Genomic DNA, 144,179 nt, shown 5'->3' with positions numbered 1-144,179 from the left:
TGACTCTGTGTATTCCTTCCATCTTCTTTTGATGCTTTCTGCATCGTTGAATATTTTTGCCATAGATTCTTTCACTATTGCAAGTCGAGGCTTGAATTTTTCCTTCAGTTCTTTCAGCTTGACAAAAGCCAAACGTATTCTTCCCTTTTGTAAAGTGCTATAATGACATGTGCAAAGCACTGGAGATAGAAAACCAAAAGGGAAGTTTCATTATATAATATCAAAAAATTGCATTCATCAATATCACCATCAAGCTCATCAATCATATTATGAAAAGAATTTTGATCTTGAAGACTTCCTAAAAGGGTCTTGGGGACCTCAGTCATCCCAAGGCCACATACTGAGAGCCACTGGAACAGAAAAAATGGAACGAGGAAATAGAATTAAGAGTTCAGAAGCAAACACAGGCAGATATTGAAATTTTAGTCTATCCTTGGTGGAATCCCTGGGTGATCCAAATAGTTAGTGAGCTAGACTGTCAGTCGAAAGAATCAAGGTTCTAGTCCACCCAGAGGTGCCTCTGAAGAAAGCCTGATGATATGCTTCTGAAAGATCACAGCCATTGAACCCCCTACGGAGCAATTCTACTCTGACACACATAGGGGCACCTTGAGCTGGAATTAATGACAATCGTTACTGGTTTTGTGGCCACTAGCCTCCAAGATGGCTCCCAATGATCTTGGCCTTCTGCCATTCACACCCCTGTGTCACCCCCTCCTTTTGATTATGGGCAGTACCTAGTGACTTCCTGCTCATGAATAAAATACAACCAAAGTGATAGGATGTCATTTGCAAGATTAGATTACAAAATACTGTGGCTTCTATGTTGGTACTCTCTCCTGCTCTCTTGCTTGCTCTGAGATAAGTCATTGGCAATGTTATCAGCTGCTCTATGGAAAGGCCCATGTGTCAAGGGACTGAGGGTAACCTCCAGGTAACAGCTGGAGAAGAACTAAGGCCTCAGTCCAGCAATCCAAGAGGAACTGAATTCTGCCAACAACCACGTCAGTGAGCTTGGGAGTGGATCCTTCACTAGCCCTAACTGCCATCTTGATTTCATTCTTATGGGAATCCTTATGAGAGCCAGAGGACCTGTCTAAGCTGCACCAGATTCCTGACGCACAGGAACTATGATATAGGACATTTTATTGTTTTAAATTGCTAAATTTTTGGAGTAATTTATTATGCAGCAATAGATAACTAACACATCTTTATCTATTTGGGAGACAAAAGAGTTAAACCCTTACATTATGCCATACATCGAAAGTAAATTTCAAGATGCTCAGTGTCATTAGTCATTAGGGAAATGCAAATCAAAACCACAATGAGATATCATTTCCCACCCCCTGGGGTGGCTATGATAGGAAAAACAAAATAACAAGTGTTGGCGAGGATGGGGAGAAATGGAAACCTGTGAGCATTGCTGGTGAGAATGTAAAATGCTGCAACCATTTAGTCAGTTCCTCAAAAGTTAAACATATAAGTACCATATGACCCAGCCATCCCACTCCTAGGTTTATATCCCAAACACTTGAAAGCAGGGACTCAAATAAAAATATTTACATCAATGTTCATTGCAGTATTATTCACAATAGCCTAAATGTGAAAACAACTCAAGGATCCATCAACAGATGAATGGATAAACAAAATGTGGTGTATACATACAATGGAATATTTTTCAGCCACAAAGAGAAATGAAGTTCTGATCCATCTACAACATGGATGAACCTTGAAAACATTGTGCTGAATGAAATAAGTCAGACACAAAAGGAAAAATATTGTATGATCCCACTTATATGAAATATCTAGAATAGGCAAATGCATAGAGATAAAAGTTATTAGTAGTTACAAGGATTGAAGAAGCCCTGGTAGCACAGTGGTTAAGTGCTCAGCTGCTAACTGAAAGGTTAGTGGTTCAAATCCACAAGCCACTCCACGAGAGAAAGATGTAGCAGTCTGCTTCCATAGAGATTACAGCTTTGGAAACCCTATGGAGTAATTCTACTCTGTTGGAATCGACTCAAAAGCAATGGGTTTAGTTTGGGTTTTTACCAAAGATTTGGGAAAACGGGAAGTTACTGCTTAAGGAGTACTGAGTTTCTGTTTGGGGTGATGAAAAACTTTTGGAAATAGATAGTTGTATGATTACATAACATGTAAATGTAAATTTACACAGTATGTAAATTATACAACATGGTGAATGTAATTAATGTCACTAAATTATAGAATTAAAATGGTTTAAATGGCAATTTTTTGTCATATATATTTTACCACAATGTTTTTTTAATTAAGACAAAAAAAAAAAAAAAGGAAATTTCATATGGAGTAAAGGGCTGACTACAAGGTACAATAATTAGCAACACAGGGAGAAAATATGAGGGGTTATTTTTTCAATGTTCCTGTAAGGATTGCTGCTTAAGAAAGATGCCAAGCCAAGAAAGCAAGCAATAGACCAACATAACTGTATAATTTTGTTAAACTTCAAAATTATTTAAAAAAAAACTATTCTAAATGAAATTTTAAAAATTAGAAGCCTGGAAAGATTTCTAAAAAGGACTAATACTGATAATACATTAAAAGCACTCCCATAAATCAATAAGCAAAGTCAAACAAAATTTAAAGAATGAGAAAAAGTGTGAAGAGTTTATTTACAGGAATTTCACAGAACAATAAATACAAATGGCCAAACGCATAGAAAGATGATCGGCCTCTCTAGTAACCATGGAAATTTCAAGAAATAAATAGAAAACAACAATGATATAATTTTTGGCCACCAGATGAGCATATATTTAAGAGACTATTGGCAAGAAAAGAAAAAAAAATAAAGTTTTTTAAGTTGAGTTTGAATAATTTACTAAAATTAAAATGTGCATTCCCTTCAACTTAACAATTCCACTTTAAAGGAATTTCTTCTGTTCATATATGTGAATACAGTACATTTTGCCTTGTGGCTAGATACAAGACCAAACACAAAGATCAGTATCTTATGTGACTATCAGCAATAATCAATTTTAAATGTCATGGAAAACTAGATTCCATTCAGAAGAGCAAGCAAAACTCTAAGCTAATGAAAAAAGAAAAATGCAAAATTTACATGAGGAAATTATAATCTTTTTTTTTTTCTGAAAGAAAGACATAAAATAATTTCCTTCAAGTAAGGTACAAGAATGCTAATTGCAGAACTCTCCATCTTGGCAAAAAAAAAAAAAAGAGTTGGAAGCAACCAAATAGTCCTCCAACATAGGAATGACTACATTGTTTTTCATCTTTAGTATGGGATATTAACAGTGGTTAAGAAAGAATGACGTATTTCTAGGTGTAATCTATATTTATCCAATGGAATTATCTCTGAGACATGTTGTTAAGTAAAGAAGAAGAAGGAGGACGAAGAGGAGGAGGAGGAGAAGAAGAATGATGCTAGATAGTAAATATTATTGATAATGTTCGATAACATTGACTTTGATGACTTTTGCCATTACCAGAACTTTCTGGAAATGTAGCCTCTCCTTGTTGAGAAGTCTTGTTCTCAGAGCTTGGAGCCAACACCAGACAAAAAGTCCCCAGAGGTAACCTTGAGTGAATTCCCATGAAGATGAGAGAGAAACAGCCAAGAGAAGATGGGATGGCTCAGTGCCAACCCAGCAGAAGTCAACAGCTCTGAACCTTCCCCCAGTGCTTTCCTTGCTCACAGCTTATAAGCACAGATTCCTTCAGGGGCAAGGAAACCCAGCTCAGATCTTTATCATCAGAGTTCCTCGTGGGAAATGGCCTTCCACCAGCTCAGCCCAGCACCTTTAGAAGGTTCTGGCTTCACCCTGCTGCTGGAGCTGCAGTGGTGGGGACACCCAACCAGGTATGTTCAGCTGCTCCAAATTTCCATGTGGCTTCCATCTCACAACTTTTTGCAGTCCCCCATGTTGGGTACTTAGGTTGGCTCTGTGTTTCACTATCACCAACAGTGATGCAATGGGTACTCCTCTGTGTGTGTGTGCGTGTGTGTGTGTGGATGCACCCACGTGTTGATGTTTCTACTGGACAAGTTCCCTTAAGTGGAATTGCTGGTTCGAAAGGGTACACACGGCTGTAATTTTGAAAGATCTTAATAAAATTTTCTCCAAAGAGGCTGTATGAATTTATATTTCTAATCTAAAAAAAGTGATAAATAAACTGCAAAGTGGTGCAGAATATTAAATGATTTCCCTGTTATTTGGCTCCCAGAACAGTCAGTTAATACCTCCTGAGACAGACTGGGAGTTCTGGTAGCACAGTGGTTAAGGGCTTGGCTACTAACGAAAAGGTCAGCAGTTCGAATCCACCAGCTACTCCTTGGAAATGCTATCGGCCACTTCTACTCTGTCCTATGGGATTGCTATGAGTAGGAATCAGCTCAACGGCAATAAGTTTGTTTTTTTTTTTTCAAACAGATTGGGGTAGTGGTTAAGGACCATGACTTTCAGTCACGCTGATTGGGATTCATCCAAGTCCCCTCTCCACCATCGCTAACTATTTGACTTAATCTTCAACCCTCAGTTTGCATATCTGTCTAATGCAGCTTGTTGTGGATTGAATTGTGTCCCCCCAAAACTTGTATTGAAGCCCTGAGAATTCAGTCTGATCAGGGAATAGATTTTGTCATCTGCTATGTTAATGAGGTTTACTCAAGTAGGGTGGATCCTAAGCCTAATCACTTCTGAATTTTAAAAGAGCAGAACAGACACAGAGATACACACAGATACTATGTGGGGATCTGTCTACAAGCAAAGGAATACCGAGGATCACCAGCAGACACCAGAAACTATGAGAGAGGCCCACAGAAGGAATCGATACAGCCAAGATCCTGACTTGAACTTTTAGTCTCCAGAGCTGTGAGAAAATAAACTTCTGTTCTTTTAAGACACTCACTTGTGGAACCAAGAGGTCAGCAGTTCAAATCCACTAGGTGCTCCTTGGAAACTCTACTCTGTCCTATAGGGTCGCTATGAGTCAGCATCGACTCGACGGCAGTGGGTTTAGTCTTTTTTTTTTTTTTTTTTTTGTGGTACTTCTGTGATGGCAGCGCTAGGTAACTAAGGCAGGGCTAATAATACCAAACTTCTCAGGGTTGGTGTGAAAATTTAATGAAGAAATTCATGGAGAGCACTTAGCACAGGGCCTGGCACAAATTATTAGCTCAATAAATGGTAGCTTCTACTTCGACCATACAAGCTTAAGTCAAAAAAAAAAAAAAAAAAAGTGAAAGTTCAGAAAAGCAAAAGGAAGAAAGTCAGCATCACTAGCCCTCTCAGAGATGACCTGTCCCCAGCACAATGTTGCCATATTTCATCAGAGGGATTGAGCCAGAGGTGCTAGACAAGACCCCTTGGACCAGGGTTTCTCAGGCTCAGCAGTACTGACATTTTGGCCTGAATCATTCTTTATTCTAAGGACCATCCTGTGCATTGTACAGTATTGAGTAGCAGCCCTGGCCTTTACTCAGTAGATGCTAACAGCAACTCTCCCAAGTTGTGACAAGCAAAAATGTCTCCAGATGTTGCCAAGTGTCCTCTGAAGGCACAATCATCCTGATTGAGAAATTCTGCTGTAAATGAGCTCCCCATCAGTGCGGGGGATGTAAGCTGAGGCTGGGAGACCGAAAGATGGGAAATACTATGGAGGGTATTCAGGCTTCCATGAGGAGGTACTTCTCAAGATTTCTTCCTGCTGAAGAACCCATTATCCACAATTCTGACTCATGATAACCCCATGTGTTACAGAGTAGAACTATTCCATAGGGTTTTCTTGGCTGTAATCTTTACAGAAGCAGATTGCCAGGCCTGTCATCTGTGGCACCAGCTGGGTGGGTTCGAACCATCAGCCCTTAGGTTTGTAGTACAGCATAAGTTGTTTGTGCCACCAAAGACCTCTTGCTGAAGAAGCAACGCTTATTTCCCCCGCACCCCGCCCCCGCCCCGGCTGATGGCTGAAACCAGGGTCTCTGTCCTCTTCACTGCTTCAGATTATGTTATTTTTATTCTTGCTAATTACAGCCATGAAAAACTAATACCACACATGTCTTAGAAGCATAGACTCAGCCATTTGAAAAAAAAAAAAAACAAAGACACATAGTAATTTGTGTACCAGGCACTGTTCTAAGATCAAGGCACGTGTTAACCTCATCTAATCATGACAAAGAGTCCCTGGGTGGTGCAAACAGTTAAAGCGCTGGACTAATAACTGAAGGGTCAGAGGTTCGAGTCCACCCAGAAGTGCCTCAAAAGAAAGACCTGCCAATCTACTTCAGAAAAATCAGCCACTGAAAAACCCTGTAGAGCACATGTCTACTCTGACAATCATGGGATCACTATGAGTCGGAATCAACTCAACAGCAACTGGTTTGATTTTGGTTTTAATAATTGTAATAACCAAAAAAAAAAAAAAAAAAAAGAAAAAAGAAACCAAACCCTTTGCTGTCAGGTTAATTCTGACTCATAGTGACCCTATAGGACAGACTAGAACTGCCCCACGGTTTCCAAAGAGCACCTGGTGGATCCAAGCACCTGACCTTTGTGGTTACTAGACGAAGCTCTTAACCACTACGTCACCAGGGTTTCCAAACTGTAATAGTCAGCCTTTAATGAGAGTACACCATGTACCAGGTCTTGTTTTAAAGAGTTTCCTTTCATTAACTCCTATGATCTTCACCAAACCAAAACCAAACCCAGTGCCATCGAGTCAATTCTGACTCATAGCGACCCTATAGGACAGAGTAGAACTGCCCTGTAGAGTTTCCAAGGAGCGCCTGGCGAACTGCCGACCCTTTCGTTAGCAGCTGTAGCACTTAACCACTATGCCACCAGAGTTTCATGATCTTCACAGCACTATGTTATTCCGTGTTACAGAGTAGGAAACTGAGGATTACAGAGATTGAGGAATTTGTCCAAGGTCAGAGAGAATCCAAATGCAGGCTGTTTGTCCCAAAATATTCTTAAGCATTGCTTCCCTACCGTGAACCGCCTTTTATGCTGTTTGTTGGGTGCTGTTGAGTTGATTCTGACTCATAGGAACCCCATGTGACAGAATAGAACGGCCCCATAGGGTTTCCTAGGCTGAAATCTTTATGGGAGCAGATTGCCAGGTCTTCCTTCTGAGGAGCCATACACTGGGCTTGAACTAACAACCTTTCAGTTAGCAGCTGAGCGCTTAACCATTGCACCACCAGGGCTCCTTCCTCTTATGATAAAATGCTGCGAAATTAAAGAGGTGAGTAAGAAATGGTCCCCTGAACTCAAGGACTCACAGTCTAGTGGAGGAAATGGATAATCAGGAGACCTTCGGTTGTGTGTCATATTTAAGATGCTATGGGGTTATATATGGAGAAAAAAAAAAAATTTTTTTTTTTATGACATGACCTGCAGTCTCAAGTTTGTAGCCCTGTTTGATATGCACAGTGTTTTAAATCTGAATTCATTCTTGCTTTGGATTTAATTGTACCCCCACCCCCCCAATATGTGTTTAAGTCCTGTGGAGATGATCCTGTTTGGAAATAGGGTTTTCCTTGTTATGTTAATGAGGTCAGATGCCAGTAGGGTAGGTCCTAACCTAATCACTTCTGAATTATAAAAAGAGCGTAAAACACACAGAGGCAAACATGAAGGAAGACAAATTTCAAAGAACACCAGGGAACTCCAAGGAACTCCCCCTAGAGCCATACCCTGAATTCAATTTCTAGGCTCCTGAACAGTGAGGTAATAAAATTCTGTTCTTTAAAGCCCCCGGTTTATGGTATTTCTGTTACCGCAGCACTAGGTAACTAAGACACCTCTCAGTATACAAAAGGAGATTTCACACGAAAAAATCCGGAATTCTGTGACTTGGGGAAAGGATAGCCAGAATGGTTGCACGGCTTGTAGAATGTAGTCAGTGTCACTGAAGTATACATTTAGAAATTGTTGAGATGGCATATGTTTTGTTATATAAATATTTACCACCATCCAATTTTTCAAAAAATCTGCAGCTCTGACTTCTCTTGAAAAATATCAGAGAACCTGATAATGTGTGGTTCACTTTGCTATGTGGCAATGGTTGGCAAGAGCTTGCAGCAGCTGCCTCATTTGGACAGAACGTATGCCCTCCATTTCTCCACAGTCCCCACCATTCCCTATCGTGCTATACTCAACTTTTGACACAAGTGGGGTTGCTGTAAATAGGAATCGACTCAATTGCTACTGGTTTTTTTTTACCGATCTCTGAGTTCGAAACCCCTATATGTATTTGAGTTTGAGACTCCTGTATTATTTGAGTTTGAGGCCCATGTAGGTATATGTAGGAGCCCTAGTGGTGCAGTAATTAAAGCACTCACCTGCTAACTGAAAGGTTGGTAGTATTTGAGGTTGAGACACCTACAGAAAGCAAATAATGCATTGTGTGATTAATGAAGAATAGTTCTTCATTAAAATTTATTCAACTGCTCTGTCCTTTCCTTCTAGATCTTTGTTATTGTTGCATTATTCTCCTCATGCCCTCTTCCCTGAGCATCTTCTGTAGTTCAAGAGGTTTTCCTAGGACAGAACATGACCAACCTCACAGCAGTATCTGTCTTCATCCTCCGGGGCTTCTCAGCCATCCCTGAGTTACAGCTCCTCAGCACGGCAGCCTTCCTTCTCGTTTACATTGCTGCAGTGCTGGGGAACATCTCCATTGTGGCTGCCGTGACACTGGACGCCAGCCTGCACACGCCCATGTACTTCTTCCTCAAAAACCTCTCCCTGGTGGACATCTGCTCCATATCCACCACTCTGCCCCAGGCCATGATGGCTGCCACGGTGGGCTCAGGGAAGATTTCACTCCCTGCCTGTGCATCTCAGCTCTTCGCCTTTGTCTGCTTTGGGTCAGTGGAGTGCTTTCTCATCACTTCCATGGCTTATGACTGCTGTCTGGCCATCTACAGGCCCCTGTTGTACAGGGCAGCCATGAGCCCCCAGACCTGTGTCTCCCTGGTGGTGGTGGCTTGGGGCAGTGGGCTCGTTTACTCCACCTTCCACACAGCCAACACCTTCTCCCTGCCCTTCTGTGGCCCCAATGTGATTGACCACTTCTTCTGTGACATTCCCCCCGTCATGCACTTGGCCTGTGCCAGCACAGATGCCCACGAGGCTACTGGATTTGCAGTCAGCGGCTGCGTCATCATAAGCTGCTTCACCCTCACCATTCTCTCCTATGTCCGCATCTTGGCTACTGTGGTCCAGATCCGCTCAGCAGCTGGCCGTGGGAAGGCCTTCTCTACGTGCTCTTCTCATCTGGCCACAGTGCTCCTGTTTTATGGCACTGGCAGCTCTGCCTACATGCAGCCCACCACCCACTACTCCCCACTGCAAGGGCGCCTGGCTGCAGTCTTCTACTCCATCCTCACGCCCAGCCTGAACCCGCTCATCTACAGCTTGAGGAACAAAGACATGAAGAGGGCCCTGCAGAAGCTCTACCTCCAGGTACCACTGTAGGGCCTGGAATCTGGATGTGAGAAACTGTTAAGGATTGAATTGTTCCCCCCCCCACTCAAATATCTATTGTAAATCCTAACCCTTTTTCTCATAGAAAGAAGCCCTGGGGGCGCAGTGGTTAAGCGCTTGGATGCTAACTGAAAGGTCGGCTGTCCAGACCCACCAGCCATTCTACAGGAGAAAGATGGTAACAGTGAGCTTCAGTAAAGATTTGGAAACTCTGTGGGGCAGTTCTACTCTGTCCTATATGATCGCTATGAATGGCAATGGGTTTGGCTTTTGGTTTTGGTAGGGATTGAATTGTTGTTATTTGCTGTCAAGTCGGTTCTGACTCATAGCGACCTTATGTGCAACAGAACACAACATTGCAAGGTCCTGTGCCATCTTCACGATCGTTGGTATGTTTGAGTCCACTGTTACAGCTATTGTGTCAATCCATCTCATGGAGGGCTTCCCTCATTTCTGCTGACCCTCCACTTTATTAACCATGATGATGGTTTTGAATTATGTCCCCCAAGAAGATATGTTGAAGCTCTAACCCCTAGTATCTATGAATGTGACCTTGTTTGGAAATAGGGCCTTTGAAGATGTTATCAGGTTAACGTGAGTATCATGAATTGAATTATATCCCCCCAAAAATGTGTGTATCAACTTGGTTAGGCCATGTGTGGTTGTCCTCCATTTTGTGATTGCAATTTTACATTGAGAGGATTAAGGTGGGAGTGTAACACCACCCTTATTTAGGTCACCTTCCTGATCCAAGGTAAAGAGAGTTTCCCTGGGATATGGCCTGCACCACCTTTTATCTCTCAAGAGATAAAAGGAAAAGGAAGCAAGCAGAGAGTTGGGGACCTCATACCACCAGGAAAACAGCACCAGGAGCAGGGAAAGTCCTTTGGAACCCGGGGTCCCTGAGCCTGAGAATCTCCTCGACCAGGGGAAGATTGAGGGCAAAGACCTTCCTCCAGAGCCAGTGGAGAAAAAAAGCCTTCCCCTGGAGCTGACACCCTGCATTTGGACTGGTAACCTACTAGGCTGTGAGAAAATAAATTTCTCTTTGTTAAAGCATCCACCTGTTGTATTTCTGTTATAGCAGCACTAGATGACTAAGACAATGAGTCATACGGTGTAGAGCAGGTTCTGATACAATTTGTGTTGTCTTTTGTTGCATCCAGTGGTTTCACTAGCGTTGGTGTCACCCAGTGTGGTGACTCACGTTGTTACCCCTCCCACAGACCTCCTCCTGTACCAAACCATACAAAATCCTTCGTAATGTTTATTATCAATTTTAATCATAGAATAACGTGATACAGTTGTAAATTACTTAAATGTAATTTTTCTTAGATTATATGAATACCAACAACAAAATTGTTTTGTAAAATCTTTCTACATTGAGTTATAACATTATTAAAATAAAGAAAAAAAACCAAACCTGTTGCCATCTACTCAATTCCAGCTCATACTTACGCCATTATTAGTAACTGAGCAGAAGCCTTTCTTGATTTTTCTCCTTCTTTTCCTTTAATTACTACTTCATTCTCAAAAGTTATTGATATAGGTTCACAAATACTAATACCCACAATATTGTGGATAAAACAGCAGAAAATTTGACAAAATCAGCTACTATAAAAACACTGGCAGCAACAAAAACAATAGCATGAACTTGTAGCACATGCAGATGAAATCACATGATTTAAAGCCTCATTGTAATTGGGTAATAATGACAGCTCTGACCAGAGAGCATTAGAAGGTTCAAAAAGTAAATTAGCATAGAGTTTTAGCCTTGTAGGTATATCACTACATGTAAGCTGGACTTAAGAAAAATGTTTTTGTTGTTATAATTAACTACATAGATATTTTTATAAAAAATAGTACATTTCTGCTGAAATGCAGTCATTTTGGTGTCACCTTCTCTGACAGTGTCACCCAGTGTAGTCTGTACCACCACTGGTTTGACTAGTCAGCTCCAACTCACGGTGACCCCATGTACAATGGAACAAAACGTATTTTGGTCCTGCGTCTTCTTTGCCATCATTGGTATGCTTGAGTCCATTGTTGTGGCCACTGTATTTTGAGTACCTTCCAACTTAGGAGCTCCACTTTAAACACTACATCAGACAGTGTTCTGTTGTGATCCATTGGGGTTTCACTGGCTAATTTTCAGAAATAGATTTTCAGGTCTTTCTTCCTAGTCTCTCTTAGTCTAATCCAATCTGAGTAATGTCCTATAAAAAAGGAGAAAAGACACAGACATAGACGCAAAGATGACCAAGTGAGGACAAAGTTATGCTGGCAGCTGCAAGCCAAAGAATGCCTGGGGCTACCAGAAACCAAGAGAGAGAGAGAAAGGATTTTCCCCTAGAGCCTTCAGAGAAAACATTGCCCTACTAACATCCTGAATTTGGACTCCCAGCCTCCAGAACTGTGAGACGATAAATTTATGCTCTTAAAAGCCACCCGATTTGTGGTACCTTCTTACAGCAATCCTAGGAAACTAATACACGTGGCAAATAATATTATATGTATATAGGGAAAGGTAGAAGGAGAGAGCACTAATAATTTAAATTGTGTGGGCCATTCCATCCAAGAATCCACTCATTGTTTCCCCACAATCCCCTCCATATCCCATTGTGCTACACAGCTTAATCCACTAATTTATATACCTACCCATCTCTGTAGGCATTTGAGTTTGAGGCTCTTTTAAGTGTCTGTTTGAGGTTCTTGTAGGTATTTGAGTTTGAAACACTTGTAAGTGTTTGAGTTTGAGACTCCTACAGGAGACCCCAGAGTGGGAGTCCAATTATTATTGTTGTTAGTTGCCTTTGAGTCAGCTCCAACTCATGGATAAAAAAATATGTATAATAGAACAAAATGTTGCCTAGTCCTGCACCACCTTCGTGAAAGTTTCTTGTGGCTGTTGTGTCAATCCATTTCATTGAGGCTCTCTCTCTTTTCTGCTGACCCTCTTCTTCACCAAACATAAAAGTAGTAGATGTGAATCTTCTCTCAGCTTGGTTCTCACATTGTGTACACACCTTGCCCTGCTCAACATGGTATGGCGTTTAGTGGTTCACAGTTTTCATCTAAAATCTGACTCGATGACACAACAACAACAGTACTGTCATCGTTATTTCTAGTGGTCATATAGCAATGTTTATTTTATCAGTTGCTTTGTAAGTGTTAGTTAAATTAAATGTGCCTTGGAGCAATGTGATAGGCACATTCTGTTAATACCTGGAATAACCAGCAGTTGCTCATCCAACCATAGCAAACTTCTTGGATATGATCTGACCAAATGAAGGAGGAAATTTACAGTCTTGGAATAAGAGCAATTGTGGAAGGTAGTATATGTGGACTCTCAAGTTACAATTATGTGCTGAGAAGCCTTGTTTAGAAAATAAATAAATAAAGGTGATTAGGTCAAAAGTACTTGGAGAATTTCTAAAGCCATGCTGAAATTGCTGGGGCTGGCAAGATTAGGAAGGGTGGGAGCCATTTCTACAACTGGAAGAATGATATAAACCAGGCTTGCCATTGTTTGATGAAGGGCCCTGGTGGCTGATACCCGAAAGGTCGGCAGTTCGAGCCCACCAGCCGCTAATGGTTAATGTACTTGGTTGGTGATCTGCTTCCACAAGGTCCATGAAAACATTATGGAGCACAGTTCTACTCTATACTCATAGGGTTGCCATGAGTCAGAATTGACTCCACGGCACCCAACAAAAACAAGTGATTAAACAGCTCAGAAAAATGGGCATAAACCTGTAAAGGCTTTGAGTTTCCAAAAGTAAATTTCTACAGAATTTCTGAGACTGTAGATTAATCATGGCGATATGTGTCAGGGTTCCCAAAACAACCCCTGGATTTGGTTTGCTAGGAAGACTCATAGGACTCAACAGATAGTCATACTCATGCTGTGATATATTACGTTGAAAGGAACACAAAGCAAAACCAGAAAGGGAAGAGGCATTTGGGAGTGAAGTCTGGAGGAGACCAGGTACAAGATTCCAAGAGTCCTCACCCAGTGGAGTCACACAGGTGTGCTTTATTCCTCTAGCGACAAGTTGTGACAACATGTGCAAAGTGTTGTCTGCTGGGAAGGCTCATTAGAGGCCCAGTGCCCAAGGTTTTTATTAGGGATTAACCACATAGGTGGTGCAGATGGTTTGCACTCAGTTACTAACTAAAACAGGAGCCCTTGTGGTGCAGTGGTTAAGTGCTAGGCTTGGTGGTTTGAACCCACCTGGTGGCTCTGGGTGAGAAAGATTTGGCTATCTACCCCCATAAAGATTATAACAAAGAAAACTCTATGGAGCAGTTCTACCCTGTAACACATCCCATTCACAATAGCAATCAAACTTTAAGTTAAGAAGAAAATAAAAACATGTTTAATACTCATGTGAAGAAAATTACAAAATTTTATTGAAGGACATAGAATGCGATCTATTTAAATTTCAGAAATAAACTTGTTCATGAATAGAGGACTCAATATTGCAAAGATGCCAGTCCTCCTTAACTTAGTCTATAAATTCAATTCATCCCCCAAATAGCATGATTTTTTATGAAACTTGATAGATGTATTATAAACTATGCCTGAAAAAATAAAATGCCAAATAGTTAAGAAATTTTTGAAATAGAAAAATGAAAGAGCATGACTTACTAGTGATCACATACCACAATATATTATAAAACAGTAAGCACCAAAAGAGTGTGAAGGTACATGCTATAGATTGAATTGTGTCCCCCCAAAATATGTGTTGTAAATCCTAACCTCTATGCTTGTGGTTATAACCCCTTTTGGGAATGGGTTGTCTTTGTTAATGAGGCAGGATTAGTGTAAAGCATATCTTGAGTCAATCTCTCTTGAGATATAAAAAGAAATTAAACAAGAGAGCGGAGAGAAAGATGGGGTAAGATAGATCCAAGACACATGGAGATCTCCAAGGAACGAGGAAGCAAAGCTGAAGAGACATGGACCTTCCCCAGAGCCAACGGAGAGAGAAAGCCTTCTAGAGCTGGCCCCTGATTTCTGAATCTAATCATCAATAGGCCAGCAGTTCTCAATTTTTTTCTGGTCTCAGAACCTCTTTAAACTCTAAAAAAAATATTGATGACCTCAAAGAGCTTTTGTTATGTAGATTATATCTATCCATAATAACTATGTTAGAAATTAAAACTATGAAGCTTATGTATACTTATGTGGTAAATATGTGTTTAACTCATTTAAGAATAACAACAGTGTTAACATAAATAGCATATTTTAAACAAGAACTGTATTTTCCCCAAAAAAGTCATTTAGTGAGAATGCCATTGTTTTATACTTTTGCAGATCTTATTAATGTCCAGCTTAACGCAAGGCAACTAAAATCTCATGTCTGCTTCTACATTCAATCTGTTGCAATATGTTGTTTCATTGAAATATATGAAGAAAATCCTGCCTTATACACACTGTAGTTGGAAAAGAGAGAAGTAATTTAATAGCCTTTTCAGATAATTGTGGACATTTGTCTTTGACACTGCACTAAGACTTATAAAATGGTAGTTTCTTAATCTTTAATGAAAATGTGGAATCTGAAACTCTATCAATGAATGTCTGTACTGCGTTACATTAAAATCCACTTATCTGTTTCTCACTTTTGATAGCCAACACAGCCAGGAGCTGCTTAGCCATAATCAAGGAAGACCTACTCCTCCTGTCCATTAGCAAACAAAACCTTAAGTGATAGCAATGGGTGTGGCTCAATTAGCAGCTACTCAGACCAGGCAGAACCTTCTCCCTCTTGTCCATTGTCCTCAAAGTGCTGCATGTGGCTCAAGCTAGTCATACCCAGTTTACTAGCCTACATGCCAAAGACAAAAACGCAATTTGTCTTACTGCATCTGTGTGCCATGGATAACCTATGTAGTCTGTAATATTTGTATGTACTTCCTTGTGAGAGATGCTATAAGAGGTTCTGCCTCCCTTTGTTCAGGGAGCTTGATTTGAGGTATACACCTCCTTACTCCTTGCCTGTGCACTTGCAATAAATTCTCTTCCTTCCTCCTCACCTTGGTGTGTCTTTATTGACAAGAAGTCACACTGAGCAGGACCTGCTTTGGGTAGCAAATTCTGGCGACCTAGATGGGACCAGCACTGCCCGATTCCTGAGATCACCTCCAGCTGACAGATACTGACTGCTTCTTCCACATGCATGCCTGGTAATCTTTCTCCGGGGAAATTCGTTTTGGCCCTTGAGGCAGGAGCCAACTTCAGTCGCCTCAGTGGCAGACTACAGGAGGCGGAGTGAGAACAGTATCAGGTGCCCTGGGAAGAGGAAAAAAACTCCCTTGGTGAGTACAGAAATAAGCCCTATTGTTCAGAAAGTGGATAGACTCTAGATCTGGTAATGCTTAGCCATCCAAGGTCGGGTCAAACATTTTCATTTTGAATAGGCATCTGTGGCTCCAGGTTTGGTATAGAAATAAGTCCTATTTATAGAAAAGTAGATTGTAGATTCTGGTAATGCTTAGCCAGTGAAGGTGAGGTCAAATATTTTCATTTTAAATAGGCATCCTGTAGTTTAGGTTTTGGTGCCACAGGAAATAATTTCAGCATTCCAGAATGTAGTCCTCTAGGGGGTATTTTAAAGAATTGGCCTGGTTTTGGATATGACTGAATGGAAAAATGAATTTTTTTTTTTTTTTTTGTAACACTGCCTGGTCCCAATATGAGCTCAGGGTCAGCAAATGCTGGCCTCAGAATGGATCCTTAAATTATAATACTATACTGAAGTTAGATTTGTTCTGTACTAAAGAAAGAAAATGGGATGAGAAAATGTATGTTGAAGCTTTTATGTCATTGCAGCAAAATAAGAATTTGTGGCAACAATGTAAAATCATGGTTCAAACTGACGTTCAAACTCCTGTTTTATCTAGTCCTCCAGAAAAGGACTCAGTTTTAACTGGTCATAGACTTCCCCTTTATCCTGTAAACCTTTCATCAGCCCCTGAGGCCTCTGGTGCAGTGATGCTTTCCCTGGCGCACACTTGAAGCCGCACCCGACTTGGTCTGGGGGACTCGCAACCCTCAACAGGGCTATACCCATCAAGGCAACTTCCTGTGCTAGGTGGAGGAGGTCAGACAGTGCCCCCAAGCTGTTTTTACAGTTGGCATCAGGAGAGGGATTCTTTGCAATGGCTCCAGACTCAGGAAACCATGGGACTTTGTAAGAAAAAGAATGAAGGGACTTGGGAAGTGAAACTTTTGATTCTTAGACAGTTACTTTGGTTGTTACCAGTAATGACTGAAGGGAAGGTTATGCTGCAGCCGAGGGGAGAAAAGCCTCACTTACAGTTGCCTGTGGCAAAAGCCAGGCCAGATAAGCAGAATGATTGATAGTAGGCCAGGGTCTTCTGGTTCCACCCAGACAGAGGCCCAAAGCCATATCCACATAAATGGGAAGGTAGTTAAGCTGTAGGGAAAACTAAGCTGGAATGTTTTAAAAGGGTTATGTGTTTAGGATTATGCATTTATCTGAATGTACTATGGATACTTAATGTTTCTCCTACCTAGTGTTGTAAAACAGACATAAATGTATGGTAGAAATGAATATTGGGTGCTGTAGATTACAGTGAGCATGTAACTCTGCCTTCAGCCAATACTTGATTGGAAATGCTAAAAGAGGAACTAGGATTCACTCTGGAGAAACACAGGTTTTTGTTTCAAGCCAGTAGCCCTGTGTTTAGAATGGGTGCTTAGGTTGAAAACCTGAGGCCCACTCAGATTTTCATTTGAAAAGACGTGTAGAACCACCCAGAGCTGCTGAGAATGGTAGATTTGCATTTCAAGGAAGAACTTACAGGAAAAAAAAGTGGCTATTTTACTTTTTAAATTTCAAGCAAGTGGTTTGTTGCTGGATATATCAAGGCAGGAAAAGTCAGTGCCCATCAGCAAGGGTTCTCTTCAAGGCCTGAAAGTTAAAGAGGGCTGGCGAGCTTGGTCCACCTGCTTGTGGTGACCACCTGGGCCCACTAATGTGCGGAAGAGGGGGAAGTGCAGCAACGAAGAGATGGCCTGAGTTTGGACATGTTCCATTGGCACCTTCTTAACACAGCCCATGGAGGCTAGGGAAAAATCACCGTGCATGGTATAAACAAGAGCATTGGAGGAGAGAATGCCCTAAGTGACTGAGGGCCCCAAAGAAACCAAAAAAAGTTATGCTACAACAAGAGGAAGAGTCAGACTGAGGGGGACTGGGGGCCAATCTTATTCCAGTTTCCTCTGACCAACCTCTAGTTAAAGTAAAGGTCGCAGGAGAAATGATTGACTTTTTTTGGACACAGGAGCCACCTATTTGGTTATTAACAATCTGAAGGGACCCTTATCAAAGAAATCAGTACCAGTGGTGGGAGTTACAAGAAGAAATCTTACTAAGAATTTTATCCAACCCATGGAAAATTTGGATTACCTGCTTCCATGGGAAGTGATAATGGATCTCACTCTGTAGCTGACATAACTCAAAAAATCACACATTTCCTGGATATCATTTAATTGTAATGGTGAAAAAACTGTAGAGGAGTATTTGCATTCTTTGTCTGCTGTCCTTTATTCTCTCCACAGATGCGCCGTTGCCAGACAAGAACACCATCCTGAGGTGACAGTCCACCCATCTCAACCTGGAGATTGGGTCCTGCTGCATACCTGGAAAGGTAAGTCTCTCCAGCCCAAGTGGAAAAGACCCCTCCAGGTGCTTCTCGTCACACATACGATAGTTAAACTGAAAGGAGTCAAAGCTTGGATTCACCATATCCGTCTGAAAGCAGCACCTGCTCCAGACCCTAACCCTACAACAACAACACTTCAGGAAAACTGGAAGTGTGAGCCATTACAAGACCTGAAGTGTCTGTTTAGGAGTCTCTGAGTTTTTTGTTAACTGTGTTTTTTTATTTTTTCTTCCTGTTCATATTTCACCGGTTTAAGATAGGAGGTCTTTTAAACTAGTTAGCGTTTCAGGCAAATATGGAGCTGTGGTACATCACCTTCATTCTTCTCCTAACTCTGTCCCTCACATGGTCTTGCTATAGTAATGCTTTTGTCAAATTAGCACAATCAGTAGCAAGTGCGACCAACATGACTAAATGTTGGGTTTGTAAATATGTCAGAAAGCTACTTGGCTTCATGTTCCTAACCAAGATAAGTCAAACATCTTTGATTGGCTCACCTCCTGGTTACCTAACTATAATAGGCTAAAACACATTTGTTTACTATTTTTATTTTCTTTAATTGTAACAGGAGTTTTTATCTGCTGTTCTATACAATAGTTTCCTTTTTGTCTATCTCGATGAAAGCTTAAAAAACCAAGCAATCCCCTACATCAAGAGGCTTTGCTGAATTTAGAAGATGCTCTCCACAACCCAGGAATACGGCTTATTGCCATATCTTCAAAGAGAAGGGGGGATTGATAGTCAACCAGCCAGGAGGTGCTTAGCCATTATCAAGCAATACCTACTCCTCCTGTCAATTAGCAAGTGATAGCAATGGGTGTGGCTCAATTAGCAGCTGCTCAGAGGAAGAAGAACTTGCCCCCTCCTGTCCATTGTCTTCAGAGCACCGTGTGCGCGCATCAAGCTAGTCAAATCCAGTTTACTGGCCTACATGCCAGAGGAAAAAAATGCAAATTGTCTTACTGCACCTGTGCACTATGATAACCTATGTAGTCCATGACGTTCGTATGTACTTCTTTGTGAGAGACGGTATAAAAAGTTTTGCTTCCCTTTGTTCAGGGTGTTTGATTTGAGGTATACATCTCCTTGCTCCTTGCCTGTGTGCTTGCAATAAACACTGTTTGTCCCTCCTCACCTTGGTGTGTCTTTATTGACAAGAAGTCACACTGAGCATGACCTGCTTTGGGTAACACTTTGGATCTTTTACCAATGCATGACTGTAACATCATGCATTGCTCATTTGGAAAGAAAATATTGATGCTTTTCATTATATAATATCAAAAAATCACATTCATCAATATTACCATCAAGCTTATCAATATTATCAAAAGAGTTTTTATCTTGAAGACTCCCAAAAGGGTCTTGGAGACCCCAGGCATCCCAAGGCCATATATTGAGAGCCATTTGGAACAGAAAATATAGAACAAGGGAATAGAATAAAAAGTTCAGAAGCAAATACGGGCAGATAAGGGAATTTCAGTCAATCCTTGGTGCAATCCCTGGGTGATCCAAATTGTTAGTAAGCTAGACTGCCAATCAAAAGGTCAGAGGTTCTAGTCCACCCAGAGGTGCCTCAGAAGAAAGCCTGATGATCTACTTCTGAAAGATCACAGCCATTGAAAACCCTATGGAGCATGTGGAGGCACCATGAGTCGAAATCAACTCAATGACAACTGGTTACTGGTTGTGTTACCGCTAAGGGCACAGAGGCCCTTCAGACTCAATAGGTCCTTGTCTTTCTCTTGTAAGAATACATAGAGGAGACAATTTTAGGTTCAGCTCTAACAGGTTTATTTTACTTGTGACAAGTAATAGGAGTCAGTGGGCGCTCATGGCACTCCAAAAGACTGACTCAAAAAGGGAAGCAAAGCTAGGGCTTATATGGGTTTGGTGGAGACAACAGAGCAGTGAATGCCCAGTAGGTTTCTTTGAAGGGGCAGGTACTTCTTAGAAATGGGGGTGCATACTAATTAGGCTGTGCACGCATCTGGAATCCAAGATGGAACCTGCTGATATTCAAGATGGAGTCCTCTCAACAGCCCTTGGCATCACTTATTAGGGGATATAGCCCAGGCACACTGATCTTTGGCACTACATCTCCTTCTTCAGCAGAGTAAGGAAGGTCAAACAGCAGTCACACCTCGTCTTTCTGCACATGTGGAGCCTGTAAAAGGGAGAAGGGACTAGAAAAACACTAAGGAAGAAGTAGTAATTCACAGGTTGTTCTAAACTTCTTTCACATTGACAGGATGTGGTTGCTGTTTACCCAACTTCTAGATGGTAATCTTTTAACAGCTCTTTTGTTCTGCCAGCACAGTTAACCCTATCTGTCTCAGCTGTGCTGTTGGTAGCCTCCAAGATGGCTCCCAATGACCTTGGCCTCCTGGCATTCACACCCCTGTGTCACCCCCTCCGCTTGATTATGGGCAGGACCTAGTGACTTGTTGTTCGTGAATAGAGTACAGCTAAAGTGATGGGATCGCATTTGCAAGATTAGATTACAAAATACTGGGGCTTCTACCTTGGTCACTCTCTCCTGCTCTCTGGCTTTCTCTGAGAGAAGTCATTGGCGATGTTGTCAGATGCTCTATGGAGAGATGCCCACATGGCAAGAGACTGAAGCTGACCTCCAGCCAACAGCCAGAAAGGAACTAAGGCCTCAGTCCAACAATCCATGAGAAACTGAAACCTGCCAACAACCATGTGAGTGAGCTTGGGAGTGGATCCTTCACTAGCCCTAACTGCCATCTTGATTTCAGTCTTATGGGAATCCTTATGAGAGCCAGAGGGCCTATCTAAGCTGCACCCAGATTCCTGACCTGAGAAGCTATGAGATAGTAAATTTTATTGTTTTAAATTGCTAAATTTTTGGAGTAATTTATTATGCAGCAATAGATACTAACACATCTTGAATATCTGTTTGGGAGAAAAAAATAGAACTTTACACCACACATCAAAAGTAGATTTCAAAATGCTCAATGTCATTAGCCATTATGGAAATGCAAATCAAAACCACAATAGGATACCATTTCCCACTCACTGGGATGGCTATGATAGGAAAAACAAAATAACAAGTGTTGATAAGAATGTGGAGAAATAGAAATCTGTGAGCATTGCTGGTAGGAATGTAAAATGCTGCAACCAGTTAGTCAGTTCCTCAAAAGTTAAACATGTAAGTACCATATAACCCAGCCATCCCACTCCTAGGTTTATACCCCAAAAACTTGATAGCAGGGACTCAAATAAAAATATTTACATCAATGTTCATTGCAGTATTATTCACAATAGCCTAAATGTGAAAACAACTCAAGGATCTATCAGCAGATGAAGGGATAAACAGAATGTGGTGTATACATACAATGGAATATTATTCAGCCACAAAGAGAAATGCAGTTCTGATCCATCTGCAACATGGATGAATGGATGAACCTCGAAAACATTGTGCTGAATGAAATAAGTCAGACACAAAAGGAAAAATATTGTATGATCCCACTTATATGAAATATCTAGAATAGGCAAATGCATAGAGATATAGTTGATTAGTGGTTACCAGGGATTGAAGAAATTCTGGTGGCACAGTGGTCAAGTGCTCAGCTGCTAACCGAAAGGTTACTGGTTCAAACCCTCTAGCCACTCCATGAGAGGAAGATGTGGCAATCTGCTTCCACAAAGATTACAGCCTTGGAAACCCTGTGGAACAGATTTACTCTGTCCTACACGGTCACTGTGAGCTGGAATCGACTCAAAGGCAGTGGGTTTTGTTTCGTTTTTTAACCAGAGATTGAGGAAGATTGGGAGTTATTACTTAAGGAGTACTGAGTTTCTGTTTGGGATGATGTAAAATTTTTGGAAATAGATTGTGGTGATGGTTACACAACATAGCGAATATAATTAATGTCACTAAATTATATACTTAAGATGGTTTAAATGGCAATTTTTTTTGTTATATATACTTTACCACAATATTTTTTTAATTAAAACAAAAAAGGAAATTCTATATGGAGTAAAGGGCTAAATATAAGATACAAAACTTAGCAGCACAAGGAAAAAATATAGGAGGCTGTACCTGCAGTGTTCATATAAGAATTGCTGCTTTAAAAAGATATAAAACCAAGAGAGAAAACAATAGACTGATATAACTACATAACTTGTTAAACTTCAAAATGATTAAAAAAAAAAAAAAAACTGTTCTAAATGAAATTAAAAAAAAAATGGAAGCCTGGAAAAATTTGTAAAGAGGAACAATACTGATAATACATTAAAAGCACTCCTATAAATCAATAAGCAAAATCAAACAAAATTTAAAGAATCAGAAAAAGTGTAAAGAGTTTATTTACAGGAATTTCACAGAACAATAAATATAAATGGCCAAACGCATAGAAAGATGATTGGCCTCTCTAGTAACCACGGAAATTTCAAGAAATAAATAGAAAATAATAATTATATAATTTTTGGCCACCAGATGAACATGTATTTAAAAGACCATTGGCAAGAAAAGAAAAAAAAAAAGTTTTTTAAGTTGAGTTTAAATAATTTACTAAAATTAAAATGTGCATTCCCTTCAACTTAACAATTCCACTTTAAAGGAATTTCTTCTGTTCATGTATGCAAATACAGTACCTTTTGCCTTGTGGCTAGATACAAGATCAAACACAAAGATCAATATCTTATCTGGCTATCAGCAATAATCAATTGTAAATGTCATGGAAAATTAGATCCCTTTCAGAAGAGCAACCAAAACTCTAAGCTAATGAGAAAAGAAAAATGCAAAATTTACATGAAGAAATTATAATCTCTTTTTCTGAAAGAAGTAAGATAATGCCCTTCAAGCAAGGTACAAGGATGCTAATTGCAGAACTCTCTGTCTTGGCAAAAAAAAAAAAAAAAGTTGGAAGCAACCAAAGAGTCCTCCAACATAGGAATGACTACATAGTTTTTCATCTGTACTATGGGATATTAGGAAACGCTGGTGGCACAGTGTTTAAGAGCTACTGCTGCTAACCAAAAGGTTGGCAGTTCAAATCCACCAGGGGCTCCTTAGAAACACTAAGGGGCAGTTCTACTCTGTCCTATAGGGTCACTATGAGTTGGAATCTACTTGACAGCAGTGGGTATGGGATATTAACACTGGTCGAAAAAGAATGATGTATTTCTATGTGTAATCTATATTTAACCAATGGAATTATCTCCAAGACACGTTGTTAAGCAAAGAGGAAGAAGGAGGAGGAGAAGGAGAAGAAGAAGAAAAAGAAGAATGATGTTGCATGCTAAATAGTATTAATAATATTTAATAACATTGACTTTGATGACTTTTGCTGTTACCAGAGCATTCTGGAAAGGTTGTAACCAGGTAGAATGACTGATCCTCTGCTTGTTGAGAAGTCTTGTTCTCAGAGCTTGGAGCCATCATGGGATAAAAAGTCCCCAGAGGTGACCTTGGGTGAATTCCCAAGGAGATGAGAGAGAAACAGCCAAGAGAAAATGGGATTGCTCAGTGCCAACCTAGCAGAAGTCAACGGCTCTGGACCTTATCCACCGCTTTCCTTGCTCACAGCTTATAAGCACAGATTCCTTCTGGAGCAAGGAAACCCAGCTTGGATCTTTATCATCACAGTCTCTTGTAGGAACTGTCCTTCTACCAGCTCAGCCCAGCACCTTGAAGAGGCTCTGGTTTCACCCTGCTGCTGGAGCTGCAGTGGTGGGGACACCCAACCAGGTATGTTCAACTGCTTCAAATTTCCAAGTGACTTCCATCTCACACCTTTGTGCAGTCCCCCATGATGGGCACTTAGGTTGGTTCTGCGTTTCACTATCACCAACAGTGATGCAATAGGTATTCCTTTGTGTGTGTGCATGTGTTTGTGTGTGTGTGTGTGGATGCCCATGTGTTGGTGTTTCTGCTGGACAAGTTCCCATAAGTGGAATTGTTGGTTCAAAAGGGTACACACAGCTGTAGTTTTGAAAGATCTTAATAAAATTTTCTCTAAAGAGGTTGTCAAATTTGTATTCCTATTAAAAAAGTGATAAATAAATACAAATCAGGGCAGAATATTAAGTGATTTCTTTGTTATTTGGATTCTAGAACAGTCAATTAGCACCCTCTGAGACAGAATGGGACTCCTGGTGGCACACTCGTTAAGAGCTTGGCCACTAACCAAAAGGTCAGCAGTTTGAATCTACAAGCTACTCCTTGGAAATCCTATGAGGCGCTTCTACTCTGCCCCACAGAATCACTATGAGTCAGAATCGGCTCAACGGCAACGGGTTTGGTTGTTTTTTGGTTTTTGTTTAAGACAGATTGGGGTGGTGGTTAAGGACCAGGACTTTCAGTCCTGCTGATTGGGATTCACCTGAGTCCCCCCTCCACCATAGCTATTTGACTCAATCTTCACCAACCTTCAATTTGCTCAGCTGTCTAATGGGGCTTGTTGTGGATTGAATTGTGTCCCCCAAAAGTCTGTATTGAAGCCCTGGCCCCTGGCACTATGAATTTGATCTGATTAGGGAATGGAGTTTTTCTTCTGCTCTGTTAATGAGGTTTACTCAAGTAGGGTGGATCCCAAACCTAATCGCTTCTGAGTTTTAAAGAGAGCAGAATAGACACAGAGATACACACAGATACCATGTGGGGATCTGTCTACAAGCAAAGGAACACCAAGGATCACCAGCGGACACCAGAAACTCGGAGAGAGAAGGAATCGATACAGCCGAGATTCTAATTTGGACTTTTAGCCTCCAGAGGTATGAGAAGATAAACTCATATTCTTTAAAGCCATGCACTTGTGGTACTTTTGCGATGGCAGCACTAGGCAACTAAACTGAAAAACTCAGTGCCGTCAAGTGAGGTAACTAAGGCAGGGCTAATAATACCAAACCTCTCAGGGTTGTTGTGAAAATTCAGTGAAGAAATTTATGGAAAGCACTTAGCACAGGGTCTGGCACAAAGTATTAGCTCAATAAGTGGTAGCTTCTATTTCAACCATACAAACTCAAGTAAAAAAAAAAAAGTGACAGTTCAGGAAAGCAAAAGGAAGTCAGCGTCACCTGGCCTCTCAGAGATGACCTGTCCCTGGCACAATGTTGCTGTATTTCATCAAAGGGATTGAGCAGAGGTGGCAGTTGAGATCCCTTGGACCAGTGTTTCTCCACCTCAGCAGTACTGACATTTTGGCCTGGATCATTCTTTACTGTAGGGACCATCTTGAGCATTGTAGGATGTTAAGTAGCATCCCTAGTAGCCTCTACCCACTACACTCCGGCAGTAACTCTACCAAGTTGTGACAAGCAAAAATGTCTCCAGATATTGCCAAGTGTCCTCTGAAGGCACAATCATTCTGGTTGAGAAATGCTGCTCTAAGTGAGCTCCCCATCAGCGCAGGGGATGTAAGCTGAGGCTGGGAGACCGAAAGGTGAAGAATACTATGGAGGATATTCAGGCTTCCATGAGGAGGTACTTCTCAAGATTTCCTCCTGCCAAAGAACCCATTACCCACAATTCTGACTCATGGTGACCCTATGTGTTGCTGAGTAGAACTGTTCCATAGGGTTTTCTTGGCTGTAATCTTCACAGAAGCAGATTGCCAGGGCTGTCTTCCACAGCGCCACTGGGTGGGTTCGAACCACCAACCTTTAGGTTAGTTGTTCAGCGTAAACCATTTGTGCCACCAGAGACCTCCTGCTGAAGAGGCAATGCTTATTTCTCCCACCAGCTGATGGCTCAGACCAGGGTCCCTGCCCTCTTCACTGCTTCAGAGTATGTTGTTTTTAGTCCTGCTAATTACAGCCATGAAGAACTAATACCACACATGTCTTAGAAGCATAGACTCAGCCATTTGGAAAAGAGAACAAAATCACACAGGGATTTGTGTGCCCAGCACTGTTCTAAGATCAAGGCACTTATTAGCCTCATCTAATCATGACAGAGTCTCTCGGTGGGGAAATGGTTAAAGAGCTGGATTACTAACTGAAGGGTTGGAGGTTCAAGTCCACCCAGAGGTGCCCCGAAAGTAAGGCCTGCCGATCTACTTAAAAAAATCAGGCATTGAAAAACCCTACGGAGCACGGCTCTACTCTGACACACGTGGAGTTGCCGTAGGTAGGAATCAACTCAATGGCAACTGGTTTGGTTTTGGTTTTAACAATTGTAATAGTCAACCATTAATGAGAGCTCACCATGTGCCCCGTCTTGTTTTAAATAGTTTCCTTTCATTGTCTCATGTGATCTTCACAACACTATGCTGTTCCATTTAACAGAGGAGGAAGCTGAGGCTTATAGAGATTAAGGAATTTGTCCAAGGTCAGACAGAATCCAAATGCAAGCTGTTTGTCCCAAAATATCCTTGTTACCTCCCTACCATGAATCACCTCTTATGCTGTTATCGTTGGGTGCTGTTGAGTTGATTCTGGCTCATGGCAACTCTGCATGACAGAGTAGAACTGCCCCATAGGATTTCCTAAGATTCAATCTTTTGGGGAGCAGATTGCCAGGTGTTTCTCCCGAGGAGCCACTGGGGGGGTTCGAACAGACAACCTTTCAATTAGCAGCTGAGTGCTTAACCATTGTACCACCAGGGCTCCTTCCTCTTATGCTAGATGCTGGGAAATTAAAGAGGTGAGTAAGAAATGGTCTCTTCCAGAAGAACTAGATGGTGCCCGGCCACAACCAATGACTGCCCTGACAGGGAGCACAACAGAGAACCCCTGAGGGAGCAGGAGATCAGTGGGATGCAAACCCCAAATTCTCATAAAAAGACCATACTTAATGGTCTGACTGAGACTAAAGGAATCCTGGTGGTCATGGTCCCCAAAACTTCTGTTGGCCCAGGACAGGAACCACTCCCGAAGACAACTCATCACACATGGAAGGGACTGGACAATGGGTTGGAGAGAGATGCTGATGAAGAGTGAGCTACTTGTATCAGGTGGACACTTGAGACTGTGTTGGCATCTCCTGTCTGGAGGGGAGATATGAGGGTAGAGAGAGTTGGAAGCTGGCGAAATTGTCACAAAAGGAGAGACTGGAAGGGCTGACTCATTACGGGGAGAGTAAGTGGGAGTATGGAGTAAGGTGTATATAAGCTTATATGTGACAGACTGAATTGATTTGTAAACGTTCACTTAAAGTTCAATAAAAATTGTTAAAAAAAAAAAAAGAAAAGTCAGGGCACATCCCTGGGACAGCTGTGAGGGAGGAAGAAGGGCGAGAGGTCAAGCCAGAGGAGTTCCTGTTGACATTGGTGACCAGTTAGCCCCATTGGCCCTTGCCAAGTCACTTCTCACCCAGCCGTATTCTCCCCACCCATAAAATGAAAAAGTCGGATTAAATCCTGTTCTTTGCAGAACATTAGGGCCATAAGATGCTTCTTGAAAAAAGTATTACATGATCAGATAAGGTTGGAAAACTTTGCCTATAATGCTGTTAGCAACCCATGAGTGATTCTCGTTCTAGGAAGTGAGCCTTGGGAAATGCTGCCTGAGCCCTTCTAGCTCTGGCGTGTTTAAGTTCTGTGCCTGTCTGAATGTAGGGGCCTCTCACCACCGTTGGTGGGTGCTTCCTGGGTGTCCATGAACCCAGAGCAAATGAGCTGGGCAAGAACCAAGTGAGATCCTACTCCTGACAGTCCTGGAAAGGGTGGGAGGCAGCAGAAAAGCCTCCCCATGTTCAAAGTCACAGCCCAGAAAAAAAAAAGAAATGGTCTCTTGAACTCAGAGATTCCCAGTCTAGTGGGGGAAATAGATAATTCGGAGACCTTGGGTTGTGTGTTGTATTTAAGATGGTATAGGTCTATGGGGAAACACTGGTGGTGTAGTGGTTAAGTGCTATGGCTGCTAACCAAAGGGTGGGCACTTCAAATCCGCCAGGCGCTCCTTGGAAACTCTGTGGGGCAATTCTACTCTGTCCTATAGAGTCACTATGAGTTGGAATCAACTCGACGGCACTGGGTTTGTTTTTTTTTGTTTTATGGGGCTATGTATCAAGACGCAGGGTATGACCTGCAGTCTTAAGCTGGTGGATATGCACAGTGTTTTAAATCTGAATTTGTTCTCGTTATAGATTGAATTGTGCCTCCACCCTCACCCCAAAATATGTATTTAAGTCCTGTGGAGATGATCCTGTTTGGAAATAGGGTTTTCTTTGTTATGTTAATGAGGTCAGATCCAAGTAGGGTAGGTCCTAACCTAACCACTTCTGAGTTATAAAAACAGCAGAAAATACACAGAGACACACACAGGAGGGAAGACAGGTGCCAAAGAACATCAGAGAACTCCAAGGAACTCCCCCTAGAGCCACACCCTGAATTTGGATTTCTAGCCTCCTGAACGGTGAGATAATAAACTTCTGTTCTTTAAAGCCCCCCCCCCCCATTTATGGTATTTCTGTTAACGGCAGCACTAGGTAACTAAGACACCTCTCAGTATACGAAAGGAGATTTCACATGAAAAAATCTGGAATTCTGTGACTTGGGGAAAGGCTAGCCAGAATGGTTGCATGGCTTGTAGAATGTAATCAATGTCACTGAAGTATACATTTAGAAATTGTTGAGATGGCATATGTTTTGTTATATAAATATTTACCACCATCCAACTTTAAAAAAAATCTGCAGTTCTGACTTCTCTTGAAAAATATCAGAGAATCTGACGATACAGGTTTACTTTGCCATATGGCAATGGTTGGCAAGAGCTTAGAGCAGCTGCCTCATTTGGATGGAACATATGCCCTCCATTTCTCCACAGTCCCCACCATTCCCTATTGTGTTATGCTCAGCTTCATTCACTCATTTATATATCTACCCATCACTATGGGTAGCTCAAACATTTAAGCACTCAGCTACTAACTGAAAGGTTGGTGCCTCAAGTCCACCCAGAGGCACCTTGGAAGAAAGGTCTAGCTCTACTTCTGAAAGGTCACAGCTATTGAAAACCCTTTGGAGTGCACTTCTACTCTGACATACATGGGGTTGCTCTAAGTAGGAATCGACCCAATTGCAACCATTTTTTTTTTTTACACATCTCTGTAGGTATCTCAGTTTTAGAGCCCTGTAAGTATTTGATTTTGAGACCCTTGTAGTATTTGAGTTTGCAGCCCCTGTAGGAATATGGAGGAGCCCTGGTGGTGCAGTGATTAAAGTACTTGTCTGCTAACCGAAAGGTAGGTGGTTCGAACCCACAGGCTGCTCCTCGGTAGAGAGATGTGGCACTCTGCTTTTGTAACATTTACAGCCATGAAAACCCTGTGGGACAGTCCTACTTTGTCCTATATGGTTGCTATGAGTCAGAATTGACTGGACAGCAACAGGTTTGGTTTTGGCAGGTATTTGGGTTTGAGGCCTCTGTAGATATTTGAATTTGAGACCCCTGTAGTATTTGAGCTTAAGACCCCTGTGGTATTTGAAGTTGAGACACCTTCAGAAAGCAAATAATGCATTGGTGATTAATGAAGAATAGTACTTCACTAAGATTTATCCAACTGCTCTGTCCTTTCCTTCTAGATCTTTGTTATTGTTGAATTATTCTCCTCATGCCCTCTTCCCTGAGCATCTTCTGTAGTTCAAGAGGTTTTCCTAGGACAGAACATGACCAACCTCACAGCAGTATCTGTCTTCATCCTCCGGGGCTTCTCAGCCATCCCTGAGTTACAGCTCCTCAGCACGGCAGCCTTCCTTCTCATTTACATTGCTGCAGTGCTGGGGAACATCTCCATTGTGGCTGCCGTGACACTGGACGCCAGCCTGCACACGCCCATGTACTTCTTCCTCAAAAACCTCTCCCTGGTGGACATCTGCTCCATATCCACCACTCTGCCCCAGGCCATGATGGCTGCCACGGTGGGCTCAGGGAAGATTTCACTCCCTGCCTGTGCATCTCAGCTCTTCGCCTTTGTCTGCTTTGGGTCAGTGGAGTGCTTTCTCATCACTTCCATGGCTTATGACCGCTGTCTGGCCATCTACAGGCCCCTGTTGTACAGGGCAGCCATGAGCCCCCAGACCTGTGTCTCCCTGGTGGTGGTGGCTTGGAGCAGTGGGCTCGTTTACTCCACCTTCCACACAGCCAACACCTTCTCCCTGCCCTTCTGTGGCCCCAATGTGATTGACCACTTCTTCTGTGACATTCCCCCGGTCATGCACTTGGCCTGTGCCAGCACAGATGCCCATGAGGCTACTGGATTTGCAGTCAGCGGCTGCGTCATTATGAGCTGCTTCACCCTCACCATTCTCTCCTATATCTGCATCTTGGCTACTGTGGTCCAGATCCGCTCAGCAGCTGGCCGTGGGAAGGCCTTCTCCACCTGCTCTTCCCACTTGGCCACAGTGCTCCTGTTTTATGGCACTGGCAGCTCTGCCTACATGCAGCCCACCACCCACTACTCTCCACTACAAGGGCGCCTGGCTGCAGTCTTCTACTCTGTCCTCACGCCCAGCCTGAACCCGCTCATCTACAGCCTGAGGAACAAAGACATGAAGAAGGCCCTGCAGAAGCTCTACCTCCAGGTACCACTGTAGGGCCTAGAATCTGGATGTGAGAAACTGTTAAGGGTTGAGTTGTGTCCTCCCAAAATATTTGTTGTAAATCCTAACCCTTTTTCTTGTGGAAAGGAGCCCTGGGGGCGCAATGGTTAAGCGCTAGGCTGCTAACTGAAATGTCAGTAGTCCTAACTCACCACCGGCTGCATGGGTGAAAGATGGTAGCAGTCAGCTTCTGTAAATATTTGGAAATCCTGTGGGCCAGTTCTACTCTGTCCTACAGGATCACTCTAAGTCAGAATCAACTCCACGGCAATGGGTTTGGCTTTTGGTTTTGGTAGGGATTGAATTGTTTTTTGCTGTTAAGATGGTTTGGACTCATGGAAACCTTATGCACAACACAACAAAACATTGCAAGGTCCTGTGCCATCTTCACGATAGTTGGTATGTTTGAGTCCATTGTTACAGCTATTGTGTCAATCCATCTCATGGAGGGCTTCCCTCATTTCTGCTGACTCTCCACTTTATCAACCATAACGATGGATTGAATTATGTCTTCCAAAAAGGTGTGTTGAAATTCTAACCCCTAGTGCCTGTGAATGTGCTCTTGTTTGGAAATAGGGTCTTTGAAGATGTTATCAGTTAGGTTATCAAGAATCATACTGGAGTAGGGTGGGTTCTGATCCAATTTGTATTGTCGTTAGTAGCATCCAGTGGTGTCACTAGGGTTGGCGTCACTCAGTGTGGTAACTTACGGTGTTATCCACTTCCCCTCCCACCCCCCATGGATCTCCTCCCGCATCAGACCATACAAAATCCTTAGTAATGCCTGGGGCTACTAGAAGCCAAGAGAGATGAGAAAGGATCTTCCCCTGGAGCCTTCAGAGAAAACATGGGCCTAACAACATCCTAGATTTGGACTTCCAGCCCCCAGAACTGTGAGACAATAAATTTCTGTTCTTAGAAGGCACCCAATTTGTGGTGCTTTCTTACAGCAATCCTAGGAAACTAACAAAGTGACAAATGATATTATGTGTACATAGGGAAAGATAGGAGAGAGTGCTAATAATTTAAATTGTGTGGGCCATTCCATCCAAGAGTTCACTCAATGTTTCATCACAATCTCCCTCATTCCCTAATCGTGCTGCCCAGCTTAATCCACTAATTTATATACCTATCCATCTCTGTAAGTATTTGAGTTTGAGGTTTCTGTAGGTGTTTGAGTTTGAGTCTCCTGTAGGTATATGAGTTTGACGCCTTTGTATGTATTTGAATTTGAGACCCCTATAGGTATTTGAGTTTGAGGTCCCTGCCGGTATTTGAGTTTGAGCTCTTGTATGTGAGTTTGTGATCCCTACAGAAGGCCCTGGAGTGGGAGTCCAATTATTGTTGTTGTTAGTTGCCATCGAGTCAGCTCCAACTCATGGATACCTTATGTATAATAGTACAAAATGTTGTCTGGTCCTGCACCATCTTCATGACAGTGTCTCTGTTGTGGCTGTTGTGTCAATCCATCTCACTGAGGCTTTCCCTTGTTTCTGCTGACCCTCTGCTTTACCAAACATAAAAACAATAGATGTGAATCTTCTCTCAGCTTGTTTCTCACATAGTGTCCACAACTTGCCCTGCTCAATGTGGTATGATGTTTGGTGGTTTACAGTTTTCATCTAAAATCTGACTCAACAGCACACAATAACAACAACAGTACTGTCATCATTATTTCTAGTTGTCATATAGTAGTGTTTATTTTATTAGTTGCTTTGTGTTAGTTAAATTAGTTAAATTAAATGGACCTTGGAGCAATGTGATGGGCACATTCTGTTAACACCTGGAATAACCAGCAGTTGCTCATCCAACCATAGCAAACTTCTTGGATATGATCTGATCAAATGAAGGAGGAAATTTATAGTCTTAGAATAAGAGCAATCATGGAAGGTAATATATGTGGACTCTCAATTTACAATTGTATTTGGTGAGAAGCCTTGTTTAAAAATAAATAAATAAAGGTGATTAGGACAGAAGTGCTTGGGGAATTTCTAAAGCCATGCTGAAATTGCTGGGATTGGGAAGGATAGGAGCCATTCCTGCAACTGAAAGAATGAGATAAATCAGGCTTGCTGTTGTTTGATGGGGAGTCCTAGTGGCTGATACCCGAAAGATCAGTGGTTTGAATCCACCAGTAGCTAATGGTTAACGTACTTGGCTGGCAATCTGCTTCTGAAAGGTCCACGAAAACCCTATGGAGCAAAGTTCTACTCCATACATGTGGGGTCGCCATGAGTCAGAATTGACTCCACAGCCCCCATCAACAACAACAAGTGATTGCACGTCTCAGAGAAATGGGTGTAAACCTGTAAAGGCTCTGAGTTGCCAAAAGTAAATTTCTACAGGATGGCTGAGATTATAGATTAATCATGGGGATATGTTCCGGGGGTCCCCAAGACAACCCCCAGGTTTGGTTCGATAGGAGGACTCACAGGACTCAACAGGTAGTGATTTATTACATTGAAAGGACACAAAGCAAAATCAGAAAGGAAAAATGCATTTGGGGGTGAAGTCTGGAGAAGACCAGGTACAAGCTTCCAAGAGCACTTAATTCCTCCAGCGATAAGTTGTGACAACATGTGCAAAGTGCTGTCTGCTGGGGAGGCTTATTAGAGACACGGTGCCCAAGGTTTTTATCGAGGGTTGGTCACCTAGGTGGCGCAGATGGTTTGCACCTAACTACTAACTTAAAACAGGAACCCTGGTGGTGCAACGGTTAAATGCTAGGCTGCTAACTGATAGGTTGGTGGTTCAAACCCACCCAGTGGCTCTGGGCAAGAAAGATCTGGCGATCTGCTTCCATAAGGATTAAGCAAAGAAAACCCTATGGAGTAGTTCTACTCTGTAACACACGGGGTCATCATGAGCTGGAATTGACTCAACAGCAACATATTTTGGTTACATGGGCACCCTTTGCCTAGCATGTACCAAAATTCTAGACTCTCAGAAAAAAAAGCAGGTGTTTCAGGGTAACCTACGTTGTTTATACAAACAGCTTAGGCACAGTAAGCCACTCTGATCATTTAGGGTAAGTTTTATATCAGTGTAGGAAATGCCTCACCTGCCAAATTCCCAGACGCCAGTCAAGGGCCAACATTGCAAGCAATTCTTTCTAAGGGTAGTAGTCTCTGACTTGCTATATTAACTCTTTTCTGCATAGGATATAATCCAAGCAGGATATCAAGCTTTTGAATAGCCTAAAATCCTTGGATACCAAGTTTCCAGAAACTCTAGCCTTGGGCAGGTGAGAAATTAGAAGAGTTCTTTCCTCTCTGACAGTAATAGTTGTCATGATAGATTTGTTGTTGTTGAGTGCTGTCAAGTTGATTTCCAATGTATACTGACCCCATGTGACAGGGTAGAACTTCCTAAAAGGGTTTCCCAGGCTATAATCTTTTTGGAAGCAGATCTCCAGGTCTTTATCCCAAGGAGCTCCTGGGTGAGTTTTTACCTCCAACCTTTGGTTAGCAGCTGGGCACTTAACCATTGTGCCACCAGGGCTTTATGGTAGAATCACAGTTGCACAATTCTGAGAGAAAGTTTCCTAAACTACACATCTGAAAGACTAGGCATGAAAATCCCACCTTCCAATAAAATTAGAAATTTCCTCATTGAAATTAAAATGAGCAGTAGAAAAAAGCCACCCGTTGTTTGGAAGAAAGGAGACACACCTACATACTCACTCTGTGCCAACACTTGTGTTTTCTGGTCTAATAGCTAAGTCCTCTGCACAATTTTATTATGAACCAGCAACACCCTTAAATGTGTCTCAAGTGTCATTTGTTCCCAAAGGCTATGACCAGTTCTTGGTTTTCTTTGTGATTTTACAATTCTATCATTAGTTCTACTTTCTTTTAGCAAGCATTCTTCTGTAAAGCTGGACCTTATCTCATCAGTGGGTCTATGTGGTTACCCTGAAATATGGGTCTGATGAAAGGCAGGGTAAACACATAAGCCTTGGCTGTCTCTTCAGCATAAATGATCCAAGAACCACAGGCTACTCGTGCCCCAGAGGAAGAATGATGTGCTGGGAAGATGGAGTCAACTCACAGCACTAACCCTGGACCAGTGGACCCTGAGCCTTGGTTTTCTCATCTGTCACATAGGGATGGTTACCATTCCCAGAAGATGGTGCAAAAGTTGTGTAAGGGAATTTTAAAATTTGAGGTACCTGAGAATATCTGAAGGGCCGACCTCAGATTTGAGTGCAACTTCTCTGTTGCTAGTTCCATTTCCACCCTAGCAATAGTCACTTTCCGTGCAGACATAATCATGAAACTAAGACTATAGGTTCGCTATGAGTTGAAATCGACTCAATGGCAATGGTTTTTCTTTTTTAAGAAATGTCAGGCAACAATCATATAACCACACTGCGACTCCCCGGAGAGAAGAATGTCAGGTGATGATGTAACTACCCTGAGACACTGCCCACCTCTCTCACATACCCTTATGATCACCATATTGTAACCAATCTAAGAAAGACACATATATCCTTTTAAGCCAATTGTCTTAAGAGCTTCCACTACAGGAAATCCTGCCTTACAATTTCCCGCCACAGGAAGTCTCACCTTAAAATGATCTACCAACTGAGTAATGTCTCTTAATGATCTAAGCCTGTAATGACCAATTAAGTGGTGTCTTTCAATGATCTAAGTTTGTAAATACCTATCAAGAACTGTACTTCGTGTCCTTTGTTTCCACCTTATAAAATGTCACAGCTGAATTGCCATATTGGATTACTGGATTCCACCGCATGGAGCTTAATCTATTCTCAGCTTGAGCTGTCTCTTTACTTTCAATAAATTTCTCAATTTTACATTAATCAGAGTACAGATAGTTACACTATGACACAATTAAGTGCTCAACTACTAGTCAAAAGGTTGGTGGTTTGAACTCACCCCAAAGGCACCTCAGAAGACAGGTCTGGTGATCTGCTTCTGAAAGATCACTGCCTTGAAAACTTTATGGAACAGTTCTATTCTGTACGCATGGGGTTGCCATGAGTCAGAATCAACTTGATGGCAACTAACAACAAGGGCTACGTGAACACTGCGCATTATCATGAAGCAAAGAATCTGCCTGGCCCAAACAGGCATGTGAGTTTGATACCTCTAAAGTGATACAAGGCTGTGGACTACTCACCTGGGCTGCATCTCCTTGTCACCACTGGCCCAGGGGCAGATACACAGTTCTTCCGTTCGAAGTCCCAGGAGTGAGAAGCCCTTTTCTTGCCTCCTCAGGGTCTTGGGGATAAGTGTAGATTGCTCCCTTCTGAAAGAAGGCCCTCCCTACTTTAAATCCACACTGAAATCTACACTATGGCTTCTGCCTTACTCCTCTTACCTCTGACAAGGACTTGGCCCACGGGCCACCAGTTTGAGATCCCAGGTACAGGTACTGAAATTGATACAGTGTTTGTCTTCCTCTCAGGGTTCCTGGACAGGGGGCAAGGTCTCATTCTGGGAGGACACCTTCAGGTGAGATGGGAGCCCAGGTGGAAACTTCCAGGTGGACAGATTCAAGCCCTGAGCCCTAGGTTATGATGAACAGAGATACACGGACTCTGAGAGGGAAGGTGGGGGCATCATTTTCTCTCTTACAGGAACCCAAGAATTATTTAATAAACAAGATCCTTTATTCATTAAACTCATGACACGAATGTCTTAAAAACACACTCTATGCCAGGCACTATTATAGGCACAAGGTGCCTGGGTGGTGCAAGCTGTTTGTGCTACTAACCTAAAGGTTGGCAGTTGAAACTCATTCAGTGGTGCAGTGGAAGACAGGCCTGGTGTCCTGCTTCCATAAAGATTGCAGCCAAGAAAATCCTATGGGGCAGTTCTGTTAAATGTGGAGTTGTCATGAGTCAGAATTGTCTCAATGGCAACAGATTTTTTGTCATTGTTGTTTATTATAGGCTCTGGGGATACTTAGTTTAACAAAACAAAGATTCCCACCCAGATGTTGGAGTATGTTTTGTTTGGCACTCTGATTTAAAAAATCTGACTGCCTTTAGGTCGCTCTCCAGCTCAAGCCACAGACTCCATTCACACATTTGTATGAAGTGCCTGGCCTCTGTAGGCACCTGAGTTTTCAATCCTTGTCTTCAACCAGTGTTTTTCACTCCGGCATCACTCCCTGAGTTTCTGGTCAGGTGGTCTGTGGTGGAGCCTCAGCGTTTACATTTCTAACAGGTTTCCAGTATATCGGTTTCCTGTGGCCGCTGTAACAAAGTACCACAAACTAGGTGGCTTAAAACAACAGAAATTTATCCTTTCACAGTTCTGCAGGTACAAGTCCAAAATCAGTATCACTGGGTGGAAATCAAGATGCCAGCAGGCCCACTCTCCCCACCTGTTCCCCCTCAATCCCCACCTAGTAGTTGGGGCATGGGGACCAGAAATCCCTTGAAAGCAAAAGGTAGAGGGTGTGGCCCACAGCAGTACCAGTCACAAGATAGTGCCTGTAGACCAGAGAACCATACATTTTTATGGTTCTCAGAGTTGTTATTTTTAGCAAGTTTTCCATACTTAAATATTAGGAGATGTGACATTAAAATCATGTCTTTGACTGGACAATGGGTAGGAGAGAGATGCTGATGAAGAGTGAGCTACTTGTATCAGGTGGACACTTAAGACTGTGTTGGCATCTCCTGTCTGGAGGGGAGATAGGAGGGTAGAGAGGGTTAGAAACTGGCAAAATTGTCACGAAAGGAGAGACCGGAAGGACTGACTCATTAGGGGGAGAGTGAGTGGGAGTGTAGAGTAAGGTGTATATAAGCTTATATGTGACGGACTGACTTGATTTGTAGACGTTCACTTAAAGTTCAATAAAAATTATTAAAAAAAAAAACTAAATATGAAAAAAACATGAGATCTTTTTGAAGCTGCCACCAAGGCTTCTCCGACTGCTCCGCAATATCCCTCTCCCCCCCACCTCACAGCCCGCCAAACCGTGGTTTCTGAGGCTTGGTTTGAATTTGGCGCAGAGATCCCGTGCGTGTGCAAACCAAGGTCTTGGCACATGCACAGGACCTGAAGAGCTGTGGCCCTGAACTTGACCCTGGAACTGAACTTTGCCAGAGAGGAAGATGTTCCTGGCATACAGCTGCATCAGAGCCCATTTGGATAGCAAAGGGTCCCTTCCTTTGCTACAGGACTCAGCGCCTGAATCTCCAAACATGGACATGGGAGGGATGGGGTGTCGGATTTTGGGTGTCAATTCTGCCCCCTGGGGACTGGAATGCATAAAAGCTCCAAGCTCCCCTGGGGCAGGGAGCACGTGGTCTTTTGGCTGCTAGGCCCCACGTTGCCCCTTGTTTGTGCAAACAATAAATTTCCACTTTCTGTTTCCCTTGCAAAAAAAAAAAAAAAAAATCATGTCTTTGAGCTTCTCTTGAAAAACAAAAAGATCTGGTAGGCCCTTTATTGTTGTTTTTGTTTTTGCTGTTGATTTGTGACTTCGGAGATCCTATAGTTACAGAATAGAACTGCTCCATGGGGTTTCCTAGGCTGTAACTTGTGGAGCTGCTGGATAGGTTTTGAACCGTCAACTTTTTGGTTAGCAGCAAGCACAAACTGCACCACCAGGGTCCTTCTGGTAGGCCCTTTAGGTATGGTGGCTCCTCTTCCCTTTCACCTCATCCTCCAGGCTTCCCACTGGCCCCTCAGGCAGCTGAGTTTGCATCCTATTGAGGGGATTCTTTGCAGCTGGGGTGCTTTCCCCTCTTCACTCCAAATCTGCCTTTTTTACCTGAATGGCTGAATGGGCCAGTTACCACGGCCAAGTGTTCTGTTCTTCCCTCCTTTAGGGTCCTACCAGGAGGAGACCTGATTTTCAGATGGCCTGGGCACCAGCCCTGACCCAGAACTCCAGAAGGAAGCTGTCAGTGGGAGGGGAGGTTCTGGGTGAGGGCCCAGGGTGGAGGCACGGCTGACCCCCGAGGGGTAGTAGTCATAAGTGTGCATGTGCATGTGTACGTGTGTGAGTGCACGTGTGTGCACACACCTCCTCAACCCCACTCCTAGGATTCTCTGCGTTTTCTTGGGAAGAGGGTCCCCAGCTTTCATCAACATTTCAAGGGCAACTGTGGCCCTCAACTTTTTAAGAGTTACCTGGAAAAAGATGTCAGAGCGAAGTCATCCACCTGCTGGGCACATGGGTGGAGGAATGATAACCAGGTTGCTGTCTTCAGACGCCTGGCTTGAACACAGGTGGCAGGGTTAGCATGCCAGGCTTCAGTGAAACAGCTAAATGTGGTCAGTCTGGCTCTGAAATGTCAGAATTCCTTGGCGATGCTGAAGTGACCCCAATTCCTGGGATGCTGGCTTTTTGTGACTATTATAATTAAAAAAGAACAACAACAACAAAAAACTATTCACAATTCAACAAGATGTAGGAATAAATAAGTAAGCCAGGAACACTTGTGACCTTATGAGAAGCAAACTATAAAACTTTATTGATGGATACAAAAGCTTGAATAAATGCAAGGACAATATGATATTCCTGGATGCTAAGGTTAAATGTAACAATGTGAATTCTTCCTAATTCATTATAAGTTCGATGCAGTAATTACCAAAACCCCAAAAGGCTGTTTTTTTAATTCATAAATACACATTGTCATCTGTATAAAGAATAACAAGACATTATACAGGTATATTGTTTCACATATCTATAAAAATACACATACATACATACACTTTTTTAAAGTGATGGGAGACTCATTAAATATGAGGCCGTAAGAATGAAAAATACCATGGTTGATGAAAGGAGTCGTGTAAGGTGTAAGATTGGGTGGGACAAACAGGATATGCTACTGCACACATGGAAAGATGACAGCTACAGAAAACTGTCTAAAAACATCTTAAAACAGGTAATACCTTCACAGGAGTAAAAGGAAGAAAAGACACAGAAGTGCCACGGAAACTCCCTCTTTTTCCCACCCTGACTGCTAGAGCCACTCTCGAGAGGCGACCATTTCTATAATCTATAAATCTGGTAATTATGTTTAAATCCTAACAAACCAAAATGTGTGTTTTTCTTTGCTTTCGGAGCAGAGTGCAAGGGAAAATCTCCTTTTCTATAGAGATTGTCTTTAACAATTAAGTATTAGTTTAAAATGAAAACTAAACAGTAATCCTTCAGAAATACATACTTTCAAAAAGGAAAATGAGTTCATTCAAATCAATGAAAAAAAGCACAAGAGCACAATAGTTAAACAGGCAAAGACCTAGATTGTACACAAAGTTTAAATGATTGTAGGACAAAAATTCATTAGTAAGAAAAGAGTCACTTTTTTGGCCTATAAAATAGACAGAGTATATCCTTGGTTTCTCTTAAGCGATAAATATGAAATGCAGGCAAAATTGTTAAGAAGGAATGCTTATTTATACCAGGGGTGGCAGAGGGATTTCTTTGCACACATGAATTCTGCTCAGCTTGTCTGTCTGCAGTGCTGTGTTGAGAAAGACTCTGAGGTTCAGTAGAGCCAGAGGGCGCCCCAACTGGTTAGCAGCGCCTGCCACTGATGTAGGGGGTGGGGGGCTTGCCACCCGTTTCATGCCCCTGGCCTATCCTTTGCTGGTGGCTGCAAATGGCACAGCCCCTCCAGAAACCAATCTGGCAGTATCTTTCGAGAGCCATAGAGACCTTCATCACATCTCGACTCATCCTATCACTATTTGGAAATCTAGCCTAAGAAAACAACTGTAAATAGAATGCTTAATGCTATGCTAACCAAACCTTTACACCATTACAGTCATTAAAAATTTGTCATTAGAAAATAAGTGAGAAAAAGAAAACTTAGAATTTATCATACGTATACAGGAAAAAAACACCTTACACACAGAAAAGATTGTTCATAGAAAGAATACTGATATGATAAAATGTGGTTGTGTTTTGACACGGAACTGTGGTTGACAATTCTGTAGTTTATTAATTGTTCCTATTAAAACTTTTAAATATAAAAATTAGAAAACTGTATACAAAGCTTTCTGTATTAGAAGCCACTGGTTACTGAGTGTCTAATAGGTGCTAGTCACTATGAGGCTCTTTTATAGAGACAAGCTCTAGGCCTTTTAACAGTCCTTCCAGGGGCAGGCCCTGCTAGCTCCATTTTTCTAAGAAAACGAGGTTCTATCGGCTTCTAAGGAGAAGGCTGAGATTTGATCTCAGGACAGCCTGGCTACAAAGCCCACAGACCCCCTTCTTCTCTGCCAAGGGGCACTTCTACCTGGGAACATAAACTACGTTCCTGGGCTCGTACTAGTTGAGAGTCTAGGACTAAAATGAAGTTTATGATCCTTCTTTAATATGCTTAGTATCACTTGTCTATTGACCAAAATATTCCTAATAAAACTGCTATGTTAAACATGCTAAAATTAGGGTTCTAACAGACTATTTCGATTCATTGGCAGTGCTTCCCAGGCCTGACTTCAGTTCTGCTATTTCCCAAGATGGGTCCATAGCGTAAATTCTTCAAGGAGAAAGGGGGCTAGGGTAAAGTTGAGTGGTTTAGTCGTCCCCTAGAGAAAAAAACAGCACAACTTTTAGATCCTCCTGGGTCAGGCTAAGGTTGTTTCCAAAGCCTGCAAGACACACAGACCTTTTGGCTCAGAAATCCTACTGCTGAGAACTTCCCCTTAGGACACAAGACCTAATGTAAAGACATTATTGCAAAACAATAAGGAAAATGCTAAGACCCAAGAGATAAACGGAGGAAACAGAACTATAGCAACAAAAAGTCAACCAAACCTGTTGCCGAACGAGATGCCAACTCATTGCTACTCTAGAGGACAGGGTAGGTAGAACTGCCCTGTACGGTTTTCAAGGCTGTATTATGGAAGCAGACTGCCACATCTTTCTCCCTTGGAGTGGCTGGTGCTTTGAACCACCGATCTCTCCTGTAGGAGCTGAGCATTTTAACCACTGTGCCACCAGGGCTCTTTTGATGCCACCCAGGGATCCAAAATTATCTTATGGGTTGTGTTGTTATTAGGTACTGTCAAGTCGATCTGAGTCATGGCGGCCCCACGTGACAGAGTAGAGCTGCTGCATAGGGTTTTCTTAGCTGTAATATTTACAGAAGCAGACTGCCAGGTCTTTCTCCCATGGAGTGCCTGGTGGATTTGAACCACCAAACTTTTGGTTAGCAGCCAGGTGCTTAACCAGTGTGCTACCAGGTCTCCTTAGCAAAATGTATAAAAGAGATGAATTAAAAGCAACCCACGTTTTCAATCCTAGAGGGCCAGTGAAATAAATTAGGACATATCTAGGCAATGGAGAACTAGACAGTCCTGAGAACTAGACAGTCCTAAGAACAAGAGAACTGAGAGGTGTATTTGTGGATATGGGCATGTGCTCATGATACATTAGAATACAAATTATAGCCTTCAAAACAGTATTTCCATTTTATTAAAAAAATACCTATTTTTAAAAAAATTGAATAGATCTATGCATAGGAAAAAGGTCTGGACAATGCCATACTAAATTTTTAGCACCAAGTATGTCTGCGAGGGGGTGATACAAATATTCAAAGGAAAAAAAATGTGTTTTCTTCAAGAAAGATGTATTACTTGCACAATCATAAAAAGCTTTAAAATATGGGTGTTTCAAAATTTAAAAGATAAATTAATAAACCTGAATATAAGAGCAGTAGGTCCCTGGATGGCACAGTTTGTGCTCATCCACTAACCAAAAGTTTGGCAGTTTGAACCCACCCAGCGACTCTGCGCAAGGCCTGGTGATCTGCTCCCATAAAAATTACAGCCTAAAAAACTCTATGGAGTAGTTCTACTATGACACACACAGACGGGGTTGCTGTGAACCGGAATCGACTCGAAAGCAGAGGGTTTGTTTTTTTTTTAACAACAGCAGTGCCGAAACTGTCAGATATTTTTAGGAGCTGAGTGGGAAAAGCAGAGAACACGATCTACGTTATCTTCAAAAGCCCAGCAGGAAAGCACCCAGAAAGGCAGCAGGTAAAAAGCCAAAGTAATAGACTGAGGCACCCACAGTCATGGTTAGCTTAAGGAAGAGCCCTGGACAGAAGCGTCTGCAGTTCTGCTTGTGAAACATGGAGCCAGCAGCGTGTGCATAGTCCATCTATTTCAAATAGTCTGTGGCTGACTGCCAGGGTTAAGTGTCCATGTTGTCACCACTGCCATTTGTGCCAGGAAAGAAGTTTCAGAACAAAAGTAGACAGTCTAGTCTGGGTGCCTTAAAGTCAATTTTTGACTCATAGTGACCCCATGTGACAGAGTAGAACTGCTCCATAGGGTTTTCCAGGCTGTAATCTTTACAGCAGCAGATCACCAGGTCTTTCTCCTGCACTGCTGCTGGGTGGTTTGAACTGCCAACCTCTCATTTAGCAGCCGAACCCTTAAATTTGCACCACCAGGGCTCCTCTGGCTTTCTCCAAGGCTCCTCAAGACTCCTCAGACTCTGACCAGGATCCTCAGCACAGCCCAGACCCAGATCCCTCAAGAAGTATCCTGTTAAACTTGCTGCCATTAAGCCTATTCCGATTCATAGTGACCTTATAGGATAGAGTAGAACTGCCCCATAGGGTTTCCGAGGCTGTATTCTTCATGGAAGCAGACCGCCACATTTTTCTCCTACAGGGCAGTTGGTGGGGTCAAACTGTCAACCTTTTGGTTAGCAGCCGAGCGCTTAACCATTGTACCACCAGGGCTCCTCCAAGAAGTATCCACCATTCCTCAAATCAGGTGTCTGAGGACCAGGCTTGGGTGGCAGAGGGGAGCTATGTAGAGAAAAGTCTAGGAAAAGAAATGAAGAAGGAATGAAAGCAGGCAGCCCAGAAAGAATATCCAGCAATTAGGAAAACATGGAAACAACATGTTCTGGGCATGTGATGGGCACCCATGACTCTGAAGTCAATAACGGTTTAAACGACTGGGCCTCTGGAAAAACCAGACACAGTTCGCCCTGGTGGGATAAGATGTGCAGCATACAGAGCCACCCAGATGTATTCATGCTGAAGAAGTTGAAGCTGAATCTGATGAAGCCTCCAGAGTCTGGAGTTAACGTCCATTTAGAGGAAACCCAGGGGAGAGACGAACAAGTGTAACACCACATGGAAGCAGACAGACACATTTAAAATGTGGAATGTTCTACAGGACAACTGACTCAATTTCTTGCAGTATTACTTACATAATCACACGTCGAAAAAATGAGTATTTCTAAATTAAAAATAAAGAAGTCAAACCTGAATGTAAGAGTAGTGCCAAAAATGTTAGATATATTAGGAACTGGGTGGGGGAACGAGAGAAGCATATCTCTATGTTGTCCTTGTGGTCATACAAGGCATTAAAAAAAAATAAAGAAACAAAAAAAGTGAGAAGGGACTGCTTTAGATTGAGAGACTCAAGAGATCAAACAGCCAAAAGCCATCTGTGGACCCTGTTTGGATCTGAATTCAAAAAAGCCAAATGTCAGGATTACAGCCTTGGAAACCCTATGGGGCAGTTCTACTCTGTCCTACAGGGACACTATGTTGGGACTTGACCTTAACAGTATTGGAAGGCTTGGTGGAAGGCCTTCTCACATTCCAAGCACTCACAGGGTCCCTCTCTGGTATGAAGCCGGAGATGCTGAGGAAAGTATGTTCTCTGGCAGGAGGTTTTTCAACACTAACTGCAGGTGGCGGGTCCCTCCTGAGAATGGAGTTGGTAGTGCTGAGTCAGGTATGAGGGCCGGCTGAAGCATCGCCCGCACAGCTGGCACTGGAAGGGCCTCTCCTGGGCGTGAATGCGGTAGTGCTGGATGAGGTGGGAGCTCCGCCCAAAGGCCTTGCCACAGTCACAACACTGGCAGGCTCTCTCCCCAACGTAGCTGTGCTTTCGCAGGTAGCGGATTGAGTACATCTTGGTGCGGGGCAGCCCTGGGGGAAGGGCTTTTGCTGCTTTGTGAGCTTGGAGGTGTTCAAAGAGGTGCACATCCTTGATAAAAGCTCTGCCACACCTGAGACACTCGTAGTAGTCCTCCTGGCTGTGGGTTCCCTTGGGTCCGCAGGGGTGGGCAAGCTGCCTGCCTTTGCTACATCCAGGGGACTTCTCCCCAGAATGGGTCCTCCGGTGTCTGGTGGCGAGATGCGGCGTGAGGTGGAAGGCTTCTCCACATGGCTCACCTTCAAAGGGTTTCTTCCCAGCATGGCTGTGCTTGTGCCTCTCAGGGTCTCTCTGGGTACGAAAGATTCCTTCCTCAAATCCACATTTGTCGGGCCTGTCCTTTGGGAGGAAAGGCGCCTCGTGTGCTGGCCGGGGGCTGATGCAGATGCCTGGAGCGGCACCTTCTTGGGAAGCCTCTCCTGGAGGAACCTCAGGTTGCTGAGTAAGATCTGAGCCTGAACTGTGGCTTCTCTCCTGAGTGAGGGGCTGGGGTTCGCTGGGTGCCATGGGACTCAGAGGCTGCTCCCCGCTGTCTTGCTGCGATTCTGACTGCCCGTCAGAGGACTCTCCTGCAGGGTCACTCACTGCTGACTCCTCTGCTCCTGCCCCCAGGGGCAGTTTATCCGCTGGCTGGCTGTGCTCTGCGCTAGGCTCCTTGGTTTCGGGGCTCATCTCCCAATCTAAAAGAAATTTAAAAGTTCCTCTACTTTTTTTTTTTTTATTATTCAGAGAGACACACCATTATAGCAGGAGTAGTGAGGGGCTGGGGGAAGCCCATTATAGTAGAAACTGAAGAAAAAGTTCAAAGATAGCAGAACAGAGCTTACCCAGGTTAGACAGGATGGGGTCCTTGGGTGGTGCAAACAGTTAACAGGTTTAGCTGCTAATTGAAAGGTTGGGGGTTCGAGTCCACCCAGAGGCACCTTGGAAGAAATGCCTGGCAATCTACTTCCAAAAAATCAGCCACTGAAAACCCTATGGAGTACAGCTCTACTCTCACACACATGGGGTCGCCATGAGTTGGGGTCGACTGGACAGCAACTAACTGGTATTAAGGAGAGAATGGGAAAGTCATGGAAAGGATATAAGCAAGGAAGGGGAGGTGGCAGATGCAGAAAAGAGACCCTCCAGGAGGGCTGACTGTTGACAAAGATGCCAGGGAACACAGAGAGGAGAATTAGGAGGAAACCAGACAAAGAGCTAGGACTGGGGCTTGTTGGCATTTTCCAAACCATGCTTGGTAGATCACCGTTGTTGTTGTGTGCCATCAAGTTGATTCTGACTCATAGCGACCTCATGTGACTACAGGGTTTCCTAGGCTGTAATCTTTACAGGGGCAGATCGCCAGGCCTTTCTTCCTTAGAGCCACTGGGTGGGTTTGAACCACCAACCTTTCGGTTAGCAGTAGTGTGCTTAATTGTTGTGTCACCTGAGCTCCTTGTCACTTGGTCACTCACTGAATTCTGTTTAGGCATCCACTTCTTCACCACACAGGAGAAGATGAATCTATCCCTGGCTCCCAGGCAGAGAACAAGGGGGGAAACAGGTCAATTAGCACTAGACTATCCTATGGACACAGCACCTGATTCAGGGATGGGATGTGACCCAATGTGGAATGATGGAAAATAAGAGTTGCAAGGGCTTCTGGAAAGATGCATCCTTGCTCTTGAGTGAGCTTCTACGATGTACCTGCTCTTTCTCACTCTCACTCACTCTCTTTTTGGACAGGAACAAGACAGCACACACATCATCTAGGATTTGTTGGCAAAGTTGAAGGCAGAGTGGAAAGAGAATATGGAACTAGGCCCTTAAGGACATCACTGGACCCCTAACTTCAACCACCCCGAAGACCCACTGAACAGTATTGTATGATATTTACAGTATTGTACAGTACTGTTGTAAGCTAATAGCCCCTCGATGGCTTAAGCCAGTTTGGGCGTGGGTTTTCTGTTACTGCAACTGAAGGACAATGGCTATCCTGGCTGACACACATAGAGGACAATTCAAGGAATGGGATGATGTATGAGGAACAGTGAACATCATCAGATTGTAGCCATGTGGTTTGAAGAAGGTGAAGTCTAGAAGGTTCTTATCCCCGAGCCATCAGGATGCTGGTGGGAATCTCTGAGAACATTTTAGAGCAGCATGTGTAGGTGTGCGTGTTGGCAGAGGTCATGGGATGGAAATCAGATTGCAGGGGTTCAGACAGGAATGGGAAGTGGAGTTGGCGTGAGGGAAAACAGGAGGCAGCTGGAAGAGAAGTGGTATCGCGCCACTTGTCTTTGCTTGTCTCAGTTAAAGAGGAAAGGGCTATGGATGTCTCGCTGTGAGAGGAAAGTCATGAATGAATGGAGGAGCTACAATACCAGAGAAAGGGGACACTGGCCAGGGCAAGGCCGCCCTGGAGCTGGGCAGGAGAGGTGCTCTTGCTGCAGTAAGACACAAGCTTTGGAAAGGAGATGGAAGGAAGTACTTAGGAGAGCAATCACGTGAGCACCTGAGGCGAAGGCCCCTTTCAGCCTTCTTCCTGACCTGGGCAGGTTCTGAGGAACGCTCCCAGACCAACAGCTCCTGGGGCCTCTCACGACTCACCTTGAAATACCACTGCATCACCGTCTTCCTCCATCCCACTTGACTCCTCTTCCTCTAGCTGTGAGATAAGGTCCGGCTTGGAGAACTGAGACCCTGAGGGAGAAGGAAGACTCGTAACAAGTGACACCCAATCCTGGGTTCTCAAGACTTTGGGATAATATGGAAGATGTAAACTCCCTCATACGGGAGTAAAATGAAGCCTGTTTCTGAGCCCACAAAGCAGTGGCTCCCAAAGATTTGCCCCCTAGGGCACATTGGGTCATGCTTGGAGACATTCTTGATTGTCACTAGTCGGGTGGGGGTGCGGGGGTGCTACTGGCATCTTGCGGGTGGAGACCAATGATGCTGCTAAACAGCCTACTGCACACAGTAGGGCCCCCACCACAAAGAACTATCCAGCCCCTGGGTCAACAGTACCAGGTTGAAAGAATCCTGCTATTGCGTAAAAAGGGAAAAGGGGCTTGAGGGTAGTTTGAGCACGAAGAATCTGATGTTGCTGCTGCTCAGAAAATGGACTGGGTGAGGGTTCTTTTTCCATCAGTGGTAACTTCCACTCCTCCTTTCACTTAAAATGTTCCCCCTGCCACCGCTACCTTAGTTCACTGTTTCCCAAACTTCAATCATTTGAAACCACCTTACCATTTACTTGTTTAGTGTCTGTCTCTCCCCACTAGAACATAACATCCATGAGAACAGGAATTCTCATCTATTTTGTGGCCCCAACACCTACACCAGTACCTGGCGCATTTTGAGTTCACTGACAAACTAAGGAATGGCCCTCCCATTTTGGCCTTATCTGTGTGTTGTTTATGTATTATTTATTTAATGTTTTTCTCTAGATCACCTCTCTGGTTTTTTTTCTATTGTGCTTTAGGTGAAGGTTCACAGAACAAATTAGTTTCTTGTTAAACAATTAATACACACATACTGTTTTGTGACATTTGTTGCCACCCCCAGGACACGTCGACACTCTTCCCTTCCCGACCTTGGGTTCCCCGTTACCAACTTTCCTGCCCCCTCCTGCCTGCTCATCCTTGTCCCTGGGCTGGTGTGCCCATTTAGTCTCATTTTGTTTTATGGGCCTATCTGCTCTTTGGCTGAAGGGTGAGCCTCAGTACTGAGCTAAAAGGCTCTCAGGGGCCATACTCTTGGGGTTTCTCCAGTCTCTGTCAGACCAGTAAGTCTGATCTTTTTTTTTTTGTGTGTGTGTGTGTGTGAGTTAGAATTTTGTTCTACATTTTTCTCCGGCTCTGTCCGTGACCCTCTATTGTGATCCCAGTCAGAGCAGTCAGTGGTGGCAGCCAGGTACCATCTAGCTGTGCTGGACTCAGTCTGCCAGAGGCTGCAGTACTTGTAGATCATCTCTCTTTCTTAACTTAAATACAGTTATTTTAGGTGCAAGCTTTATAGCAACCCTATAAATGGAAACCACTGCCACATGCAAATTTTTTGTATTTGCTGAAGGTAATATGATAATAGAGACAACAGAGACCATGCTATTTGGTGCTAGCTAGCTTTTGTTACCCAACTACAGCTCAGGGCCTGCAGTCTGCTCCCTCTTTGCTAAGAAGGGAAGATAAGCAAGATGCAGAAATAAGCTGGCACCAGCCTGAGACTCTCTACTCGATATAATCAGAAGATCTGTAAGAAAATTAGGAGTCTTTGTCTCAATAATTGTGGGAGGATTATTTCATGCTGTGTGTCACCTAATGTAATCTTCCATATAACCCACTGTACTCATTCCGTTTGAGTGGTGCAAATGGTTTGCACTAAGCTGCTAACCAAAAGGTTGGTGGTTTGAACCCACCCAGCTGCACAGCAGAAGAAAGGCCTGGCAATCTGCTCCCATAAAGATTATAGCCAAGAAAACCCTGTGGGACAGTTCTGTAACACATGGAGTTGCTGAGACTCAGGATCAACTCAATGGCAATGGATTAATGAGTTACTCATTGCACACTCGGGAAGACAGTGTCCTGGCTGATACGCAGGATCTCTATTAACCCAAAACCTTCAGTGTTACAAGAAGCCAAGAACTCACAGGAGAGAAAATCTCAGGTAATGCAGCTTCAGGTGGAAAAGAGAAAACTGATTTGTCCCCTCTCTCCTGATTCTGTTCCCTCTAATTTAAGTCATAAAGTGTGGTAACCGAGAGAAGAGTATAATATATGCTGGAATAGAACTCCCTCTGACCTATAAAAGTTGTGGTTAAAATTATGCACACTTACCCTTGAAAATAGGGCCCTGGTGGTGCAGTGGTTAAAACAACCAACTGCTAGACAAAAGGTTAGTGGTTCAAAATTACCAGCAGCTCCACGGGAGAAAGATGTGGCAGTCTGCTTCTGTAGAGGTCTACAGCCTTGGAAACCCTATGGGGTCACTATGAGTCAGAATCGACTTGACAGCAGTGGGTTTGTGTTTTGGTTTTGAGTTACCCTTGAAGAGAGGTCCCTGGGTGGCACACAGTTTGTGCTCAGCTGCTAACCGAAAGGTTGGCAATTCAATCTCACCCAGCAGTGCTGCAGAAGACAGGCCTGGTGATCTGCTCCCTAAAGGTCACATCCAAGAAAACCCTGTGGGGTAATTTTACTCGGTCACGTGGGGTTGCTATGAGTTGGAATCGATTTCACGGCATCCAACAACAATCACAACCCTTGAGAACAGTTCCCTGGGTGGTGTAAGCAATTTGCTCTCAACTTTTAACCCAAGGGTTGGGTGTTTGAGCCCACCCAGCCGTACTGTGGAAGAAAGGCCTGGTGATCTGCTTCCATAATTATCACAGCCAAGAAAACCCTAGGGAGCTCATGGAGTCACCACGGGTCAGAATCAACTCGATGGCAACAGGTTACCCTTGAGGTGAGGCACTTCCATTTCCCCATGGAGGTCTCTGACATCACAAGGATAAGTACACCAAGTTCCTGCCAGCTGGTGTGTTTTTATTTTAGTTCTTACACCTCAGGAGACTTCAGACTCCCAGAAAGGCCACTGAAAGGAGGATCCTGGCACTGATAACAGAAACAGTGAGCTGTGGGAAGAAGTAACCAGTCCTGCCTCCAAGTGTGAAGAGAGATAGCCAGTCTTGACTCCTAAGCCTCAGGGCCAGTAGAAGCTTTTGGAGCTCCTGGGATTTTCAGGCTTCCTTCATTCACTTAACAAACACTATTGCAAGCCTACCGTCGCACCAGTTATGGTGCTGGTGAAGAATACTGAATATACAACGGACTGCCAAAAGAACAAACAAATCTGTCTTGGAAGATGTACAAACAGCATGCTCCTTAGGATCAAGGATGGCGAGATTACACCTCACACACTTTGGACATGTTATCAGGAGGGATTACTCCCTGGAAAAGGACATCATGCTTGGTAAAGTAGAAGGTCAGTGAAAAAGATGAAGACCCTCAATGAGATGGGTTGACACAGTGGCTGTAATGATGGGCTCAAGCATAACAATGATTGTGAGGATGGAGCAGGACCGGGCAGTGTTTTGTTCCATTGTACACAGGGTCGCTATGAGTGGGAACCAACTAGATGGCGCCTAACAAAAACAACTGTTGTTCCAAGACCCGATGAAGCAGAGCCCCCATGGACAGCAGAGCGTCATTTAAGGGAGCTGACTTTTGAGTTGGACCCGCCAGGTTCAAATCCCAGCTCTGCCACTTTGTAGCTGTGAAGCTTTACACAAGTAATATAACTTTTCCATGCCTCAGTTTCCTCATCTGTAAAATGGCTGAAATAATAATAATACCCTTCATTGGACTAGTGTAAGGATTGTTTGTTGTTGTTGGGTGCCATTGAGTCAGTTCTGACTCATGGTATCCCCATGTGACACAAGAGAACTGCCCCATTGGGTTTTCTAGGCTGTAATCTTTATGAGACCAGATCATAAATAAGGTCTTTCTCCCATGGAGCAGCTGGTGAGTTCAAACTGCCAACCTTTAGTTTAGCAGCTGAGTGCTTAACTATTGGACCCCCAGGGCTCCGTGGTGTAAGGAGTTAAAACACGTAAAGCACTTAGATCAGTGCCTGTCACATACTAAGCACTCAAGAAATGCTATTTTATGACAACAGTGATTCTGACGAGGTCCTTTAATATTAAACCACTGCCTCGGAGCTGGGCTGAGACACACTGACGTGGCGAACCACAGTTACTAATGGAAGTACAGAAGAGAGTTGAGAATCCCAGCTCCAGTGGGCAGAAACTGAGGCGCACAGAGGGCTCTCTTACCTAGAGAGACCAGGTTCCAGTAATTCTCCAGTATCACTTCCCGATAGAGTTTCCTCTGATCAGCACTAAGGTAGCTTAATTCCTCTGGGCTGAAGTCCACAACCACATCCTTGAAGGTCACCAACTCCTATAAGACCGAAAATGCTCTTAAATGTCCACAGGTTATCACAGGGGGGGTTAGAAGGGGCCCACAGAAGAGTAGGCTCAATGCAAAGCAGGGATTCAGACAGGCAGAGAGCCTTCAGGTGCTCTCGGTCCCGGAGACATAGCAAGGTACCTTTCCTTATAATCTGTGGGAAGTGGGAACATTTTTGAGACTAGGTGGTGCAAGTGCTTTGTGCTCAACTGTTAACCTAAAGGTTAGTGATTTGAACCCACCAGCCACTCTGTGGAAGAAAGGCCTGCTGATCTGCTTTCAGAAAGATCAAAGCCAAGAAAGCTCTATGGAGCAGTTCTGCTCTGACACACATAGCGTTGCCATCATGAGTTGGAATCGACTTGACAACAACTAACTACAACAAAGTTCCAGAGGCTAAATACTGCAGGTTTGATTTGGGGGAAAAGATTTTTTTAAGTCACTTTATAAAGAAAGCAAGCAATAATGCACACAATTAAAAACTGAGCCCTCAGCCTCAGGAATCAGGGGGAGTTGAGTTTAAATTCTGACTTTGGTTTTTATGAGCTTTGGGAGTTTGAGTAGGTTAAGCCTCGGTGTCTCATTTGAGAAACACAAAGTGCTGACAAACATGAAGAGACATTCAATCCTATTAATCAATAGGGAAACGCAAATCGAAATGACAAAGTGCCATTTTATACCCACTCAATAGACAAAAAATTAAGAAATCTGACAATACCAAGTGTTACACAGAATGTGGATCCACAGGATCGCTAATAAAATGCTAAAGGAATGTAAGTCGGGAAACGACTTTGGACCATAAATCCTATTCCTCAGTGTATTTACTCATGTGTCTTAAGAGATACATACAGGTATGTTCATAGCAGCGCTGTTTATAACATCCAAAACCTGGAAATAGCCCAAACATCCATTTATAGCAACAGAGACAGATATGATATAGTCATACAATAGAATAATACTCTAGCAATATGAATTAATTAACTACAGTTGCCGTCATGCTGGAAGCTATGCCACCGGTATTTCAAATACCTGCAGGGTCACCCATGGTGGACAGGTTTCAGTGGAGCTTCCAGATTAAGACAGATGAGGAAGAAGGAGCTGGCACTCTACTTCTGAAAAACACTGACCAGTGAAAACGTTATTAATGGCAGCAGAACACTGTCCGATATAGTGCCGGAAGATGAGCCCCTCAGGTTGGAAGGCAACCAAACTACGACTGAGGAAGAGCTGCCTCCTCAAAATAGAGTCGACCTTAATGACATGGATGGAGTAAGGCTTTTGGGACCTTTATTTGCTGATGTGACACTACTCAAAATGAGAAGAAACAGTTGCAAACATCCCTTAATAATTAGAACATGGAATGTATGAAGTACGAATCTAGGAAAATTGGAAGTCACCAAAAATGAAATGCATAAAGACTGATACCCTAGGCATTAGTGAGCTGAAATGAACTAGTGTTAGCCGTTTTGAATTGGACAATCACATGGCCTACTTCATCAGAAATGACAAATTGAAGAGGAGTGGCATCACATTCGTCATCAAAAAGAACATTTCAAGATCTATCCTGAAGTACAATGCTGTCAGTGATAGGATAATATCGATATGCCTACCAGGAAGACCAGTTAATATGACTATTATTCTAAAGTAGAGGGTCAGCGAAAAAGAGGAAGACCCTCAACGAGATAGACTGACACAGTGGCTACAACAATGGGCTCGAACACAGTAACAATTGTGAGGATGGCTCAGGACCAGGTAGTGTTTCGTCTGTTGTACACAGGGTGGCTGGCTATGAGTTGGAACTGACTTGATGACACCTAACAACAACACACAAAGAAAGACCTGGTGAACTACTTGCATAAGCATTACAGCCTAGAAAACCATGCGGGGCGGTTCTGCTCTGTTAAATGCAGTTGTCATGAGCTGGAATCAAATCAATGGCATACAACAACAATATAACCTTTCTGCCTCCGCCCTCTGATATATAAAAGGGGGATAATGAAAGTGAAAACCACATGAAGATTGTTTTGAATAAGCCAATAGTGGAGATAAAATAGAACACTAAAAAACAAATAAAGAAAGAACACTCAACTAATGTAAAAGATAGGAAAAGAGGAAAAATGTTAAATGATATGGAGAAAAATTAAGCACGGGAGGAGGCTACAAAGAGTCAGAAGAAACTTTTAGATAAGGTAGGCAGGGAAAGAGCCTCAGTTGGATGATATTTATAAAAACAATTAAAGGAAATGGGGACATGAAGGTCCATAAACCAGGAAGGTAAGGTCCCATATGTGAGAACCAAGTCAGAGGAAAGCCTGCCTCACCTGGGTTCCAGCGGATGGTAGATTGTCAAAGATTGCTTCTTCTGTGCTGTCCTCCTGTTCTGCAAGGACAGAGTCCTGAGCAGGGAGAACTAGGAGGGACAAAGGAATAACCTTAGACTTGAAATCCTGTCTGCTAACACCCATGGCCCCCACCCAACCCATCCTGCCAAGGGACGTGGCGGTCCTGGACTTCCCATGATGTGAGAAAGATGTTAGCACTTCTCAACTCACTATGTGAAGTCCCAAAAGAAAGCCCTGGTCATTTCCCAGCTCTGAGCCCTTTAATGGCTCCCACTGCCTTCCAAATAAAGTGGAAGTTCCCTCTATACCAGTGGTTCCCAGCCTCACTGACCCACTAGAGTCACCAAGGAACCCCAGTTCCCTCAACTGTAAAATGGGAATAATACCTATATCTCAAAGGGCTCTGAAACATTACGTATGTAAAGCACACACTTCTTGTTGTTGTTAAGTGCCGTCGAGTCAGTTTTGAACTCACTGTGCCCCCGAGTGACAGAGTAGAACTGCCTCATAGGGTCTTCTAGGCTGTAATCTTCACAGGAGCAGATTACCAGGTCTTTCTCCCGCAGAGCCTCTGGGTGGGTTCAAACTGACAGTCTTTCGGTTAGCAGCCGAGTGCTTAACTGTTGCACCACCAGGGCTTCTAAAGTACACAGTAGACATTACGGGAAAAAAAAAAAAAAAACACACAGCTCTTATTACTGAGCACTTCCTATGTCTTTTCCACCTCTGATCTAGAAGACAACCACCACCTTCCCTCCCAGAAACTGAAACCTTGAAGTCCTTCCTTTCCTGTAGTCTCTTTCCAAGCACACTTTTCATTAATCTGCTGTTTCTTTCTCATTCCTGGGAAACTCTCTTTCCCCCTGAATCCCAGCTCCACCCGGTGCCTTTAGCCAAGTTTTCAAACCTCTCTGGGACAATACTCCCCGTGTCCACCTGTGGCAGTATAACACCGCGATTTGAGAACACAGACGCTGAAGCCAGCAGCCTATGTCTGAATTCTGACTCTGCTGATCACTAAATGCAGGACAAAATGTAGGGCGGTGGGCAAGTTACTCAACCTTTTTGTGCCTCCATTTCCTCATGGATAAAAGGAGGATAACAGCTATTTCGCAAAGCCATTAAGTAAACACATTAGTATGGATAAGACACTTTGAAGAGTACATTTTAAGTGCTCTCAACATGTTTGCAACTAGCATTTTTAAAATTCTTTGAAGGAATGCATGTGCACAGAACTGGATTAATCATAACCCTTAGTTTGTGATATGCTATCAGCATTGAGACATGCCAGGCCCTCATATTTATTCTGAATGTATTTGTTTGTATATTTTAAATATAATTAATGCCTGTGAATTCACTACCCAACCCAAGAACTAGAACATCCCCAATAACCCATGTGCTTCTTACCTGTCCATGCCCCAGCCTTCTCTCCAGAGATAAGTGTAGCCTACGATCTTGGATTTGTACTTAGTGTTCTCTTGCCTTCTATGTGTGTGGTGTGTTTCACTGTTAGGTGACATGGAGTCGATTCTGACTCATAGCAACCCCATATGACAGAGTAGAACTGCCCCATAGGGTTTTCAAGGCTGTAATCTTTATGCGAGCAGATCACCAGGTCTTTTTCCTACATTACTGCTGGGTGGGCTCAAACTGCTGACCTTCAGGTTAGCAACTGACTGCTTAACCACTGCGCCATCAGGGCTTTGTGTGCTTTGTTTATGGTCAGTATTATTATCATTCAAAGACCCATGAGGATTCAGTGGCTTCCTTCTCTCATTCTTGAAATGCCCTTCTGAGTTCCAGTCTAAGAACCTGAGTTTCCAAAAGAATGGTCCAATTCTGGCAAAAGGTGAACTTCCAGCACTCCAATCTCCTATATTTTATGCCCTGTTTTCTTTTTTTGTTGATGTTCCTGGGTGGCACAAACTGTTTGCGATTGACTACTAAAGGTTGGCAGTTTGAACCCACATAACAGTCTTGCAATCTGCTTCTGTAAAGATTACAGCCCAAAAAAACCCTATGGGGTTCTACTCTGTAACACATAGGATCTGCATGAGCTGAAATCAACTCGATGGCAACCACTTGGAATTGTCAAACATTTAACCACTCATTCAACAAACCATTCTTGTTCCTGAGTGGAAATTTCTTCCCTCGCACATGCAATTGGGTAGATAAGACTGGATTATAAAGTCCATTTTTTCATTCATTCATTCAACAAGTTTTTACTCGGTTCCTAATACACACCAAGCACACAGAAGATGTCCAACAAACAGAAGTAAGCAGTTGCTTTCTCCCTCTCACCTTTCTCCTCACAGGCTTGGATCAAGTTTGCCACGAGGGTCCCTGCCTCATGGCTGTTCTTGGGCTGTTTCCACCTCACCCACGTCTGGACTGCCTTGGGCAGGGCACTCAGGAACTGCTCCAGCACCAGCTGCTCCAGCATCTGCTCCTTGGTGTGAGTCTCTGGCTGCAGCCATTGTCGGCACAGCGCCTGGATTTGGCTTACAGCTTGGTGAGGCCCAGTCACTGCTAGGTACTGAAAATGACTCAACTTTTGAAGAACCCCTGGGTTTCTATTGGGGGTGGTTTCTTGGCTCTCCTCCTTTGGGTCATGTAGACCAAAGATCTGGGTATTTCTGAAGACATCCAAAACCTCTGTCTTGTACAACATCTTTATGGCTTGGCTATTCAAAGGCAAAGTGCTCCAGAATATGCTGTGTGGAAGGGAGTGGGCAGAGCTGTATCAGATGAAGAAAGGATAAAGAGTCCTTGGGACCTGCAGAATTACACAGAAAGACTCACAAACTGCCTGCACAGTAAGGGTTGAACAGTGGGGTGGAGGCGATTTGAATCAAAGGGAGTTAGCTTGTTTTATACAAATGCCTCAATACACAGTCACAGAGATTTGCACATACACCGACACAAATGCCACCTCAGTCTCATTCTCAGTTCTGGAAAGCCCACAGGTACAGGCTATACATAAGTATTTCAGAAACAGCACTGAAAGGAAAAGAGACTTGAACTCCAAACCACAAGGAACTGAACCAATTTCACGAACCACAGAAGAAAGCATTTTCCCTTTAAAAAATAACTGAGTTAAAACAACTGTGTATCCACAACTCGAAGAATGTAATCACTGTCACTGAATTGCATATGTAGAAAGTGTTGAACTGGTGTATGTTTTGCTGTGTATATTCTCAAGAGCAGCAAAATTAAAAAAAAACGAAAACTATAGAGTTCTACTCTGCACACATGAGGTCACCATGAGTCGGAATCAACTCAAAGGAATCTCACAACAACAATTAACTGTATAAATGGCTCAATTATGCTTTCACAGTCTTACAGAGAAAAAATGTATTGCATAAATCCAATTATATTATTTTTGATAGAATACATATGGCATATTTAGAATTCTAACAATTATCATTCAAAGAATAAAAATAAGTTAAAAAAAAAAACATGTATCACACAAAATGAAGAAAGGTACTTACAACATACATATCCTACAAAGAATAGAATATACAAAGAACTCCTATAAATCAATAAGAAAAAGGCAGGCAAAAAGGGCAAAAGAATAGGTATTGCACAAAAGAGGATAACTACATGGCCAATAAACATATAAATGGGTTTCAACTTCAGACTTCATTAGTCATCAGAGATATATGAATTAAAACCATAGAAATATCATTACACACCTTCCAGGGTGGCCAAAATGAAAGTCAGACAATACCAAGTGTGGTGAGGACAGAGCCAGAGTGGAATGGTATATTCATATCCTGGAACTCTACACAAAAATGGGAATATGCACGTATTTCACTGTGGAGTGAAAGAACCCAGGCTCAAAAAAAAAAGTCCATATTATATGACTCCATTGATATGTTGTTGTTGTTAGGTGCCATCGAGTCAGTTCCAACTCATAGCGTTCCAACAGTTCCAACAACAGAACAACACGTTCCGGTCTTGTGCCATCCTGACAATCATTTCTATGTTTGGGCCCACTGTTGCAGCCACTGTGTCGATCCATCTCGTCCATTGATATAAAAGTCAAAAACAGGCGAGAAGAATCTAAGGTGTTAGAAGCAGAATAATGGTTACTGTTGGGGGCAGGGAGGGAATAGTAGTAACTGGGACCGGGGATGAGGGATTTCTGAGAAGCTGGTAATGTCCTGTTTCTTACTCTGGGGCTCATGACATGGATACAGTACATTCACTTTGTGAAAACCGAGGTATTCACTTATTATTTGTGCCCTTTTCTATATGTATCATATATTTTACTACAATGTTTACTTAAGCTTATGTGCTAGAAAAAATAGGGAGTGACTGATAAAGAATACAGGGGTTTCTAGGATCATTAAATACTTAACTATATTTTCTTATTGTTTTATCTATTTAAATAGTTAATTTTAATTCTTTAGCTGGAATCTCATCTAGGGTAGGGTATGATCAGAGTTAAATTTTTTTTTTCTAAAAGCTCACCACCAAAGAAACCAAACCCATTGCCATCGAGTCAGCTCCGACTCATAGTGACCCTACAGGACAGAGTAGAACTGCAGGAGCGCCTTAACCACTTAACCACTATGCCACCAGGGTTTCCAAAAGCTCCCCAGCCACCATCATTAAGTTCACTGTCGCCTCCTCCTTGCAGTGTGTGATGCCCCATTCTACTGAATTTCTAGGTCTGCAGCCTCCAGGGCAGGGTCCTGAGGAAGAAGCTGTGGAGGTGACCAAAATCCTGCCAGCCTGCCTGCCTGGACTAGCAGGACCAGGGAGGCACAAGCCTTCTTCCTGGCCCAACAACAACGAAATAAATAAATAAATAAAGGTTGGGTTAAAAAAAAGTAGAGAAGCAAAAACAAAAAAAAAAAAACAAGATGCCAAGCACTACTGGGACAGGTGACTGATTAAAACCTGGATAATAAGGGATGTAGGATTAAGATACAGAGGAGACCTAAAAAGGAAAAATTTAAGGGAAGCCATGGTAAGCGTTCACTGAAAAGAGGGGAGAGGAGGGATGCTGAGGTATCCCCTGAGGAGGGAGAGCCACAAGCTCCCATATAGCACTTGTGGCCTGGTGGGCCTTGACTGCTCAGGGTCCTATTTCCCCTCTTTGGACCAGGAGGAAGGGACCCTGGTGGTGCAGTGGTTAAGTGCTCAGCTGCTAACCAGATAGTCAGCGGTTCAAACTCACCAGCTACTTCGTGAGAGAAAGATGTGGCAGTCTGCTTCCATAAAGATTTATAGCCTTGGAAACCCTTATGCAGCAGTTCTACTCTGTCACACGCGATCACTATGAGTCAGTATCAACTTGACAGAACCCAATAACATTACCATTAAACCATCTGGGTGGGAGGCTTTCTAGTGTCAACTAATTAATTGGTTAATGACTTTTTTCAGTTTTTATTTATCTACTGCTTATCTATACCATAAATCTATACCATAGACAGCCAGAAAAACGAACAAATCGGGTTTGGAAGAAGTACAGCCAGAATGCCCCTTAGAAGGGAGGATGGTGAGACTTCGTCTCACATACTTTGGACATGTTATCAGGAGGAACCAGTCCCTGGAGAAGGACATCATGCTTGGTAAAGTAGAGGGTCAGTGGAAAAGACGACCCTCAACGAGATGGATTGACACTGTAGCTGCAACAACAGGCTGAAGCATAGCACCGATTGCAAGGATGGGGTAGGATCGGGCAGTGTTTCTTCTGTTGTACATAGGGTAACTATGAGTTGGAACCAACTCAACGACACCTAACAACAACTTCTTGAATCCACTTTGTCTGTTCCACCAAGAATCATCCATTTGCTTAGAACTGAAATATACTGACATGATTGAACATTCTTACTGAAAAGAAAATAGACTTGAACCCCAAATCACAAGGAACTGAACTAATTTCACGAACCTCAGAAGAAAGCATTGTCCTTTCAACTATATATCTACAACTCAAAGAATGTAATCAACGTCATTCTTCAAGAGTTAAATCATTCACGCATTCAAGAATTAAACCTCTTAAGTATGTTATTTTATCCTTTCTAATCAATGATGTTGCTTTATTCCTAATTTGTCTTTTGTGCTGTTTTTTTTTTCTTATTGCTACCTTCTCCTGACCCCATCCCAAGAACCAGTGGCAAGTTCCAATGCTAGTATTTTTCGTTTTCTCATGTATTCATTTACCTTTATTATTTTCTTTCTCCTAATTTCTTTATGGTTCGATCAGTTTGTTTTTTTGTTTGTTTGGGGGACTTTGGGGACCTCCTGAAATGAATGCATAGTTCATTTACTTTCATTCTTTCTTAACTATTGAAAGCTATGGGGGATGCCACCACTCTCATTTTTATTATCTTCTTAGTAATTCATAACTGCACTTCTGACTACTCATTTGACCAAAGTTACTTTAAAATAACCACTTGTTTTCCCTGTGCTGCTGGAATGATTAAATAAGGCAGGGAGCCGAAAACCACAAGATCGTCATCCTAGAGATCAATTTTTTTCTCCACAATTAGGAAAAACGCTTTATACCAAAACAAAAACAGATATATTATGTAATTTAAAGCAAAATTTTTATGACTTTCTAAAACAGAAGACAGCCAGTAAATTTTCTGGAAGGAGAAAGGTGGTGTTTACACTTTATACCCAAACAGTCCCTTCCATCTTCCCCAGGGATTCGCACAGGAAACGGCAGCGGGGGGGGGGGGGGGGGGGGGCATGTTAAAAAGTAGTCACAAAAGTAGCTAAAGTGTTAAATATTTTTGTAAAAGTTGAGAGTCCCTAAAAACGTACGGGTGGTGGCCAACTCCTTGATTTCAGAGCGGGGAAGAGGTTCCAGAGAAGTAGACTGAGGCTATGCCAGGAGAAGGCGGTAGAGACCAAGAGCTCCTGGGTGGGCAGAGCCTGCGGTGGGAGGAAGGACTGAGTGAGCACATGAGAGAGCTGCCGAGGGAAGAGAGGGGCGCAAGGCGGGACGGAGTACTGGAGTGGAGCAGTCGGACCTGGGGGAGGGCCGGGGCCATGTGGGGAGGGAAGGGAGGAATGGAGAGGGCACAGGTGGGTCCTGGGAAGAGGGGGCGGAGCCTTGAGAGGAGGGTCAGGCAAGGGGCAGAGGTCGGGTCCTTGAGAGAAGCGTCAGGGAAAGAAAAGAGGGGAGGGGCGCGGGGTGGAGGGTTAGGGAATGACAGGGGGTTGGGTCCTTGAGAGGAGAGTCAAGGAAAGGACAGAGGGGTGGGGTTTTTAAAGGAAAGTCTGGGAAGGGACAGAGGGGTGGGGCCTTGAGAGGAGGGTCAGGGAAGGGACGGAGGGGCGGGGTCTTGAGAGAAGGGTCAGGGAAGGAACAAAGGGGCGGGGCCTGGAGTGGAGGGTCAGGGAAGAGATAGAGGGATGGGGCCTTGAGAGGAGGGTCTGGGAAGGGACAGAGGTGCGGGGCCTTGAGAGGGTCAGGAAAGGGAGAGAGGGATGGTGCCTTGAAAGTAGGGTCAGGGAAGCGATAGAGGAGTGGGACCTGGAGTGGAGGGTTAGGGAAGGGACAGAGGGACGGTGCCTTGAAAGGAGCGTCAGGGAAGGGACAGAGGGGTGGGGACTTGAGAGGAGGGTCAGGTAAGGGACAGAGTGGGGGCAGAGCAGACATGTAGGGTTTTAAAGGCGAGGGAATGCGTTGGTGGTAGGACAGGGAGGCTGAGAATGGGGTCTCTGGGCACGAGAGGCAGAGAGGGTGGCAGGGTTAAGAAAGGGTGCCCTGTCCCCTCAGCTCCAAATTCGCATCAGGCGCTGTCACCTCAGACCTGGCGCCCGACCTGTCCCTAGTCGCCCCCCTGCACCACTCGGTGGTCTCCACAGGCCAGCTACTGTGTTCTGTTCATCTGACTCATGACCGCTCGCTCTGTCATCTTTGAACAAGAAGGCATCCACTCCGGACACGAATGCGCCACTGAGGCGCAGGCCCGGTGGTCTCTGTCTCAGATCCCCAGGGCGCTGACGGCCCTCAAGGGTGGCGCCCCTGATGCCCCTTCCCCTCCGCGCCTGAGGAGGGTACTTGTGCTCAGCCCCTCCCCCTCACGCCTCTGTTTTGAGATCGTTTTGAGGGCTGCTCCATGCCCTTCCCGACCCTGATGGCCAAGTACCCCGCCCCAGACACGCCTCGCCCTGGACCGCCTTTCGCGAGCTCACCTCGCCGCCTGCCTCTCTCTCATGACTGAGTCGTTCGTCCTGAGACTTCACACCCAAACCTCTTCGCGCATGCTCACTGGAGGGTCTGCGCGTGCGCTGTGCTGTGCCCTCGCTTGACAGAGCAATCCCGCAGACTTCGCACCCCAGCACCAAAGTGCATGCTGGCATACGCATGCGCTGTGCGCAACTGGGAGCCCGAGCTGACCGGACTATCCCGGCAGCTTCTACTGGGGGGCGCGCGAGGGCGAGGCTGGGACAGGAGGGAGTGGGGCAGGAAGGAGTGGGGCAGGAAGAACTGGGGGTTCCTGTGGCCTTTCTCCTTAAGATATTAACTTTTGAAGAGTTAATACCCAGTTAGACTCCCACTATCAATGTGTGAGTATATCAGGAGTGCCTCAGTGTTGTGTGCCATCTATCTAGTCAATCAGTTCGGACTCAGAGTGATCCTGTGTGACAGAGTAGAACTGCCCCATAGGATTTTCAAAGCTGTGACTTTTACGAAGCAGATCACCAGTCCTGGGTGGGTTCCAGCCACCAACCCTTTTGGCTCGTAGTTGAGCACGCAACTGTTTGAGCCACCCAGGGACTCCCCACAAAGGATCGTTTTCCTTGTGTGCCATTAAGTTGATTCTGACTCATAACGGCCCTATATGACAGAATAGAACTGCCCCTTAGGGTTTCCTAGACTGTTGAGAGCAGATCATGAGATCTTTTCTCCCACAGAGTCACTGGATGGGTTCGAACCACCCGCCTTTTGGTCAACAGCCAAGCACTTAACCACTGGGCCATCAGGGCTCCTTGACTCAGTACTTAACAAATACTCTTCTTTCCCAATCTGCTGGGTGAAAACATGATTAATATCAGTTGCATTTCTTTACTATGAACTCTGTTTATATTATTTCATCAATTTTCAGTGGGCCATTGGTCTTTTTCTTATTTATTTGTGAGAGCTCTTTATATATTAAGGATATTGATCCTTTGTAATGTGTATTGAAAATGCTTTTTCTTGGTTTGTTCTATTTTGACTTTGTTTATGGCATCAGTAAAAGAGTTTTGAATAAATAAATTAATGAATTTATCGACCCATCAAATTCCAACCTTGGCTTGCAAGAAGAGCAGGACTGACTGGGCAGTGCCACACCCCTGGACAGTGACATGATGGGGGAGGAAATGCTGTGAATATTGAGACAATTTGATAAAACCAGACAGACACAAAGGTTGAATATTTGTCAATTTAATCCACTCAGCTCCTTCCAACACTCACTCGGCTGTAGCACAATTTAACATGTCCAAACCTGAACTTTGGTCTCCCTGTTGTCCCATTTCTGTTTCTCCCAAGTCATGCCCATCTTGGAGCCTGGCACCTCCTGTTGGCTCAAGCCAGGATTGGGGAAGTCATCCCAGACGCCTGCCTCACCCTCGTATCCCACATCTAATCATCTAACATGTCTATTGGCTCAATCTTTTATATATTTATCCTGAAGCCATCACAAGCCACCATTACATCTTACTTTGGTGTCCACCACAGCCTTCTAAGTGGAATCCATGCTTTCACCTATTTTCCTCCAGCCACTGTGATGTTTATTCTTCCTTGTTAAAGTTTTCATCAAAAAATCACAGAATTGACACGTTCTCATTGCTACCACTCGAAGGAAAAAAAAGGTGATAGATTCCCCACCCGTTCCCCAGATTATTGCAGCCTCATTGGGTTTCTTCTGTAGTATTGATTGATACAGAGTCTGGCAACCATGCTTCACCCTTGGTGGACAATATCCTTGTTTGCCAAAAGAAGGACAAGACAAATATATGCAGAGACAACCAGAGATGAAAGATGTGCAACAAGTTTTGTTCACATCAAATTCTTGTGATTCCAGGCTTGGCCAGGTCTTGGCCTTGTCAGAGATTTTCAAGCTAGGAGCTCTCCCAGGTTCGTGAGCCAATATATTCCTTTTGTTGCTGTTGGTTTCACGTGAGCTAAAGTGAGTTGGGTTTCTGTTACTTGCAACCAAAAGAATTCTGATGGATATATACAGATGCATTCTTCCCTTAGAGTAGAGAAGTCTCCTACACCGGCCCACCCCTCCCCGCACACAAATGTCTCACAGATAAAAACAAAAACAACAACAACAATAATAACCTGGTGCATGTAGTCCTCCCCACCCACCCTAGCCCTACCCCTGAGATGATTTTCAGAAGGATGCAGCCACATAGTCAAAGATGGTTCCCACTTCAAGCCCCACTAGAGTCCTTGGAGAACTCCATCCATGTTCTTTCCTCCCTCATTGTTAGGGTATCTATGGACCCTCTAGTCCTCCACATGTTGGGAAGGGGGCAGGGGAGAAAATGTTCTGGAGAACATAAAAGCAATCCAGAGTGCCTGCGTTTATCTCTAGAACCTCACTCTCTACTCTGAAGCCATTTCTGGAGCAAGAGCAAAGCTACAGTTTCAACATCTGAGTGCTTTCCATCATCTGTCTTCTGTTAAGTCCTCCAGTGGTGATGCCACCTACAGCCACAACTGAGATGCTTTGGCTCCCGATGTCTCTCAAGGTCTCAAAAAGGAGACAACGGCAGATTCTGATTTTACATTGTCCTGTCCGGCCATTAGACAATGCTTTTCAAATCATGGGTCACACCTCATGATGGTTAATGAATTCAATTTAGAATGTTGTGACCAGCATTTTTCAAGTGAAAGAGAATCAGTGTGTGTATGTAATAAAAAAAACCCGCTGCCTTCAAGTCGATTCTGACTCATAGTGACCCTATGGGGCAGAGTAGAACTGCCCCATAGAGTTTCCAAGGAGTGCCTGGCAGATTCAAACTGCTGACCTTTTGGTTAGCAGCCGTAGCACTTAACCACTATGCCACCAGGGTTTCTGGTGCATGTAATAGGGGTAAACATAACATACTCGGCTACAAACCAAAAGCTTAAAGGGGTGAGTCCATCCAGAGGTACCTCAGAAGAAAGGCCTGGCAATCTGCTTCCAAAAAATTAGTCATTTAAAACCTCATGAGGCGCAGTGCTACTCCGACACACATGAAGTCACCTCAGTTGGAATCATCTTGATGATAACTGGTTTTTTAACTGGTATTATTTTGTTAAACTTATCCTTCAAGTATGCACAAACACGTGCTCACACACATAAATAGGCACATGTGTGGAGCCCCTGGGTAGTTAATGTTCTTGGCTGCTAGCCAAAAGATTGGAGGTTCAAGCCCATCCAGAGGCATCTTGGAAGAAAGGCATAGGGATCTACTTCTGAAAATCAGCCATCGAAAATCCTATGGAGCACAGTTCTACTCTGATACACACAGGGTTGCCATGAGTTGGAATCAACTCAGCAGCAACTGGTACTGGTGTGTAACGTGTACTGGATTTTAACACAAAACATATTTTCTACTGTGAGCCATAGCCACAAGTTTGAGTAACTCTGCTTAGAGTTTATCGCTTCTTCTTTTTCTAACTGCTCACATACTTCTACACTTATTTATTTCAGTTTGTCAGTTATACCAGGGGTCAGCAAATTTTTTCTGTAAGGAGTCACATAGAAAATATTTTAGACTTTTACAGGTGATACAGTCTCTGTGACAACTACTCAACTTTGCCACTGGAACACGAAAGCATCATAGATAATACATAAACAAATGGGCATGGCTGTGTTCTAATAAAACTTCATTAACAAAAACAGGCAGTGGCTGGATTTGGCCCAGGGACCATGCTTTGCTGACCCTTGATTTAGTCACCTCAAAAAGTGCCAGCCACAGGTAAATCCAAATTGCTGTCTGCTCTCATGAGTGCTCTAGACAAAAATGTAAACAGATAGGCTTTTCTTTAAAAAAAATTTTTTGTGAATTTGATAGCGTACAATATAAAAATAGCAATAGAGTCTTGCTTTATCTGCAAATTTTGAAATAATAATTAATCCTTAAAAAATTTAAAAAAAAAAGCAAAGTCTCTCATAAGCCTCAGTTTTCTCACCTACAAAATGGGGGATCATAGTTCTTATTTCATAGGAATCTGGTGAGAATTAAATAAGAATATCTATGTAAAATGCCCAGCAGGATGCTGCCAGGTGGAAAGTCCTCGGGAAATGTTAATTTTTTCAGTAACGTTATCAATAATTAATTAGTTATTCTGCCCGAGGCATTAGGAAAGCGTCTTGTGGGATGAGTACTGGCCAACCCCGAGACTTTAAAGTACCTGAAACCATGAATGCAAAGATAGTCTTCAAAAGCAACTTATAAGTGTACATTTGGCTGTGCTGTAAGTAAAAATTACATCTCCCACAGCTGTACCCCTACATTTTCAATGTCTTGTGGCTACACTATGTAATAATTCTGATAACTTCAAAGATATAAACCAGCACTGTATAGAATTTTCTATAATGATGTCGATGTTGTATATCTGCACTGTCCAATATGATCTCCATTAGCCACATTTGGCCACCAAGCTCTTGAAATGTGGCTTGTTAACATGAGAAACTGAATTTTAAATTTTAATTAGCTAAAAAAATAACCATTTATAGTTAGTGGCTACTGTCTTGGAACAGCACAGAAAACTATACCTAAATTCCTTCTCAAATCCAATTACTCATGAGGATTTTGCTGAATACAGCAGCACTGTGGACATTTAGTACCAGACAATTCTTTGTTGTGGGGGGCTCTCTTGTGCCTCGTAGGATGTTTAGCAGCAATCCTGGCCTTGGTCCATTAGAACCCATATCTCAATTGGGACAACCAAAAATGTCCCCAGACATTACCCAATGTCCCAGGTGGGAGACAGGCAGAATTGCCCCCAGTTGAGAACTACTGGTCTGATAGAAAACCTCTGATGAGAAATTAAGGGAATGCCTACTAACATGGTTGCCCTCCATTTTGACTTCTCTGGTGATTACAAAGGTATGTATTCTAGCTAAATTCTCTTTCACACACTGCGAGTTTATTGTCCCTTTCTAGCATGTATTTTCTGGTGGAGCATCAAGGAGGTGACCTGCCTGAAGGCTTTCCGACATTTGGCGCATGGATACAGTTTCTCTCCACTGTGGATTCTGCAGTGATTATTAAGGGTTGAACTGTTGGTGAAGGATTTTCCACACTCAGTGCACACATAAGGCTTCTCTCCAGAATACATTCTCTGATGTCTTTGAATGCTTGATTTATACTGGAAGGCCTTTCCGCATTCCTTACAGTGATAAATATAATCCTCACCATGGTTTTTCTGATGTTTGAGAAGGGCCTCCTTGTTGATGAAGGCTTTTCCACATTCTTGTCAGTCCTCATGAGTCCCTGGCAGGTGAATTCTCTTGTGTTCTGTAAGGTGGGAGCCATTTTGGAAGTTCTTCCTGCATTCTTTACATTGGTAGGATTTATCCTCTTGATGAATTGGTTGATGTTCTGAAAGGTGGGAGTTGCATCTGAAGGCTTTTCCACATATTTTACAGTGGTAGGGCTTCTCGCCAGTGTGAATTCTCTTATGCTCTCTCAGGGATGAGCTGCGGCCAAAGGATTTCTCACACTCACTACACTGATAGGGTTTCTCTCCAGTGTGAACTCTTCGGTGGCGTGAAAGCTTTGTGCTCTGCTTGAAGGTCTTCCCACACTCGTCACATTTAAAAGGTTTCTCCCCTGTGTGAATCCTGTGGTGGCTACTGAGGGTGGAGCTGCTGTTGAAGGCTTTCCCACACTCTTTACATTTATAGGATCTCTCTCCTGTATGGGTTCTGTAGTGTGTAAAGAAGTATGAGCTATGTCTGAAGGATTTCCCACACTCGTCACATTTGTGGGGTTTCTCTCCAGCATGAATCGCTTATGCTTGATAAGGTGGAGGGTCTTGTTGAAGGTTTTCCCACATTCTTTACATTTAAAGTGAGTCTTCCCCTTTTTGAGTCTTGGGCATTTAGTTAAACCTGACTTCTGTGTTTTTCCATGAGTATCTTTCTTCAAGGTCTTCTTTCCTCTAGGAAACTTCTGTGGTGTTGTAGTAGTTGATGTGTGACTCAGGTGTCTCAAGACCACAGATTCATGCCTTTTCTTGCCAAGGAGGATTTTTTTATGTAAGCCTGTGGTCAGCCTTGGGCCAGATTTCTGCCTTCCATGTGGTGGCCTGTCCTCACTTTCCAAGGCCCTTTCTTTCCTAGCACCCTGAGAACCACCCCTTTGGGTCATTTTCTTTGCCTTTCCTTGTGATGACTTCTTAGAACTGCTTGGCTTTGGAAATGATGTCTTCAGTTTACATCTAATCTCCCCATCTGAAAGAAAGCTAGGATGTAAATATCTTGTTTTCATGTCATTGTTTTAAAAAAAATTTTTTTTGAGTATAACATACATACAAATCATAAGTACAGCTTAATTAATATTCACAAACTGAGCATGCTCATGTGCATGGCACCATGATGAAGAAACAGAATCCTAGAAAGCAGCACCCCAGAACCCCCTGTTATGGATTGAATTGTGACCCCCCAAAATGTGTGTCAACTTGGCTAAGCCATAATTTCCAGTATTGTGTGGCTGGCCATCATTCTGTGATCTGATGTGACTATCCTATGTGCTGTAAATCCTAATCTTCAGGATGTTAATGAGACAGGATTAGAGGCAGTTATGTTATTGAGGCAGGATTCAATCTACAGGATTAGGTTGTATACTGAGTCCATCTCTTCTGAGATATACAAGAGAGAATCAAGCAGAGAGGAGAGGGACTTCATGCCACCAAGAAGAAGTGCTGGGAGTGGAGCGTGTCCTTTGGACCCAGGATACCTGCACTGAGAAGCTGTTAGACCAGGGGAAGACTGATGACAAGGACCTCTGAAGCAACAGAGAGAGAAAGCATTCCCCAGGAGCTGGTGCCCTGATTTGGACTTCTAGTCTCCTAGATTGTGAGAGAATAAATTTCTGTTTGTTAAAGCCATTCACTTGTGGTATTTCTGTTACAGCAGCACTAGATTACTAAGACACCCTCCAAACACACACACTCCATTCTATTCCAGTCATTATCCCCACCCCCTAGGAAAATCACTATCCTGACTTTAACAGCATAGATCAACATTGCCCATTTTTGTACACTATGTAACTGTATTCTTACACTATCCATCCTTTTGTGTCCAGCTTCTTTCACTCAACATTAAGTTTGTGAGATTCATCCTTACTGTGGATGGAGGGATAGATGGATTGATGGATTGATGGTGTGATTGTTAAGCCTATGTGTCAACTTGGCTGGGCCATGATTCTCAGTGATTTGGCAGTTATGATGTAGTTCGGCAGTCGTATAATGATGTGGGTCTATAGGGTAGCTATGAGTCAGAATCGACTCAACGGCAGTGGGTTTGGTTTGTTTTTTTAATATATATATAATGATGTGATCACCTCCATGATGAGATTTGATATAATGTGATCACCTCCATAATGGGATCTGCTGTAAGTAGCCAATCAGTTGAAGGGGAGTTTCCTTGGGGGTGTGGCCTCTGTCCAATATAGGTGATCTTTATGGCAAGGCTCATGGGCTTTTGCTTGCTCTGGATCCTGCAGCTGGCTCCTGTATGTCTGCCCTCCAGTTCTTTGGTCTTGAGCTAGCGGCTGACCTGCTGTCTTGTCTGATGATCTTGGGATTCATCAATCTCTGCAGCCTTTGAGTCAGAGCCCTGCTGTCTGACCTGTCAATCTTGGGTTTGCCAACTGCTGCAGCTACGTGAGTTGGAAGAAGCCTCCAGCCTGACCCAGGGATTTGGGACTTTCCAGCCTCTAAAACCATGTGAGCCATTTCCTTGATATAAATCTCTCTCTCTACTTCCTTCCCTCTCTCTCTTTCTCTCTCTATATACATATAAATAAATATAAATACATATACTTTATTTGTTTTGCCTCTCTAGAGAACCCAGCCTAAGACAGAAGGATGGATGGATGGACGGATGGACGGAAGGAAGGATGGACAGATGGACAGGTGGACGGGTGGACGGGTGGACGGGTGGACGGCTGGACGGGTGGATGGATGGATGGATGGATGGATGGATGGATGGATGGATGGATGGATGGATGGATGGATGGATGGATGGATGGAATAATGGGTGGGTGTATGGAGGCATCTAACTTTGCCATGACTTTGTCCCTGGCTGAAACTCTGTGGCTTTCAACATTTATATCCAAAACTGTCCAAGCTTTTCCATCAAAACAACTCTTCCTCAGGCGTAATGCATTCTTTCACAAATAGTCGGGTTAGAAGGGCAATGTTGTCAAGCAACTATGTGACTGAAATTTACTGTCATTGCTCCCTTCTCACTCAACAAAATATCTGCATTCAGAACCCTCCAATGTCAGCCAAGATACTCTGTTTCTGGCTTTTTCCTTAACGGAAATTTGTACAAGATGGGGAAAGACACAAATATCTATTCTGGCAGAGGTACTGAAGATACATCAATGAACAAAACAGATAAAGTCTCCATTCTAGCTTATGTTCTAGTTGTTGATGTTGTTGGGTGTACCGAGTTGATTTTGACTCCTAGGGACCCCAAGTGACAGAATAGAACTGTCTCATGGGATTTCGTAGGCTGTAATATTTATGGGAGCAGATCACCAGGTCTTTCTCCCAAGGAGCCGCTGGTGGGTTTGAACCACCAACCTTTCAGTTAGCAGCCAAGCATTTAACCAACGCACCACCAGGGATCCTTTATGTTATGTTCTAGTAGGGGTGGGAAAAAAGACAATCAAGCAGTAAATGAAAAAAAGAAAAAGTCTCAGGCAGTGATACATCCAAAAGCTTAATAAAACAGGGTGAGATGAGATGGAAAGTGACTTGGTGCGTGTGTAGTGGGGGGAGAGTGGGCCGAGAGAAAGCCTCCAAGAAGAGGTGAGAGCTGACCTGAGAAGTGAATGGTGAGCCATGCAATGATCTAGGGGAAGAGCACTGCAGGCAGGGGAAATAGCCAGGGCAAAGGTCCTGAGTTAGGTTTTCCGTCTCTTGTACTCTGAAGAGTCTGAAGCAGAGGATGAGGGAGAAGGATGAAGTGTGGGAATATGAATGTGAGAGTGGAACAATCTCTCAGGTTCGAAGAATGGGAAAGAACTCCTGGAATGAAACATATCCTACACCCTTATCTCTTCTCCCCAAATCTCTCAGGGTGATGGGTATTTGGAGAGGATTTGCCATGGAGATTTCAATGGCATCACTTCCTACTCACCCAAGGAGATGTTGCGTACATTGAATCCTTCATCACCTCGCTGGGGTGCTCTAGGCACGCCTCTCTCCTGGATACAAGGCTCATCTCCTTGTTCCAACCTGGTGATCAACTTTGGCTTAAAAAACTGATACCCTGCTCCAGAGAAAAAAAAGTGTTGGATGCCACCCAGAACTCATTTTCAGCCCAAATGTTTGCACAGAAAGAAAATCAGTAATGTGATACAAAGGACCTCCAAGGAGAACATGGTAAACAGTCTCCTCAGCTTCTATCCCATCTTTATCCTGCCCCCACCTCCCTGACCCACTAGCTCAAATTTCTATTGATGGGGATCCATGTAGTTTCCAGGGAATTGAACTCAACCCCCATAGAGCACATCAGCCAATCAGCTCATTCCTGGTCCCATTGGCTATGTGATTGGTTTAGCTGTGGCCATGAGACCAATGCCAGTACCAGTCAGAGTGAAGGTGAGGACTACTTTTGGAAACACTCAGGACAAACACACTCTACCATTACTGCTGCAAGTGAATAAGAAATCATGTGTCTCTGGGGCTCCTTGCAGCCATATTGAGACCTTGAGCAGAGCTAACCTTAGGATGAAGGCCACACCATCAAAACTTCAATCACTGATCCCAATCCTAGTGCAGAACTGATCCAAGCTTTCTGGAAGCCTCACAGCCTTTCAGAATCAAAAGGGGAGGGGCTCTCACTGGCTCAAATTGAGCTGTGGGGAGGTCGTCCTTACCTAGGAAGGCCAGGTTCCCATAGTTCTCCAGCATCACATCCTTGTACAGGTCCTTCTCAGCAGGCTCCAGCAGCTGCCACTCCTTTTGGGTGAAGTACACGGCCACATCATTGAAGACCACTGGTTCCTGTAACACCAAACCCACATTCCTATTCACCCAGGAAATGGCCTCTCATGTGAAGAATAGGTGAAAAGCGGTTGGGAGGTTGGGAAAGCCTTCAGAGCTCTACATTCTGGAAGACTGCAAAAATGCCCCCAGTTTTCCCCCCTGCCCTGTATCCATGCCCTTTGGTATGGAACTGTGTGGAATCTTCCCCTTCTGAATCTGAGCTTGGCCATGGGACTTGCTTCTGCCAATGCGATGTTAGCAAAGATGACAGAAGCAGAAGCTTGAGAAATGCTTGCTGTACTGGCATTGCCCACTCTCTTATGCCTCTACCACTTGCGTGATAAAAACATGCCCAAGCTACCCTCCTGGAGGATTAGAGACATGTAGAGCAGAGCCAAGTCACCCAAGAGAAGCCAGCCTAGATTAGCTGATAGCCAGCCTTCACCCAAACATGAGTGAGCCCAACCAAGATTAACAAAGCCACACCTATCCAATCTCTCATAGCAATGTGCCCCTGAGGTATTAGGGTTGTTTGTTTTGCAGCATTATTGTGGCTGTAGCTGACTGCCACATGCATGTTCCAAGTGTTTATGTGGTATCTGAAGAGGTGGGTGAAAGGATGCTATGGTATGTTGGAAACATCAACAGCCTGAAAGAGGCTCTGTCACTCACTAATTCTATGGCCAGGTAGGAATCTCCCAGTTTTTGCATCTGTGAGGTAGATACCATAATAATTAAGAGCACAGACTCTGAGGCTAGACTGCCTGGGTTTGAATCCTGACTTCACCACTTACTATCTGTGTGACCTTGGGCATGTGACCTGAACTCTCTGTGCTTCCATACTCTTATCTTTGGAATGGGGATGATAACATCACCTACCCCATGCTGCAATAGTGCAATGGTTAAGCAATCAGCTGCTAACCAAAAGGTTGGCAGTTCGAACCCACCTAGCTGCTCTGTGAGAGAAACACCTGGCAATCTGTTTCCGTAAAGATTACAGCCAAGAAAACCATATGGGACAGTTCTACTCTGTCACATGGGGTCGCAATGAGCTGTGTTTGACTTGACAGCACCCAACAACAACTTAATGGGGTTGTTGTATGTATTAAACCTATTGTCAATGAGTCATTTTGGACTCAGAGCAACCCTATAGGACAAAGTAGGGTTTCTAAGGCTGTAAATCTTTATGGGAACAGACTGCCACATCTATCTCCCACAGAGCAGCTGATTGGTTAGACCTGCTGACCTTTCAGTTAGCAGCTGAATTCTTAACCACTGTGCCACCAGGGCTCCTTTGGTTGTGTATATACATAAAGAAATTAGCTTAATGGTCAGTGCTCAAGAAATGTTCATTCTTGTCCTGAATATCTGTTTTATGAAGGGGGTGTTCTAGTCAATGAGAGAGAGATTGAAGCCTGGAGAGTAAGTTTATTCATCCCTGTATTCATAGTCTTCTGCTGGGGATAAATCAACATATCAGACAAGGCCTGTGGTGAACACAGTATTCTTCTCCTTTGCTGTAATAATAGAAGCTATAGGGGAGCACATCCCTGGGTGGTATAAATGATTAGCACTTTCAGCTATTAATTGAAAGGTGGGAGGTTGGAGTCCAACCAGAGATGCTGCGGAAGAAAGGCCTGACAATATACTTCTGAAAAATCAGCCGTTGAAAACCCTATGGAGCAGTTCTACTCTGACACAGATGGGGTTGCTATGAATCAGAATGACTGGATAGCAACTGGTACTGTTATAGGGAGGCACATGGCTGCCCAGGCAAAGACTACATTTCCCGGCCTCTCTTGCAGCTGGGTGTGGTCATGTGACTAGGTTCTGGCCAATGGGGTGTAAGCAGGGGTGATATGTGCATCTTCTAAGCTTTTGCCTCAGAAGGACTAAAAGCATGTCCTTCCCTTCCCTCACTCTCCATTCCTGTAGGTCAGAATGTACACTGGGCATGGGGGTGAACCACCTTAAACCACACGGGCCAGAGCAACAAGATCAAAGAAGCCTGGACTGCCAACACCATGGGGCTGCCACGGAGGCCCCTGGATGCTTACAGAGTCACATGAAAGAGAAACCAACTTCATTACATTTAAGCAGTTCTATTTTGGAGTCCTGCAAAGGAGCTCCGATGGTGCAATTGTTAAGTGCTCTGCTACTAATAAAAGGTTGGTAATTTGAATCCACCCAGTGGCTCTGTGGGAGAAAGACCTGGAAATATGCTTCTGTAAAGATTCCAAAACGCACCAAACACACTGCCCTCGAGTCAATTCCGACTCATAGTGACTCTGTAGGACAGAGTAGAACTGTCCCATAGGGTTTCCAAGGTTGTGAATCTTTACAGAAGCAGACTGCCACATCTTTCTCCCAAGGAGCGGCTGGTGGGTTAAAAGCACCGACCTTTCAGTTAACAGCCAAGTGATTTAACCACTGTGCCACCAGGGCTCCTTTCTTATAAGGATTACAGCTTAGGAAACCCATGTACGGCAGTTGTACTCTGTCACATGGGGTCATTATGAGTCAGAATCGACTCTATGGCACCCAACAACAACTTGTTACAGCAGCCAAACCTGTATCTGAAACTAACGCAGACTCTAACCTTGGGGAGTTGACGGTCTAGAGCGGGGAGCAAAAAGTTGGGGACAGTCACAGTGACATCACACTGCAGCAAGGTGGGTGCTAGAGAGGTGGAACATGCTGAGAAAACTCGGAGGCCATCCCCACCCATGCGTTTCCGGGAACACTCTAGAAAAAGCTTAAAACAGGTGGTGATGTTTGAGTGGAGTCTTGAAGGATAAGAAGGAGGTTACAAGGCAAAGCAGAGCAGGGGTCAACCGCATACAAGTAAAAGCTGAAGCGGATGGAATGGCTTGAAGGAGAGAGAACAAAAAGGGAGAAGAGAACATTAGCACCACAGTGACGGCTGCTTTCCCAGAGTATTGGGGTTATTTAAGCAGGTGGACTTGGGGGCCAGGCAGCCTGGGTTTGTATTCCAGCTTAGCCATAAATGAGCTAGGGGACCTTGGGCCAGTGACCTGACTGTCCAGTCCCTCCTCAGTTTCCACATCTGGAAATTGGGAAGAATAAATAATAGTGCTGCTTCATAGGGAAGTGTGAGAATGAAGTGGATTAGTCCAAGAAAAGAATGTACAGTGAAACCTGTGAGAGCTGGAACTTGACGGGACTGCCTTGTTTTTCTGGGTCTTGCAAGTTTTCCGTCTTTGACGGGGTACAGTCTTACCATTTTTCTATCACTCTTTTTGGTGGAAAATACTTGAGTTCTCCTTCTCTGACGGGTTTCCGCCTTACCTAGGTTTTTGCAAGTTTTACTCAGGGCTTCCAACTGGTCTGTTCTGGTTTGAACCTCTACTGAGAATTTGTATTTCTAACAAGTTCCCAGGCAATGGTAACACTGCTGGTTAGGAACACGATTCTGAGAGCCACTAGTAGAGCAGTGGTTCTCAAAATTTATTATACATGACCATCACCTAAGGAGTAGCATCTGGGGTCTTAAAAGCTTGCGAGTGGCCATCTAAGATATTCCACTGATCCCAACCCATCTGGAACAAAAGAGAATGAAGAAAACCAAAGACACAAGGGAAAGATTAGTTCAAAGGACTAAAGAATGGCAACTACCATGGCCTCCACTAGACTTAATCCAGTAGAACTAGATGGTAACCGGCTACCACCACTGACTGCTCTGACAGTGATCACGATACAGGGTTCCCAACAGAGCTGGAGAAAAATGTAGAACAAAATCCTAACTCACAAAAAAAAGATCGGACTTACTGGTCTGATAGAGACTGGAGAAAACTTGAGAGTATGGCCCCTGGACACCCTTTTAACTCAGTAGTGAAGTCACTCCTGAGGTTCACCCTTCAGCCAAAGATTAGACAGGCCCATAAAACAAATAATAATACATGTAGCTCAAGCATGTATTCAAGACTAAATGGGTACACCAGCCCAGTGGTAAGGACGAGAAGGCAAGAAGGGACAGGAAAGCTGAATGAATGGAAATGGGGAACCCAAGGTAGAGAAGGAGAGAGTGTTGATACATCCCAGGGTTGGCAACCAATGTCACAAAACAATATGTTTATTAATTTTTAATGAGAAATTAATTTGCTCTGAAAACCTTCATCTAAAAAGCGATAAAAAAAAAAATTAAAAAGAATCACCTGGGGATCTTTTTAAAATGTAAACTCTGATTCAGTATACCTGGGGCAGAAATACAAATTCTCAGCAGGGGTTTGAAAGGAAACAAACTGGTTTGAAGCTCTAGTTTTACTGTATAACAATGCTTGTCACTTGGCAAGAGCTGAAAACACATTTGTTGCTGTTTACTACTTTTGCCTCAGCCAGTTTCCTAAAACGATTTGCTTTTTAAAAAATGTTAAGTATGTACTTTTATTCCAATATAAAGCATCTAACACAGTGTTGAGGAGTTCCTGGGTGGTGCAGATGGTTAAGCACTGGGTTAACCAAAAGTTTGGAAGTCAAATCTACCCAGAGGCACCTCGGAAGAAAGTTCTGGTGACCCACTTCCAAGAGATAACAGCCACTGAAAACCCTATGTAACACAGTTCTACTCTGAAAAACATGGGATTGTGATGAGTGTGAATCAACTCGACAGCACCTAACAACAGGGGAAAAATTGACCAGACCCATTGACTGGGTGGATCAAAATTAGCATCACCCATGAGGGGCAGATGGGGCTCGTGTGCATGTAGATGTGACACCATGAGAGAAACACAACATCACTTAGGTGGTATTCCAGTTAGGGATGCTGTCTTAGTTATCTAGTGCTACTCTAACAGAAATACCACAAGTGGATGGCTTTAACAAACAAGTTTATTCTCTCACAGTCCAGTAGACTAGAAGTCTGAATTCAGGGTGCCATCTCCAGCGGAAGGCTTTCTTTCTCTGTCGGCCTTGGGAGAAGGTCCTTGTCATCAATATTCCCCTGGTCTAAGAGCTTCTCAGTGCAGGGACTCCAGGCTCAAAGGATGCGCTATGCTCCTGGTGCTTCCTTCTTGGTGGTATGAGGTCCCTCTCTGCTTGTTTCTCTCTTTTATATCTCAAAAGAGATTGGTTTAAGATGAAACCTAATCCTGTAGATTGAGTCCTAACCCACTGATATAACTGCCACTAATCCCACCTCCTTAACATCATAGAGATAGAATTTACAATACATAGGAAAATCACATCAGATGACAAAATGATGGACAATCACACAATACTGGGAATCATGGGCTAGTTAAGTTGACAGACATTTTTAGGGGACACAATTCAATCCAAGACAGGTGAATAACCTGGATTTACTCAATGGGGAAATGCCAACAAACCAAAATGGGGCAGAGTGTGACTAAAAACCAAAACCTGTTGCTCTTGAGCCAACTCTGACTCGTGGCAACCCCACGTGAGTCAGAGTGGATCCGTGCTCCACAGGGTTTTCAATAGCTGATTTTTCATAAGCAGGTTGTCAGGCCTTTCTTCTGGTGTGCCTCTGGATGGCTCAAACCACCAACTTTTCAGTTGGCAGCAAAATGTGCTAACCCTCTGCACCATTCATTGGAATTGACTCATTGAACAGCACACAACAACAACAACAATCATTCAGCACACACCATTCTAGGCACTGGACACATCATTGAACAAATAGACAAGGTTTCTGCCCTCACAGAACTTACAATCTGGTAGGGAAGATAGCGGATAAGCAAATAAATAAATAACTTGTTGTTGGGTAGCAATAATTACTATGAAGAAAATGAAGTAAGGTAAAGGGACAGAGCTTGATGGAGTGAAGATGACCAGAGGAGGCTTTCTTGGAGGAGGGGACATTTGAGCAGAAGCCAGAAATAGGAAAGGGAAGAAAACAGAAAGGAGGGCAGCAACCCCAAGGGAAGCCATCTCCCCCGCCAAAAGATGGGCTCACATCTTTAGTGGAGGGAACGGGCACCCAGTCATGACAGGGGCTCTGCTGGACAGAGAAAATGGCCAAGCTGCCTATCCTCCCAGGATGGAAATGGCCTCTGGCCAAAGGGAGAAGATGACAGGCTTACCGTGCCCCAGGCTGGCAGGAGTCTGGCCGGCATTCTCCCCTTCTTTTTGGAGAGCTTGTTCAGTGGGTGAGAAGGCTTCTGAGAAGACAGCTGGGGAGAGGAGGAAGGAGTCATAAGGGCTTCCTACCCTCTGAAGGGTGGGAAACTCAATAAGAATATTAATAATAAAACAATTGACAAGAGCAAACAGGTATTGAGTGCTGACCATATGCCAGGCGCTACTCTTCTAAGAAGGAACCCTGGTGATGCAATGGTTAAACACTTGACTGCTAACAGAAAGGCTGCTGGTTCGAACCCATTCAGTAGCTCTTCGGGAGAAAAGACCTGGCAATCTGTTCCTGTTGTGTGCCGTTGAGTGGATTCCAACTCATAGCAGCACTATATGACAGGGTAGAACTGCCCCATAGGGTTTCCTGGACTGTAATCTTTACAGGGGCAGATTACCAGGTTTTTTCTCCTGTGGAGCCGCTGGTGGGCTGGAACCACCAATCTTTTGGTTAGCAGCCAAGAGCTTCACCATTGTGCCAGCAGGGCTCCTTCTGTAAAGATTACAGCCTCCAAAACCCTATGAAGCAGTTCTACTCTGTCACAAGGGGTTGTTATGAGTCAAAATCGACTCGATGGCGCCCAACAACAACACCTCTTGTAAGTACTTTGCACATATTATCTTATTTAATTTTTCATAACAACTCTATCATCGTCCCACTTACAGATGAAGAAACCACGCACAGAGAGGTTAAGGCTCTTGCTCAAGGGTACATAGCAGTCAAGAGGTAAGAGGCAGTCAGCTCTGGCTCCTAAGAGCTTGTGTTATCAGACATGCATTAAATCACATCCCGAAGGTCAACAGGGACCTCTCTGGACTATTTTTTCAACTTCCTGAGAATCCATAATGATTTCAAAATAAAAAGTTAAAAAAAAAAAAATACAAACCACAACTAACAATGCACAAAAACCAGAAGATAAACTTGATAACTGGGAGCACCTAAAAATTAAACACTTACAGTCATCAAAAGACTTCACCAAGAGTAAAAAGAGACCCTACAGACTGGGAAAAGAATTTTGGCTATGACATATCCGACAAGGGTCTAATCTCTAAAATCTAAAAATACTTCAACACCTCAACAACAAAAAGACAAATAATGCAATTAAAAAATGGGCAAAGGATATGAACAGATACTTCACCAAAGAAGACAACCATGTGGCTAGCAGACACATGAAGAAATGCTCTCAATCATTAGCCATTAGAGAAATGCAAATCAAAACCACAATGAGATATCATCTCACCCCATCAATACTGACACTAGTTAAAAAAAAAAAAAAAACAGAAAATAATAAATGTTGGAGAGGTTGCAGGGAGATTGGAACTCTTATGCACTGCTGGTGGGAATGTAAAATGGTACGACCACTACGGAAAACAATACTGTGCCTCCCTAAAAAGGTAGAAAGGAAAATGCCATACAATTCAGCAATCCCACCCCTAGGAATATATCCTAGAGAAATAAGAGCCATCACACGACTAGACATGCACATTCATGTTCATTTCAGCAATAATAACAATACCAAAAAGATGGAAACAAATTAAGTGCCCATCAACAGATGAATGGATATACAAATTAAGGTACATACACACAGTGGATTACTAGGCAATAATAAAGAACAATGATGAATCTCAACATGGATGAATCTAGAAGGCATCTGCTGAGTGAAATAAGTCAGTCACAAAAGGACAAATATTGTATGAGACCACTATTATAAAAACTCAAGAAAAAGTTTACACATAGTAAAAAACAATCTTTGATGGTAAGAGGGAGGGAAGGAGTGGGGAGGAGAAACCACTAACTAGATAGTAGACAAGTGTCAACTTTGGCGAAGAGAAAGACAACGTATACAGGGGAAGTCAGCACAACTTGACCAAATCAAAGTCATAGAAGTTTCCTAGACACATACAAACATCTTGAGGGACTGAGTTGCTGGGGCTGAGGGCTGGGACCATAGTCTCAGGGGACATCTAGGTCAAATGGCAAAACATAGTTCATAAAGAAAATGTACATCCTACTTTAGTGAGTAGTATCTGGGGTCTTAAAAGCTTGCGAGAAGCCATCTGAGATACATCTCTTGGTCCCATCCCAACCAGAGCAAAGGAGAATGAAGAAAACCAAAGACACAAGCTAAATATTGGCCCAAAGGACTAAAGGACCACATGAACCCCAGCCTCCAAGAACCTGAGCCCAGAAGAACTAGATGATGCCCTGCTACCACCAACAACTGCTGTGACAGGGATCATGATAGAGAGTCCTGCACAGAGTGGGAGAAAAATGTAGAACAAAATTCAAATTCACAAAAAAAGACCAGGCTTACTGGTCTGATAGAGACTGGAGGAACCCCTGAGACTACGGCCCCCCAGACACCCTGCTAACTCAGAACTGAAGCCACTCTTGAAGCCCACTTTTCAGACAAAAATTAAATAGGCCTATAAAACAAATAACAACACACGTGAGGAATGTGCTTTTTAGTTCAATCAAATATATGAGACCAAATGGGCAACTCCTGCCCAAAAACAAGACAGGAAGGCAGAAAGGACAGGAAAACTGGACAAATGGACCCAGGGAACCTGGGGTGGAAAGGGGGAGAGTGTTGTCACATTGTGGGGATTGCAAACAATGTCACAAAACAATTTGTGTATAAATTTTTGAATGAGAAACTAACTTGCACTATAAACTTTCACCTAAAGCACAATAAAATTGTTTTAAAAAATAAAAACGGTCTTAAAAAATAATAAAAAGCATCACAACAAGTCCAACAGCCCTTCCTTGGCTGGCCAAGCCACCAACAGGACCCAGGGGCTGCACCTCTTACATTCACTCTGCCCACATCCACCGCCACTCCTCACATCAGGCCACCATCATCTCCCATCTGGATGATCCCACAGCCCCCTGACCAGGTATATGGGTGCAGGGCCAGGCCAGGTGAGGACTCTAGGCCACAATGAAGACCCCCCATTTCTTCCAGCTCCATGAGACACCCTGCAGGTTTCAAGTAGGGCGGTGCCAGGAACCATTCCTGTGAAATATTTGCTGGGTTGAGTATGAGGTTCCATCCCTGGTGCCCCACGGTCTCCTCCCACCCCAAGAGCAGCCAAACCAAAAACCAAACCAGTTACTGCCAAGTTGATTCTGACTCATGGCAACCCCATGTGTGCAGAGTAGAACTTAGCTCCATAGGGTTTTCAAGGCTATAACCTTTAGGAAACAGATCGCCCAGACTTTCTTCCAAGGGGCCTCTGTTTGGGTTCGAACCACCAACCTTTCGGTTAGTAGAGGAGTGCTTAACCATTTCCACCACCCAGGGACTCTTGAGAGCAGCCAGTGGGAGGCTATTAAGGGGTGAGTCTTGAGTCTAAACTCTGCCTGTATCAGCCCCACCCTGGGTGCCCTCCCCACTTATCCATTCTGTAGGCTTCTCGCCTCCGTCATCAAGTAGCTCAGTCTTCACCTCCACAGTCTCCCTCTGCTCTTGCTGGTGTCAGGATGCAGTATCATGTGCATCCTGCCCACAGCGACACCTCAGGCCCCCTTAAAGAGCAGGAGACCAGAGTGGTTAGGACATGGACTGAGGAGCCAGATGGCCTAGGTTCAAATCCTAGCACCATACTCAGCAACTGGGTGGTTTTGGGAAGGTGATCTCACCTCCCCAAGTGTTTGTGTCTGTTATGGATTGAATTGTGTCCCCCCAAAATGTGTGTCAACTTGGCCAGGCCACTATTCCCAGTATTGTGTGGTTGCCCTCTATTTTGTGATCTGATGTATTTATCCTATGTGTTGTAAATCCTAACCTCTATGATGTTAATGAGGCAAGATTAGAAGCAGTTATGTTAATGAGGCAGGATGCAATCTACAGGATTCGGTTATATCTTGAGTCAATCTCTTTTGAGATGTAAAACAGAGAAGTCAGCACAGACAAGAGGGACCTCATACCATCAAGAAAGAAGTGCTGGGAGCATAGTGTGTCCTTTGGACCTGGGGTCCCTGCACTAAGAAGCTCCTAGACCAGGGGAAGACTGAGGACAATGACCTTCCCCCAGAGTCAGCAGAGAGAAAAAGCCTTACCCCTGGAGCTTGCACCCTGAATTCGGACTTCTAGCCTCCTAAACTGTGAAAAAGAATAAATTTCTGTTTATTAAAGCCATCCACCTGTGGTATTTCTGTTATACCAACACTAGATAACTAAGGAAGACAGTGTCCTTAACTGGGAAATGGCAGTAGATCACCAGGTCTTTCTTATAAGGCACCTTTGGGGGGATTCGAACCACCAACCTTTCGGTCTCCTTCCCAGAGTTGTTTCAAAGATCAGTTGGATGGTAACTGGAGAGCAGTTGGCATCACCTGGCAAAGGCAGGGCCAGGTCTTATGGGAGTTGGAGCTAAGAGAAATCCCTCACTAAGAAAAATACTAGAAAAAATATGAATACAAAATTGCCTGGCAGTTGAATAGACAAACGTATTTAAAACAAAACAAAACAAAACAAAACCCTAAACCCATTGCCATTGAGTTGATTTCAACCCATGGCAACCCCATGTGTTACAGAGTAGAACTGAGCTTCATAGGATTTTCTTGGCTGTTATCTTCATGGAAGCAGATCACCTGGTCTTTCTTCCACGTGCCACTGGGTGTACTTGAAAAGATGCAACCTTTCGGTTAGCAGCCATGCACATTAACCGTTTGTACCATCCAAGGTCTTATATACATGCACGCCTTCCACATGCAAGCGAATAGCAGTAGCGGGGGAATTAAACAGGACGGAGCCCCAGAGCCTCAGAGGGTCTGCCACCTGAGTTGGGGTGGTTTGGGGAGAGGTACTGAGCCCTGCAGGATCATGAGATACACAGTGACCCTCCAGGTACACGGTCACATGCCTGCAGCATGTGTATGTGTATGTGTTGTATGTTTCTAAAATGATTACATAATAATATCTACAGTGTATTGCTGGGCCCAGCCAAAGCCTTGGAATGGGTCTGGGTAACTGGGAAGCCCTGAAGCTGAAGCTCTGTGTTAAATTGTCCCCTGGTGATTTGAGCAAGTGCTCAATAAATGATGCTCCTAATGACTATTAGCCTCCTTGGTCTTTTCAGCTCTGTCCTAAAGCTACAAGGCAGCAGGACATAATGGTTTAGACCCAAGACCCTGAAACTCCTAAACTGGGCTGCATAAGATCAAATCCCAGCTCCACCCTTTCAGGCAAATATCTCTGCTTCTCTGAGCCTTGGTGCCCCCAAGCGGGTGCTATGAGACGAGCCAGTCCATGTGAGCCCTCAGACACAGCACTGGCTGGCGCAACAATGGTAAATAGGGAGGCTTGGGTGTGGGCTTCCTGGGACCACACTTTTGACCTCTGCCCTAGCATTGGAGGAGGCAGGAGGGCACAGCAGTGAGGCATGGACTTTGTGCAGTCTGGTGGGTAAGGAGGCCCCAGCCTGCTCTCACTACCTGGGTGCCCTTAGGAGTTGCCAGATTTAGCAAATAAAAACGCAAGACACCCAGTAAGATTTGAATTTCAGATAAACAATAAATAATATTTTAAATATAAATATGTCCCAAATACTGCACAGAACACACTTATATTTTAAAATTACTGTTTATTGATTTTACTTAATTGTTTTTAAGTGTAGGTACGCAATATGTGGGGCATACTTATAATAAAGATAGTCACCATTTATCTGAAAATTCAAATTTAAGGGGGCCTGATCACAATTCCAAAAGCCAAACTCGTTGCTGTCTAGTTGCTTTCGACTCATAGGGATCCTGTAGGACAGGGTAGAACAGCCCCATAGGGTTTCCAAGGCTGTAATCTTTACAGAAGCAGATCGCTAGGTCTTTTATTCCACATGCTGGCTGGTGGGTTTGAACCACTGACCTTTCAGTTAGCAGCCAAGTGTTTAGTCACTGCACCACCAGGGCTCCTTCACTTAAGTGTCTCTAAATTGTGCGTATGGACAAGGTACAAATGGCAAATGTTTCATTTCACATATATTTACCCCAGTTAAAAATAAATTTGAAAATTGAAGTGGGTGTTCTATATTTTATCTGATAACCCTATATTCGGGGGTCATTTAGCCTCTCGGCACCTTAGGGTCCCCCTCCATAAAAATGAGGGCAAAGACCATTAAATGTGAGGATTAAATGATTAAATGCATGTTAAGTGTTTAAAACAGTGCCTTCCATTAAGAGAAATGAAGTCCTGATGCATGCCACAACATGGATGAATGTTGAAAACATCATGCTGAGCGAAATAAGTTGGTCGGAAAAGGACGAATAAGTAGATGAGGCAAATGTACAGACATAAGCGTTTAAGAGTGGGCACCAGGGACAGGAGGGACGGGGAAAGAAGAGAGTCATTGCTTAGGTAGCACTGAGTTTTTGCTTATGGGGAGGGAAAATTTGACAACAGATATTGGTAATGGTTGCAAAACACAATCGATGTAATTGGTTTTACTGAATTGTACACATGAAAAATGTCAAATTGGCAAATGTGGACTCTTTATATTTTTACCATAATAAACAAACAGCATGCACACACACACACAAAAGGGCCTGCGATGGAGTATGAGCACAATTTTATTGTTCTTAGAGTGTGAGCGTCAGAAAGTCCTTTCTTCCACCACCTGTTCAGCCCCCAGCTTCCTGGCATCACTGTCCCTGTCTGTCTCTGGGGCCTGGGACATCGGTCTCCCTCTTAGCACCCCGTACTCTGCACCCAGCCGCCAGACTTGGGCCAGGCCTTCCACACACACATGCAAGTGAATCACAGTAGCGGGAGAACCAAAGAGGATGGAGCCCCTGAGCCTTCAGAGGGTCTGCCAGCCAGATTGTGGGGGCTGGGCAGACAAAGACTGGGTCCAGGCAGGATCATGAGACACGCAGTGAGCCTCCAGGCATGTGGTCTCACACGGACAATGCAAACACACAAACTCCTGAAAACTTGGAGACACAAGGTGAGACCCACAGACACAGTCAGATAGACACAGATATGCAGGCTCAAATACACAACTCACAGACCACCACCCCCCTCCCATGAAAACACACATACACACACAGGCAATGATGCCCTCACACCCACACTGGCCGACACGTACCCCTGGAAACTCAAAGACTTCCCCTCCCTATCCTAAGCCTTGAAGGCCTTTTTAGAAACAAAGAGACTCATCTGCAGACCCCACCACAAACATGCTGATACACACTCAGTTTCAAACTTCAGGGACACCAGGCATACACACACACACGCACACACACACACAAACGTGTAGACACAAACACATTTTCAGATAAACACTGATGACACCCAGACATACAGGCACAAACACACTTGCAGACACATACTGCAGGGACACTGAGAAACTGCCTGCCCCCACTCAGGCTGACAGGCCTTTTTGTAAGCACCCGGCCACCCCCACTCTGAACACACATGGAAGCATACACATGTACACACACCTATGCACATGTGGATGAACACCCGAAACTCACAGTCATCTTCCTGGCTGTGCAAAGCCCCTCTCACTCAGCCTTGTACTCGCCCTGAAGACCCACGCAGGGCTACACTTCTTCTAAGATGCACACCCCAGACTCCCCACCCCATGCAGACTGACTTGAGGTCCCCCATCCCCAACCCAGCCCTTTTCGAACCAGTCTCCTTAACCACATATCTTCATCCATGGTCTTACAGACCCCTCAAATGCTTCCTGAGGGGTGCCCTGAAGCCCCGCACTCCCAAAACTGCCCTCAGGGACCCCCCCCAAAAATCATTCTATTCTGCCCCAGAAGATCAAGTTGGTACCTGATCTCCTCAGCCCCAAACTGTCCCCTCAAATGTCCTGGAGCCCTCCCACATGGCCCTGCCTCATTCGTTGGACTAGCATGAACCAAGGCCTGACCTCTTAAGCCCTCAGACTTAGGCCTGGGACACCTGTAGACACAAACACACATTTCAGATAAACACTGAGGACACCTGGACATACAGGCACAAACATACTTGCAGACACACATTTCAGAGAAACACTGAGCATCACCCCACCCACTCAGAATGACAAGCCTGCGTGTAGGTACCAAGACCCCCCCCATACATGCACACATGCACATACACACACGAAAACTTGAGGACAAACAGATGCAGAAACGCATCTGCAGACAGTCATCCTGAAACTAAGAGTTACCCTGCCAGACACACAGACCCCCCCCTGGCTCGGCCTCAGCACAACCCTTGGGACCCACCCATACCCCGCCCCCTCCAAGATGTGCGCCCCCAGGCTCTCTGCCCCACACACAGACTCACTTGAACTCCCCTACTCCCACCCGGGCCCTTTTCTAACCATTTTCCAAGCGGTCTCCTTATGCAAGTGTCTTCATCCCCGATCTCACAGGCCCCAAAAGCACATCCTAAAGGATACCCCAAAGCCCCACATCCCCCAAACTACCCTCAGGGATCCCCCCCAAAATCATTCTTCTCGCCTCAGCAGATCAGGTCAATAGCTGACCTCGTTAGCCCCAAACTGACCCCTCAGTGTTCTTTCTGTAGCACTCCCAGATGACCCATTGCCTCCTACAGCAGACTATCACAAACCAAGACCTGACATTTAAAGTCCTTAGACCCAGACCCAGGACACGCCTACACAAACACACATTTTCAGATAAACACCAAGGACACCTGGACATACAGGCACAAACACATTTACAGCCATACAATCCAGAGGAATGCTGAAAACTACTCACTGCACCCCCCCTATTCAGGCTGACAGGCCTCTATGTACGTACTGAGACCCTCACAAACATGGACATGCACACACACACTCAGGAACATGAATCCATCTGCAGACTCACACCCTGAAACTCAGAGTCACCTCCCCAGTTGCACGGACCCCCTCTCACTCAGCCTAGGCCTCACCCTGGGGATCCTTCCACTGTAGTTAAAACATCTTCCACCCCTATCGGGTCTCGCCTCCAGGATGTGCACCAGCCCTTTTCTAACCATTTTCCCAGTGGCCTCCTTATTTGTGTATCTTCGTCCACACTTGGTAGACCCCAAAAATATATTCTGAGGGGTACCCCAAAACCCCCATAGCCCCCAAACTGCCCTCAGGGCTCCTCTCCAAAATCATTCTCCTCTGTCCCTGCAGATCAAGTCAGTAGCGGACCCCATTAGCTCCCACCTGGCCCTTCAAATGCCCTGGAGCCCTCCCTGAAGCCCCTCCCGCCCCCACCTTCTACTCCCATCAGACTAGCATGTAACAAGGCTTGGTTCTCCTGCCCACCAAAGTCCTCCAGAACCAAACCCGGGGCCCCAGACCTGTCCTGGATAGTGTCCCTGCTGTCCCCTCCTCCAGACTGGCCGCAACCCCCCTTCATCGCCTCCACTCAGTCCCCTCTCCTCTCTGTGGCATGAGAAATCCACCCACCCTGAGTCGCATGCAGCTCAGAAATGCCTGGAGAACTGCCAACCGCCCTCAGAGCGACCCCGAGGTCTTCAGTCTGGCTGGAGGTCTCAGGCGCTCCAGAAGTGCCAAAGGGACCCTTTCCTGAAGCTGCTCTGTGCCCGCCTGTCCACATCCCAAACTCTGAGTTACCCTCCTTGATGCGCAGACACCCTCTCACTTGCCTGGGCCTCCCCAGGGACCTGTCCACGCAAAGCTATCCACACTCCGACATGCGTGTGTTCCCAGGCTCCCGTGCTATGCACAGGCTCACTTAAGGTCCCCTCCTCCATCCCAGCCCTTTTCTTCATCCATGGTCTTGGAGACCCCAAAAAATGCCTGCTGCGGGGTGCCCCCAGAGCCCCACACCCTCAAAATTGCCCTCAGGGATCCCCCCCAAAATCATCCTACTCTGCCCTAGCAAGATCAACTCCATAACTGACTCTGCTGACCCCCAACTGACGCCTCAAACATCCTGGAACCCTCCTGGACACCCCTTAATCCCCCATTGGACTAGCATGCGCCAAAGCCTGATCCCTAAAGGCCTCAGACCCAGATCCCGGACAGGTCTACACACACACACTTTTTCAGATAAACACTGAGGACACCCAGACATATAGGCACAAACACACTTGCAGACAAACACTCCAGGGAGCTCCTGAGAAACCCACCCACTCAAGCGGACAGGCCTATTGGTAGACACTGAGATTATCCTACACAGGCACACAAGCCTAGACATGCACATGCGTACACTCGGGGACACACAAGCATCTGCAGACGCACGCCATGAAAATACCAGTCATCCTCCTGGCTGCAGAGACCCCCTTTCACTCTGTCTCCACCTCCCCCTGGGGACCCCTCCACCAAGAGCTGCCCACCCTCGAGGATGCAGGGCCCCAGGCTCCCAGCCCCACGCACCCCCAGGATCCCCTCCCCACATGCGGACTCAACTGAGGTCCACAACGCCAGTGCGGCCCTTTCCCAACCATTTTCCATGGGGTCTCCTTATCCGTGTATCTCCATCCACTGTGTCGCAGACCCGGAAAACACTTCCTGAGGGGCTTGTCGAAGACTCATGCCCCACAAACTGCTCTCAGGACTCCCCCCACAAATCGTTCTACTCTGCCCTAGCAGATCAATTCGGTAACTGACCCCCTTGCCCCGAAATGACCCCTCAAACGTTCTGGAGTCTTCCCGACAACCGCCTCCCCCATAAGACTAGCAAGCACCAAGACCTGGCCTCCTCTAACCTATAGCCAACAAGACCCTGACTCCGGGCCAGCCCCCCTCCGTTGCCTCCCTTTTTGGAGGCCTGAGAAATTCAGGCCTCCGGAGTCAGTCGCCCCGCAGCTTGGAAAAGCCCCGAAAACTGCTAGCCGCTCGTGCACGATCCCCAGGTCCTCAACCTGAATCGGGGTCTCAGGCGCTCCGGCGCCCTGGTCTAAGGCGCTCAGCAGGGCGCTGCTGCTGGTCGCCCGGCGGGTGCTCTGCGCCCTCCAGCCGGTTCGGTGGCGCCTCCGCCGCTCTGAAAAAAAGGGGGAGAAAAAAAAGAGAAGGGGGTGGGAATTAGCGCCCTTTCTGCGCAAGGGCGCGGGTTCCCACAGCCGCTACCGGACTCTCGCTGGTGCAGGGTCCTGGCTCAAAGGATGGGTGGGGCGGGGCCAAGGAGCGCGTGAGTGAATGGGCTCCAGAGTACGCTCACGGACACATAGCCCTTAGCGCGCGTGCACACACGCACACACACACACACCCCACACACACCCACACACAGAGGCAATGACACCCTTCCACTCCCACTGGCCGACACACACCCCTGGAAACTCCGAGACACCCCCTCCCCTCAGAAACACAAGGACCCTATCTGCAGGGCCCACCACAAAGACGCAGATACCCCTTCAAACCCTGGGGACACCCATGCACACACACACACACACACAAATACACAAACATGTACACACACATTTTCAGATAAAGACTGAGGACACCTGAGCATATAGGTACAAACACCATGCAGACACACACTCCAGGAATGCCCTGAGAAACCCATCCACTCAGGCTGACATGCCTGTCTGGAGGTACTGAAACCCAGCCTGTACACACATTCCAGTGTGACATGCACACACACTTGGGGACACACACATCTGCAGATGCACTCCCCAAAATTCCGAATCACCCTCCTGTCCGCACAGACCTCCTCTCACTCGGCCTCCCTTTGAGGACCCACTCCACGCAGAGCTGCCACCCTCAGAAAGGCGTGCCCTCAGGCTCACTGCCCAGGAGCCCCCAAGCTCCCGCCCAACGCGCAGACTCACTTGAGCTCCCCCAGCCCTTTTCTAACCATTTTCCAAGTGGTCTGCTTATACAAGTATCTTCATCCACGATCTCGCAGACCCCAATATCGCCTCCTGAAGGGTACTCTGAAGTCTCATGCCCTTAAACTGCCCTCAGGACTCCGCCATAACATCATTCCCCTCTCCCCCAACAGATAAAGGCGATAACTGACCCTGTTGGCCCCCAGCTGACCTCTCAACATCCTGGAGCCCTCCTCGACATCCCTGGCTTCATCCTACAGACTAGCATGCACCAAGGCCTGCCCCACCTGTCCCTTAAATCCCTCCGGACCTGGGCCCCCAGGCACGTCCTGGAGGGCGTCCCCGCAGTCCACTCCTCTAGGCCGGCCCCAACCCCTTCCGTATCTTCCCCTCGCGGTGGCTGGAGAAATCCACGACTCCGGAGTCGCCCCGCGACTCAGAAACGTCCCGAGAACTGCCGACCACCCTCGGAGCGACCCCAGGATCTTCAGTCTGGCTCGGGGTCTCAGGTGATCCGCTGGGCGGGTCTCATGCGCTACGCAGCTGCGTCAACGGCCCTCGCCCAGCACGCGCTCTGCGCCTTGGCCACAGGGCCCATTAGTGCCCCGCCTGTGCGCGGGCGCCAGACCCGGTGGCCGCCACCAGACTACTCCAGTGCAGCATCCGGGCGCGGCTTCGACGCCAGCCGCGCGCAGGCTGGACGGGACAGGGAGGCTTGGGCAGTGCCTGACACCCCCGTTCGCGCGGGGCAGACTCACGAGGTACCCCAGGACCACATGGGCCAAAGAGCGCGTGAATGAATTGGCGCGGTGGTACGTTCACGGACACGCAGATCCTATACGCACCCGCACTAACACACACGCCAATGTGCACACTTGTTAGTAGTCCGGCACTGCCACACTAACACCCAGGCACAGCCAACCAGAACCAAGTCAGAGAGACACACTCGGGCATACGCTGACCTAGGCACGGACTTAGATACACACAAACGTGCACAGTCACAGAGACACAGACTCAATACACAGAAACGCACACAGCCTCAAATACACACAGTCACACAGACATAGTTACACGTAAACTCACACGATCTCACAATCATACAGACACACAGTGAAATACACACAAGCTCACAGAGACCCAGATAAATGATTACTGGGAGGCTCAGATACATGCACCCTTACAAGCTTGGGTACACACTCACCCAACCACAGAGACACACTCAGATTCACATGAACTCAAACAGTTGGACTGAAACGTGCCCAATGAGTCAGACACAGCCTCAAATACACACAAAGCCATACAATCACACATTCATACAAATGCACAAATTCAGATACAAACATGCACAATCAAACACAAACTCACATAGACGCATCCTAAGGTACACACAAACTCACATTGTCAGGCACAGGTATACTACACACACAGAACCAGACACACACTCAGACACAAACAATCACACACAGTCATACCTGGCCACACTCACACAATTGGATTAGAATTTATGACTCACAAAGATTCACAAAACTCATACAAGCACACAGTCAGCTACACACATACACAGGAAGAGACTCAGCCACATGCACATGGTCTGACACAAACTCACACCTTCACACAGACAAAACGCCAGATAACCAGATTCAGACACACAATAATACTCAACTGCAGCCACACAGACACAAATACCCACAAACTCACATGTCAGACCCAGCGACCCTTGCTCAGTCTAACAAAAAGCCACAGCCTTGGGCACAGAAAAACAGTCACACACACACACACACACACACAGGCGGTGTGACCCAGCCCCACTCACACAGCCCACAAACACCCACAGCCTGAGACACAGAGGCAGACGCTCATGGTGTGACAGGCAGCCCCACATACACGACCCTACAAAATTGTCTGCCCCGTAACAAACATAGGAAAATCCTGGTGGTGCAGAGGTTAAGAACTAGGGCTGCTAACCAAAAGATAAGCAGTTTGAATCCACCAGGCACTCCTTGAAAACCCTGTGGGGCAGTTCTACTCTGTGCTATAGGGTCTCTATGAGTCGGAATGGATTCGACGGCAACGGGTTTGGTTTTTCGGTTTTGGTAACAGATACGGACACGAGCACATTCACACACACTCCGAGTCAGCCCCACTCACCCCGAGGGCCCCAAAAGTCACTCCCAGCCACAGTATTTCCCTCTCCCTCGCACCCACCCTCATACCCCCCACCCTCCAAAGCACATTCATGCCAGGCAGAGCTGGTCACGGACCAAGCTACTCTCACTCCCATTAGCGCGCACCCAAGCCACCTCCACAACCTCCAACACTCTCCCCCATCCCCGCTCTGGCAGGCACAGGCGACCCTCACTCTATGGTGCCCCTCTCTCTCCCTCTCACAGAACGCGACCCACCACCCATCCACTCCCGCGGCTGACTCACCGCTCAGCGCCGCAGCCCGCCTTCACCCAGAGACGAAAGCGAGTGGGAGAAATTCAAACCCAAACCCGGACCCCAGCGTTCCCGAGTGCCTCTCGCCAAACTACAAGTCCCAGAATGCCCGCGCCACGCTGCTCCCGTTTCCTGGTGTCCTCCAAGGGGCCCCAGCCCGGGTAGCGCGCGGGAGCCGCTGGGAAATGTAGTCCCAAAGCCGACAGGCGGTGCCGAGAGAGGGGGAGGACGCGGGGAGGTGGTGATATGCTCTATCTACCCCTCCCCTGGCCCCGCCCCACCTGGACCTCCCAGCTGGGCCACTGCAGAGGCAGGAAGAGTTCGGCAAAGGACAGACTTCACTCTTTGCTCCATGCCTCATTACTAGGTGCCCTAAGTTGTTTTTTAAGCTCTGAGAGGCCAAAAGTCCCCCAAATATTCAGCATCTCCCTCCCCACAGCCCTGCAGCTGAGACCAAGGCGTTCCCAGTGAAAAGCAAAGAAGAAAAACTGCCTTTAACAAGATCACAAGTTTATACTATTATATGAGAGGAAAAATACTTTTAAAATAGTTTGCCTTTCCTTAGAGAGGTGTGAATGCTGAATAGCTGATGATATTAAGGCATTATTTTATATTAACTGTTATAATGTTATTGGGGGTGGGGCACTTATTTTTAAGAGTATCTTTTAAGAAGTCCATGAGTGGTGTTAACTGTTAACAGCTGGTCATCTACTTCTGAAGGAAGGTCCGGTGATCTCCTTCTGAAAAATTTCTGACAAGTCAGCTATTGAAAACCCAGTGGAGGGGGCGGAGTCAAGATGGCCGATAATAGTAATAAAACTTAGGTTTAAATTTAGAAAAATAGGGGTAAATATTAAGGTAACCGCAAAGGAGACAAACTATCCTACACATCAAAATAAAATACAAGAAAAAAATAGAGACTCAGCAGAAAAAACACCAACAAAAACAAATATGAGGAAAGGACAATATATAATCTACTCAGCACGTAAGTGGGAAAAAGAAACTCAATAACAAACAAAAAAAGTCATCAAAATGATAGTATTAAATTCATACCTATACATAATTATGCTGAATGTAAATGGAATAAATGCACCAATAAAGAGACAGAGAGTGGCAGAATGGATTAAAAAGCACCATCCATCTATATGCTGCCTAAAAGAGACACACCTTAGACTTAGAGATACAAACTAAAACTCAAAGAATGGAAAAAAATATACCAAGCAAACAACAATCAAAAAAGAGGAGGAGAGGCAATATTAATTTCTGACAAAATAGACTTTAAAGTTAAATCCATCATAAAGGATAAGGAAGAACACTATATAATCATTAAAAGGACAATATACCAAGAAGATATAACCATTTTAAATATTTATGCATCCAATGACAGGGCTGCAAGATACATACAACAAACTCTACCAGCATTGAAAAGTGAGATAGAAAGCTCCACAATAATAGTAGGAGGCTTCAACACACCACTTTTGGTGATGGGCAGGACATCCAGAAAGAAACTCAATAAAGACATGGAAGATCTAAATGCCATAATCAACCAACTTGACCTCATAGACATATACAGAACACTCCACTCAACAGCAACCAAGTATACTTTCTTTTCCAATGCACATGGAACATTGTCTAGAATAGACCACATATTAGGTCATAAAGCAAGCCTTAGCAGAATCCAAAACATGGAAATTTTACAGAGCATCTTCTCTGACCATAAGGCCATAAAAGCAGAAATCAACAACAGAAAAAGCAGGGAAAAGAAATCAAATACTTGGAAACTAACATTGCACTGCTCAAAAAAGATCGGATTATAGAAGACATTAGGATGGAATAAAGAAATTCATAGAATCCAATGAGAACGAAAACACTTCCTATCAGAACCTTTGGGACACAGCGAAAGCAGTGCTCAGAGGTCAATTTATATCAATAAACGCACACATCCAAAAAGAAGAAAGGGCCAAAATCAAAGAATTAGCCCTACAACTTGAACAAATAGAAAGAGAGCCACAAAAGAAACCCTCAGGCACCAGAAGAAAGCAAATAATAAAAATTAGAGCAGAACTTCATGAAATAGAAAACAGAAAAACAATGGAAAGAATTAACAAGACCAAAAGCTGGTTCTTTGAAACAATCAACAAAATGGATACACCATTGGCCAAACTGACAAAAGAAAAACAGGAGAAGAAGCAAATAACCCAAATAAGAAATGAGATGGGCGATATTACAACAGACCTAACTGAAATTAAAAGAACCCTATCAGATTACTATGAAAAACTGTACTCTAACAACTTTGAAAACATAGAAGAAATGGATGAATTCCTAGAAACACACTACCTACCTAAAGTAACATAGAGGAAGAACAACTACATAGACCCATAACAAAAAAAGAGATTGAAAAGGTAATCAAAAAACTCCCAACAAAAAAAAAAGTCCTGGCCCAGATGGCTTCACTGCAGAGTTCTTCCAAACTTTCAGAGAAGAGTTAACACCACTACTACTAAAGGTATTTCGGAGCATAGAAAAGGACAGAATACTACCAAACTCATTCTATGAAGCCACCATATCCCTGATACCAAAACCAAGTAAAGACACCACAAAAAAAGAAAATTACAGACCTATGTCCCTCATGAACTTAGATGCAAAAACCCTCAACAAAATTCTAGCCAATAGAATTCAACAACATTATCAGAAAAATAATTCACCATGACCAAGTGGGATTCATACCAGGTATTTTTTTAATGCAGGGATGGTTCAACATTAGAAAAACAATTAATGTAATCCATCACATAAATAAAAGACAAGAACCACATGATTTTATCAATTGATGCAGGAAAGGCATTTGACAAAGTTCAACACCCATTCATGATAAAAACTCTCAGCAAAGTAGGAATAGAAGAAAAACTCCTCAACATAATAAAGGGCATTTATACAAAGCCAACAGCCAACATCATCCTATATGGAAGGAGCCTGAAAGCATTCCCCTTCAGGTCGGGAACCAGACAAGGATGCCCTTATCACTGCTCTTATTCAACATTGTGCTGGAGGTCCTAGCCAGAGCAATTAGGCCAGATAAAGAAACAAAGGGCATCCAGACTGGCAAGGAAAAAGTAAAATTATCTCTGTTTGCAGATGACATGATCTTATACACAGAAAACTCTAAGGAATCCTCCAGAAAACTAATAGAAGAGTTCAGCAGAGTATCAGTTTACAAGATGAACATACAAAATCAGTAGGATTCCTCTACATCAGCAAAAAGAACATCAAAGAGGAAATCACCAAATCAATACCATTCTCAGTAGATAAAATACTTAGCAATAAGTCTTACCAAAGATGTAAAGGCCCTCCCTATACAAAGAAAACTACAAGGTACTACTGCAAGAAACCAAAAGGGACATACATAAGTGGAAAAACATACCTTGTTCATGGATAGGAAGACTTAACATTGTAAAAATGTCTATTCTACCAAAAGCTATCTATATATACAATGCACTTCTGATCCAAAGTCCAACGACATTTTTTAATGTGTTGGAGAAACAAATCACCACCTTCATATGGAAGGGAAAGAAGCCCTGGATAAGTAAAGCATTACTGAAAAAGAACAAATTGGGAGGCCTCACTCTACCTGATTTTAGAACCTATTATACAGCCTGGTAGTCAAAACAGCCTGGTACTGGTACAACAACAGGCACATAGACCAAAGGAACAGAATTGAGAATCCAGATATAAATCCATCCACATATGAGCAGCGGATATTTGACAAAGGCCCAATGTCAGTTAATCGGGGAAAAGATAGTCTTTTTAACAAATGGTGCTGGCATAACTGGATATCCATCTGCAAAAAAATTAAACAAGACCCATACCTAACATCATGCACAAAAACTAACTCCAAATGAATCAAAGACCTAAAGTCTAAAATGATAAAGATCATGGAAGAAAAAATAGGGACGTTAGGAGCCCTAATACAAGGCATACAGAATACAAAACATTACTAAAAATGACGAAGAGAAACCAGATAACTGGGAGCTCCTAAAAATCAAACACCTACGCTCATCTAAAGACTTCACCAAAAGGGTAGGAAGACAACATGCAGACTGGGAAAAAATTTTCAGCTACGACATCTCCGACCAGCGCCTGATCTCTAAAATCTACATGATTCTGCTAAAACTCAACCACAAAAAGATAACCCAATTAAAAATTGGGCAAAGGTTATGAACAGACCTTTCACTAAAGAAGACATTCAGATGGCTAACAGATACAGGAGGAAATGCTCTTTATCATTAGCCATTAGAGAAATGCAAATTAAAACTACAATGAGATTCCATCTCACTCCAGCAAGGCTGGCATTAATCCACAAAACACAAAATAATAAATGTTGGAGAGGCTGTGGAGAGATTGGAACACTTATACACTGCTGGTCGGAATGTAAAATGGTACAACCACTTTGGAAATTGATTTGGCATTTCCTTAAAAAGCTAGAAATAGAACTACCACACGACCCAGAAATCCCACTCCTTGGAATATATCCTAGAAAAATAAGAGCCCTTACCTGAACAGATATATGTATACCCATGTTTATTGCAGCACTGTTTACAATAGCAAAAAGATGGAAGCAACCAAGGTGACCATCAACGGATGAATGGATAAATAAATTATGGCATATTCACACAATGGAATACTATGCATCGATAAAGAACAGTGATGAATCTGTGATACATTTCATAACATGGAGGAATCTGGAAGGCATTATGCTGAGTGAAATTAGACAGTTGCAAAAGGACAAATATTGTATATTGCTGTTGTTGTTAGGTGCCGTCAAGTCAGTTCCAACTCATAGCAACCCTATGCACAACAGAATGAAAACACTGCCCGGTCCCGTGCCAGGAAATCCTTACAATCGTTGTTGTGCTTGAGCTCATTGTTACAGCCACTGTGTCAATCCACCTCATCGAGGGTCTTCCTCTTTTCTGCTGACCCTGTACTCTGCCAAGCATGACGTCCTTCTCCAGGGACTGAGTCCTCCTGACAACATGTCCAAAGTATGTAAGATGCAGTCTTGCCATCCTTGCTTCTAAGGAGCATTCTGGTTGTACTTCTTCTAAGGCAGATTTGTTCGTTCTTTTGGGAGTCCATGGTATATTCAATATTCTTCGCCAACACTACAATTCAAAAGTGTCAACTCTTCTTCGGTCTTCCTTATTCATTGTCCAGCTTTCACATGCATATGATGCGACTGAAAATACCATGGCTTGGGTCAGGCACACCTTAGTCTTCAGGGTAACATCTTTGCTCTTCAACACTTTGAAGAGGTCCTTTGCAGCAGATTTGCCCAATGCAATGCATCTTTTGATTTCTTGACTGCTGCTTCCATGGCTGTTGATTGTGGATGCAAGTAAAATGAAATCCTTGACAACTTCAGTCTTTTCTCCGTTTATCATGATGTTGCTCATTGGTACAGTTGTGAGGATATTTGGTTTCTTTATGTTGAGGTGTAATCCACACTGAAAGCTGTGGTCTTTGATCTTCATTAGTAAGTGCTTCAAGTCCTCTTCACTTTCAGCAGCAAGGTTGTGTCATCTGAATAATACAGGTTGTTAATGAGTCTTCCTCCAATCTTGATGCCCCGTTCTTCTTCACATAGTCCAGCTTCTTGTATTATCTGTTCAGCATACAGATTAAATAGGTATGGTGAAAGAATACAACCCTGACACACACCTTTCCTGGCTTTAAACCAATCATTATACCCTTGTTCTGTCCCAACAACTGCCTCTTGATCTGTGTAAAGGTTCCTCATGAGCACAATTAACTGTTCTGGAATTCCCATTCTTCGCAGTGTTATCCATAGTTTGTTATGATCCACACAGTCAAATGCCTTTGCATAATCAATAAGACACAGGTAAACATCCTTCTGGTATTCTCTGCTTTCAGCCAGGATCCATCTAACATCAGCAATGATATCCCTGGTTCCATGTCCTCTTCTGAAACCAGCCTGAATTTCTGGCAGTTCCCTGTTGATATACTGCTGCAGCCGTTTTTTGAATGATCTTCAGCAAAATTTTGCCTGCATGTGATATTAATGATATTGTTCTATAATTTCCACCTTTGGTTTGATAGCCTTTCTTGGGAATAGGCATAAATATGGATCTCTTCCAGTCAGTTGGCCAGGAAGCTGTCTTCTATATTTCTTGGCATAGACGAGTGAGCACCTCCAGCGCTGCATCTGTTTGTTGAAACATCTCAATTGATATTCCATCAATTCCTGGAGCCTTGTTTTTCGCCAATGCCTTCAGAGCAGCTTGGACTTCCTCCTTCAGTACCATCGGCTCCTGATCATATGCCATCCCTTGAAATGGTTGAATATCGACTAATTCTTTTTGGTATAATGACTCTGTGTATTCCTTCCATCTTCTTTTGATGCTTCCTGAATCATTTAATATTTTCCCCATGGAATCCTTCACTATTGCAACTCGAAGCTTAAATTTTTTCTTCAGTTCTTTCAGCTTCAGAAACACCGAGCGTGTTCTTCCCTTTTGGTTTTCTACCTCCAGCTCTTCGCACATGTTATTATAATACTTTGTCTTCTTGAAATCTTCTGTTCAGTTCTTTTACTTCATGAATTCTTCCTTTTGATTTAGCTGCTTGACGCTCAAGAGCAAGTTTCAGAGTCTTCTCTGACATCCACCTTGGTCTTTTCTTTCTTTCCTGTCTTTTCAGTGACCTCTTGCTTTCTTCACAGATGATGTCCTTGATGTCATTCCACAACTCGTCTGGTCTTAGGTCACTAGTGTTCAATGTGTTAAATCTAGTCTTCGAATGGTCTCTAAATTCAGGTGGGATATTTTCAAGGTCATATTTTTCTTTAGTTTCAGCTTGAACTTGCATATGAGCAATTGATGGTCTGTTCCACAGTCGGCCCCTGGCCTTGTTCTGACTGATGATATTGAGCTTTTCCATCGTCTCTTTCCACAGATGCAGTCAGTTTGATTCCTGTGCGTTCCATCTGGCGAGGTCCATGTGTATAAAAAAAAATAGTCGCCGTTTATGTTGGTGAAAGAAGGTATTTGCAATGAAGAAGTCGTTGGTCTTGCAAATTCTATCATTCGATCTCCGGCATTGTTTCTATCACCAAGGCCATATTTTCCAGCTACTGATCCTTCTTCTTTGTTTCCAACTTTTGCATTCCAATCACCAGTAATTATCAATGCATCTTGATTGCATGTTCGATCAATTTCAGAGTACAGCAACTGATAAAAATCTTCTATTTCTTCATCTTTGGCCCTAGTGTTTGGTGCGTAAATTTGAATAATAGTGGTATTAACTGGTCTTCCTTGTAGGCGTGTGGATATTATCCTATCACTGACAAGGTTGTACTTCAGGATAGATCTTGAAATGCTCTTTTTGACGATGAATGCAACACCATTCCTCTTCGAGTTGTCATTCCCAGCACAGTAGACTATGTGATTGTCCAATTCAAAATGGCCAATACCAGTCCATTTCAGCTCACTAATGCCTAGGATATCGATGTTTATGTGTTCCATTTCATTTCAGACGATTTCCAATTTTCCTAGATTCATACTTCATACATTCCAGGTTCCAATTATTAATGGATGTTTGCAGCTGTTTCTTCTCATTTTGAGTCGTGCTACATCAGCAAATGAAGGTCCCAAAAGCTTTACTCCATCCACATCATTAAGGCTGACTCTACTTTGAGGAGGCAGCTCTTCCCCAGTCATCTTTTGAGTGCCTTCCAACCTGGGGGGCTCATCTTCCAGCACTATATCAGACAATGTTCTGCTGCTACTCATAAGGTTTTCACTGACTAATGCTTTTCAGAAGTAGACTGCCGGGTCCTTCTTCCTAGTCTGTCTTATTCTGGAGGCTCAGCTGAAACCTGTCCTCCACGGGTGACCCTGCTGGTATCTGAATACCGGTGGCATAGCTTCCAGCATCACAGCAACACACAAGCCCCCACAGTACGACAAACTGACAGACACGTGGGGGAATATTGTATAAGACCACTATTATAAGAACTCGAGAAATAGTTTAAACAGAGAAGGAAATATTCTTTGACGGTTACAAGAGGGGGGAGAGAGGGAGGGTGAGAGAGGATTATTCACTAATTAGATAGCAGATAGTAACTATTTTAGGTGACGTGAAAGATAACACACAATACAGGCAAGGTCAGCTCAACTGGACTAAACCAAAAGCAACGAAGTTTCCTGAATAAACGGAATGCTTTGAAGGCCAGGATAGCAGGGGTGGGGGGTTGGGGACCATGGTTTCAGGGGACATCTAAGTTAACTGGCATAATAAAATCTATTAAGAAAACATTCTGCATCCCACTTTGGAGCGTGGCATCCGGGGTCTTAAAGGCTAGCAAGCAGCCATCTAAGATGCATCAGTTGGTCTCAACCCACCTGGATCAAAGGAGAATGAAGAACACCAAGGACACAAGGTACTGTGAGCCTAAGAGACAGAAGGGGCCACATAAACCAGAGACTACATCAGCCTGAGACCAGAAGAACTAGATGGTGTCCAGCTGCAACCCATGACTGCCCTGACAGGGAACACAACAGAGAACCCCTGAGGGAGCAGGAGAGCAGTGGGATGCAGACCCCAAATTCTGGTAAAAAGACCAGACTTAATGGTCTGACTGAGACTAGAAGGACCCCGGTGGTCATGGCCCCCAGACCTTCTGTTGGCCCAGGACAGGAACCACTCCCAAAGCCAACTCTTCAGACAGGGATTGGACTGGACAATGGGATGGAGAGGGATGCTGGTGAGGAGTGAGCTTCTTGGATCGGGTGGATACTTGAGACTATGTTGGCATCTTCTGCCTGGAGGGAAGATGAGAGGGTAGAGGGGGTTAGGAGCTGGCAAAATGGACAGGAAAAGAGAGAGTGGGCTGTCTCATTAGGTGGAAAGCAACTGGGAATATGTAGCAAGGTGTATATAAGCTTTTGTGTGAGAGACTGACTTGATTTGTAAAGTTTCACTTAAAGCACAATAGAAATTAAAAAAAAAAAAAAACTAATGGAGCACATTTCTACTCTGACACACATATGGATGCCACGGGTTGGAATCTACTCCACGGCAACTGGTTTATCTTTTACAGATACATACTGAAGCACAAGTGAATGAAAAGATACAATATCTGGACTGTGCTTCAAAATAATCCATTGGAGGTGGGTGGGAGAGAGACGTGAGAGCATGGATGAAGCTTGAGCAACCACGTAATGTGAATTGTTCTAGCTGAATGTTGACTATTTGGTGGTTAATTTTACCATTCCGTCTACATACCAAGTTTTTATAATCTTAACAAAAGCAGATCTCCAGGCCTTTGCTCCGTGGAGCCACTGTGTGTTTCCAACCACCCACCTTTAATTAGTAGCTGAGCTCAAATCCTTTGAGCCAACCAGGGGAGAGCATTATACAAAGGAGCAAATCACTGGTGGTCACAGACAGGCCACTCTTTGATGAGACAGACAGACACAAGATCTCCTCGCCTAGGAGACTAGACAGCTTTTTCCCTACCTTGGGGAAGATGTTTACAGGGGGGCGTCAACGCATAAAGAGGTCAACAGGCAGCGCAGCTTCTGACTGGCTATGGCCCGGCCTTTAATATTTTTTGGTTTTGAGGAAGAGGCCAATGGGGAATGTGGCTTCTGATTGGCTAGCAAACTAACACTTTATGAATTCCAGATGCAGGCCTGGGAGTAATTTTTGCCACTGGGACGGGATCTCTGGGTCCTGAGATGGCCTAGATGCCTCCCCCACTGGTCACTGGAGACTTTGAAAACTGGGAGAATCAGGTCCCAAGGTGCTGTTGGGGGTTGGAAGCTCAGACTGAGGCACATGTGCAGTACCACGTTGTCTTAAGTGCACAGAGTCCCTGAGACCTGAAGGTTCTAGAACTGTTTGAACTACTGGGGCACCATACCCGGGTATCTGTGTCAGAACTTTCTCTAGCCTATAGTGGCACACTCCTTATGAAGAAAAACCATTGCCTTCAAGTGGATTCTGACTCATAGTGACCCTGTAAGACAGAGTAGAACTGCTCCATAGGATTTCCAAGAAGCCGCTGGTAGATTCAACTGCTGACCATTTGGTTAGCAGTGGAGCTCTTAACCCCTATGCCACCAGGGGTCCTCCTCTGAAAAATGGCCCTCTTTTCAATACTTGGGTTCATCCTATTATCATTGAGATCAGAGACCATTTCAAGAGAAGCCCTTTCCACCTGCATCCCCTCCCCTCCCCCATTTTCTCTTGTGTGGGAGGGACAGCATCCTCAGATGAGGAAGGTGACGAGTGCCATTGAAGCTTTGAGGATGCTTGTTAAGGATTGTATCCCCCCTCCCCCTCAGAAAATTAAGTCCTAACCCCCAGATCCTGTGAATGTAACCTTTTTTGAAAATAAGGTCTTTGGAGCTTCAGAATTCTCAGGATCTTTCCAACCTAGACACCACCACTCCAATCACCAAGATCCTATTTCCCCAGTAGCATCCCAACTTTTCACTTTAGAAACCAGGCAAGGCTATGTATTTAGTTGACAGAGGTCAATGACCTGCAGGCAACCCTCCTATACCAGGAACCAATCTTCCTCTGACTCTGGGGCCTCCTCTCCTTCCAGGTCTGTCTGTCCATCAATATACCCAGCCCCAACCCACATGACCACCCTGCTAGCCCTTAGTGAGTTTGACTGAACACCTGGAACTCATGAGCACCAATCAGCTGAGGTCAGGGAAGGGTTAGATCTTACAGAATAAACACTGCGACAAGGGAGTAGTAGTTACCCTTTTAACTGGAGTGTGGGTGGAGGAAGGAATTCTCCAAGAGCTTAGGGATGGTAGGACAACCCCAAACCACACCTGCCTCATCTCCAACCTCTAGGACATTTTGCAGCATACTCTTCAGGAAATCAGTCTTAAATCCTCTCCCCCTGACCTCAGCTGACTTTTAGAATTTGATTCAGGACTCTATGTCCCTTATCATACAGCGATTACTGAGGCTGTGACCACAGGAGATAACCACAGCTCAACAAGTTCCCACTTTAAAGTTCTAAGAATATTAAATTTCAGGATTCTTCCAAATTCCAAAGTAGTCAGAATTAGATGTACTTTCCTATCTAAGGGCAAAATCCAAACAAGTCATGTGCAGGAAACTACAAGTGGTATAGGTAAAAGACCATCTCCTTTGAGTTATGGAGCCAGTGACGTATCAACCATAAAGTAGGTGACCCAACCCTAAGTGTGTTAGTTGTCAACAGGGATCCAGAAAGCATCTTGGCCCCAAATCTCTAGTCATTATGGAATCAAAACCATGTTTAAAAATTACTCCCTGAATATCTGGGATGATAACCTGCCAAACAGCATAGATGTCCCTGGTGGTGAGGCCAGGTTAGAAATGTTAATGAATTCAAGGAAGAATTAAGAATAGGGATTCTAAACCATTCATTTTTGTTATCTTTACTTGTTTTTCCCTAGGTTTGAATCTCTTACTTCCAATTAAAAATACAGACCTGAGTCACTGAAATATACTTGATTATTATCAAGTTTAAAGACAGTACTGGAACATATGGTTTTAATTTATAAATGCAGTTTAAAATGTGTCATCAAGCAGTTAATAGATGATCCTTTAAAAGTAATTGCTGAAATATGCAATATGTTAAAACAGAATAAAATCTGCAACCAAACTTAAAAGACTGAGGTAACACTATGTTTTTGGATCTGTAACTTTTACAGCAACAAGTACAATATTTAACAACCCCAAACACAATAGGAAAAAGAAGACACTGAAAAATATCTTATTTTTAACTTTATTTTTATTGTTGACACTATTACAGATAGATAGAACAACCACAACCATATTAACCAAAAACCTGTGCACAGAAACAAGATGAAGAAAACATATCAAGATATTAACTACACTCTTTGGATGGTGAAAATATGGGTGAACTTCTCTTCTACAGTTCTGCAACTTTCAAAGTTTCTATAATGAACGTGTACTGCGTTTACAATGGAAACAGATGTAACAAGGGCGAGTTACCAAAATGCTATAATGAAGACCATTCAAGGAAACCGAGACAAAATATTTAACCGTACTCCCACAACGATCACACAGCTATTTTTTGAACTGTTTTCCATATTTCTTCCCATCTGACTTTCCTCTGCGTACTTATACGAACACCGTAATCATCACAGACTGGTGCACAGAAACAAGCTGAAGGAAATAAATCAAGATGTTAACAGTAGTTGTCCTTGGGTGTTGGGAATATGGGTGAATTTTTTTTTCCACTTCACTGAACTTTCCGAAGTTGTCTATGAGTATGTATTACATTTGTAATGGAAAAATACATACATAAACTTTATTACCAAGACACCAAAAACCATTCAAGGAATTTGAGACAAAATAACCATAATCCCACAATGACAACACTAATTATTTTCCATATTTCATTTTAGACTTTAAGTATACATATTTAACACTGTTATAATCAGAAGCTTGTGTACTGAAACATGGAGGAAATATATCAAGATGTTAACAGTAGTTGCTGGGTGTTGGGAATATGGGCAAATTTATTTTCTTTTTTAATTTACTGTATTTTCTAATTTTTTTTTCCTCTGGGTATGTACTATGCTTGTAACAGAAACATCCATAATAAACTTTGTTACCACATCACTGTAACAAGAACATTTAAACAAATTAAAAGTTTTTAACCGTAATTCCACCAAAGTAACACAGTAACTATTTTGAATACACATTCTGACACAGTTATAAACCTGTGCACAGAAACAAGAAAAAAACAAGATACTGAAGAGTGTATCTATCTTTGGATGGTGGGAACGTGGGGTTTTTTTTTTTTCCTCCACTTTTCTGTATTTCCTAAATGTTTGATGAGTTCAAATTATGTTCACAATAGAAACATGGTTATAAACTTTTTAGTAACACTACAATAAAGAACACTGAAGGAATTTAAGAAAATAATGCTCAACTATAAGCCTACAACAACAACACAACAGCTTTTGACTATAAGCGTACATTTTTAAACAGTTATAATTGTAGTATAAATATAATTTCGTGTCCTGCTTCTTCTGCTTAATATTCCGTAAATATATTTCCACGTTGCTACGTAACTCCTCGTGATTATCATTTTTGACAGCTGCATAAGAGCCCAGAGTGCATATTTCAGATGTACTTAATCATTCCTCTATTGTTTGGCATTTAAGTTGTTTCTAATTTCTCACCAACATAAGGCTGCAAACAGACCCCTTGAAATTTGGCAAGCTGCTCTCGGAAGAGGTTTTACCGATGAACACTGCCAACAGTAACGAGCCTACCCAGTTCACCACGATGACATCAACACTGAACCCCGTTTGAAGGGTCTTCCTCTGGTATAGCACACCTCTCTGCTCCTCAGTTTCCACGCTATGCCCATTCCAACCTGGGATCTTTATGTGCAGCTGCCCCACACGGACGCCATGCCGTCAAAAAGGCCTATTCTTCCCAACTGCCCAGGACGGCTTGCTCAGCTCTTTCTTGCCAGTCTCTGCTTCTGGTGTTTTCTTCTGTCTGCTTTCTCTCCTTCCTAGGTTTGGTGACCAACTAGGACTCCCTTCTTTGGCTTATGTATTTCTTTCTGCTTCTTGCTCGCCGCTCTACAACCTCCCTAGGCTTTGGCATTCCCTGCAGCACTGACACTCTCCACCAGCCCTAAATGGTGTTTGAGTGTGCATTTCAATTTTGCTTGCTCTTCTGTTTTGCTCACTTAAACCACAGATCGTTTTTTTTTGTTTTTGTTTTTTTTTTTTTTAAGTTTTTAAATTTTTAAATTTTTTTTTTCCCCAGCCAACTCAAGGCCTGAAATTTCTTAATATAGTCATTATGCGAGGGGAGGGGAAGCGAAGGAGTACAGGCGGCCAAAGACAGGGACACAAGAAACATCAAGCTGCGAGCAAATTTGTGATTAGCGTAGAACCAGGGAGATCAGATGAACACAACACTATAATGGAGAGCTCAGAAAAACTTAGGAGGGCCGAAAGAGGAAGGAACAGAAGGTAAACAAACCAAATTAAGGCTGCTGGGGAACCTGAGTCCATGTTAAGCTTGAGTTGAATGTGAAGTTTTTTTTTGTTTGTTTTGTTTTGTTTTTTTAATTAAAAAAGTTGGACACAAGAGTTAGAGGATCAGACAGGTGAAGAAGAGAAGTTTAGCGACAGAAAGACCTAAGGATACTAGCTCCTGCGAAGCCAGGGTGCAAAATGACTTGTGGCGGCACACACTAACGATGCACAAGCGACCAAAGCCACATTACTTTTTACTTAAGGCAGGAAGCGCACAGAGCAAGCGATGAGCCGGTAGCCTGCGTTTCTATTTACAACAGGAGAGCCTCTCCCTAGGGTTCTCAACCTTCATTAGGCACGGCCATGTTCTAGATGGTTGCAACCCACTATTTAAAGGCAAAGGCAAAGACAAAAGGTTTAAAGGGAAAAGCTTCAGAGTTTGTGAATTCAATACTGAACACATATTGAGTTAAAAAAAAAAATTTTAGTATTTTTTTATGAGAGCCACCACAAGGTACAAGGTGGCAACTGATCATCTCAGGTCATGAAAGGCCAATCCATGTATTATCAAGGCTTACGTAGTGTTAAGTTCCAGAGCATCGGTGTAGGTGACATAAATGGCTGCCAAAGGAAGCTAAAAGTACTCTCTTTTCAAACAGCAAAGAGTGGATCACATTGAATCTTTCATGCCTACACCTGCAAAGGAATACTTGCGTAAGAGAGCAAAATACAGAGTCAATTGCTCAAAAAAGATACTGATGGAGTTCAAATTATTCACAATAGATCTTCTCAGGGTCCAAGATCCTTACAAATATATTCTCCTTTGTCACTCTCTCCCCCGCCCCACCCCACCCTCTCCCCCCAAGTCGAGGATTACCAGGTAAGGTACCTCCACACTGTAGACTGAAATTTGCATTGTACTAAATCCAAACGTACTGAATCAGCAAATGCTGATTTGCTCTTTTATATATATATCTCCAGAAATATTTACAGGTCACAGGAGTGTCATTTACAGTTGACCAGGACAATTTCTAGAGCTTCAGATACTCAGAGGGCTCCTCTTCAACGTGATTACTCAGATGAGAGAGAAAACATGAGCTATCGCTTCCCCACATGCACACACTTGAAGTCTGATGGGGGAGAGCTAAGATCCAAGGAGTATCCATATTCAGTTTATTTTCAGTATGGGTTTTCTGATGTTCAAGAAGGTGTATACACACCAAGGTAAGTTTCCTACTTATCATGGGATGGGTTTGTCTGAGTTCTCTGCTGTTTAACAATGGTCAAGTCCTAATGGAAGGTTTTCCAATATTTACGCTTAGATGTTCTTAGCCGGTGTGGGAGTTCTGGTGTCTGGCAAGGGACAGGCGGTCACGGAAGAGCTGCCCACAGACGTCACATTTGAAGTACTTCTCGTCGGCCCTATCACTGGCACTAGTGCTGGTACTGGCGTGCTCAGTGTAGCGCGAGCTTTCACCATAGACGTTTCCTGCCTCATATATGATTACTCGGGCATGGGTTTTCAGATGCTCACCATAGGCTGAGCTTGAAGTGAAGGTTTTGGCACATTCTCTGCAGTCATAGTATGGTTCTTCAACCTGGATCTCTTGGTCTCCCCCCTCCTCTTCTGGGTCTTCAATCCCTGCACCATCGGGCTCGTCGGCATCTTCCTCGGGATCCTCGGCTCGCTCTTCTGGGTCTTCAATCCCTGCACCATCTGGCTCATCGGCATCTCCTCTGGGAGGTTCGGCCACTCCACTGGGCTGCTCAGCTTCCCCATCAGGCCCAACAGCTCCTCCATCGGGCCCTTCAGCCTCTCCGTTGGGCTCAGCAGCCTCCAAGTTGGGCTCAGCGGCCTCCACTTCTGGCTCAGCAGCCTCCACTTCTGGCTCGGCAGCCTCTACGTTGGACCCCTGAATCCGCAGCACTTCTTGTGGAACGACAAAATTGGCTTCAACCTCCTGGGCTGCTTCTTCCAGGTGAAGCTGCTGGTGTTTAACTAGGATCGTGCTATGAATAAAGGACTTCCCACAGTCCTTACATTCGTAGAAAGGCGAACTTGTGTTGGGAAGCTCAGAAACGAATGAGGTGTGAACAAATGTGGCTCCATAGTTAAAGGGCTCATCTTTCTCGTGAACCCTCATATGATCCCTAAGGTCTGGCTGACTGAGAAAGGTTTCTCCACATGTTTTACATTCGTAATTTTTTTCTTCAGCTTGGCTTCTCTGAAATTCGGTGAGGGCTAGGCCTGGGGCACCCGTGTCCTCGCTTGTCTTGCCACGCTCCAGCTGATCCTCTCCAGTGTGAATTTTCATGTGTTCACGAAGGACAGAGCTGTGAATGAAGTCTTGTCCACACACCTGACATCTGAGGGTTTTCGACACAGGAGGACTCTTCTTAGAGGACCGCCTCCTCTTGCGTATGGTGGGAAGGGGCAAGCGCCGCATCCAAGCTTCATTATGCTGCCTACCGACAAAAAATGGCTCCATCTCGTGCATCTTCTGATGCTCAAAAAGGAAGTCGTTACTAATAAAAGATTCCCCGCACTGTGGGCACTCATAGAGCTGGTCTCCGGCGCCACTTTTGTGAGAGTCACCAAAGGAACAGGTCTGGATTACCGAAGGCCCACACACACGGTTGTCCATGAGATACTCCCGGCCATGAACTTTCTGATGATCCTCAAATTCGTTGAAGTGAGCAAAGCCCAGCCCACAGTCCTTACATTCATAGATCGTGTCGTCTGACTCATCCTTCTGAGACTCATCAAAGCCAACGCCCCGAATGACAGAGCTTCCAAACGGTGTCCTGCCGTGGAACCTCTCCCGGCCATACACTTTCTGATGACGGCCAAGGGCTTCACTGGTAGCAAAGTACTTCCCACACTCCTTACATTGCATGCGCATGCAGTCTTCAGCATAGCTGGTCTGGGGGTCCGTGAGGGCTAGGCTGCGGATGACAGACCTTTCGTACATCTTGCTTCCAGAGGGTTTCTCTCGGTCATGTATCTTCTGATGTTTGCTAAGGTCAGAGCTGTGAACAAAGGACTCCCCACACTCCTGGCACTTGTAGAATCTCTCGTTGGTGTGACTGTTCTGTGGTTCACCAAAAGGGAGGGAGTGGATCACAGATGTCTTATAATCCCTGCAGCACTCAATGTACTTCTTTTTTGCACGGGCCTTTTGATACTCACGGACATGTGAATTAGGGGCAGAGGATTCACCGTCCTTCTTCAACTCACTGGGTCCCTCTACAGTAGGACTGTTCTGAGGTTCCGCAGAGGACACACTGTGTATAACCGTGTATTTGTTATACTTAGCCACTTCAAAAGGGTTCTCTCTGGCATCAATCTTCTGTTGCCTGTTAAAGTCTGAGATATAAATGGAGGATTCCCCGTTACTACACTCGGCAAGTTCGTTTCCAGTGTGATGTCTTGGTGGTTCAGCAGTGACTATGCTCTGGATGACAGATCTCCCACACACCTTCCCTTCATAGGCGCTCTCTCCAGCATGGGCTGTCTGGCATTGGATCGCATCGGCACTCGAGATGGTAGACTCGGCGATCACCTTCGGTTTACTGAGCTCCGCAGCACTGTGGCTTTTCTGGGGGTCAGTAAAGACCAATCTGTGAATAACCGATCTCTCACACCGTCTCCCTTCACAGACACTCTCTTTAGTGGGAAATCTCTGCTGTTCCTCGGGGTTGGCACTAATGGTAAATGCTCTCTCATTCTCCTCATTGTCAGGTGGTCTTGTTATGGTGTGACTTTTCTGGGACTCAGTAAAGGGCACGCTACGAATGACAGATTTCTCATATCCCCTGCCTTCATAGAGATTCTTTTGAGAATGGATTTTCAGGTGCTCACTGAGGTCTGAGCTTTGGATAAAGGCATCCCCACCATCTTTAAATTCATACAGCTTCTCTTTAGCATGCGTTTTCTGATGCCTTTTAAGGGACTGGCCAGGAATAAAGGTCTCCTCACACATTTTATCCTGATTTTCAAATGGGTTTTCTCTAGCATGGATTTTCTTGTGTTCTTTCAGGGCAGAGCTATGCAGGAAGGTCTCCCCGCACACCTTACATTCATACATTTTCTCTTTACTGTACATTTTTTGAAACTCATTAAGGGCCGGGCTGGGCTTAAAGGCTTCCCCACACTCATTATCTGTGTCATCACCGAAGTTCCCTCTACCATGGGTTTCTTGGTGGTTGACCAGGGCAGAGCTATAGAGGAAGGTCTCCTTACACACCCTACATTCATAGAATTTCTCTTTACTGTACATTTTCTGGAGCTCGCTAAGGGTCGGGCTGGGAATGAAGGTTTCCTCATATTCCTGATCCTGACATTCCATGAGATACTCTCTCTCGTGGGTTTTTCGGTGCTCAGTAAGAGTGGTGCTGTTATTGAAGGCCTCCCCACACTCCTTACACTCAAAGCACTTCCCTCTGGCCTGCCTTTTCTGAACCTCACTAACGGCCATGCTATGGATGAAGGATTCACCATACTGAGAGAGATTCTCCCTCGTGTGCATGATCTGGTGCTCAACAAACTCAGAAATAACACTGAAAGGCCGCCCACACTCATCACATACATAGGGCATGTCCCCGAAGTCAGCTGGCAGCGACTTGGTTGGGGACAGCGAGCTGAGGCTGCTCATGCTCACAGCTGCCCTCATCTTGCTACATTCAAAGGGCTTCTTTCTCACATAGCCTTTCTGATTATGAACCAAGCCCTTCCCATCTGTGTCCAACTGATAGCGCCTTTTTCTTTCAATAACTCTCTTTCTGGACATGAGGTTGGAGCTAAGGTTGAAGCCTCCCCCGAGCACGCTCCCCTCACAGCCCCGCTCCTGAATTACCGATTCCCTCTTGCTGAAGGAGACGTCTTTCCAGTCATCATCGAGCATCCTCGGGAACCTCTGTGGCCAGTCGTTAGATTCCCTAGCTCTTCCCACCTTGGAGTTGCGTGAGACATCCTTGATGAACTTCTCCATGATCACCCCATGGGAGGACCTGTCTTCACATATTCCCCGCCGATGGGTTGACTTTTTGGCTTCAGGCATGGTTTTCAGGCCTGAAAGGAAACCCCAAGTGTAAACACACCCTGGCCCCCGTGCTTCTACAAGGTAATGGTGAGATTCAAGGAAGTGCCCTTTTGTAAAGGTTTATCACTACACCTCACTGAGGCCATCACATCCATCTGCCTGGTTCTCACCTCGACTGGTGCTCGGGTAGGCACTTCTCTTGGACCTTGATGAGTGGCCGTGTGTCAGGTGAGAGTGTCTGTCATCCTCTGCGAGCTGGACCCCTGCACATAAGGAGGAGACAATGGTTCACAGGGAGCAGATTCATCATATAAATTTCTCTCTGCCTTTCTCTGAGATGCTAAGATGAGGTAGTCCATATCCAATTCCTTGGCCTGTTTTTATCTGCTGCAAGTTTCCTTGGTACCTACTCCTAAACCCACTCCAATTTGAATTTTAATTAACTCTCCTGACTCCACCTAGAAATCTGTACCAAGACCTTCCCTGTGTCCCTAAATTCAGTGTTATTCTTCCTGGCTGTCACCCTCGTCGTAGCCACTTAAAAATCTTTACATCCTCTTTTTCATTGGTCTCCATGGTTCTGCTCCTGCCTCCCCTTCCTCCACCCGTTCTCTAAACCCAGAGCGCCTCAGGGCTCCAAGGTCTGACCCATCACCCCCACCACAGACCTCTTCTCCAAGCATCAGGCCTGTGCACCCTAATCCCTAGTAAGAACTTCACTTACATATGCCTTCTAGGAAAGTCCAAACCACTGTATCCAAATCGGAACCCGTGATCCCATTCTGCATCTGTCTTTAAAACTCTCCACTGTCACCACTCTAGAAAAGGTCACAGCTCTTATGGCAAAAGGTTTCTGCCTCTCCTCCCCAATCCTGGACACTATCTTCCACCCAGAACCTGAGTGCTTTGTGAAAAACACAAATTTCATTTGAAATCTTTCAAAGGCTCATTACTCTTCAACTCCAAATGCAATAACAGAAGTTACAGCATCCTGCAGGAGCCCTAATGGCACAACGGTTAAGTGCTCAGCTGCTAATAGAAAAGTCGGCAGTTCAAATCCACCCAGCTGCTCTGCAGGAAGAAGGCCTGGTGATCTGCTCCCATAAAAATCACTACCTAGGAAACCCTATGGGGCAGTTTTGTCTCATGAGGTCGCTATGAGTGGGAATCAACTCAACAGCACACAACAGCAATAACACAGCATCCTGTAGAGCTTTCAGAGAATAAGGTGACAAAGTACACCAATGAACAGATACTTCATGACCAAGAGAAGCGGTGGCTCACCTAGGGAGAGCAGCTTCCTGTAGTTCTCCATGTTGTCCTGAACTGGGTCCTGAGGTTTCCTGTCCTCGGTGAGATCCACTACATCCTGATAGGATTCCGCATCCTAAAACGTCAAACACAGACCTCTCAGTGGAGTCCACTCCCACTAAGGCCCAGGTATCAGGAGAATGCTGGCAACAGGGGAGCAACATGTACCAAGTTACACAGAGAAAGAATGCTCACGGTACTCGGGGCTCTGAGAGGTTCCATCAAGTCTAACTAGGGGCCTGCTGTGTACCTACCTTGGTGCTACACTCTGAGGAGGATCCAAAAGATGCATGACACACATTCCTTGCCCTTATGCAGCTTATAATTTGGTTGGAGACAAAAGACTTCGTGAAACAATTAGAGAATGTTTCACAATAAAGTGTGGGTACAGAGAATAAGCACTAAAATGGCTTGGTCGAGGGACGGTGCAGGATGGGTTGGAACAGTGAAGAAAGGTTTTGTGGGGGGCTCTGGGGGGTATGCTGAGTGCTGGGTAAGGTTTGGTTATGTAAAGCCTGAACAGACTCAACATCAAATGTGCAGGCGAAAACTGGGAGCAGAAAAACACTCATTTAAGCAAACTTGTCAGGAAGTGTGATTTCAACCTCTCTCCCCAGCATATCCTGTGCACACTTCATCACACACCACTGCTGCAGGGTGGGATCTTCAGGGGTGCACCACTTCCACACAGCCTAGGAGGAGCTTTAAACACTAGTGTTGACAGAGAGCTGCTGCCAGAAGCCATCAATGGTTTTGGTGAGTGGTGGTCATGGAGATGCAGGGTGCCGTGAAGAGACCACAGGTTGTAGAGTCAAAGAGAACTCTGGGGCCAGAAGAGGACATGCCATTAGCTATGCAACCTCAGGAAAGAAACCTTTCTGAACCTCAGGTTCATCTATGAAATTGGGGTCCAAGCATCTGCCTTGTTGTAGGTGAGGCTTTTCTTCAATGCAACGTATTGCTTAAATATCAAGAAAAAATTAATATGTAGCTGTTTCAGTATTAAGTTTGCTATAGTTATATTACTGGCAAGAGGCAGAGCCATGATCCCATAAACCTTCTGCCATCAAGTCAATTCCCACTCACAGAGACCCTACAGGGCAGAGCAGAACTGCCTCATAGAGTTTCTAAGACTGTAATCTTTATGGAAGCAGACTGCCAAATCTTTCTACCACCAAGTGGCTGGTGGGCTTGAAATGCCAACCTTTTGGATAGCAGCAGAGCACTTAACCACTACGCCACCCTAGGGCCATGGTAAACAAACAAACAAAAAAAGAAACCCAAACCCACTGCCATCAAGTCAATTCCAACTCATAGTGACCCTACAGGACAGAGAAGAACTGCCCCATGGGTTTCCAAGGAGTGGCTGGTGGATTCAAACTGTCGACCTTTTGGTCAGCAACCTGACCTCTTAATCATCGCACCACCGGGGCTCCATCAGCCATGTGATAATGTAGCAAAACAAGATGGGGCTTCTGCAGAACAAGGCACAGCTCCCATTGAGAAGTACAGTAAGCCGGGACACTGAGGCTTAAGAGATAAGCTTTAACTACAGATCGATTAAGAAGACAAAACAACAAAATCTACATAGGGTAAGGAAATGAGGCAGACCTTCAAGAACATAGCTCTTCCTAGATTAGGGCTGAGAATTTCTAGGACAGCAAAAGTCAAGCTACAAAAGCAGGAGGTGTTCCAAACTTGGTGCAGTGACCACCTCACAGCTACACTGTTTTCATCATGTGTGAGGAGAGCCTCTGCCAGGTCCCTGAGAGCAGGGCTGACTTATTCCCACCTATGCCTGTGTCTCCCTAGATCGCAGCACTCTGTCACCACAAATGCAAGTAGAGCTAGTGAGAGGGAGAAGAGGTGCCCAGAGGTCGCGACTCAGGGTGGAGGCTAACTGAGTGACTGTGGGGCACAAACTCGGGAGGACGAAGGTCAGAAGTCACACCAACCCCGGTGTCGACAGACTCTAAGGGTGATGAGAAAGGTAAGATCATTTTTCATACTGTTCTTTCATCTGCCTAATCTGAGTATAGTGGATGCCCATTTATTCTTGAACTGCACTGCTTCTATGAAACATAAGTGATGCTTTAATTTAAATTTAAGCTAACCTACGCCAAGTGGGTAGCTCTAAAACAACAGTTCCCTTTGTATCTGTAATTAACAATCAAGTTAAACTTGAATGGATGCTGCCCTAGGAACAATGTTCTTAATGCCACAATTTCTTATAACACAGTCTATACATATGAACAACTATAAAATTTACACATAATGCTCAAAGAAAATGAGAGAATTTTGTTTTGCACACCCACAAAATGTAATTATATTGTATATTCTTACTCTGCTGTTTCCACCATATGTTGTTGTTGTGGGCCGTGGAGTTGATTCCAACTCATGGTGACTCCATGTGACAGAGCAGAACTGTCCCATAGAGTTTTCTAGACTGTAATTTTTATGAGAGCAAACTGCCCGGTATTTTCTCCTGCGGAGCTACAGGGTGGGCTCAAACTGCCATACTGAGTTAGAAATCAGTGGTTTCCAGTCCTCTGGCCTATGGTCATGAGGCTACGCTGTCAACTCTTCACACACTGCTTTGATGACTGGCAGCCTCCCTGGCTCCCTATTGAGGGCCAGAAAGGTCTCCAGGATTCTTGCGAGTCCCTGGCAAGTACACAGCCAGCCTGACTGACCCACCCAGTGACCCAAGTGCTGATGAGTGGGAGAGTCCCTCTGACTACAAGGATGAACCAGAAAATGGGCAGCAGTCGCCCTGGCCACTGGTCACCTGTGGGGAGTGGTTGGGCTCTCAGTCCAAGTAGATTCTTGTGGGCGGATGAACACTGAACCTCGAGGGAGGAAGGTGTCCTCGCCACAGCAGTACAGGTGGTCTTTCAGGAAAAAGCACATCCCTGGCATACCTGGGAGGTGGACTCAAAGTCCATCATGGAGTCCCTGTCAATGTCATCCTCCCCCTCCATCTCAAAGTTGGTCTTCTCCATCAGAGGGAGGGAGAGGTCGTGTTGAAGCAGTCCTGGGGAGGAAAAAGATAGTTGCAGTAAGGAGGCCACACGTCTGCCCTAGCTAGTCACCCTCTGGGTCCACTTGGCATGCACGTGTGTGTGTGCGCACGCTCACTCACATCAAGATTTACACTCCTCGTGTTCTGCCCCGACACTGAAGAGCCCAGTCAACATGGCAAGCCCTGCCACATCTTGAAGTTCCACCCTGTCCTCCTGTTCCCATGATGCTGGAAGCTGTGTGGTGTGTGTGCGGACTCAGAGCCCACGTGCTCAGCTACTGCCTGTCCTGTTTCTCAGTTTCTCAGCCTCTTGTCTCCTCAGTGGAAAATGGGTACAGTACTCAAGGGGCCTGCCACACAGGGCTGCTGTGACACAATGTTCTACACTGGAAAGGTACTCTAAGTTTGTGAACGTGGGTAGATGTCATAGATGTCAATCTTGGTGATGACATCCATTTCCTGATCTGTAACTTAGGGGTGCTCAACTGCCTACTGTAAGTTCCTCCACGTGCAAGAGGAACTGGTCTTTCTGCTAGTCCAGGTACCAACAGAACATTGACATATGATTATCTCCTTTCCAATTCTCTTCTAATCAATAAGAAGCCTCCAGCTTGAAGCGGAAGTATCTTTAATACTTAACACTTGCCCAAGGCCTTGGCAGGAATTTGCAGTTAGTAGCATTGTGACAATATGTTTATTTTTCATTTCTATATGTTCTACCCATGGCACTTTATACACTTCAATTTTTGCACCAGCACAGGTTCTTTTTCAAAATAAACTCACAGTTAAAAAAAAAAAAAAAAAGGGCACATAAGCTGAAGAAAATCCTGAGTAAAGGGTAGCACAGGTGGAAATGGGTATACGTGACACATACTGGGAAGGTGACGCTGCTTGCGGAGCAGTTTAAGGAACAGGAGCTATGGGGCAAACTTTGGGAGAACGGAATACGTCCAAACCAACCAGCAAGGAAAGGCGGTCCAGCCCCACCGTGATCAGCTGCCTCCCTTTTCCTAACCCGACTCTCGCCCCATTTACTCTCCCTTGTGGATGCGCACACAAGCTAGCATGGCATCCAGCAGAGGGTTGGAGCAGATGACTTACTCTTCCGGGAAGTCCTCGTGTATGGCCAGTGGTCTCGGAATTGTGTCTCTCTGCTTCTGCCCCTCCAGTCCCAGTCACCTAACAATGCCAGACGTCAGAGCAGTGGTAAGCAGTGTGCTTGCACACACTGGGCCTCCCTCACATGCATGTGCCCCCCCCATCTGGAAGGGAATCATCCTGCTTCCTCTCTCAAGGACACAGACCCAGAGCTGAGGCCTCCAGATGCCCAGCTCCCAAGCTCAGCCTCTTCCCACTGCCCTACACCAGAGCACTGAGCGGGGCTGACTTTAAAGTTCAGATGCAAATGCCCCCTCCAGACACCTCTGCTAGTTGTCCAGTTCCTAAATGGTCAAGTCCAAATTCAGAAGAATAGACTTCAGACCCCCTACAGAGCCTGGCTTACCCCACCCAATCTTAATATGCGTGTTACTTTCCTGCAAAAGAACAAAATCCAACAAAACATACACGCTACCCAAAAGCAAGACTTGGGGGGTTGAGGGGCAAACTTAATCAAAATATCTTTAATTAACAAATTACCTTTAGAGGCTAAAGGTGAGTGACCTCTGCCCCTCCTGGGGGCTGTAGAGGGAGCCAGCTTATAAGTTGCCCGCTGCAAATTTCAAACAGCTTTTAAACACTTTCTTCATTAAAAAAAAATAAATTCCACTCCATGTATCGCTGTGTGTTTTGATATCAAAGTGCCTCATTACGTCTTCCCCTCTGATCTCTGAGTTGCACCACCAGCTCCAAGGAAGGTGTGCCATCATATCTGAGGCCTTGGGCACCCAAGGCAGCCTCTTGTAACCTGCCAAACTCTCAGGCAGACTAAAGACTTGGAACCATGTCCGGATGGCGGAAAGACACAGCGTGGCTACTTACTGCAGAAGGAGTGCACTGAGCGGGGGGATGGGGACTCTGCGCCGACCCGGCTCCTGTCATCATCACTTTGGACATCGTCATCTAAGGGGAAACCAGACATGAGTCAAATGCCTCATAGTCTCCTGCTGGTACCCTCGCCAGTCTCCATCCCTGAGCCTGTTTAACCATCCAACCTCCACAGGGAGCTTTCTGCAGCTCTTGCAACTTAGAAACTGGGCAGAGAGCATGACAACAGCCTCTCCTATCTCACCCCCAAAATGAAAATACCCCATGCACCATTCTGTTTCACAAAAGGTGGGCACACACTTGGGTCAAATGGGTGAGCCACGTTGTGTGGACGTTCCCCTCCTGACAGAACCCCCTCCTACCTTAGGACAGTCCTTCTCCACCAGGGGCGACTATGCTCACCAGAGGACACTTGGCCATGTCTGAGGACAGGTTTGATTGTCACAAATGGGTATGGGGAGGATGCTGCTCAACACCCTACAGTGCTCAGGGTGGCCCCCACCACAGAGAAGGACTAGCCCCAAATGCGAGACATGCCAAGGCTGAGAAGCTAGAGAGAATGCACAGCTTTCAGAGTCTTACCTTTTGGTTCGTACATCTCTTTGTAATTTTCCAGCAGAGTAACTAGCTTCTCACAGTTCTCTGGCTTTTTTGCCTGCACCCAAGGCTTGATTCTTTCTGGTACGATGGTCAGGTACTGCTCTAGGACCAAGAGCTCGATAATCTCCTCCTTGGTGCGTATCTCCGGCTGCAACCAATTGAGGCAGAGGTTTCGGAGTTGGATCAGGGTCTTCCGAGGCCCGACAAGCTCTACATAAAGGAGATTCCGAAACCTCTGATGAGAGAATTCAGAGTCAGTGGTGCCTTCTCCTATAGTGGCATCCGGCTCCTTAGTCAAGGCACTGTCTAGCTCATAGAGATCTGGGCCCCGGGACTTCTGAGATTTGGTGGCAGACAAGAGTTTTGGAGGCAGCATGGCTCTAAGTTTAATTCTCACTGCAGGAACCAGACATGAGTCAACAGGAGAGGCGCAGCAGCCTGTGACAGTTAGAACCCAGGGACCTGCAGATCGTAAGGAGATACACATGTGTCCCAGGCAGTAAGTGGCGTGGGGCTACTCAACAAGGGGTGCCAAAAACACTCTGGGGACAGGCCAAGGCGTGGAGAGACATGCAAATACCCAGTGCACAGAAACACGGCTATGCGAGGCTGCCTCAGCACAGTAGTTGTATGTGTGGAACTTCAGGCATCACAGGCTTCCGTTTGGAGGCCTGGCTCTGTTGCTATTTCCCTGTGGTTTCCAAGTTTTCTAAACAAGCATCCATTATTCAAGTAGAAACACAACAAAACCACCTTCAAGCTCTTCAATGATTCTGCACCTTCTTTTTGCCGTGATCAACCTTGTCAGGGGATCTAATTTATCTCAAAAGAACCAGCTTTCTGCTTTGATAACCCTCTATACTGCTTCTTTATACCTATTTCATTTACTTGCTTAATTGTCTTATAATCTGTCCTCCCACCCCCCAACCCCCCCAATTTCTAGACTGGTTAAAAGTTGATTTGCAATCTTTCTTCCTTTCTAACATAACCCATTAAGGCTGTATATTTCCCTCTACCTAAAACATTTTTGCTGCATATAAGCTTTATTATATAGTCTTTTTATCATTGGTCCATTCTAATTGTTTTCTGATTTCCACTATGACTCCTTCTTTCCTAAACAAAGTATTACATAGTGTGTGTTTTCAATTTTCAAAAGTATTGGTTTCCTTTTTAAAGTTATTTTCTTGTTATTAATTTCTAACTCAATTGCACTATGGTCAGAGAGTGTATCTGTTGGCTAAAAATCCTGATAGTTAGTAGACAATCATTAAAAACAAATAAATAGCTCTTAACGGTCAGGTATAGTGTCTTCTTTACCTACATGCTGTTTACAGCATGTTTTTAAAGCAAATTTGTATTTTTAAAAGGAGCTTAAATTTTAAGCAAAACATTAAAATGAAGCTTCAGACTAAAAAAGTTCTCTTTTTAACACACTGGGCTCTGTCCCCGTCTACCTTTTCAGAGGGCCCTTCAGAAGAATAAGGTTGGGACCAGAGAACCTGCACTGTGAAAAGGTTCTCTCTCCCTTACAGAAAAGTTTTTCAAACTTTCACGCAGTTTGTTTTTTGTGCCCTTATATTTTAACACGGCAGCCCAACTGGTGCAAGTAATTGGGGGCAACATAAGAAAGAAATCTAGACTCTAGTCGGTGTATCAACTTACCCGACGGTTTTGTACGTCTGGCTTTACTTCCACAAAGAACAAAACCATACACACCAAAGATTCTCTGTCTTTGTTTTAAAAGGAAAACCAGTAAGTTTAAAATTGTTGTTGTTGGGTGCTGTCGAGTCAACTTCAACTCACAGCAACCCCATCTGACAGAGCAGAACAGCCCCATAGGGTTTCAAAGGCTGTAACCTTTACGGGAGCCGATGTCCAGTTCTTTCTCCCGCTGAGCCATCAGGTGAGTTCGAACCGCCAAGCTTTCAGTTAGCAGCCAAGCGCTTAGCTCTTGCACCACCAAGGCTCGTTAGTTTAAAATTAAGTTTTTTAAATGTCTAAAAAGAAAACAAGTGTTTCAATCATTCCAGAAGTCTCAAACTAGACTTTACCACTTTGACATAAATGTAATAAACTCAATCCCCCACTTTTTCTTCTTCGTGATAGGCTTACGTTCTCTTCCCTATGCAATCTGCCCTTAGCACCCATGACCTCAAATACACCTGGGGCAAGAGGACTTTGGTGACTTGACTTCTCTATCCCTTCCCTGCCCTCTTTCAGAAGGACTGATTACCACAGAGAAGACACTGGGTAATGCCCTGCTGAGCAGAAACATTTCAGAGCATTTCAGAGGACTACTGTACATTTCTCTGACAAGACACCTGGCTAGGAGGAAATGCCGCTGATAAAGGCAGAGTCCAGAAAGGCAGCCTGCAGTACAGGAGAGAAAGGCAAGGCCAGGAGCCCAACCCTGCTTTGTGGAACGGAGACATGAGAGCGCTCTCCCTCCCAGAGGAACAGGAAGTTCTCAGGTATAGAAATCACCTGTTTAGGAACAGAATCGTTTCTGGAACTTCAAACTCTATAAGGCTTCAGGAGCAGAGTCAACGCAGGGACCTGCAGAAATTTTAGAGACAAGACACATGGACTAATAAATACATTGGAAATGTAGAAAGTTCCGGGATGCAGCAGGAGAAAACTTTGGAACAGAACTCAAATTCACATAAAAAGACCAGACTTAATGATCTGACAGAGATTGGAATGATCCCTGAAACCATGACCCTCAGACGCTCTGTTAACCCAGAACTGAAACCATTCCCAAAAACCATCTTCAGATAAAGATTAGGCAAGACTATAAAACAAAAAAATAATGCACACGAGAAGTGTGCTGCTTAGTTCAATCAGATACACGAGACCAAATGGGTGGCTCCTGTCAGGAGTCAGGATGAGAAGCCAGGAAGAGACAGGAACTGGTTGAATGGACACAGAGAACCCGGTCAGGGCAGAAATGGGAAGTGTGTTGTCACATTGTGGGAATTTCAACTAATGGCACAAAATGTGTACAAATTTTTGCGTGAGAAACTTAAAAAGAAATATAGAAGAATGCCAAGGAATTAATCCCCAAAATAGCCAAGGACTTGGATTGGATTAGGGGCGAGGTCTTATAAATCTTCAAGAAGAGACCAATGCCACATAAACCACTCCAGGGTTGAGAAACAAAAAGCTCTCAAGTTTTCTGTGTGAAACCAGAATATTCAATAATCTAAAAAAGGCAGCACTGCTGCAAACTGAACTCACATATGAATGCAAACATAAAAATCTTCACACAGCTATTACTAAGTATTGTTCTATGGAGTTCTAGCCAATTACAATAGGAAAAGCAAACCAGAGGTATAAACAGATGAAATTATCATTCTTTTAAGATTGTCTGCTCAGACGCTGCAAATCAATTGCAAATAGACCGTATAATAATGCAATAAGGAAATAATTTAGGTAAGATTCTTTAAATATGTATCAATGAGAAAAAATTGGGGAAGAGGGCTCCATCACAAAAATAAAAAAAAGAAATAGCACCCATATGAAAAAAGACTATAAATTGTATCAAAATATAAAAGGCAATAACTGGAGTACTGTGCTCCTTCAAAAAAAAATCATCTATATGAGACCAAACAGTCAACAATTAATTTAAAATAAACATAAGAATGAATGTAAAGGGACAGGAAAACAAGATTAATGGAAACGAAACAACCAGAATAGAAATACTGAGGAAGTTCACAAGTTGTGAAGATATAACCAACGTCACTGAACAAACAACTTGCATAGAAATTGTTGAATGGGAACCTAAACCACTGTGTAAACCTTTACTGAAAATACAAAAAATTACTACTAAAAAAAAAAAAAAAGAAGAAGAAGAAAAGGTAGTAACTGGAGAGCTGCACAGATTTAGCAGATTGAAGTGCTAAATTCTCCCCCAAATTAATCTATGCATCTAATGCAGTTCCAATGATAATGTTAATGTTGGGGTCTTGATGATGATCCCAACTGACCTAGGAGAATTCCAGCTGAACCAGTATTTTGAAAATTCACACATCAAAAAGGCAACAAACCACACACACAATTTAAGAAAGATTTTGATACAATCTCAGGGCAAGATGCCTAATGGCAGAAAGAAACCATTAAAAAAAAAAAACCCTAAACAAAACAGAGATCAATTTCTATAATTTTGGAGCAATGAAGGGCCCTTCCAAAGGCTGACACTAAAGCCAGGAGATATTAAGGACAACTCTGACTTTACATACTTGTACAATATGTGAATTTCTGTCCCCAATAGGCAGGCATGTATACAAAACACAAACCACTACTAGGTGAAAACTACATATAAAAACTCCATAGGTGTACAGAGTCTGATAGAAAAATCAATTTTTTTTTTTCTGAGAAAACGTAAATAGCCAAACCTGACTCAAAAAAAAAAAAAAAAAAACCAGGGAAGAAATTCAAAAAGATGAAATGATTTAAGGAGCAACTTCCCATAAACCTTCCATGAACAGAGCAGTAGCTGTGTTATGAAAACACTTCCAGGGCACAGAAAAGACAGAAGACTTCCTGCTTGTTAATAACACGACCACTGAATACCTCTAAGTATCTCATAAGAAAGTTGGTGCCAACCTCTGTGCCAAAAAGTCATCTATTCCTTTTCAAGAAATTTAGAACCACAGCAAACAAATACAATCTTCATTTAAAATGCCTGGTTTTCAAAAAATAAAATGACCAGCTTTCTATTTATATCAACAAAAGAGCCCTTGGTCAAGAAGAGAGTTAAAAAAGGAAAGATTTTTAACAGGAAAACCACACTTTCACTATTCCTTCCCGCATGACAAGGGAGGCTAATTTAAAAATAAAAAAGGGCCGTGGGAATGGAATAATCACGAAGATGAATATTAGACTTATGTATGTGGAAAAAATAGGCATACTCATATCCTCCTTGTGGCAAGAAAAATTTTATGGAGGACAATTTGACTATTTACCAAAACTATAAAGGCACATATCCTATTTTTTTTTTTGATCCTATGCTATAAACACTCCTCCTATGAATCTATCTCAGATATATTCAAGTATGCATAATAACATGCGTAGGAGTATTCACTGAAATATTGTTGGTAACAGACAAAATACAGTTTTATTCATATAATAGATTATTACAAATTATCTTTCAACATAACAAAGCAGCTCTGAATAAAGGGATATAGGATAAGTGCTAAGAAATTAAAAAAAAAAAAATCTGTTGCCATCGAGTAGATTCCAACTCATAGCAACCCTATAGGACAGACAGAACTGCCCCTTAAGTTCTCCTAGGCTGTAATCTTCAGGGAAGCAGACTGCCACATCTTTCTCCCACAGACTGACTGGTGGGTTCACACTGCTGACCTTCCCGTTAGCAGCCAAGTGCTTAACTACCGTGCCACCAGGGCTCCTTCTAAGATACTTAAGTGCAAAACAGGGCAAAACAATGTGTAAGCATTCTAAGAAACAACAAACACAGATGTGCTTACTTAAGCATAGACTATTTCTGGAAAAATATATAAGAGACTGATGACAGTGATTGCCTCTGGGAGAGGCAACTGGGGACCAGGTAGGTAACAAGGGGCAACTTGCTTTTTCATTGTATATTCTCCTTTCGTTTTTATTTTTTACTATGGTCCTGTATTACCTGGTCAAAAAAATAAATCGAAAGTTAAAAATAAACAGAAACACTAGTAAAGGCCTTTAGAAGAGGTTGTATGGCCCCATGTAGGTGCCAAAAAAAAAAAAAACCCATTGCCATCGAGTTGATTCCGACCTCATAGTGACCCTATAGGACAGAGCAGAACTGCCCTGTAGAGCTTCCAAGGAGAGCCTGGTGGATTCAAACTGTCGATCTTCTGATCAGCAACCATAGCTCCTAACCACGATGCCACCAGGGTTTCTACTAAAGAAGGCACAGGCAGCACTAATATATTTATGATGATGCTGGAGCCTCACCTCTTCCCTCCACTCCCACCTATGGCTTGCTTGCAAGGTAGTGTCCTAAACTGGTCATTTGGATATGGCATGGCAAGCAATTCAGAAAACCCAAAAGAATCAACTTAAAAGCTTTAGAAGACCCAATAAAGAAAAAAAGTATGGAAATTGCAGTTCTAAGTCTGAATATACCCCTCCTATTTTTTTTTTTTTTATTTCCAGTCATCAGATACTTAAATACAATGCCACCACCTAGCCTAGCAATTCCACTTCGGAACTCTACCTCATAGACCTACCTGCCTATGTGCACAGACACAGTTCAAAAGTGAGTTCATGGAAGTACTGTTCACAACTGCAAAGGCAGCTAAAAGTCAGCCAACAGTTATCTGGTGGGGCCTGGAACAGTGAAGGCCGCATAAACCTGAATCGCTAAGGCGGACAGCATTTCTAAGATACCCTTCTGTACTGTTTGGGTTTACCACATACATTTAAAAAATAATTTAGTTTAAAATAGCACTTAAATTTATTCTTAAAATAACTTAAAGGTAACCAAACCAAACCCACTGCTGTCAAGTGGATTCCGACTCATAGTGGTGCTACAGAATAGGGTAGAACTGCCCCATAGCATTTCCAAGGCTATAATCTTTGCGGAAGCAGATTGACACAACTTCCTCTCAGAGGGGCCGGTGGGTTCAAACTGCTGACCTTTCAGTTAACAGCTGAGCACTTAACCACTGCACCACCAGGACTCCTAACAAAAGTAACAGGGACGTAGATTATTCGAAATGCAAAGGCAAAAATTACTACTAGCAAATACACTGAATTGTCCATATAGATGCTCATTTGAATATCCACAAGTCTAAATATCTAAAAGGGAATGATATAATAAATGAAGTCTTTAATAAAATGTTATGTGACCATTAAGTCAAGTTTTCAAAAACTTTTGTAGCTTCATTCTTTCCTGATTACAAACAAACAAAAAAGATACATTTAAACATTACAAAAATTTAACGTAGAAACCGTAAGCCATATCCATTGATCAAATCTGTTGCTATTACTACACTTTTTAAAACCTATGCATATACTAACACCTTCTGTTTACCAAAATGAGATCATACCAGTTCTACAACATATACATGTATGTCTGTATTTTTAAACCTAGCAATTTATGATGGATGTCTTTCCCTACCAGTACACACAGATCCACATCCTTCTTTCTAAAGGTCACATGGTATATTCCATTCTATGAATGTACCAGTTTATTTAAACCTGAAGAAAATAACATGTAACAGTTTAAAGTGTTAAATGAAAACAATGTATAAAACTGCACAGCATATGTGGTGTTCTTACTGCAAATACATCCATTTATGTATACAGAAAATGATGAGAATGTCCATCCAATGGAATATAATGCAATTTTTAGAAAGCAAAGCTATAGATGGAGATGTATTTACACAGAAATTCTTCTACTGTTCAGAGAAATAGCTGGAAAGCAGCGTATACACACAAAGAACTGGTGAACTGTTGCAAGAGGTCTTCAGTTGGCACACCACACATCGCCCCCACCACTATCCAACATTCGTTTCACTGTCGTGGTCTGAAACGTTTAATAGTATGATCTCACTGTAAAAAAACACGATTTAAGTACTTAAATAGGTACTTAATTGTACATATGTATGTACAAATTAGAGTAGAACACTGTAGACCTCTAGGGAGGAGTGACAATAGTTTTATCAGGGGTACAATTTTCACTTTCTACTTGTATTTCTGCATGGTACGAATTATATACAAGTGTGTTCATGTAAAGTTGCACAGACTATTCATAAAATGTGAGAACTTAGAAAAAAATGAAGACATAAAAAAACGACTAATATTTCCATTTCTTTGTGCGTTTCTATCTAGAATGTTAGGTTCATCATCAGGAAACAGTAATATAAAAACTTGCTGTTTTCAAGGCTCTTTCCCTTTCTGTACCTCTTGAGACTGCTCACAGGTTCCTACCTTCTAAAGGCCCCTCCCCTGCTGTGGTTCCATGGCTTCCCTCTTACTCTCATTACCTCAATTCCCCTTTCTTTGAGATCTCCCTTAGGTACTCTGTGTTGCCCCCATGCCCTATTCACACATCTCTTTCTGGTGGGTGCGTCCCTAGCTCCACACCTAAACCCTGACTTCACTGACAGCTGTGCCATCTGTCTCCTCTCAATTTCTGCTGCATAACAAACCCATCACCACCTTGATTTCCTGCCTCACCACACTCCCACTGTCCCTCTGTCCTCATCCCCCAGTTATTAGTTTCACATCTTCCTCTGCTCCCCTTGTAGCACAAATTCTGGAGTCACTCTAGTAGCACCCAACGGCAAGATTTTAAGATATGACCATAATTAACACACTGGAGGCAGGGGTTAACTCTGTAGTCCTAGGGACTGAGAGAGGCCACCAAACCCAAGGAGATGAAAGAAGAGGGGCCAAATGACTGGGACCAATTCAAAGCCTCACTGTCCATGGCAGGACAAAGAGGGTGGGTGTTCATGGGTTTCTCGTTATTCAAGCTTCTCAAGACTGTTTGTAAACACAGTGGACATCTAACGCTCAGTCTTTTCTGTACCAAGTTTCATTCACAAGCTGGATGCATTCAAAACCACAGGACAACGGTGCTGCTGGCTGGATCACAGTGCTGCCTTTTTGGTCTGTGTGGCGGTTTTTCTGTCACTCTTTTATAAAAACGAGTAGAAAACAAAAGCATGAATCTCAACAATAAATATCACTGAAAAAACACAGGATTCATCAGGTATCCTCGTCAAAAGGGAGAGATCTTTGGCCTCAATTAGAGGATCATTAGATAAAGTGTTCAACTGAGAAGAATACCATCCAAGAACATGTTTATCAGAGACCAGAAATGTGCCTGTGATCGTGGACAAGAGAAGAGTCAGAGATTCTATGACTCTTAACATATGACCTTAGGCTCCCCGCAACCCATCATACCAGACGTAAGAAAAGCTCCGTGATATCTTCTTCATCCCAATTTCTACTTACTTGGTCCCTCAGCATGGTGCATCCAGATTCAGCCCCCTGGCTCATTACACCTACCTCTTTAAAGGGGGCTGGAATTGAGAACTTTAAAGTCAGGAACGAAGAGGTTACTTTCTTCACCTCTCAGGCACAGCATGATGTGTGGTATCTTCTCCTTTGTTCCACTCTCCTGCCTCTTTCTGCAGACCGACATTTTCTACTTCAGCATACACGTGGTGTTAAGATCCCAGGTATATACCACCTCCCAGTTTAAGTACCCAACACTGATAGACCAGTCAACATCTCCCTTCACCCAAATCCCCAGTATCAACATGCACACTACAGCTTGACTCCTCCTGGGGTCACGGCTCTCCAACTCTGGTGGGGCACAAAGTCATGCGGGCTGCTAATGAAAAATGCACCGCCTGTCTAGGTATGATAATTCAGGAGGTCTGTGCTCCTTGGGAAAGTAGCATCTTAACAAGCACTCCATAAATTGTACTTTGAGAATGACTGCTCCAGGCTGAGGAGCCAAACTGGTCCAACCAACTATGGACAAGTTACATGCGAGACAGCAGAGGCTGTTGGGGAAGAATGTTACATGGAAATGTGAACAAGGAGGAAAGAAACACTTACCTCTACTACACCATCCATGGTCCCCACCCTCTGATCTATTGGTTGGCTCCTCTCATAGTCTCTACAATACCCTGGGCTTACTGCTATCAGAGTACCTTAGCACTTACCATACTTGCAGCAAAAATGTCTTTATTGTTGTCCATTTCTGAGGGATTCCCTCAAGATTTAGAAAAAGAGAAAATACCTAGAGTTGTTTTATGATCAGCCCAGAAATGGTTGAAGACAAATAAAACTACTTTAAAGAGACAAAATGTCTTCCAAGCCAATATGACTTATTTGACACAATTTTGATATAATTAGCTGATTACATAGATTTTCTTAGAGTGAGGCGAGTGTGACAATCCACTAAAGTACTTTGTCACATACCTAATTTGAGTAGACATGGGAGGGGGGAGAGTTGCGGATAATGGGCTTCAGTATCCTGGTAACCCTACCAAGAGCTCTGTAACAAGATGGCTGCACCAAGCCACCATATGGGCTGGTGTTACTGAACAGTTCATCCACATTCTCTTGTACTGACTCCACGCTCACCCAACTGCTTTCTCGTTACGGTTTCTTTCCCTACGTTAAGTCTGCCTACAGGGAGAATCTGCTGATGGTACATACTTTCGAATATTTAGGTCCCTGCTACAGTGATCTCCCACAAGTTAATGAACCAAAATTGAGGGAATGGGAACATTCTATTTCATTCAAACAACTTTTCAACATAAACTAAGAACATCGGTATAGTTTACATTTGTCTCCTGAGCTTCACTAACATGGATCTATCGATAGTAGAGGAATCCATAGGCAAGGTAAGCTTTCTGAGTCCCACAGGCTTCAGCACCAGACGCTGAATACTTGCGGCATTCACCGAAGCCAGGAACACACCACCCCAGCCCCAGGGGACCACATGAGCAAACAGGTTGGCGTATTTCCAGGTGGTAATACACTGTCAACATAGCTACCTATCTTGGTTAGCATGATTTCTTACTCTCCATTTAACTGAAGTTCTCATTCAGTAGACACTGAGGCCGGAGATGATGTCACTCACTGCCAAAGACCCAAAGTCTAGCCTGATCCTGTCCCAGACCAGATACAGTGTCAATGCCTGCTGACGGAATGGACAAGTTTTGGCTATTTTGCTCACTTCCCATAGAACGTGGTTTATTGAGACTTGTCTTAATCCATCAAAAAGCCAAGAGCAAAGAGTATGAATCCTGTTGAGTTTGCCTCCTCAACACCTCTCAAATCCCTCCACTGTGCTTCTCCCCCCGCATTTCTCACCTAGGCTTGAGATGGTCTCCCTGCAGTCATCATTTCCACCCTCCCCTTCTCTACTCTACAACCACAGTAATGTTTAAAACACAAATCTGATTGGTGTCGTTACCTGCGCAGTTGTAATACTTCAATGGCTTCCAGCTGTACTTTAGACCAAGTCCAAATACTTACCGCAGACTACAAGACCTTTCACAGCCTAGCTCCAACTTACCTTTCCCCACCTCAACCAAATGTCATTCTATCCCCTTTCCCTTGCTCTAGGCATCCTGGATCTTCAGCTCCCTTCTCTGCACTCCTCAGGAACATCAGTGTTGTCCCCCCTACTTAGGCTACTCTTCCCACAACACACCATCCTACAGAGCACTGCTTTAATGTCACTAACTTTCTCTAAGAGACCTGATATGGCCTCGCTCTGATTTAGTTAGCCACCCAAAATGAATGTTTTCTTTCAAAGGCATGAATCACACAATTTTTTTTTTTCCAACGTCTTTAATTCCCCGTAGATTGTGAGCTCTGTGACAGTACTTTCTTTTCCGTTTGTGGCCATGTTTCCAGTGCCTGGCAGAGAACATACACTTGATTGATATTGGCAGATGAACCAATGACCCTCATGGTTCTTTAATCACCCCGATAAAAAAGAGCAGGCCCAAATGAGCAACTTAGGGTTGGGAAAAGAGACAGAACGCTGGGAAGGATGGCAGGGGCCGAGGAAGAAAATTTCTGGCAATATGTGACCCAGCAGAAGAGTTCATGTATTCTCACAGGGCAAACACAGAGCTTGCGTGGCTATACAGAACACGTGTGCAGTAGGTATCAGGATGAAGGAGGAACGGTGGCCACTCTGAGGACGGGTATGGCCTGTGAAGATGGAATTCAACTCACCTGGACCCAGGCACCTGATGTTTGCACCTAGTCCCACTTCCTCTTGCCAGCTGCCTCTGAGAAGGGTAGAAGCTGAGAAGGTAGAGCTGGGGAAGGAAAAGAAAACATGAGATACCAAATTTGTTTGACAGTGACCAGATTCCTCAGGCTGGAAATGATCCTGCAGCAGTTGCATCTTTATCTTCTACAACAGCAAAGATGAAATAAGATCAGGAAGCACAGCTTTCCCCCCTTAGGATGGAAGGGTCACCAGCGATGCTCCCTGAGGCGCATGCTGCACCCTGGGCTATAATCACAGCCTTTTCCCAACGAGATTTTATCAGTGGTATGCGAGTGAATTACCAAGTGTCTCAGAACTTTCTCTGCCAAGCAGTAGAGCAAAATAGTAAAGAACCGGGGTTTTGGGTTAAGAAATCAGTTCAAGAATCCAATTTAACACTCACTAGCTACGCAGCACTGGTCATCTCTTATAAGGTAAAAGGCTACACGATGCCAGTAAAAACTGGAGGAAAAAAATGGCTGAAAAAGTATTATCATTTACATGCTAATTATACGCCATGTATGGTCTTAACATGTCACTTTAACTGTCTCTGTTAATGTTCATCACAACACTACTGTATAAGTTTTCTAGTCCTCATTTCACAGAGGGGAAGCAGAGACTAAGAGAACTCAATCTCAGAGCTCAGGACAAACTACTATACATCACGTTTTAAAAAACAGGAAATCCACTGATGTGTTCTATGCAGATGATATGTAGTAATTAATGGTACAGATAACCATTAGAAAAATTAGCTGAAACTCCAGTTTTGCCATTTAGTAGCCAGTGATGTAGGACCAAAAGTTTAAGCATGCTATGAATTCAAGTAATATGAAGATACTAACCTACATTAAGTTCTTAATGCTATTACCATTACACACTGGCACCATTATTTACTTATACATATGTACCACTTTGGGACTTACAAACATGCTCCTGTGGATTAACACTGTATATTTCTAATCCTACTGTACCTCAGAGCATGTGTTCAATCAATTAAGAGGCCCCTCGGAGAGGCAGCTACATGATTACGGCTCTGGTTTATGTTCCATGAGTTAATAAAAGGAAACAGGAGGAGTCATGGCATGGGGACACCAAGGTGAAACACTGGAACCTTCTGGCATACAGACCTTAGATGCACCCTAGGCTACTTCACAGCAATGTGACCTGAGCAATTTACTTAAACTGAGGCTAAAAAAGTGATACCTGACACTCGACTTCAATTCCTACAGGTTTCTGAACTTCATTCAATTTGATGGCATTATGAGCATGTACAATTGAATTTCATTTTTACTCATATACTACTTCTTACTTCTCGGAGATGAGTATATTTTAGCATAGTTGACACAGCTTTTTTTATTTGACATATACTGATGTTCAATGTCAATTATTGTTGCTAATTGTATCAGTCACTGAGCAAACGTATATTCTGATGGCGTTTCCCCTATCATGTAAATGAAAAGAGGCAATCCTATGTTACTCTTCTTACTTCAAAAGCTCACGTTTTATCTCCAGTACAAAAACTCCGTAAAAGTAAGTTCAACATTGGAAACCGATGCAGTCCTCTAAGGACGCTACGCCACAAGCTCTGCGCATGTGCATTCCTCCAGAACGCAAGCCTGCCCCAGAGTTACAGCACCCGCCCCTCGAATTCTGTGCACACACAGTGGTTCCTGCCCCGCCTCCTGGCCCTCCTGAATTTGGTGAGGCCCACGTCAAGCCACACCCCCTACCTAGCGCACCTCCTACTTGCCATCATCAATTTCCATACCATGCTCCCTTAGATCTATCTACAATTTTTGAATTCTTTTCTCCAAGGTCGTTTTCCTTTGCCTTCCCACCCTCCTCAAAACTTCATATTACCCAAGCCCTGACTCTTTTTATGCCCACACCCTTCCCCCTCCCGTCTTCTCATTTAAAAGCCCGCCCTTTCCCAAGTCTATCAAGATTTCTGAACGTTGGACCCCACTTCTTTATTCCTAATCTGACTAGTAGTAGCCCTAACCACTCCGGACTGAGTAGTTGGGCCTAATCCCCGTACCCCCTGTGGGTTGGCCCTAAAACGAGGAGATTCCACAGCGCTCTTCGAGCAAACATGGCGCCCGGCAGCTGCCATGATGGTGCTGCTACGACAGACCCCGACCAGACCCGCCCCCCACCCCACCACAGCCAGGCTGGCCACCATATGGCATCCTGTCATTCCCTCGGAAACAGAAAACCGAGGCAGCCAGACCCGACTTCTAAGTGGGCTCGGAGAGCACCTACTCATGGCCCCAAGCTAGAAGGCAGCCCTGTCCTGCAGCCTGGAGAAGCGGCCCAGGATACAGAAGCTTGGTGGCTCTACTGCTGGAGGGAAGATGGACACGACATCCACTTCAACTGCAACCACTCAAAATGGCGCCCGCGCAGCAAACCAGTGAAGACTACGCGGAGTGGGCAGGGCTCGACAGCACGGACGCGACAGCCCCACGGCCACCCTCAGAGCCCACCGTCACTCAAAACGACACCTGTGCAGCAAACCTCGGCACCCTTCTCTCAGCCAGCAAAGACGGTGCAAGGCGCTGTAGCCCCCGTCATTCTCTCAGAATATAATAGCCCCTCGGCCATTCTCTGCGCACTGCTGGCATTCAGGATGGCGCATGCGCAATAAGCCTTGGCTGCCACCCCGCCACTAACAGCGTAACCCCTGTCAGTCACTCAGGGCCCACCCCCTACAGCTCTGCTGTCGTTCAGGATGGCACCTGCGTTGTAAACCTTGACTGCCACCTATTGGCCAGCAAAAATAGCACCAGTGTGGGCAAGGCTGTGCAACTGATGTCAGTCACTAACGATGTGACAGTCCCCTCGTCCCACCCCCTGAATCCTGCTGTCATTCAGATGGCGTCTAAGCAGTAAGCCTGGGCTGCCACCTCTCAGCCAGCAAAAATGGCGCCAAGGTGGGCAGGGCTTGGCCCCACGTCAGTCCCAGGCCCCACGTCAGACCCAGGATACAACCGCCCCACCTCCGTCCCGACCCCTACGGTCCCGCTGTTACTCAAGTTGGCGCTTGCGCAATAAGCCTCGAGCGCCGCCCCCGCCACCTTTGGCTAGCAAAGATGGCGCGAGGGTGCGCAGTGCTCTGCAGCCTCTGTAGTCTCTAAGACAACCCCTTGGCCGTGTCCCTTCGGCCCACTGACACGGCCCTGCCCTGAGCGACACACCCCAGCTCTCCCCCCTGCCAACGAATTGAAGCCAAACATCAGAGAATGAAAAAAGCCTGGGCAGACACAGACCGCTGACAAGGGGAGGCGGTGGTCTTCTGCAGCCCCCAGACTTAGCCAGGCACACTGACCACCTGTAGCCCTGTCCTCCAAATGGCTCCGCGGCATTAACACCTGTAGCACATCTTTGCTGCGGCAGACTTTAGGCGCTCCAGCCAGATAATACAATGCTGCGGTCACTAGCCATGGCCCAATCTCAGAAGTCAAAACTTGGACCCCACACCAGTCAAAGTAGCACTGCCACGACGACTCCCTGCCGCCAGCCCCCGATGACCAGCAAAGATGGCGCCAGGCGAGCAGGACCCCAAAGCCTATCACTGCAAAGAACATAGGACCACCCCAGTTACCGCGGCCTCGGCCCCGCCCTTCACTGCAGCCAGTCAACATCACGCCTGCGCGGTCAAGCTTCTGCAGCCTCATCAAAGATTGCGACGAGGTTGACAGAGGCTATATACAAGTCCCGTCAAGGCCCAGAGCAGAGACACCCCACAGTCACGAAGACCCTCAGCCCCACCCCACTGCAGCCAGCCAGTCAGGACAGTGCATGCACAGCAAACGTCATTCACATACAGTAAAGATTGGGCTGGAATAGGAGCTCTACTGCCCATCTCACCCCGGGTGGCCCCGCCCCCTTGCGGCCCTCCGCGACTTGCCATCACTGCGGCAAAACAAGCCCCACCCCCTAAGAGTGGCAGGAGCGCAGGGGTGGGCCCCGGAGGACACAGCCAATCAGTGACCAAGAAGGAGGGAGCAACTCTTTGCATACCCCAGATGCAGGCAAGCAGGGCGAGGGGCGTCCCGAAGGCCACGGCCCCGCCACTTTTGTGGCATCTGCCTTGCGCAGACTCACCAGTGACAGGAGTCCCTGGTCCCCTAGCCCGGATTGTCACAGCAACCCAACCCTCACCCCGACAAGATAGCACGGGGAGCCCCCCAGGGTCTGCTGTCACCTCAACCGCAGGCTCCACCCCCGCGGACCCTGGCCGCGCAATATGGCGCAGCTGCGGCAAACCGCGGCAGCCCCCGACGACACGGCCAGCGAGCCCAGGGCTGAAGCACTCCCCAGCGCCCTCCAAGATACCCCAAAGGCGACGTCGGGCACCTTGACCACCAGGTTGTCCACACCCGCTCGGCCATCAACAGTGGTTTGGCGTGGCCAACGCTCCCCCCACCCCCGTCCTGACTCCGCTCAGCCTTATCCCCGGCTGAGGAAGCACTTGGGACGGTAGCGGTACAAAGGCGCCGCAGGACAACCATCTTCGGCCCACGGTGCCATGGCCTAGGCACCCCTCTGGACACCATGGGTACAGTGGCTGGGAGGACTCACCTCGCCGCACTCACGCCGCCCTGTTGGCAGGAGGCTGCTTCAGGTGCTGCACGGGCCACTGTCTAGCACGGCCACCCAGCACCAGGCGCCCGATGGCGCCACCAGTCCAGGGTCGACATGTCCAACTGGCCCGCTAAGCTACCTAACTGCCTCGTCCTGCGGCTCCCAGGCGTCTGGACAGAGCCTCTGCCGACGACTCCTTGTCAAGGCTCCTCTGCAGAGGCGGGGCCACAGCGTGGGCCAATCAGCGGCCATGCCGCCCACCCCTGCTCTCCACACCCCCACCCCGAACAAGTAGTACCCCGGTTGCCACGGCAACTGCTTGGCGCGAAGGCTGGTGGTTGACGTCAACCTAGCGGACGCAAGGGGCCCGGAAGAGGGTTCTGGAAAAGGGGGGTGTGGTGGGTGCTACCGCCGAAGAAATGGGGGAGAAGTGGAAGAAAATCCACCACCGATGCCTCAGTGCAAAACCGCCCAAGAAAAACAGAAATGCACGTTTGCCTAAGAAACGAAGATCCGGGAGGCATAAAAAAATATATATATATATCACACTCTCAAACTGGGAGACGAGACTTCTCCACTTGTAACACAAGAAAAGCACGGGGCTAATGTCCTTAATAAACGAACAGTTTCTGGAAACCAATAAGATAAGGACCAAACCAAGCCTGGGAAAATGGGCAAAGGGGAGGAAATCAGCGATTCACAGAAAAACACAAATGGCCGACAGACCCACAGAAGGGCAACCACGACCTTACTCTTTAGAAAAATGCAACACCCAAACACTGAGACGTGAGGAAAGGGTAGGGAAACACGCACCCAAGACAGGCTGCACTCACCAGCCTTCAGCACCGACCTTCCATAGCATGAATCCACTATAGAGCCGTCTAATAAACAGTAAGAAACTGACAGATCAATAGACGTGTAAACAAACGAGCTGGGCTCTGATGTAAGGGTGGCCTATGTAACCTAGGAAAACAGTGAGGTAGAGTTGTATGGGACTAAAAGCATCCATGTCCCAATGGATTTCGTGAAAGACACAAGTTGTTGAAAAATCTGTAGACTGTGAACTGGTGTTTTCATTTGCCTGTTTGAAGGATAATCACACATGCAGGTGACTTCTGCAAAGGTATACAAGAAATTGAGAACTGGTTACCTCTAGGAAAAAGGAATGAGGGGGTGAAGGATTTTTTCTCCCTCCCATTCACAGTTTAAATTTCTTTGCCAAAAATATGTCTTTTCTAATACTACAATCAGTGAATTATAGAAAGCTCATTGTATCCTTTGATCCAACTATTCCACTCCCAAAGAACTGACATAAATAAGCAGAGATGTATACAAAATTATATACAAGCATATTCATGGAGCATCATTTTTATCAGCAAAAATGTACTCTACAGAAAAAGATTAAATCCTATTCAGGTAAATCCGCACATCACAGTTTTATGTGGCCAATAAAAATGTTGTACGATTTTAATTTTAAAGGGAAAAAATTCGTAAGATATAGATAATTACACAAACTAGGCTACCCAAGAGCACAGAGTATGATATCCAAAATTAAAGGGTAATCAGTGGTTGCCTCCTACATTACAAAGGTTTGTAGACTGAGGGTGGGGGTGCTTTAGACTCCTGAAATCTTCAACAGTTTCTTCTCAACCAGTGCCACGTAAACATAAAATCTTAATGAAAACACTGTGTTTGCTAATGCAAAGATACCTTCAGAACAGGTTCCCTGGCAGCCTCTAAATTTCTAGAGGCACCAGTAAAAGTGAAGGAGGTACTATCTATCCTCAGGTCAGAGGCTCCCCTGGTGATTCTAGCATCTGGTTAAGGTTTGGAAGGTGATTTTAACAAATTCAAAATACAGGCAGTCCCTCACCTATGATGTATTCAAGTTATCTTGAGCCATGCCTACCACCGTCTGGTTTTTTTTTTTTTTTTTGGTACATCTTATCGTTAGTAACATGCACTATACACAATGTTGCAGCATGTAATTTGATGTTCACTTGCAGATATTCAATGTTATAATTTATAAAGATCTGGATAATAAAAGGCAATAATAATAAAAATGATGGAAAAAAAAGAGGTATTCAATTTACCTCAGAATTGACTCATGGAACCCCGTCCAAAAGTTGGGGGCTACCTCTACTCACCTCAGTACCCCATACCCTCTCTTTCCTTCTCACAGGCTGCTGTCCAGAAATACCAGTTTAACTCTGAATCTCACTCAGCTCATCCTCACCAGTACCACATGCTCTCAAAGTTTCTGCAGCTAACACCCCTTCTCCTATGCCACAGTGCTTCCACCCCCACTTCCACAACCCAAACCTGCTTGACAGTCTCAGCAATTCCCTAGGTGACTAGGGAGTCTGTTTTGAAGGTGTATTTGAAGACCAAAGACTTTCATGAATTCAATGGCCATTTCTGTTTTTTAACCTCACTTGCCCTCTCTTCAGCATTCAACAACATCCTCAAACAAATGAAAACCCCGGCTATCTTATTTTCAGTGACAATACACTGTTCTGCTTTTCTCCCTCATCAGTGGCCTCTTCTCCATTGTTTTATGGTTGGCTTCTGCTCTGTTCAAAAAGAAGCCCTGATGGTGCAGTGGTTAAGCACTTGGCTGCTAACTAAGGCTGTTCAAACCCACCAGCCGCTCCACAGGGAACAGGTGTGGCCGTCCACTTCTGTAAAGATTTACAGCCTTGGAAACCCTATGGGGCAGTTCTACCTTGTCCTTTAGGGTTGCTAGGAGTCAGAATTGACCCCACAGCAGTTGAGTTTGGTTTGGTTTTTTGGGTCTGCTCTGTTCAACCTCGAAATGCTGGCGAGTCTTGTCTCAGAACTCAGTCACTAGGATTATCCATCAACATCCATGCCCTACGGAGCCACCTCACCTAGTCTCATGTTTTACATACCATCTACCTGCCAATGGTCCCAAGTAAGTCCACCGTCACAGGCCTCTCCACAGAGGCCCAGTCTCATATAGCCAACTACATGTCTGATGGACAGCTGACAGGTCCGCCTGGCCATCTAATAGGCAACTCAAAGCATTTAAAAAAGAAACATTAATTTCCCCTTTCCTGATCTCTATAAATAGCACCTAGTAGTTCAACCCACAAATCTCACAACTGTCCTGGATTTTCTTTTCCTTACCACCAACATCCAATTTATCAGCAAGTCCTGCTGACTCTACATCCAAAGCACATCCCAAATATGTCCCAGGTTTCCCCCGTCTCTGATAGTCCTTACCACCATTATCCGACGGACATTAGCCTAACCACTACACAGAGCTGGTTTGTTAAATGAATCATCAGATTAAAATAAACACTACTTTAAGAATGAATAAAGAAACCAGCTCTTCAGTATTTAGGACTCTTGTGTATACATTCAGTGCTGGATAGGTAAGTATAAGCCCTGGTGGCACAGTGGTTAAGAGCTCAGCTGCTAATCAAAAGGTCAGCAGTTTGAATCCACCAGCTGCTCCTTGGAAACCATATGGGGCAGTTCTACTCTGTCCTAAGAACTGAGATCGACTCAACAGCAACAGGTTTGGTTTTGGGTTTATCAAGCTCCCGGAGGATTCTCTCTTTTTTAAGTAATATTTTACTGTTTTTGCTGAAGGTTTACACAGTGTATTTAGGTTTCCATTCAACAATTTCTAAGGAGCCTTGGTGGCACAGTAGTTAAAGTGCTTGGCTGCAAACCAAAACGTTGGTGGTTGGAACTCACCAGCAGCTTCATGAGGGATAAATGTGGCAGTCGGCTTCCGTAAAGATTACCGCTTTGGAAACCCTACGGGGCCGTTCTACTCTGTCCTACAAGGCCACTATGAGTTGGAATCAACTTGACGGCAATGGGTTTGGTTTTAATGCTAATCTAACAAATTTTCCTTAAGGAAAACCTTTTATTTTTTAACCCTCTCACGGAATTTTAGGACAATATAAAGCAAAGGATTCATAGTTTTAAGGCAACTGACTCATTTACAAAAGCTGCTCCTAAATTAAAAGTGCAGTTCTCAAAAGCAATTAATTACATACAAGACAAATGACAACCCTGCCACAAATCAGGTATTATAAAAAAAGAAAATACGTCAAGCCTGGCAGATTGCGTTAGGGTTCAGAACTTTCAGAGTTCCTGTGCCATGCCAGTAAGGTTCACCTACACCAAGTTCAGCATACATCTTTCTATCCAAGAGGGCACTGAGCGTCTTTCCCTCTTAAGAAGCAAAACTTTCAGAAGTTATAACATGCTAATCAAATATCTTATAGAAAATACCAGGATACTCATCCACATTTTTCTCGTGTTACCAGCCAGAAATCTCTAAATCTGAACTGGCAAAACTGTAAGCATTCATTTATTCAATCACTCAACAGATAGGTATTGAATGTCAATTACATCCAAATACCACAGCTGTTGTCTTTAGTTGCCATCAAGTTGATTCTGACTCATGACAATGCCATGTCTTAGAATAGAACTGCTCCATAAAGTGCTCTTGACTGTAATCTTAACAGAAACAGATTGCTAGGCCTTTTCTTCCGTGGTACTGCTGGGTGGGTTCGAACCACCAATTGGTTAGCAGTCAATTACAAACCATTTGCGCCACCTAGGACATTACCCAAACAGTAAAAGCAAAAATCAAACTCGTTGACATTGAGTTGATTCTGACTCATAGCAACCCTACAGGGCAGAGTAGAGCTGCAGCTGGTGGATTTGAATTGCCAACCTTTTGGTTAGCAGCTAACCTCTTAACTACTGTGCCACTAAGGGCTCCATCCAGATACTAGGGATATAATAATAAACAAAGGAGACAGTCCTTGCCTTCATGGGGCTTACTGTTCATTGATGAAGCCAATCAATCAAATAGCCACACAAGTAATATGAAATTAATAGTAGTAAACATAGATGAAAGATACACTGTGCTATATAAGCATGTATAATGGGGGAGCCCGATCTGGTCCAGGTGGTCCAGGTGAGGAAGGCTATTCCATGCCCAGTTAACTGTGCATACGAAGGTAACGTGGAGAAAGGAATATGGAGACCTAAGTAGTTAGAGTACAGAACGGCATAAATTGAGGCTAGAGAAGTAGTGAGGGGTCAGACCACGGAGGGGTCTATAGGCCATTTCAGGACTGGTGATTCCTAACAACCACAACCTTCTAGCAAGCTGCATGAACTTCTCCCAGGTAAGACCCTCACTTAGAGCTCACCCAGACCCCCAACCACTAAAAAATGGCATGAGTTCCACACATACATGTCAACAGCCCATGAGAGGACCAGAATGGTAGGGAGAAGTGAACTGGCTTCCACAATGGAGATCATCAGGCTGGGAGAAAAGATATATTCTTACCTGGTTGGTTTTGCCAAAGGCCCACCACAAGATACATCTAAGGAGAATGGGAAAAAGACAATCATTGAGATGAAAATAAAACATGCATCCGAAAGCAGACAAGCAGCTGCGGATAAAAGACATAGATTTCACAAATTCTAACAATGACCAAAATGTCCATAAAGAGGGGACTGGTTGAATAAATTATGGCACATACATATGACAGTAAGTCAAAAAAGTACTGCTACAAAATCATAGAAACCTTTATTAAACCAAAATATCAAAATGTGAAGCTATTGCTTCTTGACATATACTTCACCTAGGTTTATACAGTTCTGAAGGGTGTGTTTCCACCCCTCTAACCCTTCCCAGAAGAATTCTGCACTCTTCAATTTACACATCAAAATGGCAATTTGAGCATCATCAGGGGAGCCAAATGTGTTCCTTTTAAACATTTTCTGAGTTCTGGGAACAAAAAGAAGTCTGAAGGGGTAAGACTAGGGCTGTAGTATGGATGGGGTAAGGTTTCCTAAAGAAATTCTTATAGGACAGCCCTTGCTACCCTTGAAGAATAAGCAGGTGCATCACCATGGTGGGAAAAAATTCCTCAACACAACTTTCCTGGATTTTTTTCTCACCAATGCAGTTTTCAATTTTCTTAAATTAGTCCCCATGATCATCTTGTGTCCTCTGAGAAAATCTATCAAGAGTACTCCTTTGGAATCCCAAAAAATAGTCACCATAACCTTCTGAGCGGTCTTCCCTCTTTTGGCTCATCTTTGAGGTTTTCCCAACCTTCCTTAAAATGCTTGATCCATATGAAAACTGTTGTTTTATGTGAGGTAGAATTCCCATAAACTTGTTGCAAAGCTGCAAAGATTTGGGAAGATGTCCACTTGAGTTTTGTTAAAAATCTGATGTCACCCTGACCTCAAAATCGTTTTTTTCCATGGCACAAAAAGTATCGTTATTTTGAAGGCACCCTAATGAGACTAAGACAAGTATATTACTGACAGTAGTAGTATGCAGTCATCCATTGATCACAGAGACAAGTTTAAACACATTTTGTCTGGAATAAGCCCGTGCATGCATGAACTGGAACTCTAGTAGCAATCCTTTTTGACTTACCCTTATATATAGAAAATGTCATAGCCATAACAAAAAGAATAGCAATCTCTTATGGAATGATCTCCAAGATACACTGTTAAGTAAAAAATGCAAGGTGCTAAAGAGTAGACACAGTATGTTTTACTTGTTAAATAAATAAATATTTGCTTTATATTATATAGACAGAGAAAACTAATTTGGAAAACTAATGACATTGATTATCTACAGGAATGGAAACTAGCAGCTGAGAGGTAAGAAATGAGAAGAAAATTTTCACTGTATACCTTTTTTTCCTTTTTGAGTTTTGAACCACATAAAATACATTAACCTGTTAAAAACTCGTTGCTGTTGAATCTATTCCGACCCATAGCGACCCTTAGGGCAGAAAAGAACTGCCCTAGAGGGTTTCCAAGGCTGTCAATCTTTGTTGTTGTTGTTATTGAGCCAAGGCTGTAAATCTTTACCGAAGCAGGGTACCACATCTTTCTCCCGCAGAGCAGCTGGTGAGTCTGAAACACCAACCTTCTGGTTAGCAGCCAAGAGCTTAACCACTGTACCACCAGAGCTCCTTACAAATACATTAACTATTAAAAATTAAATCAAATGTACAAATATTAAATAGAAACCCTGGTGGTGCAATGGCAAAGAGCTTGGCCACTAACCAAAAGGTCGGCAGTTAGAATCCATCAGCTGCTCCTTGGAAACCCTGTGGGGCAGTTCTAAGCTGTCCTGTAGGGTCGCTATGAGTCGGAACTGACCCCACAGCAACGAATTTGGTTCGAGTTTTTTTATATTAAATACGAATTTAGGGTAATAAATGTGAAACATTTAATGAAAAGGCAACATTTTCAGGGGAAATAAAAATGATCAAAACTGAGTACTAAAGAAACGGAGGAAAAACTAGGGTCTTCTTAGAAACAAAGAATCCCTATGTATTGAAACTTTCCAACTCATTTTACTAACCTAGAACAGGAATTTTCAACCCCATAGGCATCATAACATAAAAGCTAGTATTTACTGAGTACTGCCTGTGTGCTAGATACTCCCATCAAGCATTAAATGCGTTTGCAGCATGCTCACAATGCCCATGAGATAGGTGCCCTCATCACCTCTATTTTACACATAAGGAAACTGAGTTTTCATGGAATCTCACCCAAAGTTGCCCAAGTAGTAAGTGACTCCAGAGGCCAGACTCTTCAATAACTATGCTATATAACTCTACGCCAAAAAATGGAGAAATAATTTCTTAAAGACATGCATTATTTTCTAGGGAAACAGAAATTACTTAAAACCTCAGTTGGATGGGAAGTGCCCTTCATTCTTAGTCTGCACAAATTGTTCCAGGGTTTAAGGACAGAAAGCCTGAAAATTTGTTTAATTAAATTGGAAGAGAGGCTTTCAAGAATATATCTCTTACAGTGAAAATATGTCATGAGAATAGCTAACTTGTATGGCGCACTCACTTTGTGCAAGGCATTGGGTTAAATGCTTTAAAAACTATCAGGGTGCTTCTTTGGAAAACCGTATGGCAGTTCTTCAAAAAGTTACACACTGAGCTACCATATGACCCAGGAATTCCACTCCTAGGTATATACCCAAGAGAAATGAAAACATGTCCACACGAAAACTTGTACACAAACGTTCATAGCAGCATTATTCACAACAGTCAAAAAGTGGAAACAACCCAAATGTTCATCAACTGATGAGTGCAAAAATAAAATGTGGTATATACATACAATAGAATATTATTTGATGGTAAAAAGGAATGTACCGATACGTGCTAGAGCATGAACCTTGAAAACATTATGCTAAGTAAAAGAATTCAGACACACACACAAAAATGTATGACTTCATTTATGTGAAATGTTAAGAACCAGCAAATGCACAGAGACAGAAAGAAAATCAGTAGTTGCCTAGGCCTGTGGTTGGGGGTTACAGCGAAAAGTAAAGAAAGTGCTACTGGTTACAGGGCTTCTTTTCAGGGAGATGAAAATTTAAAATGATTGTTATGAAGGTTGCACAACCCTGTAAATATACTAAAAACCATGAAACTACACTTTAAATGGGTAGATTTTACAGTATATGAATTTTATCTCCAAAAAAGCAGTTATTTAAAAAAAGATCTGGGCAAATTCTCCCAACAACCTTAATAAGGCTAGAACTAACATCCTTGTTTTATAGATGAGAAAGCTGCAGGTCTGAGAGGAAGTTATCTACTCAAGGTCCTAATCTAATTGGGTGAAAGAAGGATTCAACTCTGGGTCTTTCTGACTACATATACCGCTTACTACTTTGTATGAACATAATGAAAACCTTCAAGACACAGCTCCCTTTTTTGGAGAAAACAAACTGATGATAACTGGTTCAGGTGAGCATCTACCTAAGAACAAATAATTCCTGTAATATTATAAAGCATTTCAAACCTAGAATAAGGTCGAAGGCTGTCCAATTAAGAACCTAGCAAATGGCTTTTAATCTCAAATGGGTCTTACTTTGAGAGTGCCCTGGAGAATAATAAAAATAATAACTATCATTTATTAAACTTTTACAATGGGCAAGGCCTAGCACCAAGCACTTTACAAGCATTATTATATTTAATCTTCATAACAACTCTATGAAGTAGATGCTATTATTATCCAGGTTTTACAGATAAGAGGAGAGCCCTGAGAGGTTAATATCTTGTCCCAGGTTCTTGCTAGCAGGTGACAGACCCAGGATCAAATTCAAATCTCTCAGATGCTTGAGCTCTCAACTACTGCTACGTACATTTTTAGGTTATTAAATTTGAAAGCCATAATGAAATGCATCATTTTTGAAAGGAAGACAGATAATAAAAACGTGGCAAATAATCAAGGGGGTGCTTTTCTCAAAAAGTGGTCTAGGTCCTTGCCATTTATGGGCAACTTTCTTCACATTTCCAAGGAAAAAATAATTTCTATGCTTCATTTCTATCACTTCAGAGAAAAAAGACAAAATCTTTCATTTTAACAGCATAGCACAGGGATTTTCAATCCCAAATATGCCTTATTTTGAAATAGTAACAAA

At 44.2% G+C, this 144,179-nt stretch overlaps 4 protein-coding genes and 1 pseudogene across 17 annotated transcripts; 2 read left to right on the top strand and 3 right to left on the bottom strand.

Annotated features, from left to right (window-relative positions):
• The first annotated feature begins 8,549 nt into the window (after nt 1-8,549).
• Nucleotides 8,550-9,476, top strand: LOC126086167 (olfactory receptor 12-like). Its single transcript, XM_049902353.1, has one exon. The coding sequence runs from the start codon at nt 8,550-8,552 to the stop codon at nt 9,474-9,476; it is 927 nt and encodes a 308-aa protein (XP_049758310.1).
• A 20,276-nt stretch (nt 9,477-29,752) lies between these two features.
• Nucleotides 29,753-30,679, top strand: LOC126086166 (olfactory receptor 5V1-like). Its single transcript, XM_049902351.1, has one exon. The coding sequence runs from the start codon at nt 29,753-29,755 to the stop codon at nt 30,677-30,679; it is 927 nt and encodes a 308-aa protein (XP_049758308.1).
• Nucleotides 30,680-39,909: 9,230 nt separating this feature from the next.
• On the bottom strand, nt 39,910-62,096 carry ZIM2 (zinc finger imprinted 2). 2 transcript variants are annotated; one of them, XM_049899869.1, is made up of 7 exons: nt 62,045-62,076; nt 57,580-57,949; nt 56,186-56,660; nt 53,864-53,952; nt 51,407-51,533; nt 47,185-47,277; nt 39,910-45,272 (listed from the first exon to the last, which is right to left on the bottom strand). In XM_049899869.1, exons 3-7 carry the CDS (start codon nt 56,553-56,555, stop codon nt 44,335-44,337), a joined length of 1,617 nt encoding a protein of 538 aa, XP_049755826.1. In that variant the 5' UTR covers nt 56,556-56,660; nt 57,580-57,949; nt 62,045-62,076; the 3' UTR covers nt 39,910-44,334. The 2 variants fall into 2 exon arrangements, with proteins under 2 accessions (XP_049755826.1, XP_049755827.1); XM_049899870.1 differs by lacking the exon at nt 57,580-57,949 and having other exon boundaries at nt 62,045-62,096.
• Nucleotides 62,097-64,226: 2,130 nt separating this feature from the next.
• LOC126084998 (zinc finger protein 883-like) lies at nt 64,227-92,411 on the bottom strand (annotated as a pseudogene).
• A 14,826-nt stretch (nt 92,412-107,237) lies between these two features.
• PEG3 (paternally expressed 3) lies at nt 107,238-134,890 on the bottom strand. 13 transcript variants are annotated; one of them, XM_049899821.1, is made up of 11 exons: nt 134,702-134,890; nt 130,078-130,163; nt 127,378-129,753; nt 120,838-120,909; nt 118,336-118,815; nt 117,748-117,828; nt 116,869-116,946; nt 115,667-115,779; nt 112,719-112,821; nt 111,605-111,697; nt 107,238-111,463 (listed from the first exon to the last, which is right to left on the bottom strand). In XM_049899821.1, exons 5-11 carry the CDS (start codon nt 118,727-118,729, stop codon nt 107,721-107,723), a joined length of 4,605 nt encoding a protein of 1,534 aa, XP_049755778.1. In that variant the 5' UTR covers nt 118,730-118,815; nt 120,838-120,909; nt 127,378-129,753; nt 130,078-130,163; nt 134,702-134,890; the 3' UTR covers nt 107,238-107,720. The 13 variants fall into 13 exon arrangements, with proteins under 13 accessions (XP_049755778.1, XP_049755779.1, XP_049755785.1 ...); XM_049899822.1 differs by having other exon boundaries at nt 127,378-127,499; XM_049899828.1 differs by having other exon boundaries at nt 118,336-118,501; nt 127,378-130,163.
• Nucleotides 134,891-144,179: the final 9,289 nt, after the last annotated feature.

This window comes from Elephas maximus, chromosome 11 (genome assembly GCF_024166365.1).
Source record: "Elephas maximus indicus isolate mEleMax1 chromosome 11, mEleMax1 primary haplotype, whole genome shotgun sequence".
Classification (NCBI taxonomy): Eukaryota; Metazoa; Chordata; class Mammalia; order Proboscidea; family Elephantidae; genus Elephas; species Elephas maximus.
This window is presented reverse-complemented; position numbering and strand designations above follow the sequence as displayed.

Excerpts from the sequence above, each read along its gene's own strand:
- LOC126086166 (XM_049902351.1), top strand. The coding sequence starts at position 29,753 with ATGACCAACCTCACAGCAGTATCTGTCTTCATCCTCCGGGGCTTCTCA.
- LOC126086167 (XM_049902353.1), top strand. The coding sequence starts at position 8,550 with ATGACCAACCTCACAGCAGTATCTGTCTTCATCCTCCGGGGCTTCTCA.
- ZIM2 (XM_049899870.1), bottom strand. The coding sequence starts at position 56,555 with ATGTTGTACAAGACAGAGGTTTTGGATGTCTTCAGAAATACCCAGATC. Across the intron at positions 51,534-53,863 it reads TACCATCCGCTGGAACCCAG|GAGTTGGTGACCTTCAAGGA; the intron begins GTGAGGCAGGCT and ends TCGGTCTTATAG. Across the intron at positions 45,273-47,184 it reads TGATGCAGTGGTATTTCAAG|ATTGGGAGATGAGCCCCGAA; the intron begins GTGAGTCGTGAG and ends AATTTCTTTTAG.
- PEG3 (XM_049899820.1), bottom strand. The coding sequence starts at position 118,840 with ATGTGTATCTCCTTACGATCTGCAGGTCCCTGGGTTCTAACTGTCACA. Across the intron at positions 112,822-115,666 it reads ACTTTGAGTCCACCTCCCAG|GATGCGGAATCCTATCAGGA; the intron begins GTATGCCAGGGA and ends TTGACGTTTTAG. Across the intron at positions 111,698-112,718 it reads CAGGAAGCTGCTCTCCCTAG|GGGTCCAGCTCGCAGAGGAT; the intron begins GTGAGCCACCGC and ends CCTTATGTGCAG.